Below are 122,107 nucleotides of genomic sequence, written 5' to 3' on the forward strand. Positions count from 1 at the left end.
CATGCATAAAGAAGATGAAAACCTCAGACAATGTATTAAGGGTGGAAAACTGGATAGATAAGGAACAGAGAAAGAAAACCTGGGCTAAGACAGGCACATCTTTTATAACAACCTTTTGTACCTTTTACATTTTGTACCATGTGGATTGACTATGTAAAATATAATTTTTAAACCTCCAGGCCTGAGGAAGTAGAGGTCAGGCAATTAGAGGGAGAAGGCGTAAGTCAAGTCCTCTGTTGCAGACAGGTTGACTTTGAGATTGTCTATTAGACAACCCAGGGGTGATGTCAGGGAGCAGCTGGCATATGTCTGGATCTCATGAGGGAAGCCAGGGCTAGAAATTTAAATATAGGAGTTTTCAGCATATAGATGATATTTAAGCCCATGAGAATGAATAAGATCACCTAGGGAGAGAACAGATAAAGAAAATGAAAAGGACCTAGGCCCAAGTCTGAGCTACTGCAAAATAATGCATGTTCATGGCCAAAAGTTTGGAAAATGCTAAAACTCACAGAATAAGAAATAAAAATCAGCTATAACCCCACTCTCTAGAAGTTAAATCAGTGAACATTTTTGTATAATGTCTCTTTCTAGTCTTTTCTCTCTGCACCTAAGAATATGCCATTATGAACCTCCTTGTATTAAAAAATCTGTACATTTCTAAACAAGGAAAAAGGAAAAATGGAGAAAAATAAACCAGTATTCCAACAAATCCAGAAGATTTGAAAAAGAAACACACTCTTTAGGGAAGTGTCGTGTAACCATTCAAGAGCATTCAATTTATTATTTACAGTAAGTTTCTTTAAAAATCTCTTTTACCTCTCCTGGACTTCCCTGATGGCTCAGCTGGTAAAGAATCTGCCTGCAATGTGGGAGACCTGGGTTCAGTCCCTGAGTTGGGAAGAGGCTACCCACTCCAGTATTCTGGCCTGGAGAATTCCATGGACTGTATAGTCCATGGGGTTGCAAAGAGTCCGACACGACTGAGTGATTCTCACTTTCTCTCTCTCTCTCTCATGCACACACACACCCCAGCAGCAGCAACAGCATAGTGATCTATCACTCAAGGATCTTCTGCTTTCTCTAAATACCCCAACCCCTCTTTGCCTTTGTCTGCAGGGCTCTGGCAGTGTTTCCCACTCCTCTTCCTGCCTGCTAAGATATATATTTTCAGAAACATGTTGTGCTGGACATCCCCCAATCGCCTCTCCAGCCTCCTCCGCTATCCTGCTTTGTGGCCTGCTCTGAGGCTGACCTAAATGGATGATATCACCAGGCCCCTTTGTCTTCTGGCTTCCAACTGAGTGGGGCCAGTGGGGAGCCTTGGCAGGAAGTAGAAGGAAGGGAGGAGAGTGAGGTCAAGTTCTTTTTCCCCTGGGGTCCCTCCCTGCTGTGTTGTCAGCCTGGGTTCCAGCAGCAGCAGCCCCCACTCCTTGCCGCAAGAGGCTGGAGGAGGTAGCAGCTCACAGGTGTTATTAGCCCTGGGGTACTTCCGCACCTCTGGGTAGCTCCTTTAAACCCTGCCCACCCCTCTGTCAACAATCCTTCAATTAAGCTTTTTTCAATACCCCAGCCTGAGTGTGCCATCTGTTTCCCACCAGGATTCTGACTGATACAATCATCTCAGGCTCCTTCCAGCTCTGTTTCTTTTAGCTCATTTTCTTCACCTCCACAGCCAAAAACCTGAGTTCCAAGTAGGCAAAGCTTCTTCTCTTCATGATGAGAGGAGTGGAAAATTCATAGAGAAACTTGGTGAATGAGGGCTAAGTCACTTCAGTCGTGTCCAACTCTGCGACCCTATGGACTGCAGCCTGCCAGCCTTCTCTGTCCATGGGGATTCTGTGGGCAAGAGTACTGGAGTGGGTTGCCATGCCTTCCTCCAACTTTGTGAATACTATTTCACAATTTTTTAAATCCCATATGAGACATTAACATAGATAACATGAATACATTTCTATATGCACAAACAAAATCTATAAGGAGTGGCTAATCCTAGGGAGCTGGGAGTGAGGTAGAAAGGGGAAGAAAGGAGAAGGTAAGCTTTCAGTTTTGTCTTCATTCATACTTTCATTTCATTTTGACTTCAATAGGCAGGTACTACTTTTGCAAAAAAAATACACTTTTTTTAATATATATGCACACACATATATGTGTATATTTATATACAGATTTATATATAATTATATACATAATTTATATATATATATATACACACATATATATATATAATACTTTCTTTACTTTAAGGAATAAAATACAGGTTTCAGGACCCTACCCCAGAAACTCTGAATCAGTGAGTATGCAATAGGGGCCCAGAATGAAAACCAGTGACGCAGTGGTACACTGATGTGACTGCTTTCAGAGAGCCACTGTGCACATTTGTGTAGCAGATCCCACATGTGGGCCCTGGTTGTTGGGAGCTGACAGCCTACAATTCACTCGCACCAGCCTTTGAGACTTTACATTGAGCAACACCTCCTGGGAGAAGGAGTGACTTTCACTACTTTGCACCAAAGCACCTTAAGACCAGAGGAGCCTGGAGGCCCACAGTCCATAGGGTCGCAAAGAGTTGGACACAACTGAAGTGACTTAGCACTCACGCACCGAGGTGGCTCTCTCCTGCTTGTCTGCTTCTGTGCTGATTCTCTGCCACTTAGAACTTTGGGCTGTTGTCCTCGCTGCCTTTACTAAGACTGAAACCTGAACTTGGGGCTTGAATTGGAGCTATGCTTTTTATATGGCAAGCTTGCGGGGCTCAGTCATGTCCGACTCTTTGCAACCGCATGAAGTGTAGGCCGCCAGGCTTTTCTGTCCATGGAATTTTCTAGGCAAGAATACTGGAGTGGGTTGCCATTTCCTACTCCAGGGAATCCTCCCGACATGGGGATTGAACATGCGTCTCTTGTGTCTCCTGCATTGGCAAGCAGATTCTTTACCACCGAGCCACCTAGGAATATATATATATAAACTACCATATGTAAAACAGCTAGTGGGAACCTGCTGTATAACACAGGGAGCTCAGCTCAGTGTTCTGTGATGATCTAGAGGGATAGGGCACCCTGCTTATTTAACTTATATACACAGTACATCATGTGATATGCCGGGCTGGATGAAGCATAAGGTGGAATCAAGATTGCTGGGAGAAATATCAATAAACTTAGATACACAGATGACACCACCCTTGTGGCAAAAAGCGAAGAAGAACTAAAGAGTCTCTTGATGAAAGTGAAAGAGGAGAGTGGAAATGGCTTAAAACTCAACATTCAGAAAACTAAGATCATGGCATCCGGTCCCATTACTTCACAGCAAATAGATGGGGAAACAATGGAAACAGTGACAGATTTTATTTTCTTGGGCTCCAATATCACTGAAGATGGTGACTACAGCCATGAAATTAAGAGACGTTTACTCCTTGGAAGAAAAGCTATGACCAACCTATACTGCATATTAAAAAGTAGAGACATTACTTTGCCAACAGAGGTCTGTCTAGTCAAAGCTATGGTTTTTCCAGTAGTCATGTATGGATGTGAGAGTTGGACTGTAAAGAAAGCTGAGCGCCAAAGAATTGATGCTTTTCAACTGTGGGGATGGAGAAGATCCTTGACAGTCCCTTGGACTGCAAGGAGATCCAACAAATCCATCCTAAAGGAAATCAGTCCTGAATATTCATTGGGAGGACTGTTGCTGAAGCTGAAACTGCAATACTTTGGCCATCTGATGCAAAGTACTGACTCATTGGAAAAGACCCTGATGCTGCAAGATTGAAGGCAGCAGGAAAAAGGGACGACAGAGGATGAGATGGTTGGGTGGCATCACTGACTCGATGGACTTGAGTTTGAGCAAGCTCTATGAGTTGGTGATGGACAGGGAAGCTTGGCATGCTGCAGTCCATGGGGTCACAAAGAGTCGGACATAACTGAGCAACTGAACTGAAATGAACTGAGAGGGATGGGATGGGGAAGTAGGAGGGAGACTCAAGAGAGAGAGATGTATGTATACTTATAGCTGACTCATGATATACTGCAGAAACTAACACAACATTGCAAAGCAATTATAGTCCAATTAAAAAATAATTTTAAAAAAGAACTAGTTGTCCTTTTTTTGGCTGAATCAGGTCTATAGTTGCAGCACTCGGAATCCAGTTTCCTTACCAGGGATCAAACCTGGGCCCCTAGCTGCTGCTGCTGCTCCTCCTGGGAACATGGAGTCTTAACCACTGGACCACCAGGGAAGTCCCTGGAGCTCAGCTCTTGATACTTAGATCTTGCCTGTCTTTTTTCCTCATTCGACCCAAAACCCTGCTTGGACTAAGGCTGCTTGAATCCCCTGTCCCTTGGCCTTATTCTAGAGTTTTTTACTAGAGTAAACTTCTGCCCTCTAATTTTTCTGGCCTAGCCCAATCCATTATTCCTCGAGCCCCAGGTTAGAAACTGCAATAATTCTCTTGGAAATTTTCTCAAGTGTTTAAATAGCTGTTTGACACTTCTCCGCCACTAACCAAGTTACCACGAGTTACATAATCTGAATTTGTGCTCAGTCACTCAGTCGTGTCTGACTCTTTGTGGCCCTGTGGACTGTAGCCTGCCAGGCTCCTCTGCCCATGGAATTTTCCAGGCAAGAAAACTGCAGTGATTTAGCTTGACTTCAATCTCCATTCATATCTGATCTTTCTCTCCCCCATGAGTAGCTTCCATTTGAAGATACATTGGAGTATTTCCTTATATTCCTTACCTTCATAGCCATGACTTACAATGTCACTACCACAGCCATTTCTAAAACGGTCCCATCTGCCCTAACCCTGACTCAACAACCTGACTTTTTAATAAGCCATTCTATTCTGAACTATATGTTATAATTTCAAAGTAGTCATTAAAATATACATTTAAAAATGAGGGAGTACTCCTTAAGATCTCTCTACAATGACATTTTTTAATGATGAATACAATATCCATGGCTGTCTCCAATTTTCTAAAAGATTCCAGAGTGAGCTGAGGTTCTGTTTACATTAATACTCCCTGGCACAGTTCCATTTGACTCTCCCTGAAACAAAGGGGGTGGTTCAGGGCCAACTACATCTCCTCCCAGTCTTTGATTCACCTACAGAAGTTGCTTCACTACTTCTGGAAGCTCAGACATCGAATAACAAACGGAGACTCCATTCACTTTTGGTTCAGCAGACTCCTATTCCATTATCTTTCCCTCCCACTCAGGAGGAAGATTTAGTTACTCATTAATTTTCAGGGGATTTCCTAAGAGACACCAGGAAAGATTTACTGGTGATGTGGGCTGACAGCTATGAAAGCACTAACAAGGGAAGTCATAAAATCTCTTCCCTGGGAGTCTTATGAAAAGCAAAATCAAATGAGTCTTGTTGAGAAGCTGTATTAGAAGGATGTGGGTAACTTGAAACAGGTGAAATGTCAGCTGACTCTATGATTTGGTGGTAACAAATGGACTACTAATTCAAAATAAGCAACCATAAAGTGACAGAGTTCATGATTCCCATATTCCATGAGTCTTTTAACCACAGATTTATGCTAACTACATTCTCTACCTTCTTCAGACTTAATAAAATGTCTACCTGAGTTACAGTGCGGTATTAACCATTACACAAATAGCAAGTTTAATTTGCTCTTTGATATCTGATAGCAACCTATTTCCCTCCTCCCATATCGTTCGAATTTCTAGTAGAACAAAGATTTTCTGATGTGGGTAGAATGTAGGATGTGGCTATTTATTATTCAAGTTCCCTGTTAACTTTCTCTACCCTTCTTGTATAGGGAAGGATGAACCAAGAATACAGCTTGTCTGTTGTTTAGTTGCTAACTCGTGTCTGATTCCTTGTGGCCCCATGGACTAGAGCCCACCAGGCTCCCTCTGTCCATGAAATTATCCAAGCAAAAATACTGGGGTGGGTAGCCATTCCCTTCTCCAAGGATCTTGCCTACCCAGGGATTGAACCCGTGTGTCCTCCATTGCAGACTTCCCTAGTGGCTCAGACAGTAAAGAATCTGCCTCCAATGCAGGAGACTCAAGTTCAACCGCTGGGTCAGGAAGATGCCCTGGAGAAGGGAATGGCTACCCACTACAGTATTCTTGCCTGGAGAATTCCACGGACAGAGGAGCCTGGTGGGCTCCAGGTCCATAGGATAGCAAAGAGTCGGACATGACTGACTGATCAGCTCTTTCACCCCTCCATTTGCAGGCAGATTCTTTACCACTGAGCCATCAGTGAAGCCCTTATAGTAGCTTTAATTATTATCAAAACTGGAAGCAACCAAGATTTCCTTAGGTGAACGGATAAACTGCAGTACATCCACAGTAAAAAAATATATGTATATTACTCAGCAATGAAAAGAACTGAGCTGTCATGCTATGAAAAGACATGGATGAATCTTAAAAGCTTACTGATAAACCAAGGAAGCCAGTCTGGAGAAAAGGCTACACACTACATGATTCTAAACATACGATATTCAGGGAAGCAACCAAGATTTCCTTAGGTGAATGGATAAACTGCAGTACATCCACAGTAAAAAAAAAAAAAAAAATATTACTCAGCAATGAAAAGAACTGAGCTGTCACGCTATGAAAAGACAGATGAATCTTAAAAGCTTACTGATAAACCAAGGAAGCCAGTCTGGAGAAAGGGCTACGCACTACATGATTCTAAATATACGATATTCAGGAAAAGCAAAACTATAGGGATGGTGCGATTGCCTCTAGCTGAATCAAAATGGAATTCAGCTTTGACATAAGTTCCCACACCTGATTTCTCCATACAATTTACAAGAGTAGTCACATGCTTTAACCAAATTGTTGGCATCCAGTGAACATAGAAGCAATCCTTAACTTTACCTGTGAAATCAAATATTTATATCATTCGTACAGCAGAGGTCTCCAGGGGTAAACTGGGCTGCACAGCAGGAGATGAGCCACAGGTGCTTGAGCTAAGCTTCATCTGCCACTCCCCATTGCTTGCATCACTGCCTGAACAACTATCGCCATCTGCGGAAAAGTTGTTTTCCACTAAACTAGTCCCTGGTGCCAAAATGTTAGGGACTGCTGTTTTACAAGTTTGCAATTGTGACCCTATCACCATCCTGTACAAATGCCCCTGCAGAGATATGTATCGGTGTTTTTCTTTTAAGGACTTTGTTACTACAATACAAATGATTTTAAACTGTTCAAGTAAAAGAATGTTATAATAGATGAGTCTCAAAAGCCAAGCACCTGAGGAGAAGAATCAGAGCAGAGATGTGGAGCTATATTTATTTACTGTACACTGAGATTTTTTTAATTCTAACACTCACAGTAATAGAATAATATTCAATTATTGAGCACCTAGTATATGCCAAACATTGTTCTAAGGGCTTTCTTATATACCTCATTTGAGTCTCTTAACAGCTCTGTGAAATACTCCTCCTATTATCTCCATATTAAAGACAGGAAAAGGAAACAGTGAGGTTGAGTAATTTGCTCAAAGTCACAGGCAAGGGAGTAGCAGAGCCATGATGAGCCACTTGAGGTGCAGGTAAGCTTTTATTATCCAAAGGGCTTTTGCACCCAGAAATGCATATTTATAATTGCTTATATTTTGATTAATATTCAGTTTAATAAAATAGACCTTTTAAAATCCATTTTTGTTATGAATTTTTATACCAAAATAAGAACAATCACTTATACTTCTTCTTTGATTGATGCTCATTTATTGTTTATATTTGCCAGCTCTTATAAATATTCAGCTATTTACACATTTAATTAATCAGATTCTCTCAAACATTCTAAATTAGAAAGACAAAAAACTCACCTGACAAGTCAGTATAAAAGACTAGAAAAATCTTTCTCATAGGCAATTTTATATATCTAATAAACACAGATCTTTATATTTAGGAGCTCAAATCCTCTTAAGCCTAAGACACACACAGAATATGCAAAAGTGGCTTGATAACAAATCTAGTTATTAAATATGTTCTTAGATTTAATATAAAAATATTAAACTATAAGCTTCTGATTTAGCAGTTCATTATTTCTTCCTGAAGTTACAAATTTATTTACCCAAACAAAGAGAGATGTTATCCCTCCAAAACTAGTTGTTTTAGGAGCACCAAGTATGGGTACCTCTTCCAAGACTAAGCCGGTAAATATCGGGGAGTGCCTCAGTTTGTGACTGGATTTTATCTCCATATCTTCTGGGATTCCTAAACCTGTCCTTCCAGCTTGAATAGCTATATTTACAATCCTCCATCCCTTAAAATACTGGGGGCTTTCCAGGCCCTTGGTTTTTAATTTCCTCTTGATTAACTATAGACTGTTTCATTAAGGCCTGGTTAATAACGAATGTTTGAACCTGCTACTCAGACTTCACTTTCCCCCCTTTCACTTTCATCTTTCTTATCAACCACTATTTTTATCGCAATATTTCCCCTGTTCTAAATACCCTAAAAAACCTTCCTGTGCTTTCTGTACCATCTCTACCTCTGGGAATGAGTTTCTAACCATTACTATCTTCAACAGCAAAGCACGCTGTTGGAACACTTCTTTTTCACTGTGGAAGTCTTACTGCAGTGTCAGGCTGTGCCTCCAGGAAGTGCAGAACTGAATTGTCCTGTTCAGGGTTCCACATGAAACCAGCATAAAGTATTTTTCCCATCGGAGTATGGTCAGAACATATGAATACCAAGAAACATTCAAGTGAGTGAAAGTCGCTCAGTCATGTCCGTTTTTTTGACCATGGCACACGGCATGTGGGATTTTAGTTTCCCAACCAGGGATCAAACCCACAGCCCCCGTACTGGAAGCATGGAATCTTAACCAGTGGAGCACCAGGGAATTCCCCACAGTGCTCCTTTAAGCTCTGTCCATATGCCCTCGGGTCTAAAATCTTTCTCAAGAAGTCATGCTCAGTAAAGAGGCCCAGGAAACAGGGTCAGGCATGTCTGCGCAGGAAATTAAAGGGCTCCTTGCTACACAGAATGTGGTCAAGACATGGGAGAACAGCTTCCAAGCGGGCATGTCCCGCTGGCCCTGCGGACTGCTCACCCTAAGCTGCTCTGTTGGATGCATCTGTTCCTGAATAACTTCTTTGCATTAAGGTTTTTCCCCAAGAACAATGGGAAAGAACTTAATTTACTTTTCAGTACAGCTTTTCCCAAAATAAAGAAACTGTCTGTTCCACAGGTAAGTTTAAGTCTCAAGCTTAGAAAGTAAAAAATGCTTACAACTATGAAATGGCAAGTTTTTAAAAAAGCTGCCACACTCATGAAGTTTTCCCCAAGAATTAATGTTTTGAGTACCCCAGCACACCACAGCACCCTATTACCTAAACTTCAAACTTTCTGGAGTCAATCCAGATTTAAGAGGGAACAATGTAGAATGGATATTACCTTATCTTTGATGATATACAGAGCTGATATATTTGATACCCAGGAACAGATATTGGGCTTTGTACCAAATGATGTCTCTAAGACAGAAAATCTTAAAACATAAATCTATTTCCAGCTAACCATTAATGCAAACTTTTCACCATCCTTAAGATAAACATTCCTGGAATAAAGACAACAGCTCACTGCCTCCTTGATATCACCACTGCCTAGGACCCTGGACATTCCTCTTCATGAATGCCACTGTGGTGGCCACACATGAAGTTGTCACCTAGACCTCTTCTCTGGGGACTGCTCCTAGCCCTGGATTGTTTCCCAGAGGTCAAGTCTGTGTTATATAACTCTACAGCCCTGGTGACAGTTTCTTGGTCTGGGGACACCTGATTCCAAATGGGTCAGCTTGATTCCCTTTGAATTAGGAGAGAAAAAGAGAATGTTTCTCTATGTAGCTGCACCGGAAGTAGGCAAATTTGGGAGCTGAGGACCAGTGATGAATTGTCCATGCAGGTTGGGCATCAAGGAAGCCTCTCTGCATGGACATAAGTGAACCAGATGTTCAGAGAAGAGAAAGGAATACTCCCTGTGTTTCTACAGCAGCTGCATTCCTGGCTTTGTGTCCTGTTGTCATCACTGGAACCTGACAGTAAATTCTTTGGAGGAGCTTAAATTAACTCGTAAGGGTTTTTGTTACTTGCAACTGTTCTACCCAGAAAGGCACCACAAGTGAGGCACTAATTTGACTCCACTCTCTCCTTTAGGCCTCCATGCAAACCTTCAGGAATTCCAATTCATTTCAACTCTTAATACTCTATGTTCACTGCCACACCTTCATTTAGGCGCACGATTTGAAGTCATAGAGACCTAAATTCAAGTCCCAGTCTTGCCACTTACTAATTGTGTGACCTTGAGCAAGTTACTGAACCTTCCCAAAAAAGGGATAATGGTAGTATTTGCCTCATGAGATTGTTACAAAAATTGAACAATACTTCATGTAGCAAAACACATGACCCATAGTGCCCAATAAATATCTATTATTATGGCTATACCTCTACTGGTTTTACTTATATTATACTATTATTAGGGCTTCCCTGGTGGCTCAAATGGTAAAGAATCTGCCTGCAATGCAGGAGACCAGGGTTCGATCCTTGGATCAGGAAGATCCCCTGGAAGAGGAAATGGCAACCCACTCTAGTATTCTTGCCTGGAGAATCCTTTGGACAGAGGAGCCTGGCAGACTATGGTCCATAGGGTCACATAGTGTCAGTCATGACTTAGTAACTGAACACACATACTATTATTAAAGGAAAAAGTTAAAGTTACTTAGAGTTCGCAGCTCAATTGCTAATAGACTCAATCATAATTTTTTTAGGAATCTATTTTAATGATTGTAATAATATATATAAAGGACTTTGCTTTATTACAGTATACTAAAGTTATTTTAATTTAATTCAGGTTTCTAAAAGGTAGGAAATATTAATATTTATAGCATATTTGATATACCAGATACTCTAATAAGCATTTTGTATACATTTTCTAATTTAATTTATAAAGATGATACTATCTCTATTTTAAAGATGGCAGAACAGAGGCTCACAAATATTAACTTACCCAGGGACAGATCTGGGGTCCAAATCCATATTTGTCTGACTCCAAAGTCCATACTCTCTGCATAGTACTATTTAATCTCCTGATTCCTGGGTATATTTTTTAAATATTCATTTCGCTGTGTCAAGTCTTGATTGAGGCACACGCGGTCTTTCTTGTGTCATGCTGGGATGTTTCCATTGCAGTACACGAACTCTAGCTGTGGTGCTCGGGCTCAGTCACTGCACGCAGGCTTCAGTAGCTGTGGCACCTGGGCTTAGTCGCTTCGCAGCATCTGGGATCTTAGTTCCCTGGCCGGGGATGGAACCCAAGTCCCCTGCATTGCAAGGTGGATTCTTAAACACTGGACCATCCTGGATATCTTTTTATACTGGACAGAGATTTAGGAAGACTCATGACAACAATTTTCGTATATGCTCTTGTAAACATATAAATTCAACCTCGTGTGATAGCTACCAAGAATCTATTTTTAAGGAAATATCATCTGAGCATGTTGAGTACCGTGAAACTCTGCTACCCCTAAGTTGAACCCCTTCACTCCACCTTGCACAGTAAACTGAAATGACAGTACTAGCCATTTAGATGGCGCTCTGGATAGCTTTAAAATAAGCAGAAATTTGAATTGCAGATATAAACAGTCTGTCAGTATAGCAAATGTTATAGAGGCATAGATATAGGTATAGATGGAAATACATACTGAATTCACAAGATATTTGGCATCCAAGGCTTTAATAATAGGTAATTAACATGAATTTGGAATACATACAATTTTTCTTCTTGGTAAGAAAATTTAGAATACTGCAACTTTTCCAGAACTTTCTCTTTTTTGATAGGAACCATTAATGCAGACATGCTTATAACTCTTCTTGTCTGAGGGTATATATTATTTTCAGATAAATTTAAGAAAAAGGAAACAAATTCAAAGGACTTTTGATGCATAAAAAATTAAAAATAAAAACTAAAAAAGGTATTTGCTTTTATCATTTCAAAGACTTATGTTCTGAAGGTTATAAAAACAAGTTACACTGTAAGAAAATATGCTTTCCTTAAATACAAATTCAGATGAAATAAAAAGAAAATATTTAAAAATTGTGTGCTCGATGTTTAAAAAAATCACTGTCCTGTTTAAGAACAAAGTTTAATTTGCTTCAATACAAAAAGCAAAACATATAGTTCATCTCATTCTTTAAAAATCTGACTGGTAGGTGAGTCACTTGACCTAATATGAAGAGAATATAATTTCTCCTATGGAGTGTTTTATGTTGAGTTCTGAGAATGTGAGAATGCCTTGCAACACAGACTATTGTTTGTATCTTCTAGAAACCAAAATATGTTTGAGAGTGCACTTTTATTGTGATGTTAAAAAATAACAACACTCAGGGATATTTTAAAATAGGAAAATATCTTTAGTCCAGAATGTTGATTATATTGCTACTACTACTATGGTATTTCCTAACCCTATTTTCCCCTCCATAAGCTTCTTCAGTGTGCATTCTCTGCTAAAATTGAGGGTCAGAAGAGAATCACATTTCTGGTTCCTGCTGATAATGTGAACCCAGAATAGCAGCCAATGAAAGCAATCATCTGTCAAAGCTTAGAGCAGTTACTCACTAGTAACATCTCTTGAAGTGCCCCTGCTTTTACTCTCAGAAAAAAAGTTTGATGTGCTTATTCAGTGTTTAGACCAGCACCCTCTAATCGCCAAAGCTATCATCTACTGAAAGGATATGTACAGAAAAATAGCTTTCCCACCAAAATTGAAGTGGGAGATAATGCACACCACCAAAGTATTGAGAATTCAGTAGTACAGGCATCAATCAATACAAATGGGATATAGACATCAGATTTTCCAAATTAAAAATATTTTATGGCAAAGCCATACCCTTCATTGAATAAAAGCATACATAATGATGCAATTGGTGCTTTTCACTAAGTAAATATCATTGGTTAAGAGTGACATGTTAGTATTCAAATTCATCAACAATACACTGAACAAAAAATTTATTTCTCAGTTTTAAGGATACTGATGGAAGGATTGGATGCAAAAGGAATGACACTGATTCTCCCTTGTAGGTGACCCATCCAGGGAAAAATACCTCGGAAAAGCAAAACTATCTACACGTGGTGTGTATATTTATAAACTTATGTAGATTTCCTAACATAGATTCCTAGAGTTATGGCAAAGTTCCTTCTTAAAACACTTTTGCTGACCATCCTTAACAGCAAGGAAAAGCACAGAATGCCCCACCACAGACTCTAGCAATATCACGATGCCCATGAAATCCATTCATTCATCCAGCAATGAATTATTGAATGAATTATTGGGACTTCCTTGGTGGTCCCATGGTTAAGACTCCAAGCTATCATCACAAGGGACACGGGTTTGATCCCTGGTTGGGGAACAGATCCTGCATGCCATATGGTGTGACCCAAAAAAGTATTAAAAAAAAAAAAACTTCACTAATTATTAAGATATGATTAACAAAAAATGTTATAGAAAGTCTCTTTGCCAATTATCATCACAACTGGATCTGACTGATTTCTTGCACTTCTAGCCAATGTATTAGTAGTGTTGAAGTGAAGTGAAGTGAAAGTCGCTCAGTTGTGTCCAACTCTTTGCCACCCCATGGACTAAACAGTCCATGGGATTCTCCAGGCCAGAAAACTGGAGTGGGTAGCCTTTCTCCTCTGGGATCTTCCCAACCCAGGGATCAAACCCAAGTCTCCTGCATTGCAGGCAGATTCTTTACCAGCTGAGCCACAAACATTCATTTTACTACAACAAATATCTTATCCTGAATCTGAAATTATACATTTGGATTTCATTATTTTATGAGTAATTAGGGTCACCAGAAGTCAAACAATGGACACTCTTTGTTCCTGGCCTTGTTTTGATGCATTTTGCATGGCCAGCCCTATCAAGGTCAATTGCTTAGACTGCCTCATATCATTGACTCTATAAAGAAATCTGCTAAAAATGTGGATGACATTCTTGATATGACCTCTCCCATCCCCATTCTGTAGACTGTAATTTGCACATTATGTTGACCCATTTCAAAGTGGCACTAATGGTAAAGAACCTGCCTGACAGTGCAAGAGACATAAGAGACCTGGGTTTGATCCCTGGGTCGGGAAGATCCCCTGGAAAAGGACATGGCAACCTACTCTAGTATTCATGCCTAGAGAATCCCACGAACAGAGGAGCCTGGTGGGCTATGATCCATAGGGTCGCAAAGAGTCAGACACGACTGAGCAATTAACACTTTCACATGCACACTTGAAATTAAGAGAAGTCAAAGAGGGATCTGACTGTTGCAAAAGGATACTGTGGTGGGTTGAAAAAAAAAATGGCTCCCTGAAGATCTCCCCACATCCTAATCTCCAGAACCTGTGAATGTCATCTTTAGGTGAGATTGCCCTGGAATCTCTGGGTGGCCTTAATGCCAACATAAGTGTCCTTATAAGAAAAAAAACAGAGGGAAGTTTAACACAGATACATAGAGGAGAAGATGATATGAAGATGGAGGCAAAGACTGGACTGATGGGACCACAGGCCAAGGAAAGTGAGGAATGCTGACAGCCACCAGTACCTGGAAGAAGCAAAGAAGAAATTGTCCTTAAAGCCTCTAGAGAGAAGTCCTTGATTTTTGAGCTTCTGGCCTCTAGAACTGGAGGAGAATAAATTTCTTTTGTTTTAAGCCACAAAATCTGAGGCAATTTGTTACAGAAAACCTAGGAAGCTAACACAAGTACCTTTACTCAATTCATCAATTTGACTTTGCTGGTTCTGAAAATTCAGTTTCATTAGTCCAATCATACATGCACTGATTCTAGATGACTACATCCCACTAATCAAATTCACAAGAAATGAAATAAAAACCAGATTATGAATCTATCCATTTACCAAGGAAAACATCCATGCTTTAATAACTGGAGCTAATGATATACTTAGAACATGTTCTATGTTTAGAAAGAACAAGGTTCCTCAGACTCGGGCACTAGATTTCTGGGACCTCATTAGCTTAGTCTGGGGAGAAGACAGACAAGACCTAGGGACAATGGGAGAGGTTAGGAGAAAACTGATCTTGCTGTAGAACCGCTGTTGGCAAAAGTGAAAGTGTTAGTTGCTCAGTTGTGTCTGACTCTTGGCAACCCCATGGACTGTGACCGACCAGGCTCCTCTGTCCATGGAATTCTCCAGGCAAGAATACTAGAGTGGGTAGCCATTCCCTTCTCCAGGGGATCTTGCCAACCCAGGGATCAAACCTGGTTCTCCTGCATTGCAGGCAGACTCTTTACCATCTGAGCCAGCAGGGAAGCCCGCTAAAGGCCACTGGAAAATAAAATGTCCAGTATTCTAAGAAATGGAAAAAATCATGTTTGGGACAGGCAGGTAATAGCATTGGTGAGAACAGATACATGACAATGGGAGAAGAACCAACAAAGAACAAATCTCAAAGTCAAGGAGTAAAGTCATCAAGGTTCAGAACAATGAATCATCATTATTAGTAGGCTCTCCAGAGAAATAGAACCATTAGAATGGAAAAAGAGAGAGATGTTAAGGAAGATGCTCACTTAACTGTGGAGGCTGGCAGGTATAGAATGGGCAGGGGGGCCAGCAGCCTAGAGATCCAAAGGCAGACTAGAGCCAGAATGCTTTCTTCCTCAGCCTTTTCTCTTAAGGACTTCAATCAGTTGGATGAGGCCCACCCACACATAATTTAAGGTAATCTACTCAAAGTGTGCCGATGTAAATGTTAATCACACCTTAAAAACACCTTCACAACAACATCTGGCCTGATATTTGACCAAACAACTGTGTGACATAGCCTAGCCAAGTTAACACATAAAGTTAACCATCACTCTGCCTATTCAGGACAGGACTCCAACCAAGACATAGAGGGCACAAAATGCAGGCTCTAGCTCTCCGGAGAAGAAGGTAAGGGAGTGCAGTGAAGGACCCAGTGAAACCAAGCCTGGGAATTATCGAAGATTATGAAGAGGAGTAAAGAGTGCTAAGGACTGAACCCTTATCTATGGCAACCTTAGTGCAAGACACTGTCACCAATAGAAAGGGAATATCTATCATATTTAAAGTGGGGTCTGCTGCTGCTGCTGCTAAGTCGTTTCAGTCATGTCCGACTCTGTGCGACCCCATAGACGGCAGCCCACCAGGCTCCTCCATCCATGGGATTTTCCAGGCAAGAGTACTGGAGTGGGTTGCCATTGCCTTCTCCAAAAGTGGGGTCAGGTCTTAGATAAAAGGGTTCGCTTTGAGTTTTACCTTAAAATATAGTTGCAACCTACTGACCTCTCTACATTTTGCATTAAGATGTAGGTGGCTGCCCAGTAAGTCTAGAAGCAACTGGAATCATCTTTCCAGCCAGCTGGGTGACAGCACAACATCTGGGCTATGATGTCAGTAGGCACAGAGAGACACAATCAATATCAATTCCAAAATTCTGTAACCAGGATGACTGGAAACAAATCCAAAATAAACAAGGTGATGCTGGCATTCAAAGAATTAAAGCCACACAGGGTGAAAAACAAAGTCAGAACTATGTCTTTAAGATTTTGTTGACTGGAGGGCATGGTAAATAAATGTCCCTTCACCTGTCTGAAGTATCATCTATTCCTCTGGAGAGAGTGGGAAGAGGGGGACTTCTGAGGGTTGCCTGCAGGAGACGAAAGGCAAAGAGCAAAAGTCTGAAGGGTCAACTTTGATGAGACACTTTCAGAAACTCTGGGCACAAGTAGGGTTACTTTGGATCCCGGGATGAAAAGAACTCCATGACCCAGAGTCATGGAGCAGATGCCGACACCATCAGGAGATGGTGACCTTAGTACAAGACACTGTCACCAATAGAAGTTTCAGGCATGTTTATACCTCATTACAGTTGTTGCAGATATCTCAAAAAATCAATATAATCAGGACTGTAGCCCGTCAGGCTCCTCTGGCCATGGAATTCTCCAGGCAAGAAAACTGGAGCTGGTAGCCATTCCCTTCTCCAGGGGATCTTCCCAACCCAGGGATCAGACCCAGGCCTCCTGCATTGCTGGCAGATGAGCCACCAGAGAAGCCCGTGTTCATCACCATGTACTTCAAAATTATGGTAGTTATTGGACACAATCACTTGATTTAATGGATTGATAAAGAAATCCATGTATTATTTTATCTCAATTTTCAGAAATACTTTATTTCTTCTATACATTTGATTTCTTCAATACATTTGATTTCCTTTGTAATCTTGCATGGTTTATTTTATGTATTAAAAGCATTATTCTGAAACGGGTCCATAGGCTTCGTTAGACTGCCAAAGAAATCCAGACACAGGAAGTTGAGAAGCCAGAATAAAATAATCTATTATTCTTTCCCTGTTTATATTTATTCATTTAACAAATATTCATTGGAACTTACTTTGTTTCATGCATGAATTCCTAAGTCAAAAGTGTTTGGGAGGAATTTGGGAAAATGAGTTTAAAAAGAAAACATAGAAGATAGTAAAGTATTAATTTAAACCACAACATAAATGCTACAAAAATAATGACACAACGAAAGCCATGAATTTAGAGACAAATCCATTTGAAGGATTTCTTAGCACTGTGTAATTTGTTACTGCTAAGCTTCTGATTACTATATAATCAGGCTGACAGATGACTAATACTGGGCAGGTCCAAACAAGTGAATTCTAGCTTTGTTTGGGAATCTGTCTTCCCATCTCTCTGCAGAGTCTTACAGAATGTAATGGACCTACCTCCCTTTGAGTTGTCTGTCTCTCTGTAGGACTGACAAAGTTTTATAATTTTTCTTATCTAGACCACAGACACGGGATGGATTAATTACCCAGAAGCTTAGAACGCATTTACTTTATTATTCATTTTTAAAAATTATATTCAGAAGTGGAAAGAATATACAGATTTTCCAAAATGTGAAACATTTTGATAATAAAATACTTGAAAAGAAATAGAAGACAGAAAAAAGTGTAAATCTGCCAAAATTCATAGAATTCACTTTTAGGAGTTGACCATTGATTATTTAAAGGAAATAGAATTATAATAATAATGAGCAGTAAATGTTGGTCTTGATGAGTCTGAGAAGAACATTACATCAAAATTTGAGCCTCAAAGTAGGTAAAAAAAAATGAATGAGAAGACTCTAAATGAAGGCTAGATCTTAATGGAAAAGCTAGTGGCATTAAACATAGTCCCAGAAATGTGAAAAAACCTAAAGTCGGGAAACATGGAAGGCCAGGGAAAAATGAGCAAGGTAACTTAACAGGCAGTGGAGGAAGCTGGTATATGCTTCCTCCTCTTTCTGCCCACACAAAGGGGGAAATGAGCAGAGAACACTGGTGTTGCGGCAATCATGTTTCCCTGGTTCTAATGTTGACTTCAGTGGTACTACTAAAAACATGGTGAGGGTAGTCTACGATAAACAATAAAATGGAGAGTTTTGATTGGGGGGCATTGAAGAAAGGATCTAATAGGCTTCACTCTTCCTAGTCCCTCCCCTCATAACACACACACACACACACACACTATCTTATCCTTGCTGATTTGAAGCCATTTGCTGCTGCTAAGTTGCTTCAGTTGTGTCCGACTCTGTGTGACCCCATAGACAGCAGCCCACCAGGCTCCCCTGTCCCTGGGATTCTCCAGGCAAGAACACTGGAGTGGGTTGCCATTTCCTTCTCCAATGCATGAAAGTGAAAAGCGAAAGTGAAGTCGCTCAGTCGTGTCCGACTCTTAGCGGACTGCATGACTTAGTGGACCCTGTGGACTGCAGCCTACCAGGCTCCTCTGTCCATGGGATTTTCCAGGCAAGAGTACTGGAGTGGGTTGCCATTGCCTTCTTCTTGAAGCAATTTACTTGATAGTAAACTACTGGGGCTTAAATGCTTTTGTTCTCCCCAAATTCGTATGTTGAAATCCTAACCTCCAAGGTATTAGGAGGTAGAGTCTTCAGGAAGTAATTATGTCATGAAAGCAAAGCCCATGGAATTCCACCCATGGAATTAGTGCCTTTTGAAAAGAGACCTGGGACTTGCCTGATGTTTTCAGTGGTAAAGAATCTCCTGCCAATGCAGGAGACAAGGTTCAATACTTAATCCTGGAAGATTCCACATACCGCAGAGCAACTAAGCCTGTGTGTCCCAACTCCTGAGCCTGTGCTCTAGAGCCCGGGAACCACAACTACTAAGCCCATGTGCCACAGCTACTGAAGCCTGTGCACCCTAGAGCCTGTGCTCCACAAGAAGAGAAGCCACCGCAATGCCTGGGCACCACAACTAGAGAGTAGCCCCCACTCATCTCAACTAGAGAAAAGCCAGTGAAGCAACAAAGATCCAGCACAGGTAAAATAAATAAATTAATAAAATTATTTTGAAAAAGACCCTGAAAGTTTCCTTGCCTGTTCTGTCTTGTGAAGTTATGACAAAAAGAGAGCCATCCAAGACACCAGCTCTCACCAGATACTGAATCTGTTAGTGCCTTGATCTTGGACTTCCCAGCCTTCAGAACTGTGAGAAACAAATATCTGTTGTTTATAAGCTACCAGTATTTTGTTATAGCAGTCCAAAACAGACTAAGAAAGGAATGTTGTAAAGGAGTAACTTTACCGTGATCATAATTTCTCTATCTTTAAAAACTAGATCAAGAACATATCCCTCTATACTTTCACATTCAATAGTCTTACATTTTCTATTTTTAGTCTAATAACATTTGTAATGGAGGTCTTAAAACCTTTTAGAGACACTTTCTTTTTTGCCAAAGTACATGAAACAGAAAAGAGTAGGTAGCATCAAAAAACATTTGTGTTTAAACATAGGCATTAAAACTCCCAGATGCTGAAGTCAGTTATTAGCAAATCTACCACTGTTGTCACCAAAATTTTAGAAGGAGGTAGGTGTTATAAAAGTCATCTGGATCCTCCTTTACAGCTAAATAATGTAGTTAATGCTGTAATCTATAGTTAATATCTTCTGACACCTTCCTCAACACATCGACAAAGGAAATTAAAATCTTAATTAAACCCTTTTCATTACATGGAGCAATACAGACCAGTGCTTTCACCCCAGCTAGGATGATGTTGTAATTGTGACAAGGACATGAGAAATGTTACCCTGCCTCAGACCAAGATTCCAGCCAATCATTTCTTATAGTGACATGGAGACTATCTTGGGACTTCACATCAAGCTGCAGAGACTGTGTTGGACCTTGAACAAACTTGATGTTTTATAATGAATATGTCATCCTTTAACTTATCTAAATCTTCATGGAAGAGATGCCTATTATTTTGTCTACCCAGCAGCTATTTTCCAGGAATTGCCTCCACCCCATGGTCTAATCTCTAGGGTTGCAGCAGCTTTTGCAATATTTTTACAATGTGACACTGCCCCCCACGCATGATCAGTTTGTTTTGGGGAGGGAGACTTGACCTTAAAGGAGTCTATTGGTCATTTCCCAAGAATTTTACAACTGGAACTGAGAGGAACAGATCATCTCTCTCTAATCTACTCTACTATAATACTAACTTGAGAACCATTCCTACTGACATGTGGTTTGAAAACAAGAAAGCTGGTCAATACTGAGAAAGTGAAGCAGATGTGGGAAGACAGCAGAGATAAGGGTCACGAGGAGAAGAATTTCTGGGTTTCCTTTTGTGCTACAGTTAGTGGTTCTAGTCTTGAGGACCTGGAGCCTCTTCAGTTCAGTTCAGTCGCTCAGTTGTGTCTGACTCTTTGCAACCCCATGAATTGCAGCACACCAGGCCTCTCTGTCCATCACCAACTCCCGGAGTCTATCCAAACCCATGTCCATCGAGTCGGTGATGCCATCCAACCATCTCATCCTCTGTCATCCCCTTCTCCTCCCGCCCCCAATCCTACCCAGCATTAGGGTCTTTTCCAATGAGTCAACCCTTCGCATGAGATGGCCGAAGTACGGGAGTTTCAGCTTCAACATCAGTCCTTCCAATGAACACCCAGGATTGATCTCTTTTAGGATGGATTGATTGGATCTCCTTGCAGTCCAAGGGACTCTCAAGAGTCTTCTCCAACACCACAGTTCAAAAGCATTAATTCTGCGGCGCTCAGCTTTCTTCACCGTCCAACTCTCACATCCATACATGACCACTGGAAAAACCATAGCCTTGACTAGACAGACTTTTGTTGGCAAAGTAATGTCTCTGCTTTTAAATATGCTATCTAGGTTGGCCATAAGCCTCTTGGACTCCATTAATTACTCCAGTTTACCCTCTTTTTATTGTTAACCTAGTTTGAGCTGGGCTTCTGTTCCTGGCACCAACAAATAAAAGTCTTATTAAATTTTCATTTATTCAATAAATGTTATTTATTTAATGTTGAACATAAATTATTCATACTTTAGCCTATTCTAACTTTTGAAGATACAAATTTCATAAACTTCTAACTTATTTCATCTAAACAGCATGTCTTTCAAGTGTCAAGAAATGCCTTCTAATCTGAGATTTGATGTTGATTCTATATACTAACCATACCTTGAATCATTTAAGGCCTCTGCTCATGTCCTCATCTGTTCAGTTCCATTCAGTTCATGTATATTTGGTTGTCTACTTTGTGCCAGATAATGTACTTGGTGATGTAGACTCAAAGATGAAAAAAGAGATCTCATAATCTAGTAGAAGAGAGGTATTTGTAAATCGATGACTGGAATATAGAATGCCAAGAGGTACAACAGGGATTCATTCAAAGTATGAATAAGAGTGTTTTTAACACTGTGACTAGTAATCGACATTTATCTTTTCCCCAGCATTCTTCCCCTAATTTTTCCAGATATTTCTTCATCTACTCTGTCCATATAGTGCCTCTTCGCTTCACTCAAGGGAGTTGAATGTTCTCCTGTGATATCATATTTTATCCTCACTCTGCCCACAGAGACTAAGAACCTGATGCAAGCTGCGCAAGTTACAAACACCTTGGGATCCATCCCCTCAAATTACCCCCAGTGAATCTCACCTTCTGTCATTCACACACACGTGTGGTCTCCTCCCACACTGAATGAGGCTGACCTATATAACTATTAGGATATTAAGGAAAAACAGAGTATGACTTCTATGTCTAGGTCACAGAAAATATTATAGCTTCATAATAAATTATTATATGTGCTATACCTCAATAAAAAATAAAAATAAAATTTAATAAAAAATAAATTAAAAAAGTAAATATTACAGCATCTTTCTTGCTCCTTTAGATCACTCACTCTGGGAAGGAGTCAGATGTCATGCATGAGAACATTCAAGCCATTCAAGCAGCTATGAAGATTTCCACATGGCATGGAAATGAGGCCTCCAGCATTAACTTAGCAGATGTGTAAATGAGTCCCCTTGAAGTGAATCCTTCAGCCTAGTCAAGCCTTCAAATCATTGCAGCTACAATTGACATCTTGACTGCAACTTCATCAGAGATGCCTTCTACTTCTGCCCAAGACAGAAACCTAGCAAAACTGCTCCTAAATTCCTGTTGAACAGAAACTGTGAGATAACAGATAGCTGTTGCTTTCTAAAGCTTCTAAATTTTGGAGTAGTTTATTATACAAGAACAGATAATTAATATCTTACTCCATCCTTTGATACTACATAATTTATCCAAGGATGGACAACTAACCCAAGTAAAACTGATGAGTAATTTCCCCCAGATTTTTTTTTGATGGACTATCACAGAAAGTATAAAGACAGTTTAATGATTTAAGTGACCACATTTCTACCAGGTGAAGGAAAGCAGTTTTAAGTGGAAAAAGGATGAAGTTGACACAGATAAACAGAATAGCAGGAAGAAAGTTGTGGTGGTTTAAGATGTTAGTTCCAACTCTTCCTGACACTCAGCTGAAACTTGCCTTTCCTTTGGCTTAGGCATTTGACTCTTCTCTGGAGTTCCCCATCCTGATATTATTGCTTTAAGACCTTTGCATATCTTGGTCATCTTATTCTGTTGGCCCAGTCTCTCACTTTAGTAGCTGTGAAAATGTCATCTCACCAATGAGACCACCCTGCCCAAACTAGATTATCCAGTGTGTGCTGTGTTTCTTGATTTATCAACTTGGCTGAGGGGAACATTTCCTAGAATTCACTTGCTTTTAAGTGTCCAGTTACAGTGGACCACAAGGAAGATTCTTGAAAGATTTAGAGGATATTAGGGAAAAAGCAACTGCTCTATCTTCCCCTGGATCATCCTTCAGCTCCTCCAACTCCTGGTCCAAGTGTGTATTTTTTGTCTCCATGCCGAAGAGCCCTAGCTTCTGCAATATGCACTTATCATCATGAGGTACCATCATCAGAGGCAACAAGAACAAAAATACAGGTTACTGTTTGTCCTTGTGGGATTGCACCTCAGGCTTATTGGATTCCTGCCTGCCCTTAGTCATCTTTCCCACTTTACATCCTTCTTCCCTCCCAGTATTAGCAGAGATAGAGACAATAGTCCTACATGGAGAGTGCTCAGCTAGCTCCAACAGTTGCATAAGGCCAAATATAGATGATAGATAGGATTTGTGTCTGTATGTGTGTGTGTGTGTGTGTGTGTGTGTGTGTGTGTATCTACATTAAAGAGAGAGAGAGAAAGTAATAAGATTTTAAAGGCTAAAATGGTTTTCATGAGCTTAAAGAGAGTTGAGGGAGAAAAATGCTCCAAACCAAGGAACTAGCGTATTCAAAGAGAAAGAAATATGAAATGGCTTATTAGGAAACATGTTTCCCAAAACAAAGATGGCAGTGGTAGTGGTAGCACAAAAAAATTAAAGAGGTGATAGAAGTCAAATGCTAAAGAGCCTTATACACTCTGGAAAGGAGTGTAGATTTATCTTACAGATTAGCATTCATACCAAAATTTGTGTATAAAAACCACTTTCTAAATATAAAAGTCAAAAATGCAAACTTCAGGGTTATGTCCCCAGAGATTCTAAGTCTTCCATAGGGCCTAGGAATTTGTATGTGTAATATCCCATCCAAGTGATTCTAGCCAGAGGTGTTCTAAGGACAACACTTTGATAAACAACATAGTACAGGCTTCCCTGGTGGCTCAGACTGTAAAGAGCCTGCCTGCAATGCAGGAGACCTGGGTTTGATCCCTGGATCGGGAAGATCCCCGGAGAAGGAAATGGCTACCCATTCTAGTATTCTTGCCTGAGAAATCACATGGACGGAGGAGTGTGGCAGGCTACAGTCCATGGGGTTGCATAGAGTCGGACACAACTGAGCAACTAACAAACAAACATAGTACAGTAGTGACCTGGTGGAGGGTTTTAGACAGGAGCATCACTTCATGAGATCTGAATTTTAGAAAGACTGCATTAGATCCAGTATGGGAAAATTTGAAGGTAAATCTGGATGTAGAGAAATTGATTAGAAGGTTGTTGCAATAATTCAAATGGGAAGTAGTCATAGCCTCAACTAAAGCAAGAGAAATAGTGATGAGATTCTAGAGAGATGTAAAATATAAAATCTATTGATTGGCTGGGATGATGGGGAAGCTAAGGAGAATCCAAGATGATTTTCTAGATTTTTTTCCATGAATAAGTAGGTGGGCAGTTAGATAAAAATACAGTTGAAAATACAGATAACAAGATTGGACTGTATTTGAAAATAATGAGTTCAGTATGATAGACTTTAAGTTCAATACACCTATGTGATGTATCTTAGTGTAGCTGTATACTAGATAGTTACATGTAAACTATTAATCAGGAACATTGCTCCCCCCACCTGATGTTACCATGTCATGGTACTTCCATTAGAGTAACACTTCAGTCCTCCTTTTTCTCATCACTCACTGACCTCCACAGAGAAGAGAGGCTCCTGATTGATGAATTTGGAGGAAGAAATCAAAGCATGTTCAGTTCAATCCATTCTTCCCTCTTCCTCTGAGATTTGCCTGCCTCTGGAATGCAAATATTGTATGTACGTGAAATTACATGCAGAAAATCTATTAATGAAAGGGACTTGAGGACAGACATTGTAAGGCTGTCCAGGCAACCATCAGCTGAAAGAGGTGATGTTCTTTCAGAGAAGGTCTTTGGAGTTGTCCTAGTCTATTTAGAGTGCTACAACAGAATACTATGGACTCTGTGTATTATTTGTTAAACTTTATTTCCCACAGTTCTGGAGGGTGGGAGATCTTAAGAAGTCCAAGATCAAGGCACTGGCAGATTCATTGTCTGGTGAGGACTTGCTTCCTGGTCCATAGCTGGCCACCTTCACATTACATCCTCACGTGGTGGAAGGGGTGAGGGAGCTCTCTGGATTGTCCTTTATAAGGGCATCAATTCCACTCATGATGGCCCCTTCAAGAACTAACCACTTCTCAAAACCCCAAGCTCCTCAAGCCATCACACTAGAGGTTAGGATTTCAACATATAAATGGGGGGGGCGGACATAAACTTATTTAGCTCATAATGGGAGTAAAGGATGAAAGAGAGCCTTAGCACCAGAGACAGTCAAGATGACTCTGAGAAGTACCCAGAGAAAGTCTCACTCCACCATCTACAAGGTAGAAGCCATCACCTGGCAGAGTTCAGCTACTGAGACCAGGTCTGGACAGAGTCAGAGGAAGATCAGTTATACAAAGCAATCCTACCTCTCCTCCTAGAGAATTCTTACCCAGTGAATGAGAAGAGAATGGTAGAGTGAAGAGCCAAAAAGCTGACTTTGAAGGTCCTTAGACCACCGATCAAATCTCAGTTGGTGGAAAAGTAGAAATGTGGTTAGAGTTTAAAGCGGAATCCACCACTGTTTTTAGTCTAGAAAGCTGTGGGCTCTTCCTGACACATCATGAAGGACCTATTTTAAGGAAGAGTTGATATAACATTGTTAAAGACAGAGATAGAAGAAAAGTAAAATCTTTAATGTTGATATTCTATTAAGCTATTCTACTCAATAAATTGGTGATGTTTATATGGACAGTTTTCTGGGGTTGAAGGTCATCATATTCTCAAAGAGTTATATGAACCAATAAAGGAAAGGAATGCACGATGATTCATCATGAGAAGAGGACTAAGGGCAGAACCTAGGAAGCATCCCAACTTTAGAGAGTCAAGAATGGGAAGAAGAGCCTGTAAAGAAGACTGGAAAGTCAGAAGAGGCAAGCCAAGTGCGGGGTCAGGAAGGAAGCTGTTCTGTAGTCATTTATGTTGCATTCATGCCACCTGACTGGCCCCAAGTCCCACCAGTCTATGGATACAAATCTCCTTACATTCATTCCCAGACTTCACAGGCCTGACCCCTTATCTGTATAAGTGGTAACACCCTTCTCCCATAAAGTCTTCTCTTGTGTGAGCTCTTCAAGGTAATATTGTCTCTTTGCTGCCTCTCAATTCTGCAATATCCGAAATCATGAAATCCTGAATAAGCTAAAAGGACTGCACTTCATTTATTCTTCTGTGCAGTGAAACCACATTCTCTTCCCTACAAAAATGGGGAGCATGATAGTAGCAGAGATGGCTGATTGTATTTGATGTCCTTTCTGTCTGTTTGCTGTCCTAGGCCACCAAAAATAAAGGCTACATAATCCAGATTTCCTTGAAGCGAGGTATTGCAATGTGATTAGATTCTAGCAATAGACTGAGCAGAAGTAGTACATGCAACTTCTGGGATTTTTCCTTTTCATTCTCTCCCTTCTTCTAGCTGGTTGAATACTGGAGTTACAGCAGCCATCATGAACCACAGGTGACCTTGGGAATGAAGAGGCCACAGGAACTGATACTGAGATGTACCTCCCAGCATTTCTTCAATGAATGCTGCCAGGAGTGATGGCCGTAGATAGCCCAGAGCTCTTAGTCCCCTCGGCTGTAGAGAGCCACCTTGCTCAAGGTCATAGCCGTTCCAGGGTGGCCCACATCCAATGACAGATCACTGTGGGAGTATAAAGGCCTGACTATTTGGGCCTAACTCAAGACAACTCTGAGGGACTGACCATCACAGACAGCTTGCATCATCACCTCTGTTCACTCCTGCTCTTCCTCAGACCAACCAGACAGACTTTGTGTGACTGCTTCCTCAGGCTGTGGTGCTCTTCGCCTATGTAGTCAGAGTTAAATTCCTTCAGATCCCTCTGATCTGTGTTCACAACCCACTATCTCAATGAGTCTTGCCCAGATTATCCTCCTTAATCCTGCAGACTATCTACCCCACCTACACTTCTCATCCTCTTTATCCTGCTCTACTTTTTTTTTTTTCATATACCTATCACCCTCTAATATACTATATTACTTAGTCACTTATTTATTATGTTTTTATTTACTTTCTTTACAATAGAATGTCAGGTTCCAATAACATGTGGACAAGGATCTTGGTTTTGTACACTGATGTGTCCCATGCACCTACAATAATGCCTGGCACATAGCCAGTAGGTATTTGTTGAATGAGTGAACAAGTGAATAATTTTCAAGGAGAATTTGGCAAAATTCACTCTTCAGGATTCCCATCTCAGAAACAGTTTAGGAAGGATTCCTTGGCAGCAGATTCACAAATATAATATATTCTACACTATCTAATAAGACAAAATTGGTCATGTATTTTTATGAAGTATCCTAAATCATTCCTTTTATAGTTTACATTCATTAGCATTTCATACACTGACTCGCACATACACACACACATACACGTAAGTATTATGAGGCTTTATTTCATAGGTAACGCCTATGACTTCTGTTCCAATGAGATAACCATCAAAAAGATTGATTGTCTGTATAATAGGAAACTTAGAAAAAGCAAACCTGAATTTCTCAAGTGTGGTAATCCAGGACAGTTTGCTGGGCTACATGATAGGGTACAGTTACTTCTAACAGGAACCGTCTGTTCCCAAGTACAATTCATTGCAACTGAGTTTGGAAACTTTGTTTTGCTTCATATTACCAGCTTCTGAAAGAGGTCAGTATTTGTGAGGTTTCAGGAAGTTTCCTCTGAAGTCAGTATTCCAGTAGAAACATGAACTAGATCAACTGAGCACTCCAGGAGCTGGCCTGAGGATTTATTTCTGTAGCTCTGAACTTAGGGGGATTTCCTCTCCTGGGCAAGTTCCCACTTTTTCCATTTGTCTTAAGAGTTAGCAAAGGTTATCTAAATGTCATTGTGTGAATTAGAAAGTCATGGGGTTATGAATGAATATAAATCAAACCAGTCATTTTTATAAAAAATAAAGAATATAATTTTAAAATATTTATAAGTATAAAAGATCTTTAACTAGCAATAAAATAATTATTATTTAGTAACAAATTATTAGCTATTAAAAGTACTGGTGCCAAGATATGGAATCAACCCAAGAGTCCATCAAAAGGTTAATGGATTAAAAGATGTTGCATACATATATGCAAATTTGTATAAGCAATGGAATAGTACTCAGTCACAAAAAAGATGAACCTTGCCATTCACAACAACATGAATGGACCTGGAGGGTATTACACTAAGTGAAATATCATAGGAAGACAAATACTATATAATTTCACTTATTTGTGAAATCTAGAAAAAAACAAATAAACATAAGAAAATAGAAATAGACTCATAGGTACAGAGAACAAGTTGGCAGTTGCCAAAGGAGAGGGATGAATGCAATACATGAGAGAGATTAAGAAATATAAACTCCCAGTTATAAAATAATAAGTCATGATATGTAATATACAGCATAAGGAATGTAGGCATTGACATTGTAATAATTTTGTATGGTGATGGTTGATAACTAGATTTATAGTGGTGATCATTTTGCAATGTATAAACATATAAAATTATTATGTTGTAACTAACATAACATTTGAAACTAACATAATATTGTAAGTCAATTATACTTCAATAAAAAATAAAGAGAAAGATTATATAACAATAAAAAAGTCCTGGTGAGTATACAAATGTTAATTATATTCTTTTTTGGGAGGAGTGTAATGTTAATATCTTTGAGGAAAAAAGGTAGATACTCCATCACTGCAGTTCTTTTGTTACCCCTGGAATATTATTGCCCTCAGTCTACATCCTCAGTCATTCAGACACAATGAAGCAATCAGAGTTTGGGATGTAATTTTAAAACATTAGACTATGCTCCAAATGTAGTTTATCTTTGGGCAACTTTTCTACCCTTTCAAGACATTGTTCTGCAGCAAATACTAAAGATTCTTTAAGAGAAAGATTGACTTCTTTAAAAATGTATTAAAATCAAGTTTTAAAGACTTCACTGAACCTTTGTTTTGATCATTTGAATAGTCTCCAACTGGTTTTCAATGAAATATTGTTATCAAATGGGTAATCAGAAAGTCAGTGGAGGGTAACAATTAGAAGCTGTGCTTTATTTCAAGCAGTTATCTTTAACCGGGTCTTTTGGTTAAAACCTCCAGGAAGATTCCCCTACTTCCCCCATCTACCCATCTTCTGCTGTCTTAATATTATTTTCTCAAACTCCTTGGCATTCAATACAGATTTTACTAATCCCTTGGCCTTAGTAGGCAGTCTCCTTCGTAAACAGTAAATAGCTCCTTGGCTTATTCATTAAAAGCATATTATCACTTACAACCCAACTTCTGGAATATTTCTGAAGTGGATATGTATTGCCCTGCCCAGACCCATCTTTTAGGCATTAATTTCCCGTTACAGGAGTGTTGGCTACTGAGGACTCCCAGCCGAATTCCTCTTCAGGCGCTGCCCACTGCCAAAGGAAGCTGCCTCATCCAACATCTTCTCCCCTCCCCCAGGAAAACCCATATGCAAAAACCGGCCCATATATAGGAGTACAACTGCTCCCTCATTTCGACTTGAGAATCTTTGAAAGAATATCCTAGCCCTAAAGCTCTCCACGCAATTGCAGTGGCCTTTGTTGCCACTGCATCGCAATACAACTTCCCCTTCTGCCCAGTCCCACTTCTTATGCTCTCCCGAAGGTGCTGATCCTTAAGCCACTTCCTAGTAAATTTCCTACATACATGTAATCTCTATTTCAGAGTCGTTTCCTAGGAAACCTGTGCCCTGTGACAATTCTCTGGTCATAGTCAAACCACCACTTTTAGTTATCATTTAATAATCTAAAATGCTGATGGTGACTTGTGTATTAATCATAACAGACTAACTTCTGTAATAAACAATACCAAACTGTTAGTGATTTAATCCAATAAAAATTTGCTTCTTATCCAACGCATAGTGTACTGTAGTTCAGTGGGGAGAGGGACGGTCATTCAGGATTCAGACTCCTTTTGCTTTTGGGTTTCACTCATTTCTAGGAGTTCTGTCCTTCAACGGAAAGGTGAGGGGGAAAATGAGAACAACGCAGGAAGGTGTGATGGCTTGAAAGAGTGCACGTCAATTCTACTAACCTTCCGTTGGCCAGAACTCTATCATATGGCCGCGCTAAGACAAGGGAGGCTGAGATCACTAGCAGTTTCTGCTATTCATTTATAGAACTCTTGTGATTTTCATATCTTCCATTTTCCATGACATGTGACATTCTTGTATCAATCTTCAACTTGTAAGGACTGAAAATTTCATCTTTATTAAAGAGTTTAAAAGATTCATGGTGTCTCTCCTTTGATAAAAGTCTCTGTATGGTGTGAGTGTGCCTGTGCACACATGCATGCATGTATGTGTGTGTTTGCGTGTGTGCATGTCTGTGTATCTGTAACAAATAAGGGATATTTTAAAATACGAATATTTTTAAAAAGCAGAACAATGATATATATCACTTTCACACCCAATAAAACTAAAGATGATTCTTTAATATATACAATATTCAGTATGTGTACACATTCTGACTGTTCCTCTAAAGTCTCTGGAGTTCTTTTAATTCCTGGACAGGTACTGATGGTTGTGGCAGAGCTCAGCAAAGTCTTCCCAAAACTTCTGCAGGATTCACTTATTCCTTCTCTTTGAACTGCTCTGAAGGCCTTTGTCACAATCAGAGCCATGCCTATTTAAAAACCATAAACTAAACCTGCCTGGATTCTCTAACATCAACTGGTATTTTACTTATATTTTCTTTTCCTTCTTCAGATGGTCTTCATCCATTTCCTTAGTTATCACTCTTTTAAACATGGCTCCAGTTAGCCCTTCAACAGCAACTCTTACAAATGCAAGTCATGGGGCCACTCCTGCTACAGTCTTTCCAGGTCTGACATGATGTATAGGAAACTGCTTCTACATTCTGAGAAAAATCACTTTTTAAAAAAAGATTAAATCTTTAAGTTCAATAATAAGGGCATATGTCTACTCGATGACTTGTTTCAAGTAGCACCTTATATCTTTAGTTTATATTTGGGATCTTATGTAAAACCAAGTTAATTGATTTCAAAATGAAATCTTAAATTTCTCATTTTTTTTTTTACAGCTTTTAATGTAGTACAGATACTTCTCATCAAGAGGTTAGAAAATAAACTAAAATGACTCACCCAAGCTACTTTACATCTTTAGCCCCATTTCTTCCAGTACTTGGTTAAAGGTAAAATGAAGCTTGATAGGAGAATGCTAAAAATAATTTCTAGAAGCCAATTGATAATAAATCTACTAGTGAGAATATTTTAAATTCTATATCCCTGTGGGAATTTGAACCTTAGGGACTTCAGCTTCTGCTGTAAACTCAGTTAAAGCACAAAGTCAAACCCTAACCTTTGATCCATTTTCTGCACATGACAACGTCCTACAGAGTTCAAGACAGTACTAACATCCACAAGTGCCATGTCACTTGTATTTATTGGGATTTTTGGCTGCAGAAAGGAGAAAATTCAGCTTCAACTAGCTGAAACGTTGAAGTGAATTTATGGATTATGTTGCAGGAAAACTCAGAAATAGATATGACTTCAGGTAAACTTTCACTCAGCCTAGCAGGTCAAGAATCAGGACAAGCATCCAGTTTCTCTCCCTCAAAATTTTGGCTCTGCTTTGTCAATGTTGAGTCCATTTTTTCACCAGGCCCTCACTTTGTGGTCACAAGGATGGTTGCTAACAACTCTGGAGCTACTTTCTTCAGGTTCATTTTCTAGCAGAAAAGTGGGAGTTTGTTTACCCAATTACTCAAACCAGTTCTGAGAACGGAGACTCTTTGCACCTTATTGGAATATTTTCATCTATGAAACAATCATTGGGTCAGGGCAATGAAATCTACTGACTGGCTTATACTAATCAGGGCCTACCCTTGGAGCTGTTGGAGGAGGGGTCAGTCCCATTCAAACTGTATAACTGAGAAATTCAAGGTATTACTAGGAAGAAAGAGGAGATTATTGAGAAGGAAGCAACACATGTTCACTACAATACCAAATCTAAATTGACTGACTTGGGCATTCTATCAAAATAAAATACAAAGTAAATTATAGCTTTAAATAAATTGGGTTTTTGCTTTGTCATACCTGTCCTCAAAGGAATTCCCCACTGATGTCCCTACTAAGGGTGAATATCTCTGCACAATATTCAAAGCCCATCACAATAATATCCACCTTCAAGGTGTACGTCTCTTATCAGCTATGTCTCTTCAATCTCTCTCCTGTAAACACTGGTGATTCTACACTTTTGTGAAAAAAATCTGAATATAAAAACAATATATGCTAACTTAAAGGTCAAGCAATACAAAAGTGACTAAAGTAGAACACAGAAGTCCACCATATTTAGAGTGAGCATCAGAGATAGAATACAGATGTCTGGTTGTACACATCCACATTGATTTAAGGCAGAAATCATGACTTTTACATTTTAACTGGGCTGTCCTACCTCTTGTCAAAATGGCTTCATCAAGTGGTTGTATGAAAAATATCCTGCTTGTGTTTGTGGTTGTTTTTTTGTTTGTTTGTTTGCCTTCTTTGCTATTTAGATCCCTGTCTATATCGATCTCAGTCATCTTTCATACCTCTTGATTCCTATTCCCTTTTTAAAACTGAACTTCTTCAATGGTCATAAACAAAATATAAAAACATAAAGAGTATTTTAAAAAGTCTTTCCTGACTTCTCTAGTTCAAATGGACTTTTTTCTCTACTTAGAGCCTACACTACACAATCAGCATGTAACTACAAATTATTTATATAGTTTGTTATTGTTCCATATGTGTAGGAGTAGGTGAGAAGGATGTGAGCAGAACTGTTTTATGGAGTCCTGGGCTGGGGTGTGGACTTACAGAATCATGACATAGCAATGAGTCCAAGGGAGGTGTGGAAACAGCTAGCCCTGGGAAATTACACAAAATTGGGCCATAAATTTAGAAGAGGGGTCTGAATCAACTCCTGAGGCAGGCTTTGTACACAAGCTAGAAGTCAGAACAAGGCAGTATGTCAAGGCCAAGAATTTCGTTAGATATCTGGAAATCTATAGGAATGGGAGAGGGTATATCAGGGGATAGATTAACAATAAAAATGATGATATATTATGCTTAGTTCAAATAATGTGTGAAACATAATTGATGTATAACATCAAAAATATTGAAACAACATAAAAATTGCTCAATTTTACCCAAAATTGTAAATGTGACTATCCTCTGGCTCAGAAGTTCTACTTCCAGGATGTTATCCTATAGAATTATTCACAACACTGGACAAAGTGAATGTATTCAACACTGTTGATAAGAGTAAGAAATAAAATGTAAACAACCCAAATAATTATCTAAATGCTTATTTGCCTATACTCTACTATTTAAACATACAGTGGAATAATAACCAGCTATTAAAACAGAGATAGGTCTGTGAACATTGTCATGGAAAGGGGTCCAAAATATATTTTAAAAGAAACTTTCAGAACAATATACAAAGCATGATTTTAAAATATAAATTATAGGCATTGCTACATATGTTAAATGACTTTTAAAATTTTTTTTGAAAGCATCATCATCTATTTGTATGAAAATCACCTAAAGTACCTAGAGTACATGTTAAAAATACATATTCTTGGACTTCATACAAGATCTTCTGATCTATTAGATCATATAAGATCTTGTACTGAACTAGCATACTAGACCTACTGAATCATAGTCTCTGGTGACTGAACCCTAGACTCTGCATCAACCCACATGAATCTTGTGCCCAATACAGTTCGAGGATTACTGGATTGATATAGTATTAATAGGAGTTCCACCCAGGCCAAGGAACTTGGAGGGCAAGCGGGGGTGAGGGAGTATGTGAGAGGTCGAGGGGGGTGGGTGGAGGGCTGAGAGTTTTCCCTTTCATTTTACTTTATACTCTTTCGCATTTAAAAATTCTTTATGAGAATTCATGACTTAGTAATTACCTGTATCTACTAGAGATTTTTGAGGTTTAGAAGACAAAAACATTAAACATGGATTTTCTAGGTCTTGTAAATAAGAAAATAACATTACCAGTTTAGCTCATTCAAGAAAAGACTATCACATCAGCAAGTATAAATTTGATAATATAAAATGGAGTTAAACTTTCTTTCATTTATTCAATATATGCTGAGCATCTGTGTTTCAGGTACTGTTGCATGTGACAAATATGTAAGAAAGAACATTAGACAAAGTTTTTACCCTTGGGGAGGTTACTTTAGAGTCGGGGTGGGGGAGACAGATAAATCAAAAAGTAAATAATGGAGCAAGATAATTGCAGGTCATTTCAAGTAACAGAATGATGTGATAGAGAGTAAAGTGGGGTTAAGGTCGAGGGTAAGGGAAGACTTTCATCAGCAGGTGGTTTTTTTTACTCAGATTTGAAAGATAACAGAAACAGTCATATGAAAAGTTGAGCAAGAGGTACTATCTTGATCTGCGGAAGAGCTTGAAATATTTAAGGGAAAGTAAATAACTCAGTGAGGCTAAAGCAGAAGGAGCAGGAGTGTGTGATAGAGAGATGTGGGGTAGAGAGCAGGAGTGGGGTGAAGAGATCACCAAAGCTAGATCATGTGTTGTTTTGTAAAGAACTTAGATTTTCTTCTAGGAAGCTGGTGATTGGTTCTAAGAAGGAAGTGATGTTATCTCCTTTGCAATTTAAGTGATAACTTTCATATCCTTTGATGTGATATTTTAATTTAGAGGAATTTTCCCACAAAAAAAGTTTTTCAAAGATGTTCCTAATTTGAATTTTATATTTAAGATAACCCAACAATACAGTGAATGTGTAAGCAAAAAATGATTTAGAAATACATGGAATAGCAAGGGAATTCCCTGGCAGTCCAGTGGTTAGGACTCTGCTTTTCTGCAGCAGGGGTCATGGGTTGGATCTCTGATTGAGAACTAGGATCTCGTATGCCCCAAGGTGTGGCCAAAAAAAAAAAGAAGAAATATATGGAATAGATATGGCTATTAAAAATTATAAATATATGGGACTTCCCTTGTGGCACAGTAGATGAGAATCCACCTGCCAATGCAGAGGACAGGGGTTCAATCGCTAGTCCAGAAGATTCCACATGCCACAGAGCAAGTAAGCCCATGCACAACTACTGAGACCACGCTTAAAGCCTGCATGCCTCAACAAGAGAAGTCACCACAATAAGTCCATGCAACTAGCCCCATTCTCCGCAACTAGAGAAAGCCCGTGCATAGCAACAAAGACTCAGTGCAGTAAAAGAAAAAAAAAAATTATAAGTATAGGGACTATAAAAACACACTGAAATAGTCATAAGAAGTGGAGTCAAGCAAAACAAATATTTTAAGAGATTGAATTTACAATGAAAAAAATGTCTTTGTTTCCACTATTATGTGTTTACTTTGTCCTAGCTAGGTTCTGATCATGGTACATAACATGTATGTTTGATTTAAAGAAGGAATTCAAACAGCCATAAAAGTAAGTATGTATATTAACAAAGATTAGGAAAATAAGGTATGTTTGGGGTCTTAACATTTATTGGAAACTTTGCTTTCTGTAAAGTTTTTTATGATTACATCATAACAGCAACCAAAAAATCAGATGTTATCCTTTAATGATGAGAAATATTTCAGGGAACCCTATTCTCTCTAGTTAAATTTGACTTAGACTGAATATATTAAACAAATTAACACTGGTCATAGTTTTTTAAAATAATGAGTATGTGTAGCACAACATCAATCACTCTATTTTACTTCATTGATGCTCCACAACAACTCTATAAAAGAGTTTACTAAGCTCTTGAATTAATAGCTATTGTCAGTTCAGTTCAATTCAGTTCAGTCGCTCAGCCGTGTCCGACTCTTTGCGACCCCATCGACTGCAGCACACCAGGCCTCCCTGTCCACCACCAACTCCCAGAGTTCATTCAAACTCATGTCCATTGAGTCAGTGATGCCATCCAACCATCTCATCCTCTGTCGTCCCCTTCTCCTCCCACCTTCAATCTTTCCCATCGTCAGGGTCTTTTCAAACGAGTCAGTTCTTCACATTAGGTGGCCAAAGTATTGGAGTTTCAGCTTCAATAACTATCGTAAGAATATACAAAATAACTATTGTAAGGATATATAAATGATTTTCACTTTGGATATATTACTCCAAATGGTGAAAAGACCATTTCTTCTGTTTTATGAGTTATACTCATCAAATTACTGAAAATCTGGTGTAAGGGAAAACCTCTACACTTCCTATATTTGAGAGGAATCAGTAGTGTAAATGAAAAGGCAAACTTCATGAACAAGTATATGGGTTAGGAATACTTCAATGCAGACAATAATTGAATATGATACGACATTATTGATATTTCTATACAGATCTAAGTCCAATATGGACCTTAAAAGGCCTTAAAATTGGCTCTCTACCAAAAGTTCACTGTTAATATAATCCAAGACACTATCAAAAGGTATAGATGAAAGTATACTATCAAAATAAGCTTGGTAAGTAGACTATCAAAAAGTATACGTGAAAGAATTATAACAAGGAAGATGGACTAGATAAATAACCAATGTCTATTCAGTATCTGGAGAAGGCAATGGCACTCCACTCCAGTACTCTTGCCTGGAAAATCCTATGGACAGAGGAGCCTGGTAGGCTACAGTCCATGGGGTCGCTAAGAGTCGGACACGACTGAGCGATTTCACTTTCACTTTTCCCTTTCATGCACTGGAGAAGGAAATGGCAACCCACTCCAGTATTCTTGCCTGGAGAATCCCGAGGACGGCGGAGTCTTGTGGGCTGCCGTCTATGGGGTCGCACAGAGTCAGACACGACTGAAGCGACTTAGCAGCAGTAGCATTCAGTACCTAGTCCCTAAGTGGCCAGTGTATAGAAAATACCAAATTATGGAAATTCAGGGATAATCAATAGTTCTCAACTAGTTATACATACATTTCAGAATCTTCCTGATGAGCTTTTTAAAAACAGACCACATTAAGCTCCCCCCTGGAAATTTTAAACTGTTAGGCCTGGAGTAAAATTTGTGCTTATGTATTTTTATTAAAATATTTCTTAAGTGTGTCTGATGATCATGGCTGGGGGAGAATCACTCAGACAGAGCAGTCATTATAGATTAGATTGAGTGGACAAAACACCATAAAGAAAGCCCGCATGCCAACAGCTGTGCTTTGCCACATGGAGAAGCTTGAAACAGAGAAGAATACAGGACTTTCCTGGCGGTCAAGTGGTTAGGACTCTGTGCTTCCACTGCGGGGGTCACAGGTTCAATCCATGGTCGGGAAAATAAGATCCCACAAGCCATGCAGCACAGACTAAAAAAGAGGAGAGTAAATCATTTACTCTATGAGCATAAACTGAGGTGGGAATGGGCAAGGTATTGTTTGGGAAAAAGCAGATCCGGCATTCTCCAGTGAAGTCAAGGTAAATAAAGACAGTCGTGTATACTGAAAGAGGTAATTTCAAGGTAATTGTTGACTTTAAAAAATATAATACAGTAGAGGACTGAATCCAGGTTTGCTATGCTATGCTATGCTAAGTCACTTCAGTCGTGTCCGACTCTGTGCGACCCCATAGACAGCAGCCCACCAGGCTCCGCCGTCCCTGGGATTCTCCAGGCAAGAATACTGGAGTGGGTTGCCATTTCCTTCTCCAGTGCATGAAAGGGAAAAGTGAAAGTGAAGTCGCTCAGTCGTATCCGACTCTCTGCAACCCCATGGACTGCAGCCTACCAGGCTCCTCCGTCCATGGGATTTTCCAGGCAAGAGTACTGGAGTGGGGTGCCATTGCCTTCTCCGGAATCCAGGTTTAGGGGTTAGGAAATGAATGAGTGATGGGAATCAAGGTAGTGAGTATTTAAAGCAGTCATTTGAGAATTTGGCAGGGGAGGGACAGAAAAAAATAGAATGGAATTTGAATAGGAAGAGAAGGATCAAGAAAATTTTGTTCCAAGACAAAGGAGTCTGAAAATGTTTGCAGACAGGAAGAGAAATCCAACAGAGAAGAAAAAAGCAGATATTATAGAGTGGGTACAATTGGGATTCATATCTCCCAAGTGTTTTTAATGTATTCGTTTAAGGACTAAAATATATTACAGTAAAATTATACCAGTTTAATTAGAATTAAAATTTGAGTAAATTTAATGGGAATGGGAATCATTGACAACGAAAGAGTCTCCCAAACAGCCTAGGACAGAAAGTAGACAATAAAGTCAAAGAAAGTTTCTATCAACCCTGTCCATTATCCTTCCATTCGATCCTAGATTCGCAAACTTTGTGGAAGTAACTGAGAACAGATGCAAACGTTGAATGGAAAATTTCAAATAAGAAGATGTAGACAAGTACACATAATTTGAGCTAGAACTGAAGCCAAGTCCTTTCTCTGCTCTTTACCAGAGGAGCAGGTAACTGGTTCTGGTGAGTGCTGGCCTCTGTTTCAAATCTTGCTCACTGACTTCATAGCTTCTTTCTTGGAAAAATCTCTTAACGTTTATGTACTAATGACTCCAAAGCAGAGAAACAAATTTTAATCTAGGCTTTATAAGGAGATTGGCTTGGCTTTATTATAGAAACTATGATTTTTTTGAAATGGTTTATCAATTCAGGATAGGGTAGGACAACAACAGCCACTATTAATAGGATATGACTTGATGAAAATTATCCTTGAGCAAAATTATTCTGTAAATTAAGGTAGGAAAGACTCAAGTGGGTAAAAGAATACAGACAGGTCTGTTAAGCTCTTGCTATCCTCTCAGATATGAGGTGTCGAGGGTCAGAGCCAAATTGCAAAGTGTGTTTAATTTTATATCACTGGATATAAAATTTGAACTAATGATTTGAAGATTACAGTAAAGTATTAGGCTGTTTTATAGGGTGGTTTACTCTCTTTTTTTAACTTGATTATACTTATAAATACAAAATACTATCACATTTTATTATTTCATTTGATCCTCATGAAAATTTTCTGCAGTTGAGAGAATAGAAGTTATTTTTCCAGGCTGTTCAAGAAAGTAACTGAGATTTGGAGCAGTTTAACAAGTTAATTCATTGAACAAATGTCTGAGTGCCAGTCACTGTTCTAGTCAGGGTTATATAGTTTGCTAACAATGGAGCCAGAGTCAGAATTCTTGATATAGGATGTTGATGGAAATGTAGCCACATTGCATTTATTTACCGGTGCTCTTCAGAAGGCCATTGGCACAAAGCCCAAGATGCAAGTCTTGGGAAATATAAATGCTGGGTGGGGTACACAGAAAAACATACGCCTTTTGGGTATGACCTATAAAGGAAAGGTTTTTATGTTTGACAAGTAGCACATCTCATACATTTTTTATAGAGCAGGATAATGTATATATTTTCAAAATACCTTTGACTATGGATTAAAGGTTTAGGTTTCTTAATTATATAGCCTACGGAGAGCAAAGTAGGTGTCAGCAACCATGATAAAACACATTTTATGAAGCAATTTTAAATTTAATAGGTGTATAGCTTGATTTCTTTGTATTCTTTAAAGAATTTGCAAGCAAATACATAGATACTTTATACCTCAGTCATAGAGACATCAGAGGTGTTCTACTAGACAGAAGCTCAAAGAGTTCAGATAAAACGCTAAAGATAATTAAAAAAATAAAAACTGAATCCTGATTTGGTCGAATCTTATTTTGAAACAGAGGTCCTAAATTGAGATTTACAGTAATGTCATTTCTGATATGTAAAAGCTGGTTATTTTCAAAGTTGTCTATCTAGTGTTTTTCTCACAGACATTATTTTTACTTTTGACTGGATCTAAGAAACTTTGGTGACTGCAGCCATGAAATTAAAAGATGCTTACACCTTGGAAGAAACCAACCTGGACAGCATATTAAAAAGCAGAGACATTACTTTGCCAACAAAGGTCTGTATAGTCAAGGCTATGGTTCTTCCAGTGGTCATGTATGGATGTGAGATTTGGACTATAAAGAAAGCTGAGCGCCGAAGAATTGATGCTTTTGAACTGTGGTGCTAGAGAAGACTCTTGAGAGTCCCTTGGACTGCAAGGAGATCCAACCAGTCCATCCTAAAGGAGATCAGTCCTGGGTGTTCATTGGAAGGACTGATGTTGAAGCTGAAACTCCAATACTTTTGCCACCTGATGCGAAGAGCTGACTCATTGGAAAACACCCTGATGCTGGGAAAGATTGAGGGCAGGAGGAGAAAGGGACGACAGAGGATGAGACGGCTGGATGGCATCACTGACTCAATGGGTTTGGATGGACTCACGGAGTTGGTAATGGACAGGGAGGCCTTGTATGCTGCGGTTCAAGGGGTTGCAGAGTTGGACATGACTGAGCGACTGAACTGAACTGAACTGAAGAAACTTTGTTCTTTGACAAGTATGCCTTCAATACATTTAAGTTACAGGGTCCAAATCTTTCTCAACAAAATTTTTAGGGTCTACTTGACTTGATTATATTAGGATAAAAACTCTATCCATTTGCATATACTCCTACACACACTTAACACACATATACCCAGTTTTCAATTTTTAAATTTTAAAACTGTATGTTTTAAATTATCATTACTGTTTTAAATTATCATAACAATGACTAGACAAAGCAGGGCACGATAAGTGTGTTTCCTCCATATCAAGTCCTAAAACTAGAAGCAAATGTCACACGTTTGGAGGTTTGTACACAGGGCTATAAACACAGCTTCCACGGTCCCTGTCCACAAGGCCTTCCTGTTCTGCCAGGATGAAGAATCCTGCTCTCCACACGCTGGTGTGGTCAGACTCATCAACTACCGAAAAGGCACATTTCTTAGTCAACTTTATTCGGCCCTCCGTCCTTGAATCATAGTTACTGGTTTTATGGTCCAGGGCAAACAGCCTTGATCTCTACAGCAGAGCCAAGACATCTGCATCGGATGCATCATAAATCCAGCAGTCAAGTCCCCCACTCCCCGCCCACGCCGAGTTTCTTTTTGAATGGCGATGAGCTGTAAGTCAAGGCCATGAAAAGCGGATCTTCATTCCGACTAAGTGTGGGTGACACCTCAAAGCTGTTTCTTCTTCTACCACTGGATGGGAAATCTTGGGACGCCTCCTCGCACGGGCCACCTCTAAGAAGCAATGGAGGTGACACAGTCAGATGAGACACTGAACCCAGGCTGTCAATGGCCGACCCCTAAATGCACATCCCCCAGCCTCGCGCTCCAGCCGGAAAGCCCAGAAACCGCAGAGCGCTTAATCCATTCCAGCAACAGTGCAAATTCTTGGAAGCGCGGATTCCCGCCTCTTCCAGGCCGCGCGCAGAAATCAAACTAGACGCAGGCTCCCTGGGGGCCGTGCCGCGCGCGCTCCGCTCCCTCCGCCGGCCTAGCCTCGGCCGCCGCCCGCCCAGCCGCGGCGCTGGGCGGGGCCGCCTCCAGGCAGCGGGGCAAGGCGGGCCGACCAGGAAAAGACGCGGGAGGCACGCTCTGCGCAGGCGCGCGGCGCCCCGCCTCCCCAGCGTCGGCTCTTGGGCAGGCGGCGCGGGCCGTCCCACTCTCCCCCGCGCCGCCGCACCGCCCCGGCCCTCGCTTCACCCCGACGCCCCGGCGTGCGCGTCCTCCCGCCGGCCTGCAGGCCCGGGGCCTCTGCCCGCCAGCCCGCCGCTGCTCCTTGCGGCCCCGGCTCGCGTTCACGCTGTCGCCCGGGCCGGCGCGGCCGCGGGCAACCGCTCCCCCTCCCACACCTACCCCGCCCCCTCCCCGCCTTTTCCGCCCTCCGGTCCCCCTCCCTCGGCCCGCCGCCGCTGCTCCAGATGAGGTGATGGCAACGGCCAACTTCGGCAAGATCCAGATCGGGATTTACGTGGAGATCAAGCGGAGCGATGGTGAGTCTCGCCGCCGCCCCTGCCGTCCGGCCCCGCTGTCGGCTGTGCGCGGCGGAGACGCGGGCGCCGGCCGCCTCATTGATTGCTCCGCCGGGCTGTGGGGGCGGGAAGGCGGCGGCCGCGGCGCTTTTGTGTGTGGCGTGTGTGCGAGTGAGGCCAGCTTGGGGTCCGCCCCGGGTGCCGCTGCAGTGCCGGGCCGGGGAGGGGCCGACAAGGAAGGGCCCGGGGGCCTCCGGGGGTCTTCGGGCGGGTGCGCCGGAGGGTCCCGGGTCGGGGGTCCCCCGCTCCTCCCCGGCGATCTCCATCCTCCCCGGGGACCCCAGCTCGGGGACAGCAGGCTCCGATAGGATTGACCCAGCCTCGCGGCTCACCCTGGCCTTTTCATTTTCCGGCCTCATCTCTGAGGGGATGGGGGGGTGGGGAGAGCGTGAAGACCAGAGATTTCAGCATTTAGGGAACCGACTACTGGTCCGAGGCCAAGGTGGGAGAGAAAGGCCAACCCAATTGGTTTAAACTGTTTGGTTGTCACGTTTCTTCGTCTTTCATTTCTCGAGCATGCCTCTTTCTTTTTTGCCAGTCCCTTTCTTGGAAGAAGGATGGGGAGCCTGTGGTGCTCAGCCATGAATAAGGGTGGGGGAGCAAAGGGAAGAAGTATTCGATAAGCTTCTCAAAGGTGATGAGACTCAAAGGGAAGGAGCAGCTTGATCCTTGTCTGTGCGAGGCACTCCTGACAGGGTGGGGGTGGACGACCGGATGTTTATATTTTCACACCCTCCTGAGAGGTAACCGAGAGAAAAGTGTAAGACGAGGTGAAGGCACATGCCTAATTAAAATTATAAAGAGAGAAAAAGCGCTAGGCTTGTGTCTCTTTCTGTAGGTTTCTCTTGAGGAAAATGTTTTACGCCCCTAGCCAGCCAGATTTGGAAATAATTTATATTATAAAGGAGAAAACGCATGGAGGCGTGTAAAATTATGTTTCAGTCCAAACATGGAACGAAGTAGAGTGTGTAATACCCAGAGGAGTGAGGTGTATCTTATCCTGTACCTTTAGGTTATGACTTATTATCGTTTAGCCTAGTCAGTGATAGCTGTCGCTGTCACATCCACAGCCTCTCGGTTTCTACCAGGTTTGATCAACTTATGTGAAGCTTAGATTGACTGTCATGTTTATCTGTGATAACATATATTGGAAGACCCTGTGCAGCTAATGATTTTTTTTCCCTTTCCTTATATCTGACATAATTTGTGTCAACAACTGGAAGCGTTATTATCCAGTATGTGAAAAGATAAATTATACCACGTAGAGCTTTAGAAGTTACCCGTAACACTAGCGGGAAGGAGATGTCTCTTTTACTTTGGTTGGGGTTTCTTCTTATTTTCTCTTCAAATTGCTTTCCTTAAGCTGTACTGTTACTGTAATTTCATTTTTAGGTAAATGCAGGTTCACTGTATACTAGTAAAAGTAAGGTTTATATATATTATTTAAAATTTGGGGGAGAGGCGATAAAATGTGTGAGTTCTTTACATTCTAAGACTTGAATTGTGATTGTAGGTTTAACTATAGAATTTATCAGAAAAAGTATCATGATACTTGAAAGGTTTGGTTGATTTTATGTTTTCTGGGCTAACATCTTTTTAAAATGTGTCAGACTGGAGACAATTTTGGTTTTGGGGGGATTCTAGGATATTCTTTATTTAGTACTATATTTAGTACTCTTTCTGCCTTCATCTTCTGCCTATACCAGAAACTCAGACATCTGAGAGCTTTGTGTTCTTACATAAGTGCTAGTAACCTACAATCACATTTCATAGCAGCTTGCCTTTGAGAAATAATGGAAATCATTACAGTGTATCTCATCCTAACTTACAGTCATGTATGTATTTATGCTCCTCAGGTGCATAGTAGGGTTGAAGGTAACAGATAAGTAGAGAACTTAAGGGAATGATCATTTGCATTGGGTAGTGGTGTTTCACAGTAGAAATTGATGTCTGGGAGACTCACCTAAACCTTCCCTTTTTCACTTTAAAGAAGCTGTTTTGTTTCCTGCCATTTCCATGGTGTGTCTGTTTTGGATAAAACACTAGTGATCATTTTAACAGAAATAAACTTTGTAGTTGGATGAGCACTAATGTAATGCCTGAGACAATGGAAACCACATGAGTGAAGAAGGGCTGCTCTGGACTGCTCTTCACTGGTGATTTGATGTTTCTCTGCATGCTTGCTAAGTGGTGATCCTTGTCCTTGTTTCCGAGCATGCTTCTCCCATCCGTGATACTCATATATTAAAAAAAAAATATTTCCAGGTAATTAACGTGGACTTGTTAGTATCTTTCAACACCTTGCTCAAAACTAATTGCCAATATGTTTTCATTGATTACTAAAACTGGATGGCCAGTCAGTCACTGAATTCTAAGTCATTAGGAGACTCATGAGACAGCATATTTCCTTAAGTATTAATGTTCGGGTACATTTTTCTTAATATGTTTTCAGACTGCACCAGAGAAGGGGTGGTATGGAGAATGCTATTGATGGATGGCAGACTACCCGCTCCCACTTCAGCCACAGCCTGGGCTTTACAGGATTTTAAATTCCCAGAATTCATCTCTCCTCAATGAGTTCCTTGCAATAGTTTTTGAGTGAATCATTCATTATTGGATCTTAGTTTTCTAACGTTATTTTAATTAATCATTACGACAGAATCTTCCCTGGAAGGAAAACCCTTCCATCTGTGCTCATTCTGTGCTGCCACTTCCTTACTCTGCTCCCCCACCCCAATGCCTCATACAGGCCTCTTAGTTCAAGATTCCCAGCCTTGATTGAAATTGAGTGATCTAGCAAGGCTTACTGACTTTTTTGGTATTCTAAGATTAGAAATGACAGAGGTTAGGCTTGAACTCCTAAGATTATTCCTACCCACAGGAAATAACCTGGTATGAAACTGGACTGGTTTCTGGAAATGAACACTCATGTTTATTTTCTTGCATGTCTTTTTCTATTATCTTTCTGATTCAGTTTCTTTTTGAAATCTAATGACTCTAACAACTGCACTCTTAACTGTTGTGTAGTTAGGTAGCCTTCATATTTGGAAGCTGCAGCCACAGTGGAATTACTCTTCGAGGTGTCTTAGTCACAGAATTGATAAATGTGATCTGAAGAGAATCATACACTATTTCAACCAAACAGATCCTTGGAGATAACGAAGTTCTCATTTTTAAAGATGTGGAAACTGAGTCCCAAGTCACTGTAAGTGGCTTGTCTAGATTCATACAGTGGAAGCCAAGAGTCTGGCTTATGTAGCATAGAAACCAGACTATCAACAACTGTGACAGGAAAGGAAGAATTGTCTATTATTTGGGAACCATATACAGCTTTCTCTAGCCCAGTTAAGAAGTAGGAAATTCCTTCTCACTCATGGGAAAGCCACTGGAGAGCAGTGTTACAGAGCCCAGTTCAAATGATCCGGTAAAAAGTGTTGTGGAATGTTTACTAGGTCACAAAACTCAAAAATTGTGAGAGAAAAAATACATCTGTTTCTTAATTAAACAGTGAAAAGAGTGCTTTAATTAAGTATCTGAAATCCAGAGGAAAGAAGATTTCAAAGCACCCATCAGGAATCTTGGAGTTAGGGCAGGCCATCTTTAGAAAAGATTTTAGTGACCTAATTCTCTACCTATTTTGCCACATTTATTCTTCTGCTTATTCATTTTTCCATGTCATTAGACAGGCTTTTAGAGAATAGACTGTGAATTTAGTTAATAAAAGTGAACCACATAGCAGTATAGTTCTTTTTGGTACAATTATGTGATTTTGATTATGGAGTGGGTGGAATGGAGGGAATTGTGGATTCAGTTCAGGTCAGTTCAGTCACTCAGTTGTGTCTGACTCTTTGCCACGCCATGGACTGCAGCACGCCAGACTTCCCTGTCCATCACCAACTCCTGGGGTTTACTCAAACTCATGTCCATCCAATCGGTGATGCCATCCAACCATCTCATCCTCTGTCACACCCTTCTCCCACCTTCAATCTTGCCCAGCATCAGGGTCTTTTCTGATAAGTCAGTTCTTCACATCAGGTAGCCAGAGTATTGGAGTTTCAGCTTCAGCACCAGTGCTTCTAATGAATATTCAGGACTGATTTCCTTTAGGATGGACTGGTTGGATCTCCTTGCAGTCCAAGGGGCTCTCAAGAGTCTTCTCCAACACCACAGTTCAAAAGCATCAATTCTTTGGTGCTCAGCTTTCCTTTATAGTCCAAATCTCATATCCATACATGATACTGGAAAAACCATAGGCTTGACTATATGGACCTTTGTTGGCAAATTAATGTCTCTGCTTTTTAATATGCTGTCTAGATTGATCATAGCTTTCCTTTCAAGGAGTAAGCATCTTTTAATTTCATGGCTGTAGTCACCATCTGCAGTGATTTTGGAGCCCCCCAAAACAAAGTCTGTCACTGTTTCCATTGTTTCCCCATCTATTTGCCATGAAGTAATGGGACCCGATGCCATGATCTTAGTTTTCTGAATGTTGAGTTTTAAGCCAACGTTCTCACTCTCCTCTTTCACTTTCATCAGGAGGCTCTTTAGTTCTTCTTCACTTTCTGCCATGAGGGTGGTGTCATCTGCATATCTGAGCTTATTGATATTTCTCCCAGCAATCTTGATTCCAGCTTGTGCTTCATCCAGCCTGGCATTTCACATGATGTACTCTGCATATAAGTTAAATAAGCAGGGTGACAATATACAGCCTTGACGTACTCCTTTCCCGATTTGGAACCAGTCTGTTGTTCCAGGTCCAGTTCTAACTTGCTTCTTGACCTGCATACAGATTTCTCAGGAGGCAGGTCAGGTGGTCTGGTATTCCCGTCTCTTTCAGAATTTTCCACAGTTTGTGATCCACACAGGCAAAGGCTTTGGCATAGTCAATAAAGCAGAATTGTGGATTAATGATTTCTTTTTACATGGTGATTGGCATGATGTTGGTTATATATTTTAGGTCTTTATAGTTTTTCAAATAGGTTATCTACTTAGATCCTCCTAGAAACCCTATGAGGTAAGTAGGGTAATTGGGTAGCAGATTTGTTGCTTCATAGGTGAAGAATCCGGAGAAGGCAATGGCACCCCACTCCAGTATTCTTGCCTGGAGAATCCCAGGGATGGCGGAGCCTGGTGGGCTGCCGTCTATGGGGTCGCACAGAGTCGGACACGACAAGTGACTTAGCAGCAGCAGGTGAAGAATCTGAGGTTGGAGAACTTGCCAAGATCATATGGTTAATAAAGAGGCATGACTTGGACCAAAACCTGAGTCCTTTTGCTCCCAGCTCTCTTTAGATGCTGGCAAATGTTTGCTGATGATAGTATGAAGTTTAACACTTTGTGTGCTTGACTTTTTTTTCTTTTTTGAGATATAAAAGCCTCTTTAGCTTTAGATAAGCTACAATTAGTAATGTTGCTTAAATTTGCCTGACTGGTGAGATCAAATTGATTTTTCATATTGTATTAATTATAAGTGTTAAGTTTCATGAATCTAAGGCTTTAAAGCCCTTTTCAATAGTCTGTCACTTGTTGCTTCCAGAACTACCACAGAAAGAAATCTATATTCTTTGCTTAGTCACTTGAATTTTGTGACAGAAATTTTGGAACTGTGGGGAAAGGCTATTTGTTGTTTTGTGTGTAATAATTTTTTAAATATCTAGAGAAAATAGCAAAGAGCCAATTAAGCTTGTGTCCCTTCAGATAGGAAGAGGGTACAGGTATGGAAAATCCAGACCAAGATTCCTTGAGAGATCATTCAGACCCATTCTTTCTAGTCACAAGTATACTTGTCATTAATATTATACTTATATTTTGCAAAGCTTAATTCAATTCTTAGAATTAACCACCCACTTTGCTTTTAACACCTCTATCCTGTAACTTGAAGTAATCTTTTAAGGTGTTTGTTTTGAGATTGTAGTTTTGAGCTTGAGAATAGATACAGTTTTTAAATCCTGGGTAAAACTAGTTTTTCACTCTTGTGGTCCAGTTGTGGAGCAAATATAGGAGGGTTGCCCTTCTGTCACATACTAACTCTTATAATTAAAATAGTACTGATGTTATTATAGTGTCTAAGTGAAAATAGATGTTAGAACCTCACCATATTAAGCATTTAAGTGCTTAATTACACATAGTGGATGCTGTACCATATACTATGTGTGTGAGAACTAAATACAAGTTACCAATCCTGGGATATGTCTAGTGAAAGCTCACACAAACTGAAATGGAATATCATTTCATTGTTGGTTAACCTTTCATTTAACTTTTTTGCTACTATCTCCCAAGGATAAAGGCTTCCCACATGGCACTAGTGGTAAAGAATCCACCTGCCAATGCAGGCGATGCAAGAGATGCAGGTTTGATCCCTGTGTTGGGAAGATCCTGTGGAGTAGGAAATGGCAACCCACTCCAGTATTCTTGTCTGGAAAATTCCGTGGACAGAGGAGCCTGGCTGGCTACAGTCCTTGGGGCAGCAAAGAGTCAGACACAACTGAGCAACTGAGCACACACACACTCAAGAGTAAAATGAGGGGAGGAGTGTCCCTTCTAAAAGTTGTGCTTCTAAATCTAGTCCTGGCCTTTCCCATTTGGGGTATTGCTTATTTTTCTCCATACCTACTGCAGTCAGCTTGCTGTTCAAATGGGCATTTACTCGAGTGTGAGAGTACTTTTGTGTATAGCTCTTAAGTGATTATGCTATATCACAAAATAATGTGACCTCATGATTCTTTGTTTCCTTGTTACAGAGTTAATTAAATATACCTTAAAAAATACTTTATTTATTTATTTTTGGCTGTGCTGGGTCTCTTTGCTGCTCGGGCTTTTCTCTAGTTGTGGCAAATGGGAGCTCCTCTAGCTGCGGTGACTTGTTGAGGAGCGCAGGCTCTAGCGCACACGGACTTCAGTAGTTGCATCAGGAGGGCTCAGTAGTTGCAACTCAGGGACTCTAGAGGGCAGGCTCAATAGTTGCGGCACACCAGCTTCGATGTTCTGTGACGTGTGGGATCTTCCTGAATCAGGGATCATTGGCAGGCAGTTTCTTTACCACTGACCCATCAGGGAAGCCTGAAATATGCTTTTATTAATAGTTACATATAAGGCATTCTGATAGGTGTTGAAGTTCCTGCCCTCAGAAACAAATAAATGATTTTTACATAATATGATTAGTGCTGATAGAACTATGCTATTCTGTGTGTACATCATTACCACTTACCTTTTTCGATATAGATTCTTAGATTACACTCTCTAAGTTATGAGTCTTCTGGACGGAAAATATATGTCATATATACTGCCCCTTTCAGGTCCTCTGCCCATGACAGTATCCATTATCTCTCATGGCATGCTTCCTTGATGAACTGATATATTGTCTCAGAATTCTTCTTAAAATACAACACCACGAGGCCTGGTAGCCCTTGTCAGACAGTTGAAATTGGCATTGTTTGTCATTCCTAGCCTATTTTCCATTCTGTAATAATCATTTGAAATTTTTACTTTATACCTTTTAATCTTTGTTTTGATACCTAAAGGAGTAAGGTTTATTTCATTTTAAATTTCTGGCAGACCAGTCCCTGGCAGCAGATTCCTCTCTGGATACCTGTGTTGGGATGCTTGTAAACACAGGGCCCAAGGAAGCAGATAGAGCCAGCTGCCGGTGCTTCTGTGTGATTTGAGAACAGCCTTCTCACACAGTGTGGCCAAGGGACTGTACGAATCAAGCATGTCCCTGGGCTGTGTTTTACTTACTTTCAAAGACTTTTTCTCCAGGTTTTGTTTGTTTGTTTGTTTGGCATTAGTTTTAACCAGATTTCACCTAAATAGGATTTTTTTAAAGGAAAGTTTGCATCAAGGTGGAACATTGTTATGGTAAATATTTGTCGAGTGTTTATACTATGAATGAACCGTTTGATTAGAGCTCTTGGCCAGGAGCTGTCTACTCAGCCTCATCCAGATAGCTGTGTCTTCCATACTGCCACTTAAGTTTTGTTTCTTAAAAAGTGAATCCACGTGTTACTCTTGATACCTGAAGGAGTTTAACGTTTGTGCCTTTTATAATTCAGTTGTTTTGCTAAATGTATAATATCCAGTATCTTATTTGACTTTTGTGACAGCCCTATAATCTAGACAGTATCTTCCCCATTTTACAAAAGTGAAACTCTATATTCGAGTGTATAAACTACTGTAAAGTGTTTAAGCCTAATGAGGGACTATTTTAGATATCCACATTGTGTGTGTTGGTCAAGGCTGTGTAGGAAGTGTATTTTAGGGATGTACATGTGTTTAGGAAACATAAATGTTATGGGAGTTCTGTTTCTAGCCTGGGGAGAGTTAATGTAGTGGTTCACCGCCCTGATTGCTTCTTAAAACCACATGTAGGGCTTTGGAAAAAACAACCAAATATAAACAACTCCCCACCTATCACCACCAGTGTCTGGGTACTTTGCCCAGAGATTCTGTTTTAATTGGTCTGATATGAAGCCAGGGCCTCAGTACTTAAGACAACTCCACTGGTGAAACAACTTCATACACGCTGATGATTCTAGTGTGCACGCAGAGTTATGATCCATTATGTTAGAAAAAGTCACATTTTCTAACCGTGATCTGACAAGACCTCATGGCAAGTGAAGTTTAAATGATGGAAGATGACCAGTAGATTGTCTTGGGGGGAATGAGGGATTCCAGGCACATGGCACCACATGTGAGCTGGAAATGGAGGACTGTCAGGTAAAGGACATTTAAACCTGGCACAGCAGGGCTTCCCTGGTGGCTCAGTGGTAAAAAAATCTGCCTGCCAGTGCAGGAGACTTGGGTTCGATCCCTGGTCTGAGAAGATCCCCTGGAGAAGGAAATGGCAGCCCACTCCAGTATACTTGCCTGGAAATCACCATGGACAGAGGAGCCCGGCAAGCTACGTTCCATGGGGTCACAAAGAGTCAGATGTGACTTAGCAACTGAACTGCTGAACAACAACGAGAAGGTGATAGATGAGGAAAGGAAGAAAGGAGGAGTAATCTGGGGCATCTTTTTAAGGCTCGGCAACAAAGGTAAGGTAATGCATCTTGGAATTAATTTCTAGGACACTTGGAAACTACCATAGGACTTAATCTCCCATGAGCAGTAATAGGAGTTAGCTAGTGATTAGTGGTAGATTAGAGGGAGAGAAGTACTGAAAATGAAAACTAGCAAGGATAAGATTGCATCAGTCGAGGAGCGTAAGCAACGATTAATAAATAGATGAGATACAGAATACTGTAAAAAGAATTGATGCTATATGCATATATCATTATCACTTGTGCTGAATAAAGGGCAGATGTGTTGAAAAGAATAGACTTAGCATTTGAAAAGTCTGAGTGTGGGTTATAAAATCTCTTCAGTCTGTTTAATCAAGCTAATCCTATTCATGAATACAGCATAGAGAACTGTAGAGCCAGTGTACAGTGTGCCATCAAAGAGCATCCAGCTCAAGAGTGTTCATAGTTTTGCTACTAGTATCTTAAAAGCGAGTGAGTCTTAAGGTATGAGTCACTTCCAGTAAATGTTTATATGGAGATCAGGAATTTACTTAAGCTATAACTTCTTTGCCTACTTAAGAAGACTCAGTTACAGTGTATTAGCCAAGACACTCTTAGAATTCCTAGACGGGAATGGAAAGGAAAAACCATACTTAAAGGATCTGGCTTTGGCTCTTTAAGAGGTGGAGTGTTTTGATTCTTAAAATGCAGCTGCTCTCCTTTACTTTTCCTTTGCTCTTATTTTTGGCCTATTTTTTTCTGCCCTGACTTTTGCCTTCCCTTTTAATCCTCAAGATTCTGAATGTCATTTCAGCATTTAGAATCTCTTAGCTACTATTTGCAGTTTAAGAGTTAAAAATGGGTTTTTTCAGTACTCACGTACGGATGTCAGAGTTGGACCATAAAGAAGGATGAGTGCCGAAGAATTGATGCTTTTGAACTGTGGTGTTGGAGAAGACTCTTGAGAGTCCCTTGGACATCAAGGAGATCAAACCAGTCAATCCTGGAGATCAACCCTGGATATTCATTGGAAGGACTGATGGTGAAGCTGAAGCTCCAGTACTTTGGCCACCTGATGTGAAGAGCTGACTCATTGGAAAAGACCCTGATGTGAAGAGCTGACTCATTGGAAAAGACCCTAATGCTGGGAAAGATTGAGGGTGTGAGGAGGAGGGGGCAACAGGATGAGATGGTTGGATGGCATCACTGACTTAATGGAGACAGTGATGGGCAGGGAATCCTGGCGTGCTGCAGTACATGGGGTGGCAGAGAGTTGGATACAACTCAGCAACTGAACAACAGCAAAGCAAAGGATGAGTAGACAGAACCTGGTGGATTTTTAGGGCAGTGAAATTATTCCTTATGATTCTGAAATGGTGGTTACATGTTGTAAATTTGTCAAAACTCAAAAGAAGATACAATACCAAGAGTGAACTCTAGTGTAAAATATGTACTTTGAATAGTAATGATGTGCCAGTATAGGTTCATTGATTGTATGTAACAAGTGTTCCCAGTGTGGGATGTTGACATTATGGGAGGCTGTGGGTATGTGGGGGCAAGGGATATATGGAAGATTTCTGTACCTTCTGCCCATTTTTGAAAACTACTGCTGTTAAAACTACTTTTAAAGGAGGGAGGTGGATGCAAGCTTTAGGGGTTAAGTCAGAGCTACTCTTGAAATAACTGACCCATTAATGACAAGGATTTATACATTTTAAGAATAAGAACCCAATAGGGTTGCAGTTAAGGTAAATTTTTGCTCTTCATTTTTGTTATGTTTAGTCTGTTGGCCAATATGAGAGACTTGGGGTTTGCTGACAGAATTTTTAAGTGAGCTGTAGTGCAATGAGAGGATTCAGATAATGCTTACCAGCTTTAGCTCCACCTCTTTACTGTGGCCCACGGACATTTTGAGTTATAATTCAAATACTATAACAAATGTCCAAGTAGTGTACTAGAAGCTTCAACCTTGAAATTGGCCAAGGTTTAATTTAAATAAGAGTTTACCTGTTCTAGTTAAACTTTAGGTAATTCATGCTCTTAAGATATGCATATGAAATCTAATTATGTGTCATCCTATGAAAAGTTAGTTGGGAGTGAAAACAGCATTAAATTTTGGAAGGTGAGGAACGTGGTATTTTTAAGCCTGAAGTTTACTATGGACAGCCTAAAGAGAAATGGATATAGTGATTTACCTAAATGGTTCTTAGGAAATTGGAACAAATTTGAAGCCCTGATTAATGAGGTAAGTCTTAAAATTTAAGCACAGACAGCTCTCTAATGAAATACTGCTATTGGTCAAAACTTGCTTATTTTTCTACAGTGAGGAAATTGACTTGTCCAAAGTCGTACATAAAGTAGCAGAAATGGCAACCCGCTCCAGTATTCTTGCCTGGAAAATCACATGGACGGAGCCTGGCAGGCAACACCCCCATGGGGTTGCAAAGAGTCGGACATGACTGAGCAACTAACACACATGAGATTAGAACATAGATGATCTGCCTATAATTCCTCTACACTCTTAATTCCTTCAGAGTTCTTTGTGTACTATGAATGTTTCAGGCATTGGAAGTCAGATCATTAATTGAATAATGCTTTTACTTTTCTTTCTGTAGTAGAGATTGCCTTCAGGTGTTTTTATTAATCCAGCTAGCATTTGCAGCATGACTTATGGAGTCCCTTCGTCTGATTCCTTTGAGGAAATAAAGGACTTCCCCCTAGAAAGGACTGCTTTGTTAGTTACAACAGAATATTGAATAGCTATTGTACTCAATGAAAGTACTCTGGCTATATAATTTCTTCTGGAAAAGAAGTTCTAGGGGCTTCCCCAGTGGTCCAGTGGTTAGGATGCTGTCCTTTCAATGCAGAGGATGTAGGTTCTGTCCCTGGTCAGGGAGCCATGATCCCACATTCCATGACCAAAAAAAAAAAAAATTGACTGTCTGCATTGCCTAAGTTTAGGCTCTCGCTCACAGACTTCCAGAAGTTGGACAAGTACATATGCTGGCACATGGAAGAATGCTTCTTATTAGATGAGCAACTATACTGTCAGGGGAATATAACATACCTACTTGCTAAGTCCACTGGTATACTTGATTAATTTGGGGGCCTATCAAAGATTCAGTGATCTTTATTTTTATGAAATTGTTATTTGAAATTATTTGGGGATAATATGTGTTGCATTTTTACGAATTGTTTTCCATCGGTTATAACTGATGTTGAGAGTTGACTAAAACATGGTTCTAGAAGTTGGGATGTAGTTTTATTAAGACCGATACTCATCAAAAAGTCTACAAATAGTAAATACTGGAGAGTGTGGAGAAAAGGGAACCCTCCTGCACTATTGGTGGGAATGTACATTGGTACAGCTACTGTGGAAAACAGTATGGAAGTTCCTTAAAAAATGGAAATTAACACACATGGCTTCCCAGGTGGGGCTAATATTAAGGAATCTGCCTGCCACTGCAGGCAGGCACAAGAGACACAAGTTTGATCCCTGGGTTGTGAAGATCCCGTGGAGCAGGGCATGACAACACACTCCAGTATTTTTGCCTGGAAAATTCCATGGACAGAGGAGCCTGATGGGCTACAGTCCATGGGATCGCAAAGAGTCGGAAACAACTGAAGCAACTTAGCACATACTTCATTAAAAAAAAAACACTAAAAATAGAGTTACTGTATGATGCAGCAGTCTCATTCCTGTGCATATATCCAGAAAAGATGAAAACTAATTCAAAAAGATTGATGCACCCCAGTATTCATAGCACTGTTTATAATAGCCAAGACGTGGATAAGTGTCCATCAACAGGTGAATGGTTAAAGATGTGTGTGTGTGGGCATGCTCCTGTACCCACAGAAAGAATATTACTCAGCCATAAAAAAAAGAATGAAATATTGCCAGTTGCAGCAACTTGGATGAACCTAGAAATTACCATACTGGGGAATTCCTGGCTAGCCAGTGGTTAGGACTTGGCGTTTTTAGTACAAAGGTCCGGGTTCAATCCCTGGTCAGGGAAGTGAGATCACACAAGCCATGAGGTGTGGCCAAAAAGAAAGAAAGACATTATCATACTAAGCAAAGTAAGTCAGACAGAGAAAGACATATTATATCACTATATGTGGACTTTAAAAAATAATACAAATGAACTTATTTACAGGACAGAAACAGACTCACAGACATAGAAAAAACTTGTTACCAAAGAGGAAGGTAGGGGAGAGATAAATTGGGAGTATGGGATTAACAGGTACACACCACTGTATATAAAATAGATAAACAACAAGGATTTGCTGTATAGCACAGGAATTTCTGTGTCTTGTAATAACCTAAAAATGGAAAAGAATCTGAAAAAGAATATGTATGTATGTATAACTGAATCACTTTGCTGTACACCTGGAACTAACACAATATTGTAAATCAGCTACAGTACAATTGAAAAATTCTTGGTGTAAAACTAAAAACCTTACCTGCTCTTTTGGGTTTAATTAAGAGCCATTTCTTAACTAAATTAAAAGTAAATAAAACTTATTTTCTTCCAACCCCTCATACCTTTCCTTCTTAATCTATGAAGATGCATCTTTCACTCTCCAGTCTCTAAATGTTGGTGTTCTTCAGGGCTTGGTCCTAAACCTGCAGTACTTCACAGTTTTCTCTCTGGGTGAACTTAATGCTCCTCTTCACCTCAGACTAGCTGAAGACCTGTACTATTTGTATGTCTAGTGAATTACTGATTATTTCCACTTGGATAGCTCATAAATACCTCAAATTTAGCATGTGCAAAATTGAACCTATTACCCATTCCCCAGATGTATTTCTTCAGTATCTCTCATCACTTTCATTCACCCTGTTGCCCCAGTCAGAAACCTAGATATCTTTCTTGACTCCTTGCTCTCTCTCAACCTCCTAGCCTATCATCAGGTTCTCTTAATTTAACTGCTTAAGTACTTCTTCAGTCCATACATTTTTTCCCCCAACCCTCTATTATACTTTGGTCAGCTAGCATTATGTCTCATCTGCCACAAATTCATAACCCTAAGGTCTCTCTACCTATGGTTTGGTTACTCGTAAACCTGCTTAAAACTTTTTAATAACTTCCTCTATCTCGATTATGCTTTGGATAAAGCCCAGGTCTGTAACGTCGGTTGCTGTACATGCTGAACCGTCTGCCTTCCTCTCCACTGTCATTCCTTGCCCCTGGCCTGAGGCGCTCCAGACAACACAAGTCAGAATTTGTACCTGACCTGTCCGACTGCTGTTGCTCCTTTTTGTCTCCGTTAAACATTTCGTCCTTCTTTGATTCCTAGACCAGGATGGGCCCCCTGCTTTATGTTCTCTGAATCCGTCTGTTTGCTCTGTCAGAACAATCAGGACGGTGTTACATGTTTTATTGTCTCTGGTCATACTCCAGTTTTGTCATGTCCACAGTGCCTAGCACAGGACCTCTATATACTTTATAAACGATCTGTTTGCTAATTAAAGGAATAAATATCTAGCTGTGCTGTTCTGTCACTATGTCTGTTCAGATTTTGACATTCTGGTAAAAGTTGATTTGTGTTCACCCTCCAGGTATCAAGAATATGACTTAACTCTACGCATCATTGCTTTTCTTATCTGTTTATTTGGCTGCGCTAGGTCTTCATTGCAGCACGCAGCCGCTTTGTTGCTCTAGGTGGGGTGAGAGGGGTTCTCTAGACTCAGTACAGAGACTCAGAACAGCGCACAGGCTTAGTTGCAATATGTAGGATCTTAGTTCCCCAAGCAGGGATCAAACCTCGATTCCCTGCATTGGGAGTTTGGAGTCTTATCCGTTGGACCGCTAGTGAAGTTCCGAATGTCACTGCTTTTTTAAAAAACTTACTTACTTAATTTTGGTTGTGCTGGGCCTTCATTGCTGCACGGGCTTTTCTCTGGTTGGGGCAAGTCGTCGTGCGTAGGCTTCTCATTGCAGTGGCTTCTCTTGTTGTAGAGCACAGGCTCTAGGGGAAGTGGGTGTCAGTAGTTGCGGCGAGTGGATTTGATAGTTGTGGCTCTCACGGACTCCAGAGCACTGGGTCAGTAATTATGGCACATGGGCTTATTAGTTGCCTCGTGGGAGGTAGAATCTTCCTGGAGCAGGGTTTGGACCTTTGTCCCCTGCGTTGGCGAGTGGATCCTTAACCATTGGACCACTAGGGAAGCCCTGCTTCGTGATTTTATTTTCATTTAATAACAACAATCTCTTGGAGAACCTTTTGAGTATGTAAATAACAATTTTTTTTTAAAATTTGAGTATAGTTCTGTTAGTTTCAGGTGTATTATTCTTTTTCAGATTCTTTCTCCATTTATATTATTACAGAAATATTAAGTAAGCAGAGTTCCCTGTGCTATGCAGTAGGTCCTTGTTGGCTATCTGTTTTAAATATAGTAGTGTGTACATGTCAATCCCACACTCCTGTTCTGCACTGTCCCCCCTTTCCTCCATGGTAACCATAAGTTCCTTCTCTAAGTCTTGAGTCTGTTTCTTTTTTGTAAATAAGTTCATTTGTATCAATTTTTTTAGATTCCTATAAGCAATAGCATGTGATATTTGTCTTCCTCTGACTTAACTCACTTACTTACTCTTTTTGATAGCTATGCTATTAGTGATTTAATATACCACTAAAGGTTATGCCCATTCTGTAGCTATTGTACAGCTAGTACTATACTGAATAACCTTGCACTTACGTCATTTTTTACATGCACGATTATATCTGTAAAATACAGTCCTAGGAAGATGACTGCTGGGTCAGAAAATTGTACGTTTTAAAAGTTGATAGATCTTGCCAGTTTGCTTTCATAAAGAGTATGTGACTTTACTTTCTTGTTTGCAAAAGTGCCTGTTTCCTCATACCCATGTCCATACAGGTGGTTTGCTAGCTTGGATCATGGAATTCATACTGGGCCTAGAGAATGTTTTTTTCTGAAGTTAAATGGCCCATAGAAGGTAACAGGTTTAATTTTTAAAGTGTTTATGAGATCTAGACATATAATGAAAAACACTCAAGTTCTTGTGTTGTGAAAGCCAGTATAAAAAAACAAGTTTTCATGTATTGTGTCTGATTATGAGCAGAAAGTGATTTTTAATTAAAAGTTTTGAAAAATGGACATTATTGTTTTTAACCTAATAAACAGCCTTACTAAATAATTGCTTCGGATTTTTCAAACTCTGAACACAGTTAAATAGATTATACTAATGAATTATTTGCCTATTTCTATCAGTTTGTACTTGGTTAACTCACTTAAGTAAATTGTCTGATTATTTTAGACCACAATCAATTAACTTAATCTCTATAGAGACAAAAAGATTAGTGATTGCTTATGATTATTAGTGATTATTGGAGGAAGGGGAGGTAATAGCTAAGGATAAAAGGGTGCTGTTTTGAGGATAAAAGGGTATCCTTTTGGGGTAAATAAAATGTTATAAAATTGACTATGGGAATTGTGTTTAAAGTCAAATCTCAGACCCACCAGAGACGCTTGGAGGATGCAAAGAAAACCTTGTGCACACCAGGACCCGGGGAAAGGAGCAGTGACTTCCACAGGATGCTGAACCAGACGTACCTTTGAGTGTTTGGGGGTCTCGGAGGCACGGGTCAGCAGTCACCTGCTGCGGGGACAAGGGCTCTGGCTGCAGCAGACCTGGGTGGCACAGCCTGTGGTTAAGTCCTCTTGGAGGAGGTTGCCATTAGCTCCACTATAAAGCCATCGAGCAGACGACCCACAAACTGGATAATAATTATACCAGCGAAGTTCTCGCATTATTGCAAAAGTTCTAGGACCCAAAACATATTTCCCAACCTGGGGATCCTGCAAAGAGACTGAGGGCATTATGTGAAGTGAAGTAAGAAAGACAAATACCATATTATCTCACCTATATGTGAAATCTCAAAACAAAAAATTCAACTCATCTGTCTGAAATAGATTGATAGTTGCTTGAAATGGGAGGTGGAGGGGTTTGAGGGTTAGGAAAATGGGAGAAGGGGATCGAAAGGTACAAACTTCCAGTTATTAAAGAAGTAAATCATAGGATATAATATGCAGTATGGTGACTAGTTAAAATTTTATTGTGTATTTGAAAATTGCTAAGACTGTTCTCATCACCAGAAAAAAAATTGTAGCTGTGTGTGGTGATGGATGTCAACTTATTCTGATGATCATATCACAGTATATACAGATCATTATGTTGTATACCTGAAACTAATATAATGTTATATGTCAATTATATCTCTGTAAATAAAAGGAAAAAAAGTAAAATTCCAGGTGAAGGGGGGAAATTTGCCATTTAAAAGTGTACAGTTCAGTGATTTTAAGTATATTCCAAAGTTGTGTGACTGTTACCACTGTCTGATATTAGAACATTTACATCACCCCAGGAAAGAAACCTATACCCTTTAGTAGTCCATTAATGGTTACTCTGCATTCTCTTTCACTAGCCCCCAACATCTGTTAATCAACTTTCTGTCTTTATGGATTTGCCTGTTCTGGACATTACATATAGGTGTGTTAGTGTTAGTCGCTTAGTTGTGTCTGATTCTTTGCAACCCCATAGACTGTAGCCCACCAGTATCCTCTGTCCCCGGAATTCTCCAGGCAAGAAGACTGGAGTAGGGAGCCATTCTCCAGGGGATCGAACCTGGGTCTCCTGCATTGCAGGCGAATTCTTTACCATCTCAGCCACCAGGGAAGCCCCCAAAAGTAAAATTGTTAGTCACGTCCGTCTCTGTGACCCTATGGACTGTAGCCCACCAGGCTCCTCTTTTTCATGGAATTCTCCAGGCAAGAATATTGCAGTGGGTAGCCATTCCTTTCTCCAGTGGATCTTCCTGACCCACAGACTGAACCTGGGTCTCCTGCATTACAGGCAGATTCTTTACCAACTGAGCCACCAAAGAAGCCCCTAGAAATAGGTGGAACCGTTCAATATGTATAATTCATTTTACTTATTCAATCATCAATTGATATTGAAATTGCTTACTTTTTTTTTTTTTTGCTATTGTGAGTAGTATTTACCTACAAGTTATTGTGTGGACATATATACATATATATTTAGTTTTCTTGGGTATATATATTTATACCTACGAGTGGAATTGCTGAGTCATGGGGTAACTAATGTTCAAAATTTGGAGGAACTGCCATGCTATTTTCCATAGCTACACCATTTTACACTCTAACCAATAATATTTGAGGATTCCAGTTTCTCTACATCCTTGCCAAAACTTATATATCTTCTTTAGAAAAACCTCTTCAAATTCTTTGCCCATTTAAAAAATTAAGTTATTTATCTTTTTATAGTTGAGTTGTATAAAAAAGTTGAGTTGTATAAGTTATGTAAATATCCTAGATAATGTTTTCTTCCCAGATACATGCTTTGCAGATATTTTCACCCATTACATGGGTTGTCTTTTCTCTTTCTTGATTAGTGTCCTTTGAAGCACAACAGTTTTGAATTTTGATGAAGTCCAGTCTATCTTTTGTTGCTCTGCTTTTGTTATATCTAAGAAGCCATTGCCTAATTCAAAATGTGATCTACTTTTGTGTCCTTTTACTTCTGTAGTCCTTTTCTTGCCCTGTATCACCAAAAATGTTTGCATATGTTCTTCTTTGATCCTAACACTCATTCTCGATCTTTTAACAGAGAGCAGATTAATTTAGCATTGTCAGCAAGTACACTGCAGTTTTTTTGATATGGATGAATAAGGTTTTGAGATATATTGGAATCCTAATTGTGAAGTCAGCTGTCTTTGTTATCAGAGTTGAAAGATTCCTATAATATGTGTAGATATGCATATGTGATATAATATGTCTAGGGTTTAGAGGAACCTTAGTAAGCACAAAGTCAAGCATAGAGAGATGTGGGAAGTAGAGTTTAAACCTGAACTGTGGTAAAGGTGATTTGTTTTGGTTTGGTTTCTTTCATGATCATATCCTTAATATTATTTTTAAACAGAACAATGACATGTAGTTCGATTTATTTAAAACCCTTCTAGCTGTACTAAATCATCTGGGAAGAGAGAAAAATAAATTCATAAGAAGGAATTTTCCTTTTAAAAAGAGAATGTGAAAACCCCATAAATTGTATCTCCATACATACTGAAGTAAATCTAGATAAATTGATATGATATCTGGGATTTGCTTCAAAATTGGTGGTAGGAGGAATGGCAATAGAGTTGGCTGTTTGGTAAAATTAATGGAACTGAATGAATGGTATTTGTATGTTTGTAATTTTCGTAATGGCTTCCCTGGTGACTCAGTGGTAAAGAATACACCTGCCAATGCAGGAGAGATGGATTCCTGATCCGCTGTGATCCGCTGGATAAGGAAATGGCTACCCACTCCAGTATTCTTGTCTGGAAAATTCCATGGACAGAGGAGCCTGGCATGCTATGGTCCATGGGGTCGCAAAGAGTTGGACATGATTTAGCGACTGAACAATAACAAATTTTCATAATAGGTTTAAAATTTTTAAATAAAAACTTAAAAAAAAATGCCCCCTTAAACCTAATCTTTCTCTTTAGTTTCAGATCCAACTTCCAGATATTACCATATGATTTCCTCTGATATTTCTAATTAAATTGATCAAAAATGGAATCCATTGCCTTTATCTCCAGATTTCTGTATTTTCTGTATTCCTTATATTGATTCCTGGTAGCTTCCCTGGTGGTTCAGACGGTAAAGACTGCCTGCAATGCGCGAGACCCAGGTTCAATGCGTGGGTCAGGAAGATTCCCCTGGAGAACGCGATGGCTAACCCACTCCAGTATTCTTGCCTGGAGAATTCCATGGACAAGAGGAGCCTGGTGGGCTACAGTCTGGGGTCGCAAAGAGTTGCACATGACTGAGTGACTAATACTTCACTATACTGGTTGATGGAAGCACCATATACCTGGTTTTCCGAGATAGAAACTTCAGACATTGCCAACTTCCCTAATTCCTTGAAGAGTTTTGCTCCTGTTATTCTCTCCTGTGCTCTTGCTATCATAGTATTTGGTAACTGCATCAGTCATATATAGAGGATCTTTCTAGTACCCTCTCCTCTTGGTTCTTTGAGCTTGTTTCCTCCTTCCCTCCCATCCCTTCGGTTCCCCGCCCTTCCTCTCCCCTCCCTGCGAGTGATCTTGGCCTTTGCCTTAGCTCATCACATTCCTGACATCTCCATAATCTCAGTTTCAAGCATCCCAGTTTTCAGTCACCTTTCGAGAGGGCATATTCCCTCTCGTATCCTGACTCCACCAGCATTTATAATCCTACTACTTTTTTATTGTTCCTATCTTTCCCTCATGTCCTCACTTAACTTTCTTATGAACACTCCCTTATGTGTGTAACTTAAACTCCCTTGTCCCCTCTTATGATTAGCAGAACCTCAGATCATTCCCTTAAATATGCTTTAAACCTCCTTCCCCTTCTAGATTGTTTGAAAATGACGGGAGGGGAAAAAATCATAATTATGCTAACTGGTCACAATTTAAATTCATGATTACTTCCCTTTGAATGAGCAATCATATCTCTAGCCCATTCATTCTTTCCTAGCTGATTTGTCATAAAATCCTTAGTGTTTATTTACTGCTTGCCATTTCACCACTGAGAAATACAAGCAATCAGGAAAGAAATTTTACAAACCTACCATCTACCCAAGTACCAGTACCTGCACCTGTAAATCTTCCTTCCTTCCTTTGCCATGGATTAACTCTTTCCTTCACTTCTGCACTAGATCCTATCTCCATTTACTTGCCCAAAATTACTACGTCATCAGTTCTTTGTGCTGTATCATCAGTATTTTCTTTTGTACTGAGTTATTTCCGTCAACATATTGGACTGTTATTTTTCTCATCTGAAAAAATGGTAACTCTTAATCCCACTTTCACATTCAGGCATTGCTTTTATTTTACTTGATCTCTTAACAGCATTTGACACAGTTGACTCATTCTCTCATCCTTGAAATACCTTCTTAACTTGACTTTTAGGACTTTGGGTTTTTCTTCTTTTTTTTTCTCTGACAATTTTTTACCATTCTTATATCTGGTAGTACCTCATTGATTTCAAAAAACCAGTGCCCGTGCGTTTTTCGCTTACGTCTTTCTAAAAGCTGAGCATTGTAAAGGACATAAAATCATTGGACTCAGCTCTCTGGCTAAGTTAGGGAATGTAGAAATTTTTCAGTGGCTGCACTCAGAGGCAACTTAGCTGGGTGGACAGAACAAAGGCTCTGGAGAAAGTCTCTGGCACCTTCTTGGTCTCCTTTGCTGGTGTCTCATTATGTCCTTGACTCTATACATTGAAGATCTATAGACATCTACCTTTGTTCTCTTGGTGGTCATGTCTGCATTCCTTGCCTTAAATACTATCTATATTGGTGTTTTTCAAATACTATCTGTATCAGTCTTTTTTCATTATTGTTCTTCTCCAAAGAGCCATTTTAGATTTTTTTTCCCACAGCTGTCATACTTTCCCATGAAATTTTAATACTACATATACTCTGTATTTGTTTATGTGTTATGTTCTTCTATGACTCTACTTTTCTTTATATACCTTTTACTCTGGCCACACCGAATTTGCTATTCCACATTTTACCTTAGTGATAAAAGGGTTTAAAGGAGTGATTATCTGTTTTCTTAATCCGCATTGACCAGGCATTGAAAGTAGACATTTCCTTGGATCAGAGCCACTACCATCACAGGCTTCTATAGGTAGAGTGGAGTAGAGATTGTGATGACAGATTTCTGGAGGAAGTAGTGACATTGCAACTAGAGATTGAGATTTTGGCACAGAGCAGAGAATATGCCTTATTTATCTTTGTATTCATACTGCCTGATTATGTCTTTTACTGTTTGAAAGAGGATATATTAGCCTGCTGGAGAAGGCAATGGCACCCCACTCCAGTACTCTTGCCTGGAAAATCCCATGGACGGAGGAGCCTGGTAGGCTACAGTCCATGGGGTCGCTAAGAGTTGGACATGACTGAGCGACTTCACTTTAACTTTTCCCTTTCATGCACTGGAGAAGGAAATGGCAACCCACTCCAGTATTCTTGCCTGGAGAATCCCAGGGATGGCGGAGCCTGGTGGGCTGCCGTCTATGGGGTCGCACAGAGTTGGGCACGACTGAAGCGACTTAGCAGTAGCAGCAATATATTAGTCTGCATGGGCTGCTGTAACAAAATACCATAGAGTGGGTGGCCTAAACAACAGTTATTTATTTCTCATACTCCTTGAGGCTGGGAGATCTAACCAAGATTAATGTGCTGGCTGATTGGATTCCTGGTAAGGGTCTTCTTCCTGTCTTGCAGATGGCCATCTTTTCACTGTGTCGTCATATGGTGGAGAGGGAACATCTCCCCTTTCCCCTTTACAAAACCACACATCTTCCTAACATGAGGACCCCGCCCTCGGTCCTCATCTGACCCTAATTACTTTTCAAAGACGCCATCTCCAAATATCATGTCATTGGGATTTAGAACTTCAACATGTGAACTTGAGGGTGGGGCGTGGGGAACACAATTCAGTCCATAGCAGAGCATCTGTGGGTGAACTTTCTGAGTCTGGACCACTGTTTAAAACCACAGCAAGACAGTGTTGCACCAAGGAACACCTTTTTGTATAGTGGTTAAGAATGTGACTGTTTTAAAATTAAACTGGTTCGTTTTCAGTGTTGAGTAATTTAATAAAGACTTGGCATTTTCAGTTAAGCTTTCTATTATATCTGTAGCAGTTTTTAATGTTTAAGTTAGATATCATTATTTGTCTTGGATAGGTATTTCCCACATTCTCTTCTAGTGTTGGCATGTATTGCTGTTTCTAGAGCCAGTAGCAAGTTTCTCTTCTAAGTGTTATAAGAATCACATAAGATTTGCCTCCTAGTGGAATATTCAGATTGTTTAGCCTCTTTTTGGGCTTCCCTGGTGGCTCAGGCAGTGAAGCTCTGTCTGCAATGCAGGAGGCCTGGGTTGGATCCCTGGGTTGGGAAGATCCCCTGGAAAAGGAAATGGCAGCCCACTCCAGTACTCTTGCCTGGAAAATCCCATGGACGGAGAAGCCTGGTAGGCTACTGTCCACGGGGTCACAAAAAGTTGGACACGACTGAGCAACTTCACTCATTCACTTAGCCTCTTTTTATCGGTGAGAGGTTTGGTGGTATTTTTGTTTTGGGGTTTTTGGCAGGGGGACAGGTGTTTTTTTGCTTTTTTTTTTAAAGATTCTAAAGTTACCAGTCTGCTTGAGTCTGCTTGGTGTTCACGTTAGCACATCTGCAAAGCACTTATTGCACTCCATCACCTGAATTCAGACCTTAAATTCCCTAATGAAAGTTAGGAGTGTAGGTGAAAACTATAGGGATGGTCAAACATTTTATAATGTTTTCAGCGGCCTTCTTAGTTATGTTTAAATCTTGTTAATAACATACATGTACAAATCTACATTGCCTGGGTTACTGTTGTTGAAAACCATTGAAAAACATCCCAGAATATCCCCAGCTCTTGTTAGAATGTAGTTAAGCTTGATGTGTACATGTAGATACAAAAAGTTCACAGACTAATGCAGCTGTATTGGCATGGAATTCCCTTTTGAGTAAATCAGAATTTAAGCCAGGGAGCAATTAGATAGCATTGCGCAATATATGAAGCAGATACCTGTGAAAGTTCTTCACAACTTTGGATTAGTGCTTTCTTCAGGAGCACATATCCTAAAAAATTCTGAACTATCAGCAACATGTTATTTTAACACCACCACTTTTAAAACTTCACAAATCTGTATTGTTATAAACAAATGAAAAACGATGTATTTTGGATATTCTGTCACCCATGAGAATGACCGTTAATTAAAATGTGTTGAGATTTATTTAGTTATTCAACATTAGCTAATATACTCTATGACTTTATTTAATGCAGTTTTCCAAGGTTTGTTTGTTTAAATTTTCACTAGTTCAGTTAGCATCATAATCAGGTAACTTATCATGATTTTAGAAATTCAGTTTTTATGTTTTCTTTACTAACGGTTTTGGACACTTTTTTAACCCTGTCTTCCCCTAACTTCCCCCAACCCCAAATATGCAGAATAATGTTAGAAAACTGCAGTGATTCAATACTATTTAATGGGATCGTGGCCCCTTTGTGACATTTTTATTATCCTTGTGGATAAAAAAGGATGGAAATTTCCTAAAAATCTGCACGGTGGGCTCTTCTAAATGATAATTTTACCCAAATTGTTAGTGTGCAGTGTGTTTCAAGCATTGCCATAAAAACCCAACAAGATTTGAAGTTCCCTATCAGCCCAGAGAAATTGACCAGTGTTCAATTTTCACATGCCTTTTCAAAACAATGGACAGATGAGGTAAGAATTGCAAATTTTATAGTTTGTTTACAATATAAATGAGGTTTGTCCCCTTTTTAAGTTGTATTTTCTTTATGAAAATTCTTAGCTGTACAATTCCCACTTTTCAAAGTTACAGCTTTGGGTTTAAAAATCCAATTTTGTGTTTAAAATTGTGTCAGAATTCCAGCTTTGTGTTTAAAGTCTAAGAAAGGAAATGCTACAACTTTTGAATTTAGTTATAAACAGTAACATCTTAAATGTGATAAACCACAACAAAAAGGTCTCTATGTTTGGCAAAGTCACATTCCCCAGGGATTTACTAAACAGCAACAGCACTGTTACCAGTGTCAGCTGAGGCTTTATTTGTGCCCTTCTCTAATGGCTCCTTGTTCCACCAAAGCTGTTGAAGAAGGTGTGATGCTTACATAGTCCTCATTAAGGATTCTTTTCATCACTGCTTAGATTAGCTAACGAAACCTAGATATCAGAGTTTGAGAGTTTGACTTCTACTGGATCTGCTATAATGATCCCTGAAAAAATCACCAGATTTTTTTTTTTTCTGTCCTTATTTATTGGTTGGTAGCATCTAGGAACAGATTGACATCTACTGTTGGAGAGAATATAAATAATTTATCAATAGCTTTGCAGTAGCTGGCAAGATAAAAAATAATATATGGATATTTGCGTTTAACATTTTTCTAAATAGTGCTCATAGTAACATCGTTTGATTGTCAAATCTAGTCTCTCTATTTTAAAGCAACACCTTGGAAATCTCTGTTTTTCCCAGTTTTTTCCCACTGAAATATCATCATGTTCCTGAAGGAGCATCCTTTTAATAAGTTGAAGAAAGGAATTGTATGTTTTAAAGGACAGCTTTAAAACAAACCTCCTTAGATAACAAAAGTTAATTAACATAACATGTTTTGCTATGATTCTACTTGAAAAGATGCACTCAGATTTGCATTCTACACTGGCACTGGTTCTTTAGCTCAACATACAGGTGATTTATTTTATTGGAATCAATATTGTACAAAATTTAGAAATAATAAGAAACCTATTTAAGACAGATTTTAATCACATGATAACAAGGCTTCAAATGTTTTGAATTCAGTGTGTTTTAAGAAAATTTATCAGGATTCTCTTCTGGTAGGAACTAACTTAGAAGAAAATGCTTCTTTCAAATATTTATTTACCAACTACTTTGAATCGAGTAAGCATATGCATTTTACTCATCGTCTGGAAACAATATTATGCCCAGCACTTGTTATGAATGTGTGATTTTGTGATTCAGAGCAATATTTAATTTTTTGTTTTTCCTGGTATGGATATTTATACTTTAGTCCCTGCTTGCAGAGAGTAGAAATAGTTTCTATCACCATTTTTTGAAAAGTCAGTGTAAAAAAAAAAGCCTTTCAAATTATGCAGTGGTGTTCTATTGAAAACAGAGGAGGTTACTAGATGTTTCACCAAGAATAGATAAACTGGAGAACTGTTTATTTAAAATTATTAGCATATAAGCTAGATTTGTTTTCCTTTCATTTTCACATGAATAATCAGTGACTACTAGTTTATCCAAAGTTTGTGTAAAATTTTTTAAAAATATTTTCAACTAATGATATTTATAAAGCATTCATTTTTGTCATGTTTTTAAATTTATCAAACTTTAAACAAAAATAGACATTAACTTTTAACGGTTTGTCAATTGCCTTTGCAAATCATCACTGTGCAAGTTTTATTTTTACTAATCATTTTAGTTGTGTTATTCTTTCATGTTTCAGTTTTGAAATTTTTATTTGCATCTTACTATTTAGAAATTTGAAAAGAAAATTTCACATAAACAGCTCAAGATGGACTGATAAAAATAGTGTTTATCTGAAAGACTTGTTGCATGTATACTCATGTAATACCTCAAACTCTGTGATTAGGGTAATTAGAAATGAAAAAAAAGCATGGAGTTTGTAATCCTAGGTATGTCAAAAACAGCTGCAACTTTTTTTTTTTAAAGCATGAGTCTGAATTGTTGCTTTTTCATAATTTTCCTTACGTTCTACCACTGTATCCTTTTAATAATATATGTATATTTGTTAGCATTTTAAATATTCAGACATTTACATACTTGTAATATTTTATTAGTATTCTTGAATGTTTTATTTTTAGCTCTTGCCTTCTACATTTGCAACCAAATTATACTTTATATGCTAGACAGGGTTTATGCCAGCCTAATTGGTTGCTGGCATTTCTTAGCCTCACAGCTGCTGTGAATTCAGCTGTGAACTACATATAATAGGATCCTGTTTTCAAAGACCAAAAGGCAATTGTCAACATGTAAAACTTGTTTTTGACAAATAAATATATGAGGTTTTATGGCACATTAGATAACACCAATAGCAACCTTAAGTAACTATCTTAATTTTAAAGATTAGAAAATCCTGAAATGTGGAATTCATATGTTTGTTATTGTTTCATCACTGGGGCAAAAGGTGGCTTGAATTCAGGTGTTTGTTCTTCTGTTCGTTTGCAGGTTTTTTCTTTTTAAAAAAATCATTTGCCTTAATATTTCCTAACAGATTTTCAAAAATTGAGAGCTGAACTTTTTCCCTTTGATTTCTCCATGACAGAAAGTTGAGGCTTAAAATGATGTAAAGATATTTCTTAAAATGAACTAAACATAAAACTTTGAAATAAAAATTATAAATTCAAAATTTTTTCTATGTTTACATTACTTGACTTAGTAAATATTATTTTTATAAATTATTCTGGCATCTAAATTTGGGGTGAAATTTACATTTCTCCTAGGTTTAACCATATGAAATTGTCATTTTTTTAGGTTAAAAATAAAAATATGGACTATTTTTTCCTTCTTACAGTTATGATAGTTCTCATGTGATTTAATTATATTTAAAAATCTGTTAGTTCTCAGTAGTAGAAACCAAGAAGATCCTGTTTTTAAAAAATACATTCATCTCCCACTGAGGTCAGTAATTTGTTTCTAAAAGTCAGATGTTTTGTGTAGAAAATGCTGCCTGGAAATCTATTTGCCTTTATTATAAATAGGAAAAAAGTGCAGTGTTAATCATCAACTCAGACTGGGACTTCCTTGTGGTCCAGTGGTTAAGTCTCTGCACTTCCAATGCAGGGGACGTGGGTTCTATCCCTGATTGCAGAAACTAAGATTCCATTTGCCACTCAGTGTCATTGAAAAAAAAGAGTAACTGACATGATAAATCCACCTGCATATAAGTAAAATACTGTTACATTCAACAAACAATAAGTAAGGGTACCAAATCCATTCAGTTCAGTTCAGTCGCTCAGTCATGTCCGACTCTTTGCGACCCAAATCCATTACATATACAATAAAATCTTTTCTTCCATTATAATTGCTATTTCCCTGTCCTCACTATTTCCTTTCAACATTTTGTTAAATGTTTGGGACCTCATTCAGCACTGGGCCAAACAAGGATTAAGTAAATATAAACGGCTGTGGAAATACATTTAGGACAAGCACACCATGTCAGAAAGTAGCTGACACTGAGTATCGTGCCTATGTTTCGTATCACTTTGATACTTGGTGTGCTTTTTTATTGTGATTCTAACAATCTATCGGTTATATTTGGAATGTAACTCAGAACATTTCTTTGCACATTCTTGTTTAAAATGCAAATTGAGTTTTGACATATACAGATATAAATCTTTTCCTCTTCAAACACTGGCCAAAATATCTTACATTGAGAAATAATTGTTTGAAGTTTGGGTATTAAAAACCAAGAGGTGTTTTCTTGGGAAAATAGTCGGAAATACATTTGCAGGATTTTCCTGTTTTTGTCAGAACTTTGCAACTATTTTTTTACTTCTCTCTCAACAGATGACATTTTCTACATTGTAATTTATCTTTATAAGTAGGTTGAAGTAAAGCTGAAAACTTTAAAATCTGTCTCTGCTGCTAAGTCACTTCAGTCATGTCCGACTCTGTGCGACCCCAAAGATGGCAGCCCACCAGGCTCCACCATCCCTGGGATTCTCCAGGCAAGAACACTGGAGTGGGTTGCCATTTCCTTCTCCAGTGCATGAAAGGGAAAAGTGAAAGTGAAGTCGCTCAGTCATGTCCGACTCTTAGCGACCCCATGGACTGTAGCCTACCAGGCTCCTCCGTCCATGGGATTTTCCAGGCACGAGTACTGGAGTGGGGTGCCATTGCCTTCTCCGAAATCTGTCTCTAGATTATTAAGTTTTAAAAAGTAGTGTTTTGAAACTGTAAGAGTTATTAATTTACATAATAGTATTGATTTTAATATTATACTGTGAACCCAATAGCTTTGAAATCTAACTTTCATTTTCTGTGAATATGAAATATGACTTAAAGATGGATTGACACTTCTGGTCAAAATAATAGAATAAAATTCATGTACTGGCATCCATCTGCCCTAGATATGAGAAAACCTTTAAGAAGACATAGCTGAGCTCAAGAACAAGGTATCACCATGGATCAGAAATACTAAGAGATGAGTGAGGCTGAGCAGATGGTGGTGGTGGCTTAGTCGCTAAGTTGTGTGCAGCTCATGTGACCCCATGGACTACATACAGCCTGTCAGGATCTTCTGTCCATGGGATTTCAGGCAAGGGCAGTTAGCTAAAGTTTGATTCTGAAGGATAATGGGGGACCAAAACAAAGAATCAGTCAGGTTCACTGTTTGAAGATAAAGACTTGTGACTCCTCTTTAAAGATGCTGATAAGGAAAAAAAAAAAAAAATTACTGGTGATTTGCTCCCCAGAGCTAGATTTAAAGGAAATTTCCTCCAAGGGAGGCAGTGCAGTCCAGTCTAATTAAGGTAGAAATACAAGGGTACTACTCAGCCACTGTGCACTGGGTAAGTCAGACCAATTATTTGTGGCTTTATCTGTTCTGATTGGTGATGTATCTCACAATAGGATTACTGAGAGTCAAAGAATCATAAAGAAAATTAGAAAATAGTTTGAACAATAACAAAAATACTACTTATGAAAATTTTTAAGATGCTGCTAAAGCTGTTCTTGGAGAGAAATATGTAGTTTTATTTTCTTATAAAGAAAAACAAAAAATTAAAAACAAGACCAGGAGCTGACTGTGGCTCAAATCGTGAACTCCTTATTGCCGAATTCAGACTTAAATTGAAGAAAGTGGGGAAAACCACTAGACCATTCAGGTATGACCTAAATCAAATCCTTTGTGACTATACAGTGGAAGTGAGAAATAGATTTAAGGGACTAGATCTGATAGACAGAGTGCCTGATGAACTATGGATGGAAGTTCATGACATTGTACAGGAGACAGGAATCAAGACCATCCCCAAGAAAAGGAAATACAAAAAAGCAAAATGGCTGTCTGAGGAGGCCTTACAAATAGCTGTGAAAAGAAGAGAAGCAAAAAGCAAAGGAGAAAAGGAAAGATATACCTATTTGAATGCAAAATTCCAAAGAATAGCAAGGAGAGACAAGAAAGCCTTCCTCAGCAATCAGTGCAAAGAAATAGAGGAAAACAATAGAATGGGAAAGACTAGAGATCCCTTCAAGAAAATTAGAGATACCAAGGGAACATTTCATGCAAAGATGGGCTCGATAAAGGACAGAAATGGTATGGACCTAACAGAGGCAGAAGATATTAAGAAGAGGTGGCAAGAATACACAGAAGAACTATACAAAAAAGATCTTTACAACCAGATAATCACGATGGTGTGATCACTCACACTCAACCTAGAGCCAGACATCCTGGAATGTGGAGTCAAGAGGGCCTTCAGAAGCATCACTACAAACAAAGCTAGTGGTGGTCATGGAATTCCAGTCGAGCTATTTCACATCCTAAATGATGATGCTATGAAAATGCTGCACTCAGTATGTCAGCAAATTTGGAACACTCAGCAGTGGTGACAGGACTGGAAAAGGTCAGTTTTCATTCCAGTCCCAAAGAAAGGCAATGCCAAAAAATGCTCAACCTACTGCACAATTGCACTCATCTCACACGCTAGTAAAGTAATGCTCAAAATTCTCCAAGCCAGGCTTCAGCAATACGTGATCTGTGAACTTCCACATGTTCAAGCTGGTTTTAGAAAAGGCAGAAGAACCAGAGATCAAATCTACTGGATCATCAAAAAAGGAAGAGAGTTCCAGAAAAACATCTATTTCTGCTTTATTGACTGTGCCAAAGCCTTTGACTGTGTGGATCACTATAAACTGTGGAAAATTCTGAAAGAGATGGGCATACCAGACCACCTGACCTGCCTCTTGAGAAACCTGTATGCAAGTCAGGAAGCAACAGTTAGAACTGGACATGGAACAACAGACTGGTTCCAAATAGGAAAAGGAGTACGTCAAGGCTGTATATTGTCACCCTGCTTATTTAACTTATATGCAGAGTACATCATGAGAAACGCTGGGCTGGATGAAGCACAAGCTGGAATCAAGATTGCTGGGAGAAACATCAATAAGCTCAGATATGCAGATGACACCACCCTTACGACAGAAAGTGAAGAAGAACTAAAGAGCATCTTGATGAAAGTGAAAGAGGAGAGTGAACAAGTTGGCTTAAAGCTCAACATTCAGAAAACTAAGATCATGGCATCCGGTCCCATCACTTCATGGCAAATAGATGGGGAAACAGTGGAAGCAGTGGCTGACTTTATTTTTGGGGGCTCCAAAATCACTGCAGATGGTGATTGCAGCCATGAAATTAAAAGACCCTTACTCCTTGGAAGGAAAGTTATGACCAACCTAGACAGCATATTAAAAAGCAGAGACATTACTTTGTCAACAAAGATCCATCTAGTCAAGGCTATGGTTTTTCCAGTAGTCATGTATGGATGTGAGAGTTGGACAAAAAGAAAGCTGAGTGCCAAAGAATTGATGCTTTTGAACTGTGGTGTTGGAGAAGACTCTTGATAGTCCCTTGGACTGCAAGGAGATCCAACCAGTCCATCCTAAAGGAGATCAGTCCTGGGTGTTCATTGGAAGGACTGCTGTTGAAGCTGAAATTCCGATACTTTGGCCACCTGATGCGAAGAGCTGACTCATTGGAAAAGACCCTGATGCTGGAAAGATTGAGGGCAGGAGGAGAAGGGGACGACAGAGGATGAGATGGCTGGATGGCATCACTGACTCAATGGACATGGGTTTGGGTAGACTCTGGGAGTTGGTGATGGACAGGGAGGCCTGGTGTGCTGCAGTCTATGGGGTCTCAAAGAGTCAGACACAACTGAGCTGAACTGAACTGAACAGGAAGATTCCACATGCTAAGGGGCTGCTAAGCCCAGGAGCTGCAACCATTGAGTCTGCGTGCCTAGAGCCCATGCTCTTCAACAAGAGAAGCCACCCCAACAAGAAGCCACCACAGCTAGAGAGTAGCTTCCTCTTACCACAGCTAGAGAAAAGCCCAGGTAGCAGCCAAGACCCAGTGCCGCCCCCCCCCCCCCCCCCCCCCGCCAAAGAATGGTGGTGTTGGTCTTGCCTTTTGAAGCATTCACATGCATTTCCCTATTTTCATTAATGTGATAATTCTGTTGGGAGTTGCATGGAGGTCCCTATCTGTACTGCTCTTCAACAGCCTCAAGCACAGCCTCTCCATTTCCTGCTGCAAGTTATTGTTTATGGTAGTTCAGTGCTCAGATACATCTTCTTTGGGGTCATTTCCTATTGAAGAAATTGTTATCAATGTGTTATGTTAACCTTTATAGCAATAATCTTCTTGGCCCTACTGGTGGATATTATATGGTTGTGAGGCTTCTAAAGGTGGGGTGGGGGAATAATGGCTGCTGGGTCTCAGCCTTACTACTCATGTTAAAGAGATGGTGATAAATTTGGGGCTTGATGTAAGCCGTGGTAGCTCCTCTTAGGAGAAGTTCCACTTCAGGGAGTACATTTAGCTGATAGCCTCAGCTATTAATATCTTTAAGGCTCCTTAGCGTTTGAGCTGAGGCCTTCATGTTTCCTGGGAAACCTCCAGCTGGTGAGGCTTTCTTTGCTCAGTCTTGCTTTATGTCCCCTTTCTTCTACAGGTTTCAGATAATGCATCACAGTCTGAAAGTTTCCATGACCAGTCCTGTTTCCTTCTCCTTTTGTCTTTTACAGTAAACCTTTTGTTCTCTTAACTATCTCAACATCTGCTTCCCAGAGGACCCAGCTGACATATACTATTTGTACTGGTTATTTACCTAATTTCTGTCCAAATCAAATTTCAGTGAGCGTTATCTAATTTCCCTAAATGGCCTCTCCCTTGAATCCTCTCAGTATTTTCCAGTTCATTTCCCTCCACTCCCAACACTTGCTTCTCCTCTGATGTCCAGTTAATCTGAATAAATGGCACCACTGTTTACTCAGTTGTTTTTACATTTGTCTTCACATTTTAGTCCTTGACCCATTTAGAACTTTTTGAGGGGAGGGAAAATACTGTGTGAGACAGAGATCAGTCAGTAAAACTGGAGAATTACAGTAGTCAGGGATGAATGAGGTCACAGAGGTAGGGAGGGGTCAGATCATGTAGGGCTTTATTTCAGGACATTAAAGGCTATTGGAAGCACTTTGGCTTTTACTCTGTGTGAGATGGAAGCCACTGGAAGGTCTTGAGCAAAGGAATAATCTGACTTGGTTTTTACCAGGAATGTTTAGATTGTTCTGTAAAGAATAGGCAGTAGGAGGGAGAGAGTAGTTGGGAGAGAATTGCCGTAATCCAAGATTAAGGCCTTGGTGATTTATACCAAGGTGATTGCAGTGAAATTGGTAAGAAATGATACTATCTCGGGTAAAACTCAGGCCAACATCATTTTATTAAAAAAAACCTGCCTAGGAGTTTCTGGGTACACAGTGAGCATTGAGGATGTGTACTACAGTTTATAAATGTTACCAGGGGTATTTGGAATTTAAGCCACACAGGCGTCTTCCTTGTCAGCTTGATTTCAGGAGAGTAGAGAAGCATAGTGATAACAGCAAGTGCTTCTGCATGTGACTGAGGTTCAAATATGTGCCAACTAATAGCTGTGTGACTGAGCCTCAGTATCTTCATTTTAAAGAAAGAAATCTCTACTTCATAGGTATGTTTGTAATGTTAAATAAACCAGTGTAGATTTTAAATGAGCCAGTCTTTGATGTATATGTGCTCACAAAGTAGTAGCTTAAAGGTCTAACCTATCATATTGGTAAAAATATTTTAAATTGATAATGCTCAGTGTTGATGAGGATACAGAAGAATAGGCCCCATCGTTGGTGGGAATATAAATAGAGACCAATTTTCAAATAACTATCAAAATTTCAGTTTCCATAACCCAGTCTGCTTCTAGAAATTTTATTAATGAAAACATTCACACTGTGTACTTATACTCAGTGCAACATCTTTTAATGGCAAACAATTGGAAACAGTTTAAATTCTTCTTAGTAAAAAAATAAATTATGATATATTCCTTTTATAGAATGCTTATGAAGTTTTTAAAATTACTGTTGATCCATAATGCTGTCGTGGAAAGATTCCAGTATATATTTTAGTTTTTTAAAAAGCACCGATATATTGCTGACAGTATATACTTAAATCTTCAATATTTGAAATTGTAACAAGATTATATGTAGTCATCATTTAATTTTTATATGAGCCCATATAGAAAAAAATAACTGGACTTTGTGGACTCAGATTCCTTTTCCTAATAATTTCAAAACAATTTGATCAATTGTACAGGGAATGATAGTGAAATTTAAGTTAAAAGTATTTTATATCTATGTAGTATTAAAAATTGCTTCATGAATTTTTGTTATGTGTTCTTCAGGATCATTGTTGGCTCATAGTAAGGACACTTAACAATTCGAGCTGTTGTAACAGTATAAAATTTCAGGCATCCCATGCCACTGTGTAACCATTTATCACATATGCTGAAAATAAAACTTTCAGTCTAACCCAATTTCTTGAGTTCTTGGTCTTGACAAATGGCAAATTCATTTATGGTTCCATAGACAAAGTTCATTCCCCAATCTCAAGAATCTCTGCAAATCCCTCATATCATAGACTTTTAAACTTGTAAATTATAAAATTATTTTTGACAGTGTTTAGGGATACCATAATTTGTAGCATTTTAAAAGTGTATATTTTATTCCCACTTAGGCCGAATACATCAAGCAATGGTAACATCTTTAAATGAAGATAACGAAAGTGTAACTGTTGAATGGATAGAAAATGGAGATACAAAAGGCAAAGAGGTATGATCACTGGGTTAAATTTTATTTCTAGTCTTAAAATCAAGATTCTGACTATGAAACAAAAGAGAAAACTGTATAGTTTAATATAGTGCCTGTATCTACTATCATTCCTTGAAAAACTTTCAAAGTGATTAAAAAATTTCACTCAAAGAAGGGTAGATACCTCTTACATATCTCATGTAATTAGACATATAATCAGACCACAAAGTACTACCTTAAGGGAAATTCTTTTAAATAAATATATGTTGGGTGTAATTCTAGGTAATCTAATTTTTAAGGTAATACTATTCATTAGGCTGAAATTGTTTAACATTTATCCTTTATGTGTAATTTTATTTTAAAATGAAAGATTAATTCACTCTGAAAATATGTGCATTTTTAAAAACAGATTGACCTGGAGAGCATCTTCTCACTTAACCCTGACCTTGTACCAGATGAAGAAATTGAGCCCAGTCCAGAGACACCCCCACCTCCAACATCCTCGGCCAAAGTAAACAAAATTGTAAAGGTTAGTGACACAAATTCAGAGCAGTGTGTATTCTTGTTTGAAATGGGACTGTGAAGAGTATGTACTTGTTTGCTTTTAGAAAAACCTAAATTCTTTCTGCCATCTACATGTATATATACCCACACATACTTTAAAGGATTGAAAAGTTATCTAATTCACAATTCTAGATCCTAGAAATTTCATGACTGGTTAGGATTTTTCCTAAGACCAGTAGTTTATTAGAAGACATTGTTCAAAATCATTTGCTTGTTAGTATTTGTTGAGTGAATACATATGACTTTGATAAAGAAAAAATTAGTTTCTTTTTCATAATAAATTCCCATTTTAGTAGTCTTTTCAAATAGTAATCTGCTGTTTAGATTTATTTTTAAAAATGAGATGACATTTTAGTTTAACTATTTCTGTATTATCTGTGAAGATAAATTTTAAAGCCATGCTATGCCCCTCCTAACAGTTAATGTATGTGATTTTTAAATTATTTTAAAGTAATTCCTCTTCTTCTCTGTTGAAATGTCTCAATGTTAAAACTTTGTATCAAAACACAACTTTGTTAAAATCAGATAGTCCCTGACAGTTGTTAAATCTGCAATTCTTTGTGTTCAAAAATTTTTACTACATTGTTGATTTTATCTTCTACAAAGATTAATAAGATTTTAGCCCTGCAGGAGCTCACTGTCTTGCATAGAAGACATTCATAGGCACCACATATAATATGATAGAAACCAACAATGTCAGCAAAACATTCTGCTTGTACGAATGTAAGACATTTTCAATTCATATAATTTCAGCATATTGAGAATCACTGCTTAGAAATCCCCCTTAGAATTACTCCCATGTAAATGGACTGTTTTTCATATTTGGCTTCACAGCCTTGAAGGATCTTCATAGTTTATCCTTCTTGATATGTCCTTAGCAACCTTTGCTGTGTATTAGAATCACCTGGAAATTTTTCATAATACACTGATTCCTAACCCCACTCCTAGAGATTCAGTTTTATTTTATCTAAAGAGTGGCCCTAGCATCAATATTCCTTTAATAGTAGCCATCTGATTTGATGTGCAGTTAGCATTGAGACCCACGGCATTATTTGGTATCTTTTTTTTAGGTGAATAAAATCAAGTCTTGGTAAATAAATAATAGGACCAAAAACTTTCTGCCCTTATGTATTCAGTTTGAAGTCTTTAAAAGTCTAATGAAACCTTTTAGTAAAAACCAAGAGTGTATTTCATAGTATTTTGATGTTTCAGTTTAACAATGAGCTGTAAATTGCCTAAAAATTCTGTTTTGTTACTTACCCCTCATATCCAAAGATGAAATGTATTACATGACTTTGGCAGGATAGCATGATGATTAAAAAACACACACTTTAATGAAATTATTTAATCTGTCTTTGCTTCAGTTTCCTCATCTGTGAATCCAGAATAGCAATAATAATGAACTTATAGGGTTGTTGTGACGATTAACTGAATTAATACATATGAAGCCCTTAGAACAGTACCTGGCTCATTTTAATTCCTGCCTATTTTGGGGCAGTGGCAGGATATTTAAATAAACTTGAATATTGATGGCATTACTGGTAATTTATTATAAGATAATTTTAGTTTTTCTCCATTTTTCCCTTTTTTCCATTTAGTTTTGTATTATTGTATGTCTATTTTTGTTTAATTAAAGGAAGCTGATTATGATAGATGTATATATGAGGAATAAAGAGAGAAAGTAAAATGAATGTTTTCTCTATTATAGAATCGACGGACTGTGGCTTCTATTAAGAACGAGCCTCCTCCAAGAGATAATAGAGGTACAATTTTACCTATTTAAATTTTGCCTATGGCCCTGCCAAGGTAAATCAAAACCAAACATTACCCCTGGTGTTATTATTCATTTAAATTTTACATGGCTAATTTTAAGATTGGTATCTTCTTGATTTCCCAAGACAATAATGTCAGTGATATCTAAAAAATGATTTGTAAAGGTATATGATAAATGTGAAACTCCATGTTATGTGCGGTTTTGATTCATCTTATTTAGTCAATCATTTTTCAGATTTGAAGAGAGTATTATGAGAAAGAAAGGAATGGGGAAGTAGTCAATTGATTTAACAAGGATAAATTTAATCATTGACATTTTTACGTAATTTTCTGGCTAACAGACTTGTAAAAAGGATCATGGGTAACTGAAGACAAGTTGAATAGGTATAAATAGTAGTTAATTGCAGGGCTCTCATGTTTTCAGCTGAGTGATGTAAAGCACAGTTAATTCTTTTCTGCTGTTCAGAATATTCCTTTCTAATAGTGATGTTTCCTTGTATGTACAGATGACGAGGCAGGACAGCCGTAGGTATTAGGGGAGAGATTCAAGGTAGAGGGGAAGCCCTGCACTCTCAGCACTATTCTTTGAGTCTTGTGAAAATTTATATTTCTTTGTAAAATGTGATGTTTATATTTAACTCAATACTGCTTTTTCCACTTTTGTAACATCCACAGTGGGAAATTCTCTGTTGAAGATTTGCATATTTGAGGAGCAGAGTGGGATTTAGAATACAAAGAGGGTTGAAATACTTTTACATTGTTACTTTCTGTATGTCTGAATTGTTTGAGTTTTTCAAAATAAGAGTGCATATAAAATCTGTATTTTGCCCACTTTTTTTTTTAATAATTATTTAAAATCAAGCTTGGCTTTGGTTTTTATATAAATTATTCAGATTGAGTTTTGTACCTACAATTACATTGGTAAAACCTAAGTCTGTACATGTTACTTTGAAAACCTTTCAGCTTGTCAGTGTATTGAACAGAATGATTATTACATATATTTAAAAACTGTGTTTCCCTTTCAGTGGTTGGTTCTGCACGTGCACGGCCTAGTCAGCTTCCTGAACAGTCTTCCTCTGCACAACAGAATGGTAGTGTTTCAGATATATCTCCAGTTCAAGCTGCAAAAAAGGAATTTGGACCCCCTTGTATGTAAATCATGTATCAAGGATTCAGTCATTTTAGTCATACATGTAACTTCTCTTGGTCAACTTTATAAGTCCCCAAATTTATTTTTACCATTATGGAAAATTTTTATTGTTGTTAGTTTAGTCTGTTAATTGGGTTTTTTAATGTATATTTTGGAAGAAAAAAATTTATAAATATAAAACTATAACAATGTTTCAGTTGCTTTAAATTTAAAATTCTGGCCAGATGATCTTGACCGGTGTTACAGAAGAAATATGCTCCTTTATCCTTATCAGTTCAAAGATCTTTGATTCTAAACCAAGAGATGACATGTATCAGTATGTTAGAGTCACTTTTCATGACTCTTACTCGTATTTTGTCCTGTTCCTAGTTTTGTTAAAGCAGCTCATAAGTCAGTTCACATATTTGTCATGGGCATGTTTTGTCACTGTGTACCTTTTTTTGGGTGTATGTGGTAAAATTATATTGATACATAAAATTTTTTTGTATAAGTACAGTACTCTAAAAAGAAAACTATACTTCTACAGCTCATCTTTTTCTTCTAGCACGTAGAAAATCTAATTGTGTGAAAGAGGTAGAGAAATTGCAAGAAAAACGAGAAAAAAGGAGACTGCAACAGCAAGAACTTAGAGAAAAAAGAGCCCAGGTTTGTAACAGAAACATATTTTGTTTATGCACCAACCAAAGATTTTACTGTGTCAGTGAATGTGATTGGCTTATGAAAAAATAACTCCTTTAAAGATTTCAACATAGTTCCTTAGATTGGCATTGAGGAATAATATAAACTCTTCAGAAAATAAGTTATTAACAGATTTTTTTTTACTACATAAATTTCTCAAGTTTTAGTTGGTATGTCTTAGTCCTGAGGCCTTTTCCATTTTGAATAGTAAGCCATTGTGCTGCAGAATTCTAATAGATTTATAACATCAAGAATAATAGGATTTTAGCTTTTTTAAAAGGACTAAAAATGCATTCTGAAAGTACCAGTTAAAGTGTATGGTTATACTATAAATGTTACTGTTGTTTTTCCATGGTTAATAAATTGAACATATCATAATGAAAGAGTGGAAATTTGTCATGTGTTGATTTATGCTAGATGTTGAGAGTGTGTCTCTGTCATGCCCATCTTCTCACGTTGCCTTTAGATGGTAGCAAAATTTTACCAGCAATGGAACATTGCATAGAAGAACCTTGCATTTATCTCTCTACAAGTCTTCACATTTTTTACTGTTGTACAAATAATTCCTCCATTGTGCTTATATTGTAACTATTATATTCTCAGAACTCATTTCCTGTAATGAAATACCAGGATTGTTGCCTTATTTAGGAGTATGTTCAAATGCCCTTAATCATAAAGATGTTGTGTTGTGGAATCAATATAATATTCAACCTGAATAAATCAGCTTATATCTGAAAGTGAGCTGAGAATGACCAGTTGGGTTTTGAAATAAATGATGCTGATATCTACTGATACTTAGCACAGATGCCACCTGGTGTCTCCTCTGGGTACTTCATAGTATTTTTATCTGTGAACTCTTTACATTCTACTTCTCAATTGATATAGTTGGTGTTATTTTCCAAAAGGTTAATTGAAAGTATGTTACATTAACAGTTTTGAAATTGAGTTGTACTCAAAGCAAATCTGCAATAAAATACATGGGGAAAAAAACTCACTTAAAATATTTAATAATTTATACTCATGGCCTGGCTAGGAAAGGCTGTTAGCTATTGCCGTTTGTATCTTAATCTGAATTTTCTCAGTTTTGAAGCAAAAAAGTAAATTGCTGTTAGCATTCAATAATTTGAATTTTAAAGATTTAAAAAATTGTCTTGGCTTCCAGTTCCTTTAAATCCTGTATCCTGTTGATTTGGAACTGTTTTATACCATGCCTTAGTTTTTTTTAGATAGACTCAATAAAAATAGGAAATGAACATAAGTGAATCCATAGTTCTATTTTCCTGAAACATTGAATTAGGAATTGGAAATAAGAATCTGATTAAATGCATTTTTCTAAGAATTTCAGCTTTTCTGGAGTTCTTTTTTGATGTCTAGGATGAGTACTGTTTCTCTTGCTCAATTTTCTAGGACAATTAAGTTATGTGTATAACATTTGAAATAAGACAAGGGTGGGTTTAATAAACAATATTTGGCTTGGAGTTAACAGGTTGCACATAGACTAACAGAATTGTATTTTTAAAATAAAAGTAATTTCTGGGCAATTACTGATCTTGAACTCTGAAACTATATCGCATCTCTGGTTTGAGATTGGGCTTGGCTATTACTAGTGACGCAATTTGTCACTTTAATTTTCAAATCATGTATAAATGCAATAAATGCTACTTTATTGTAATTATAATAAATGATGAATTCTCTGTCTTCTTACAGGATGTTGATGCTACAAACCCAAATTATGAAATTATGTGTATGATCAGAGACTTTAGAGGAAGTTTGGATTATAGACCATTAACAACAGCAGATCCCGTAAGATTCTTTGTAAATAATTGCCCTGGAACTTTTTATGCTGTGAATAAAAGTATGTTTGATACCCCCTAAATTAATATTGTATTTAGATTTAGCTCTGTAACTTTTTCTTCTTTTTATGGGTGTTCCTTCTCTGTATTTTAAGAAGAAAATCAAGAAACCATTGAGAATTCCCTGGTGATGTAATGGTTAGGGCTTCAAGCTGAAGGCCTGGGTTCAATCCCTGGTCAGGAAACTAAGATCGCACAAGCCACTCAGTGCAGCCGAAAAAAGAGAAAGAAACTACCCACATTTACCCTTAATTCTCATAATTGATATATTAGACATGCTTCTCACGGAGATACCCATTTCACAGCAAAGCCTTCAAGTCCTTGGTGGTGGTGGTTCAATCACTAAATCGTGTCCGACTGTTGGCGACCCCATGGACTGCAGCACACCTGGCTTCTCTGTCCTCCACTATATCCTGAAGTTTGCTCAAGTTTAAATAAAAAGTTAAGTTAGTAGTAAGTGGGAATGACGGTGGGATCAATAGCCCAAGCCAAGAGGAAATAACTTGGAATTGAGATAAATGATGGTCAGATTGGGTCTTCTGACATCATCCCTGACTGTTGCTCGCCCTACCAAGGACTTTGCTAAGCAACCATCACTTATACTTTCATCTCAATTCCACGTTTATTTCCTCTTGGCTTGGGCTGTAGATCCCATCATTCCAACTTACTGCTAATTAATTTTTTATTTTTAAATAAATGTTATTTTGGCTTTTAACAGTAAGTGATGATTGTTGAGGACAGCTGTAAACCAAAACTAGTGCTTAAAAAATGTCTTATTATGCATTCCTTTCCTATTAAAGAATGAGAATTTACTAGACAGGGAATACTTTTTTAATTTGTATTTGTGAAAAATAATACTTCTGACCTAGCATACATGGAATGTATTGGGTACACAAAATATGTTTATGTTAGGCAGATGTATTATATATGATTTAACAGTAGTTCATAACATCTGATCTCATGTATTTTAGTTCCTGTTGCCCCTCCATTTGTTTAATTACATCTGAGCTCAGACTTTACAGCAGTGTTTGCAGAACTTTTTCTGAAAAGGGCCTGATATTTTTGGCTTTGTGAACCATATTTTCTGTGTTACAACTTCTCAATTCTGACTTCGTAGTATGAAAAGCAGCCATAGACAATACATAAATGAATGGATATGGCTGTTTCAGTAAAACTTTAGTAGTGACTTGGGTTAGGCTTTTAGGCCATACTTTGCAAATTCTACTTTATATTAAATATTATTACAAGACAAACATTGGGAACATAAGTTTTATGAAAAAATACTTATGTCTAACTAATTGGCACATTATGAAATTGTTCAAATTATTTTGCCTAATAATTTTCTGATAATCATGTTTCTTGTCTACAGCTGGTTATCTATGCCAACAACTTTCCCTCCAGTTCAGTCTGATAGGAAATTTTACTTTTGTTGTATACAGCCCATCTTGACATGAATAAGGTGGCTTCTTAATGTGAACCTGTTGCTATCAAGAGTAGTGTCGTCCGCAAAGTTATCTCCTAGAGGTTTACCAAATGACAAAATCAGCAAGTTTCCATTATACTTTGAATTTTTTAAATAATTGTGTCTGATGACTCTTAAAATTTGTGTACTACATATCCTATTTTTGCTGTGCATAAATTTCTAAAACCTTAGAAATATTGCATAATTAACCTTTCAGTGTTTTATAATTCACCAATAATAACTAGAAAAATTATTTTATTTCTAGATTGATGAACACAGGATATGTGTTTGTGTAAGAAAACGACCACTCAATAAAAAAGGTATGTTTGTTGAGCTCTAATCAAAGGTCGATTTTTGTCCTGTTTGCTGTTTATTTTGATAATAGCAGAAATCAAATTGGTTTGGAAGAGTTAAATGTAAATCATTTCATTTGTGTATAAACATTAGGCAGATTTCTGTGGTTAGGGCTGTTGATGTGTTATTGCTGTAAGACTCTTTGCCTTTCCTGGCTTTATGGAAATCTTGATTTTTTTTTTTTTTTTTTTTTTTTACTGTTGTTGAAATATTCTGTTTGAATGGCATATTTATGGGATATTTATATTTACAGGGCTACTACTTTTATCTGAATTCTTACTACTTAAAATAATTTTTGTTCATTAACTCAAATGATATGAAAATTACTGGCCATTGATTTTTTTATTTATTCTTTTAGAAACTCAAATGAAAGATCTTGATGTAATCACAATCCCTAGTAAAGATGTTGTGATGGTACATGAACCAAAACAAAAAGTAGATTTAACAAGGTACCTAGAAAACCAAACATTTCGTTTTGATTATGCCTTTGATGACTCAGCTCCTAATGAAATGGTTTACAGGTAGGTAAATTTGTTGTAAATCATAATTTGTTCTTGTTCTATGTTCAGGGCATTCACCACCACCCTGAAACTTATATTGATCTTGGCATATCTCTCCAGAGGTGTAATATCCTTTTTTTACCCCGAGTTTAAACAAATAAGAATATTTAATAAGCACAATAATAAATACTAATACTTGTTTTCTTTAATGCTCCCCAAATCAGTTTTCATTACCGATTAACTTACACACTATGTAACACATCATATGTATGGATAAGAAATTTCTAGACAACATTTTCTGTACCTCTAGAGATGGGATGTGGTTATTTTTCCTTTTTAATATCTGCAGTATTTCAAAGAAATTTAAAAATAACTGTTACACATCAGACACTGATTTGTCTAAATCTTTATTGACCACTTAAGGAAAAAAAGTTCTGAAATCTATGTGCATTTGCCTAGTTTATCATATTTAAGCTTTGGAATAGTTTTAGTACATGAAATTCTTATGTGTTCACATATTTAACCTACAAACAATTCAAACTTACATGTATTATGCATTGATGTCCCACATTTTTATCCAAATTTAGATTTTCATACATAGTTTGTAAACATTTACTTCTCATTATTTAACAGATCAATTTTAGCAGCATTGTTATTTCAGTCTATAGTAAATGGTCTTGGCAGTTACTTGAATGCTATGCTTCATTGCCCTTTTATTTTATAAATTTGACTGGAAAACAAAATTAATTAGTGAGAATGCTGACAAGTTATGATAAATGAGATCCTGTTAAGATCAACTCCTCTGGTTTTAAGACAGTAAACTGGGAGTTCAGCTCTAAAGAAAGAGGACAAAATTAAAGAGTACGTGAGTGCTAGATAGAGGTATTGTGAAGAATTTGTTTTAAAAGGGAATTATAAATTGTATATTTTTTACCTTTCTGAGAACTGAGTCCTCTCCTTCTCCCTCACTCCCTTGTCTCCTTCCACTACTGTCTCATAAGTATATCTGTCTGACTTTTATAATCATTTTTAAGAAATCATTATAAAGATGTGTTTCTGTCTATGTGCTAGATTTAGTAACCATTTTGTTTCCCCCTGTATTTATGCTTCTTAATTTTACCAATATTAATTCTGTCCCCTTTCTCTTATCCTTAACTTCTGTGGATTGAGGAATTAGGCTTTTTTTTTGTCCTATCACTCTTCAGACTCATTTCTGTCAGTTCTTTTTTCTGCTTCTTTTGTTCTGTACTTTCTCCAGTGGTGCCTTTGAAAAAATCAATAGAGCTGTATAAAGAGTTCACATATGTTCTTTTGAAGCCTGTGTAAAAAACCCATTTGTTTTGTATCATGCTTTTTAGAGCACTGCTCAGTGAAGTATTTTTTTGTCCCTCCTTACCTTTTTAATCTTGACTCCAGCAGTAATTATACCAATACATAATACTGGGCATCCTTTTCCTGGATCAAGACTGTCAATTCAGAATTCATTGTCTTATAAGGATTGTTTATATTTGCTTATTTATAATATTTAGGCATCCTTTTCCAGAATCAAGACTATCAGTTCAGAATTCATTGTCTTACAAGCATCATTTATATTTGCTTATTCACATTCAGGAAAATTTTACCACTTTTATACTTGTTAAGATAATATTTTTGTACTTTTTTCCCCCTCTAGCTTTTCTTTTTTGAGATTACCAGTCTTGATTCTGTTTCTGTTGAAACCTTTGATACATTTCTGGATTTGGGTTGGGGTTTTTTGTTTTGGTTTTCATGTATGTCCTACTTGTCTGGTTGATATTACCATATTTTGTTGTTATTTTTTAAAGCTTTCCTATTATCTTCTATTAATATATATATCTTTAGCTCAGCTACTATCAGGTTTTTTTTCCCCCCAGCAGTTATTAATTATTGTGGCCATTTTTTATTATGGAATTATTGCTTGAAATAATTCGTTAAAGAGCTTTAAGCAACTGTAGGACATGGACATTTAAAATTTTAAATCAGTACACTCAATTGTGGTCTTAGAGTTGAGCCTACTGGTTTGTTAAAAATCGTGGTGTAAGATTTGTTTATTAATAACACTAGATACAAGTTTTATTACTTATTTAATTTAAATATTAACAGTACATTCTGACTGGTGCATTTTATTTTTAAGGTTTACAGCTAGACCACTAGTGGAAACTATATTTGAGAGGGGAATGGCTACATGCTTTGCTTATGGGCAGACTGGAAGTGGAAAGACTCATGTAAGTAATTCGTTAGTTACATCCTGATAGGAAGCTGGTTTATTTTTCTCATACCTTAATTGTAAGACCTAAATTGTTTTTTCTTTTTAACATATAGACAATGGGAGGTGACTTTTCAGGAAAGAACCAAGATTGTTCTAAAGGAATTTATGCATTAGCAGGTAACTCCTTTTTGGGTATCGTTTATAACATTCTTCTTGAATATTATTCAGGTGGTTTGGAAAAAGATTTGGAAGTACTGTCCAGAATTTTAAGGGTAATTAATGCTGTACTTACTACGTATTTTGTCAATTTTAGGTTATTGGAAAGAGCTTTGCTTTGGGGGCAGAAATCTTTACTGTGTGTGTCTTGTAATCTGACACATTGTTAGCTTAGTATTGTTGAATGGCTGCTTTGTGAAAAGTTCCCATTTGGTATAATTATGAAAGTACCCTTATTGTGACCACCTATAATTTTATGCTATTTATAAAGATAAGTAGTAGCATTCTTTTCTTGAATAGGAAGGAGAGTAACTTCTAAACTGTCAATGTAGACAAACTGTTAATATTTTTTGTAAAGTTAGTATCCACTTTAGTCTTCATTTTTATTATTGATACTATCATTCTAGGTAAGCATAAACTGATTCCTCTGAAAATAGAAAATTTGAATTTCTTTTTAAAAACAACTTTTTTGCATCTTAACAAATTTTCTCCACATGAAATTATTGGCAGCTCGGGATGTATTTTTAATGCTAAAGAAGCCGAACTATAAGAAGTTGGAACTTCAAGTGTATGCAACCTTTTTTGAAATTTATAGTGGTAAGGTAAGTTGAAATTTTAAAATAATTTTTGTAACCTTTTTAAATTGTGATTTAAAAATACATAACATGAAATTTACCATTTTAACTATTTTTTAGTATAGAAATTTACCAGAATTGAGTGCATTCACATTGTTGGACAGTTGTTGCCACCACATAATTGCTATATGTATTCAGAATATTACTTTAAAGCTTTGTGTATGAGATTTTTTTTTTTAAATTCCCTTTGAAATTCTTTAACTTCAATATCAATCATTATTATTCTAGCAACAATTATTACTAGGATTCTCTGAAATAATTTTTTAGAATTTGAATGACTCATTTTTATAGAACTGTTCTTATTTTCAAAAGCTTTTTTTTTTTTAGGTGTTTGACTTGCTAAATAGGAAAACAAAATTAAGAGTGCTTGAAGATGGAAAACAGCAGGTTCAAGTGGTGGGATTACAGGAACGGGAGGTCAAATGTGTTGAAGATGTACTAAAACTCATTGACATAGGCAACAGTTGCAGGTAACTCATTTTAATAAAGAGAAACAATTTGATGATCAATTTTAGATTCTTTGATTATAACTTGAGAGCAAAGCAAGATGTTATTCAGTGTATCTTGGAAGTAAAAATCATTGTTCATCAAGACTTTTTGAAGTGTGCCAGGTTAAATTGCATTAATCTCATTCTGTTGTGTTGTTAATTCACAACAGCTCTTTTGTATTTAAATAATAAAAATGGGATAGTTTTTTGTTTCTATTTTTAATGAAAATATTGTGGCTTGCACAAATTGAACTTTTTACATATCAAAATGTTCTTAATTACATTGTAGAACATCCGGTCAAACATCTGCAAATGCACATTCATCTCGGAGCCATGCAGTGTTTCAGATTATCCTTAGAAGGAAAGGAAAACTACATGGCAAATTTTCTCTCATTGATTTGGCTGGAAATGAAAGAGGAGCTGATACTTCCAGTGCAGACAGGCAAACTAGGCTTGAAGGTGCTGAAATTAATAAAAGCCTTTTAGCACTCAAGGTAAATAAAGTCCTTTTAATTGTGAAAAGTCTCTTACTTTTGACTTTAATTTTGTTTACTCAGTTACAAAGTGATAGTGTTTGTTTTTTCTAATAAGTAAGAGAGATTATCAAAATTTAGTTGTTTATGTTTGCAGTTTAGATTTTTATTGTTCCCAGAAATTTTCTTTATACATTTATTTATAATTTTTAGGGTAGTTAAAAGATCTGTTAGTTGACAGGCCACTTCCAAATAGTTGACAGGCTATTTAGGGAGATTCCAGGAAGCCTTAATCATTAATCAATCTTTTTTCTTGAAGGAGAGCAAGGAACCACAAAACTGAGCTAAGAAAGTTTCTCTGAAAAATGTGGAATGACTTTCAGAAAGTTAGGCCAATAATATATATCTCCCTTGACTAACAAAGAAAAGAAAGCATTCTGTTTTTTCTTTTATGGAAAAAGTCTAACAAAGCTATGACAAATCTAGATAGCATGTTAAAAAGCAGAGACATCACTTTGCTGACAAAGGTCCATAAAGTCAAAGCTATGGTTTGACTATAGTCAAACCAGTAGTCATGTATGGATGTGAGAGTTGAACCAAAAAGAAGGCTGAGCGCCAAAGAATTGTTGCTTTTGAGCAGTGGTGCTAGAGGAGACTCTTGAGAATCCCTTGGACAGCGAGGAGATCAAACCAGTCAATCCTAAAGGAAATCAACCCCGAATATTCATTGGAAGGGCTGATCCTGAAGCTGAAGTGCCAGTGCTTTGACTACCTGATACTAAGAGCCAACTCATTGGAAAAGACTGATGCTGGGAAAGATTGAAGGCAAAAGGAGAATAGGGTGGCAGAGGATGAGATGGTTAGATAGCATCAGCGACTCAATGGACATGAAGCTGAGCAACCTCTGGGAGATAATGAAGGACAGGGAAGTCTGGCGTGCTGCAGCCCATGGGATCGCAAGTCAGACATGACTTAGCAACTGAACAACAACAGTTATCCTACTGCCTGTCATTTCTAAACACCAGTCATAGTCTCCGGCAGAATCTCTTGGAATTAACAAAGTAGTCTTTTGGTGAGATTGTTTTTTGGGGTTTGTTTCTGGTGGTTTTATCTCCCAAATTTCATTTTCTTGAATAAGGATTTATGAGAACATTTTTACTGTGCTGTAAACCTCTTGATAGAATTTTCAGAACTGATCAGATCTTAAATGTTAGGGTTATTGTAAGAGATCTTTTAAATACGTTTGTTAAGATTACTCTTTATAAGAAGCATAATCTGTGAAATTTGCCTTATTAATTTTCAGGAGTGCATCAGAGCCTTAGGTAGAAATAAACCTCATACTCCTTTCCGAGCAAGTAAACTCACTCAGGTGTTAAGAGATTCATTCATAGGTGAAAACTCGCGTACCTGCATGGTAAGTTTATGTTTGTTTTGTCTTAATCCTAAATAAATAATTTACAACATCTATGGGAAATTTATGAAATATATTAATGGCATTTACAGTCTTCTACTGTGATACAGTGAAACTTAAAAATGTGGTCCCTGCCAGTCTGATAGGATTGTATTGCAGTTACAATACATTCATACATTCTACTAATTACAACATCTTGAGTGCTCTTGAGATTGGTTTCCATTGCTTTCTGTTTTCCTTACATATTGGTCACACTTCTCTCTTTCTTCATATGTCTAGAATTTTGGATTATATAATTTTCATTATGAATGAATATCTTACAGACACTCTGGATTCTGTTATGTTCTTCTGAAGATTATTGGTTTGTTGTTGTTACTGTTATTTTAGCAGAAAGTTAACTTAGCCGAACTCCAAACTCTTGTCTCCCCTGCTATGGGCAGCAACTGACCCTGAAATCTCTGTTTAGCTCTTTTAGACTTAGCTATGTTTCTTATAGTCAGCCTTGTGTACTCCAGTTCAGGGGCAGGCAGAGATTTGGGTAATGTGTGTATTTGGGTAGAGTACTCATGTGTATGTGTATACACACACACACACACACACACACACACACACACACACACACACACACACACACACACACACACACACACACACACACACACACACACACACACACACACACACACACACACACACACACACACACACACACACACACACACACACACACACACACACACACACACACACACACACACACACACACACACACACACACACACACACACACACACACACACACGTTTCTCCCTCTGTGGTTACCTCTCTTCTGGAACAAACTTCATTTCCCAGCTGCTATGGTGCCCACCTCTAAACTGTGCTTTATTTACTTTCTTAACTAGTGAAACTCCAGGTTTTTATTGAAGTTTTAGTTGTCCTATGTGACAGCAGCACAGTTTGCCCTTAGGCAAAAAAAAATTTATCAAAAAGAGGGGCAGTCAGTCACTCAGTGTTAATCCCTTATTTGAGGTGTTGACCTCCATTCTCTGCCTGATGTTTGATCATTTTGTGGTACTGTTAGAGCTGTTTATATTTTAACTGGAGTTAATAATTACTATATGATTATGGGTGTGAGATACTGAATTATCGTGGAATTTCTTTTCTTTGGATGACCATATTAAGATTAGACCTTAAGGAGCCATGTGTCAATATTACTGTCACCTATAACATTTTCTTTATGTTTGCATTTTTCCCCCATAGATTGCTACAATCTCTCCAGGAATGGCATCCTGTGAAAATACCCTTAATACATTAAGATATGCAAATAGGTATGAGATACGGTTATTTTGAAATTTGAAAGGAATAGAGCAGTATATGATTTGATTTAATATCTCACAGGGTAAATCTTATTACATTGTTCTTTCCATTTTCAAAAAAATTTTTGCATGATGTTTGTTGAAATGATATTTAAAATCATTTTATCACATCCTAAAAATAAAAATAATTAGAAATGTGTTGAGTAACTTGAGAAGACAGTTATATTTTTAGTAGAATTGATCTTACTCAAGAACATGATACATTTTTCCATTTAACCAAATTATATTTCATAGTATTAGTTCTCATGTTAAGGCTCAAAAGTAAGTGAGTATCAGGCGCTAGTCTATATTTCTTAAATTATTTTGCTATATGCTAAAAAATTATTTCTGATAATGTTAAATGTTATACATGGGGAATCTAGGGATTTAGTAGTGATAGCACCGTTCTTTGTGGTGTTCTATATGGGTTACATTTTATTATTTATGAAAATACCGTTACAAACTTTGATAGACAATTGGATTATCACAAATGAGAGGAAAGAAAGTGTTATATACCGTTAAAACAATTTGTTCCCATTGCTCTTGTTTTAAATGACTGTCTATATAGTTTTAAATTTCTGTTATCACATACTGCATTTGTGATTTTAACCTAAAGATAAAATTCCTCTTTGTATTCCATTTCTAGTGTGGCTAGTCTTTTAATTTTGCTAAACATAAGTATTTGTACTGTTTTTTTGTTTTAGTCACTATTGAGATTTTTAATCTTTCATTAAGATGTTAAATATATAGGCATATAGGAAAGTACCCAAACATAATGTAATAAATACTTCATACATTACATAATATAATGTAATGAATACTTAGAAAGTGTGAATTCTGGTCATCAGACCAGGAAATAGAACATTTCCAGTCCCCCCAGAAAATTCCCCATGTGTCCCTTTCTGATCACAAATCCTGAATAACATGCCTAAATCCATTAATCTCAATCCATTAATCCATTATCCTGATTTTGGAATAAATTGCTCAATTTTTTTTCTTCCTCCCTTTTTAAAAATAGTTTTACTCTCTATGAATGTATCTTTGAACAATATAGGTAGCTGTATTTGAACTTCACATAAATGAGAACACCGTTTGTTCTTTTGTATTTTGCTTTCTCTTCAAGAGATTTTAAAAAATCATCAGTAGAAACTGTTGGAAAGTATAAACTTACCTTTTGCCAAAAGATGAAAAACAATAATTTCCTTAAAAATATAATAGAATTTTATTTTTAAATTTAATCCCTTTTAAACTTTGAATTATAAAATCCTAGCTATGAACCTTTAATCATTCTTTGTAGTGAACATTTTTGGTATTGTAGGGTTTTTATCACTAATTTAAAATGTTTCTTATTTCAGAATTGTTCATGGGAGAGATGAGGAACAGCTTAGTGTTACAGTCCTGTTGTAGAATTAAAACCCTCATGTCTTCAGACTTCTATATTTGGCCATTCCTCTAGTTCATTTAGACCCAAGTAAAATATTTTAATTTATTATCATGTAATGTGATTCATTTGCAACATTACTAACCATCTGGGACAAACAGTTCTATCTTTTATTTCCATATCTCTAGGAATAAAGATTTTCAACCTGCTTTGATAGCTCATTTGAGGAATATAATTCCTGCATATAGTATAGTTCAGGTTGGGCAAGAGAGCTTTGAATAGAGGGAAAATGTGTGGTTAGGGGCTACAAGCGTACCTAAATGAGGATATTCTGAAAGAATAAGATAAGTAATGGGGTTGGGAGTAAAAATGTGATTAAGTCAGTATTAGAAATTTAGGTTTGTCAGCATGTATGTAAATAAGCTTTCCAAAGTGACTATAAAGGGCAAATGAATGTGATATTGAACCTTTGAGAGTAGACATTACCAAAAGGTCAAAGAAAGATTCTAAGAAATTACTAGTTTTATCTATGTGACTATTTTTGATGTGTATAAACAGTAATTTCATTTAGTTTAACTTGAGAAGTAATGAGAAAAATAGAGAATATGGTTGGTATATATTGAAGTGTTCAAACAAAAAACTTGTACTCAGCCAGGTTTGAACCTCAGTTGTGCCACATTCTCACTGAATGGACTTGGGTAAGGTACTGTATTGCTCTGAACCAGTTTCTTATCAGTAAAATGGTGGTAATATCACAACATTGTCGTAATAGTTAAATAATGTCTAAAAAATACTAATCATGCTATCTGCTGATAGAAAGTAATTAATAAATATTGCCTACTATCATGAAGTGGGATTGGCTCAAAGAAGATATAGGAACACAAAAAAGTTGGTGCAGAGAACCCATCATTTGGTTAATACACCTGTTACAGACATTGGCAAAAACAATTAAAATTCCATTGCTAAAGGATTTTCTTTGCCATGATTAATCATCTGAATCACCAAACACAGAAAATTATTTGAGTGACTGTTTTTTCAGTTTGTTCCAAGGTTGCTTCATAACTGATACATTCTAGGTGCATAGGAAAGAAGTTAATTCATTATGAAGATTGTATGCCATTAGGACTTTAATTCTCTTCTGTCCTGTTTGAAAAGACTGCAAGACTATTGAGGACTCATTAATGCTAATAAAATACTAACGGTATTGACTACAGAAGGAAATTAGACACGAGTGGTCATGTAGCTTAATACAAGGCATTTCAAATTTAGTTGATGGTCTAGTTAAACTTCTACAAAAGATCATGGGAAAAGGAAGAATTATGGAGTAGGGAATCAATAGAACAGAGGGGTCCAAAAACCTAACTTTTAATTATTTTTAAGATAGTATAAATGCATTGTCACAACAAAGTTGATCCTTTTCTAATCAAATTAGTATTAAATGAAAACTTGAAATGTGCATTCCTGTCTTTACAAGAGCATTTTCTTTTAATTTGTTGCTGTTTTGGTGCTGCAGAGTAAAGGAGTTTGGAATTAGTCCATCAGACATTCCCTTCTCACAGGGTAGTGGCAGTCGCCCTGATCTCTCTCCTTCTTATGAGTATGACGACTTTTCTCCTTCAATTACCAGGTCTACTTTATTCTATACATATGATGTTTAATAGTTTCTTTTGGATTGTGCTATATATAATTGTTTCATAGCATTTACTTTCATGGCATATACTTCTTTTGTCCTGAGCCATCTTATTTTTCATTTTCATTTTGTTTGACAGGTGGTGGTTGTACTGCATGATCTTAATTTTTACATACTTTATTCATTTATTTGCTTTAAAATGTTGATTTAGAATTCAGGCTTCCTTTTCCCCTCTCATATTTTTAAGGATGATGTCATCTTTGCATATTTATTATTGAAGGATAGACGGTCTTATTTAAAAGGAAAAGTTTACATTCTTTCTGCAAGGAAATCACAAGGATCCTCTTGACTTAAAAAATGGACGTTTGGGGGCTTCCTTAGTGGTCCAGTGGTTAAGAATCCATGCTTCCAGCGCAGGGGGTGCAGATTTAGTCCCTGATTGGGGAACTAAGATCCCATATGCCGCATGGTGTGACAAGTAAATAAAAATTAAATTAAAAAAAAAAAGTGTACCCTCTCCCAAATATGTAAATTTAAGTATAAGGGGGTAAACTTTTTTTAATGATAAAACTTTACAGCTTCTGATCTTTATGGATTAGAAATATTTCATGTGTAAGTATTTTAATTTTAATTGAGCCTTATAACTACCAAAAATCTGCAAAGTATATTAAATTCTTTGATTTTTGGAGGACTTCCCTGGTGGTCCAGTAGTTAAGACTGTGCTTCCACTCCAGAGTGCATGGTTTCGATCCCTGGTCGGAGAGCTGAGATCCTACCTGCCACGCAGTGCAGCCAAAAAATAAAAAAACCTGATTTTTGACAATGATGCATTTATTAATCTAAGTACTGTTGTTAACATTTTTAACTATAACAAATGTCTCTTATTTATTTTGAAATTCTGAATCAGCATACTTTGATTCTCAATTTGTTATGCACAGTAATTATGTCTGAAGTAATTATAAAGTTGTACCTAAGTAAATTCCTAAAGTTTAATATCTCAGCATACCTTTAATATTTCCACAGATTTCACTTAGATTTGATCTGGAAAGCTGACATCATCAATATTAATATGTTAATTGAATTGCTTTTATATTAAATAGGTTGATATTTCTTGTCCCTCATGAGTCTTTGTTAATTAAAGATACCTCTTATGTGTTTATAGGGTTAAAGAACTGACTGTGGATCCAACTGCTGCTGGTGACGTCCGTCCAATAATGCACCATCCCCCAAATCAGATTGATGACTTAGAGGCACAATGGGGTGTGGGCAGTTCCCCTCAGAGGGATGATCTAAAACTTCTTTGTGAACAGAATGTAAGTGACATAATATCATTGTAATTATCTGATCTTAGTTGTTTCATACATACCAGAATAAGTGAAAACTGTCCTCTAAATCAGAATCAATAAACTAAAGCCTGTGGGCCTGCCATCTATTTTTACAAATAAAGTTTGTTGAAGTATGGCCATGCTCATTAAGAACAGAGGCGACAATGACCATATGGCTCACGAGCCCAAAATATGTACTAAAGTTCGCTGACCTCTGATCTAACTATTCTTTTTTCCAGATTTTATACTGATTAAATTTGGGGCTTTATTTTGAGCTATGCTGGGTCTTTGTTGCCATATGGCTTTTCTCTAGTTTCTGTGAGCGGGAGCTACTCACTAGTTGTGTTGCACAGGCTTCTCATTGCGGTGTACAGGCTTTAGGGCATGTGGGCTCAGAAGTTCTGGCTTCTGGGCCCTAGAGCACAGACTTGATAGTTGTGGCTCACTGGCTTTGTTGCTCTGCGGTATGTTGGATCTTCCTGGATCAGGGATTGAACCCGTGTCTCCCGCATTGGCAAGCGGATTCATTACCACTGAGCCACCAGGGAAGCGCCTAAAATTGGGGAATTTTTAAAGTAATACAGGAAACAGACAAGTTTGAGAATTGTACATGCAATATATCCTATACATAAAGCTTAGAGACAAGATTAACTTCAGACACATGGATATATACTAAAAGGACTCATGAACTATATCAAAAATGAAAAAATCTGACATTTGTTATACCTAGATGCTTTCTGTATTTTTCAAGGTTTGGTGACATTTCATTATGTAAAATTTTGATTCCCCTGTTGCTCAAAAATAATAATGCATAAGGACAAAAATGTATTAAAAAATACAAAAAAGCACAGATATTTTCACATAGTTATTTAACTTCATTTTTTAAACGTATAATCTGTATAGTTTCGTATCACTTTTCCCACTGAGAATCCTATAGTGGCATTTTCTTATAATGATAAAAGATAGCATATACTAGTTGCTTATTACCTCATGACACATATTTGCTAAGCATTTCATTAACTGACATAATCCTCACATTTTCTAAAAGATTAAGTAATAAGTGCTGAAGCCAAACAGGATTGAAGTCTGGGTCTTTCTTATTTCAGAGTGAATCTTATGTCAGATAAATTTACTGCTTGCTGCAATAAGATACTCTTTGAAAGCAGTATAAGTTTAATGTGTTAATACTTTCCAGCAGATATTTTAAAGTCCAAATATTCTAGAGTAAAAAGTGAACATACTAATTTTGTTATCATGTTCCAAAATACTTCCTTTTAATAAAGCAGGACTTAATGCAGCAGTTCTCAACCAGGAATGACTTGGCCCCTGTCCAGGGAAAAATGTATGGAGACATCTTTGGTCATCCCAAGTGGGATGGTGTTGCTAAGATCTAATGGGTTGAGGCAGGGGATGATGCTCAATATCATACAATGCACAGGGACATTCTCTCCCTACAAACCCCCACAAAATGTCTGTGATGCTGAAGTTAAGAAACCTGGTTTAAATAAGAGTTCTCAACTTTGAACCATAGACGATAGATAACTAAAAATGAAATCTTGGTGTTAGTCTATCCTCTGTCCCCCAAAACTTTGAAAGAGACTGTAGTTGCTTTTGAAATCCTTAAAGCAAACCCTGCCGTGCTCCTACATATGGTGCCTCCAAAGATATGGAAAACCAGAATGAGATAGGCACTCCCTACAGCATTTTATTCTTGTATCTGTTAGGTCTCTATGGGACCTTAATTTGGAGAGCTTGGCTAGGTCACTAGAACTAATCTAGACACTTTTTAAGCGTGACATTATGGGTTCTTGCAACCTTCTCCATGTATGAGAGAGCGTGAATTTCTTTTAACTTTGCCTTCCCCAAGGAACTATCTTGAGATAGTTCAGCATTAGCCTTCAGTTAAGTATTGACACATGTGTTACATATTCTTACTGCTATATTAAAGTTTAACAAGGTAGGTAAAATGGAATCATGTCTAGGACATACTCTGGAGATAAAAGTAATACAGTACACAGACTAGAGGATAATCAAGTGCATTAGAATTCCATAAATAGTTGTATAGATACACAAGTACTCTGCGTGGGCTGCATGGAAGTGATAGGAAATTGCATAGTATCTTGAAGCATAGGAAAGACAGGATGTTCTGGGCTTGGTAGGGAGGTGGGCAGATAAAATAAGTAAAGGTTTTTGATTGTGGGTTTACCAGAAAGACAGAATATGAGAGAATCATGCCTGCATGTCCTGATTAAAAACAGATAGATGGCTCTTTTCACAAAGAGAAAATAAAAAGTTCTTTAGCTAATGTGATTATATAAACTTGTAGGGATGGTAGCATATTGATGAAAGAGTCAAATGTCTGGTTACAATATTTAATTTAACCAAGATACTCCCATATATTTAGAATTGTGTATTTTGTTTGAAAAATGTTGCTTTTGCTCTGACATTTTATAAAACAATTTTAAGTGAACTTCTCTATCACTGTGGCTGCGTTTTGAGGAAATATAACATTAGATACTAGAGTTAGAAAGGAAGCTCAAAAAAGAAAACAAAGCTGGAGAAGTTTGACTTGGTATAGGACCAAAATATATGATGTGTACATTTTTAGGTTTTTGTGGATGAAGTAGAGTCATGAATTATCCATTAAAACTTCTGTAAAAAAACAGTAAATTATGTAGTGCAATTCAGAGTTTAAATTTAGAGTTAAGTCCTTCAGAATACCAGTTTGATAGTCACAGTCATGAAGGATGTAATATTTACATCTCTGTTATAGTGAAATGTTATTTTAAATGAACATTGAATGAACTTAAAACTCAACATTTTGCTTATACTGAAAAGAAATTTAAGACATATATATGAATTGTTAGTGAAAGTAAACAATGCTGAGGAAATATTTCAGTATATTTATAGCCTGTGATAAATGTACTTTTGAAAAGTTACACTCCTGAAAGAGACTGTTTTTTTAGAGTAATTCTGTAGTAAAGCTTGGGCTAGTGAAAACTATCTCTTACTGATACGTTTGAGTTGTCTTACTGAATGTTAAATATTTTTGACCCATGAAAAGAAATTCTGGTTTTGCCTTTCGTTTTTTTTAGTCTTTAACATTCAGGCTTCCTCCGTTTCTCAGTTGCATTTTTGTAAATGACGTAGAAAAATCACTTTTTTATTATAGCATTTAAAATATAAAGTTATGTCATAGTTTTTAAACTGTTTTTATTTTAAGGAAGAAGAGGTTTCCCCACAATTGTTTACTTTCCACGAAGCTGTCTCACAAATGGTAGAAATGGAAGAACAAGTTGTAGAAGATCACAGGGCAGTATTCCAGGTGAAGTATGGCAGAATCTTTAATCACGTTTTTCTAGAAAAATTAACTACTAATGACTTTTGAATGTCACACTAATCTAAAAAAGCCCTTGCATTTTATGTTTATGCATATGTGTATTTGTAGGGCCTATGACACAGTAAATTTTGAATAGAATGAATGATGACTACAAACAGACTTTCTTTGCAACTGTGGTAAAAAGATGTGGTTGATTTCTACTATTGTCCCACTTTGTTTGCTTTTGTTAGTTGTCTATTTTTAGAGGAGTTGATCTTCTGCCCTCCTTTACCTCTTTCTTCATGGTAGGCTGTTGGAAAACTCTTCTAAAGGGTATCAAAGCGGTCGAGGAAGAGTTAGTCTTTGCAGAAAAAGAAGGTTATTTCAGGAGAGTTACTGCACCGACTGAGCTGTCAGTCACAGATGAATGAGGGGGAATATATCCCTTCATATAGCCATAACTCCTTAGGTATTTATCCTGTTGTGTGTTCAGCCTATTTAAAAAACCTTTTACTGTATGATCCTCCCCTCTTTATTAAACAAGAAAGTATTCTGGAGGGTGATACCTATTTGAACATCTTTATGGAGACTGCACGGTCGGCTTGCTCCTGAAGCCCACCCCCTTCCCACAGTACTATAAATGCTTTGTCCTATTAATCTGTATATCCTTCTCTGATATTGAAGAAATCTTTATCTGTAAACAAATATTAACATTCCTCAACTCTAGGCAATTCACGCACTTGGATGAAGGGCTCAAAAATATGAGAACTATTTATAATTGTAGAGTTGGATACACAATGATTAAAACTGTTAAAGTCAAACCCTTATTATGAGACTCTCTTAAGAGCCCTAGGTATTTAGATTAAATCAAAAAGGACACTTGTAATTTTAAGAAAATTGTTAGAATAATATAAACACCTGTAAAACTAAAACAGGGTCCCCTGGTGGTTCAGTGATAAAGAGCCCGCCTGCCAACGAGGAGATGCAGGTTCGATCCCTGGGTCGGGAAGATACCTGGAAGGAAATGGTGATGCACTCCAGTATTCTTGCCTGAGAAAGTCCATAGACAGAGGAGGATGGCAGGCTACAGTTCATGGGGTTGTAGAAGAGTCAGACACGACTTAGTGACTAAACAACAAAACTCAGTTAAGTGAGGCTTTCAAATTCAAATTTATGCTTGATGTGTTAGAATTAAATTGGTACATTTATAGACTAGTGTGTGCAGCATAATTGAATTGGTTTGGAATTCAGCAGTAGACTTGTGAATGCTTTATTAAAGTGAAGTACACTTACTCAAAACAGATTTCTTAGGAAGTGTGCCTGTCTCCTTACGTGATTTGTTTCAAGTAATTTAACAAATTCAGCAGCTAAAATTACATTTATATATAGTTGTCTATGCCCTTCTTGAGAACCCCATGAACAGTATGAAAAGGCAAAAGGATAGGACACTGAAAGATGAACTCCCCAGGTCAGTAGGTGCCCAGTAGGCTAATGGAGATCAGTGGAGAAATAACTCCAGAAAGAATGATGGGATGGAGCCAAAGCAAAAACGATACCCAACTGTGGATGTGACTGGTGATAGACGCAAAGTCCGATGCTGTAAAGAGCAATATTGCATAGGAACCTGGAATGTTAGGTCCATGAATCAAGGCAAACTGGAAGTGGTCAAACAGGAGATGGCGAGAGTGAACGTCGACATTCTAGGAATCAGCGAACTAAGATGGACTGGAATGGGTGAATTTAACTCAGGTGACCATTATATCTACTACTGTGGGCAAGAATCCCTTAGAAGAAATGGAGTAGCCATCATGGTCAACAAAAGAGTCCAACATGCAGTACTTGGATGCAATCTCAAAAACGACAGAATGATCTCTGTTCGTTTCCAAGGCAAACCATTCAATATCACGGTAATCCAAGTCTATGCCCCGACCAGTAATGCCGAAGAAGCTGAAGTTGAACGGTTCTATGAAGACCTACAAGACCTTCTAGAACTAACACCCCAAAAAGATGTCCTTTTCATTATAGGGGACTGGAATGCAAAAGTAGGAAGTCAAGAAACACCTGGCATAAGAGGCAAGTTTGGCCTTGGAGTACAGAATGAAGCAGGGCAAAGGCTAATAGAGTTTTGCCACGAGAACACACTGGTAATAGCAAACACCCTATTCCAACAACACAAGAGAAGACTCTACACGTGGACATCACCAGATGGTCAACACCGAAATCAGATTGATATATTCTTTGCAGCCAAAGATGGAGAAGCTCTATACAGTCAGCAAAAACAAGACCAGGAGCCGACTGTGGCTCAGATCACGAACTGCTTATTGCCAAATTCAGACTTAAATTGAAGAAAGTAGGGAAAACCACTAGACCATTCAGGTATGACCTAGATCAAATCCCTTATGAGTATACAGTGGAAGTGACAAATAGATTTAAGGGACTAGACCTGATAGACAGAGTGCCTGATGAACTATGGACAGAGGTTCGTGACATTGTACAGGAGACAGGGATCAAGAAAATCCCCAAGGAAAAGAAATGCAAAAAAGCAAAATGGCTGTCTGAGGAGGCCTTACAGATAGCTGGGAAGAGAAGCGAAAAGCAAAGGAGAAAAGGAGAGATATTCCCATCTCAATGCAGAGTTCCAAAGAATAGCAAGGAGAGATAAGAAAGCCTTCCTCAGCGATCAGTGCAGAGAAATAGAGGAAAACAACAGATTGGGAAAGACTAGAGATCTCTTCAAGAAAATTAGAGATACCAAAGGAACATTTCATGCAAAGATGGGCTCAATAAAGGACAGAAATGGTATGGACCTAACAGAGGCAGAAGATATTAAGAAGAGGTGGCAAGAATACACAGAAGAACTGTACAAAAAAGATCTTCCCGACCCAGATAATCATGATGGTGTGATCACTCACCTAGAGCCAGACATCCTGGAATGTGAAGTCAAGTGGGCCTTAGAAAGCATCACTACGAACAAAGCTAGTGGAGGTGATGGAATTCCAGTTGAGCTATTTCAAATCTTCAAAGGTGATGCTGTGAAAGTGCTGCACTCGATATGCCAGCAAATTTGGAAAACTCAGCAGTGGCCACAGGGCTGGAAAAGGTCAGTTTTCGTCCCAATCCCAAAGAAAGGCAATGCCAAAGAATGCTCAAACTACCGCACAATTGCATTCATCTCACATGCTAGTAAAGTAATGCTCAAAATTCTCCAAGCCAGGCTTCAGCAGTACGTGAACCGTGAACTTCCAGATGTTCAAGCTGATAAAGGCAGAGGAACCAGAGATCAAATTGTCAATATCCGCTGGATCATCGAAAAAGCAAGAGAGTTCCAGAAAAACATCTACTTCTGCTTTATTGACTATGCCAAAGCCTTTGACTGTGTGGATCACAATAAACTGTGGAAAATTCTGAAAGAGATGGGAGTACCAGACCATCTGACCTGTCTCTTGAGAAACCTGTATGCAGGTCAGGAAGCAACAGTTAGAACTGGACATGGAACAACAGACTGGTTCCAAATAGGAAAAGGAGTATGTCAAGGCTGTATACTGTTACCCTGCTTGTTTAACTTATATGCAGAGTACATCATGAGAAACGCTGGGCTGGAAGAAACACAAGCTGGAATCAAGATTGCCGGGAGAAATATCAATAACCTCAGATATGCAGATGACACCACCCTTATGGCAGAAAGTGAAGAAGAACTAAAGAGCCTCTTGATGAAGGTGAAGGAGGAGAGTGAAAAAGTTGGCTTAAAGCTCAACGTTCAGAAAACTAAGATCATGGCATCTGGTCCCATCACTCCATGGGAAATAGATGGGGAAACAGTGGAAACAGTGTCAGACTTTATTTTTTTGGGCTCCAGAATCACTGCTGATGGTGACTGCAGCCATGAAATGAAAAGACGCTTACTCCTTGGAAGGAAGGTTATGGCCAACCTAGATAGCATATTTAAAAGCAGAGACATTACTTTGCCAACAAAAGTCCGTCTAGTCAAGGCTATGGTTTTTCCAGTGGTCATGTATGGATGTGAGAGTTGGACGGTGAAGAAAGCTGAGCGCCGCAGAATTGATGCTTTTGAACTGTGGTGTTGGAGAAGACTCTTGAGCATCCCTTGGACTGCAAGGAGATCCAATCAATCCATCCTAAAAGACAACAATCCTGGGTGTTCATTGGAAGGTCTGATGTTGAAGCTGAAACTCCAATACTTTGGCCACCTCATGCGAAGGGTTGACTCATTGGAAAAGACCCTAATGCTGGGTAGGATTGGGGGCGGGAGGAGAAGGGGACGACAGAGGATGAGATGGTTGGATGCCATCACCGACTCGATGAACATGGGTTTGGGTAGACTCCAGGAGTTGGTGATGGACAGGGAGGCCTGGCGTGCTGCAATTCATGGGGTCGCAAAGAGTCGGACACGACTGCGCGACTGAGCTGAACTGATGCCCTTCTTGTTATACATATATAATGGGCATATATATATAAAGGGCATATGTATATGCCCTTAATATATATTATATATTCAAGTGATTTAATAAATTCAGCAACTAAAATTACATTATATATAGTTGTCTATGCCCTTGAACAAAGTGTCATATGAAGCCCATCATTTTCCACTTTGCCATTTTATGATGAAGTCTAAAATTTATTTATTGGAAGAACTGAGTATTCTGACTTTCGATCTAATAGTCTTACACAATTCTATTCACTGTTCCTCCATTCTGATCTGCCATTTTTCACACTGGGGTTTTGTTCCTAAAAATTAAGTGTATAGCTGCAGGAAAAGAAAAATTACTGGGAGGTTGTGTGCATGTGTTTTAATCAATGTATATTTAGTCTTCTAATAGATGGTGATATATAGTCTAGTTGTAAACTAGTCATTAAGTTGCATTGATGTTTGGAAAAGTGAAATTGTGTGTACCGTAAAAAGCCAGTGTCCATATTTATATCCCCTTGTTGAAATGACCTTGTTAATCTATGGTTCATGGCATTGTGAGAAAATGAAATTCATAAATTCCACATATCTAACTGAGTTAACAGTGGTTTCGTTAAAGCACTCATGAATAGTAGTAATAATAGTAATTAGTTACTATTTAGTGGTTCATTTGACTCTTCTAAAAGGGGCTTTCTTGGGGATTCGTTGGTGGTCCAGCGGTTAGGCTCCGCACTTTCACTGCTGAGGGCCCAGGTTCAGTCCCTGGTCAGGAAACTCGAAGATTCGGCAAGCCACACACTGCAGCCAAAAAAATGGGAGCTATCCAGTGTTTCCTTACAGTCAATAATTTTGAAGAGCTTAGTGTTTCGAATTTATGATTACCTCCTTGTGCAACCTCTGTGAAGCCCAACTGGATGTTAATTTCAGATAATTTACAAGTTCTAGTCTCCCACAGGCCTCATGAGATTGCTCAGAAGTTTTATTACACCCATGTTTTAGGGATAGCTGAGGTTTTGAGATTTACTCTGCTCATTGTTGGGTGGGGGTGTGTGTGTGAGTGTGAGATTCGTTCCCACTCATTTGTGTGTTTGCTTCATTCCCTTCCCCAAACCCCGCTCAAAGTAAAAATAGGACTTTTTTTTTATGCCTATCATGTTTGTATTTGAATTTAAGGAAATATTTCTTGATTTTATTCTGTAAATAAAGATGTTTTATGGTTATAAATATTTCAGAGGATACTGTCTTGAGTATGTTTGATTATATTTAAGATAAATCTATAAATTGGTTTCTGTCTTATGAAGAGGCTTATTGGATTTTTTTTTGCTGGGGGGGTCATTTTAGGAATCTATCCGATGGTTAGAAGATGAAAAGGCTCTCCTAGAGATGACTGAAGAAGTAGACTATGATGTGGATTCATACGCCACGCAACTTGAAGCTATTCTTGAGCAAAAAATAGACATTTTAACTGAACTGCGGGGTAATTCTGATTTTCATTTTATCGTTTGAAATATGCCTAATATTTGTATGTAATTAGTGGGAGGATTTCATATTGTAAGAAGACATCTGAAGTGAAAATTATGGGCACATTTAGCATCTTTCTAGAGTTATAAAGACCAACCAACCATTCTGTGTTTTTTTTTTCCCCCTGAAAATGAAACATGAAATATTTTAAGTGCTCTCTAGTCATCTTTTCTGTTTTAGTCTTTGGAGAAGATAAAGACATCATACGATTAAAGAGGGAAAATATATTTTAACAAGTTTTTAAGTTTATATACCTATGCAGAGCTTTGGTTTGGTAGGCCAGTTCTTTTCAGTATTATTTTCCTTGGGTTAGATCTATTCCAGGTCATCTTTCTATCACCTCCTACCTGCATCTCCTTTCTGTGCATATTTTGTCATGATTTTCCTTTGAACTCTTGTTTTAAAAAATGAAGGGGAAGGTTCCAAACAGCTACTCTTTCTGCTTTGCTTATGAATAGAAGCATGTGGCTTACCCACATGCCATGCCTTCTTTCTTGGCTTGTTAGTTAGCTTATCTGTGCGACTTCAGATAAGCACGTTTTATGTTGCTGATTTCTTAGGCTTTGGCCAATTAGCTATCTTCATTTATATGCAAGTAGGCTTCTTTGTGTGTACATGCAGTGCAACAGGAAACTAGACTGAAGTTGCTAGGTTTTTTAGCACCAAACAAGCTGCTTAATTTTTTAAACTAGGTTCTTTGTAAAGTTATTTGAAATCATATTCTATAGAGTCAGCAGTGACCATTTTGCCAATTTAGAATTGTTTGTGCAGATGTAGGGTTTCTAAAATTTGCCGTTTTTCACGTTCTTCATATTCAAGCCTTGATTTAACGTGTTTTGATCATTTTTCTAATCTGCCATAGTGCACAAGCAGCTTTCTGTATGCATTTTATTCAGGAGACAGATCACAATGCGTCCTTTTTTTTTCACTGCAAGATGTAGATTTCAACTTAGTTCCCTTTCTTTCCTCAGGATTCATGTAAATATTAAGTATATCCAAACTTTGAAGAAATTACTACCTAAATATTGTATAATTCAGTCCTTACTTAGAAAAAAACTTTACCAAATATAATTTTGATATTTATATAAATTTGAGAGCTATTATGTCAGCAGGCATCAGATCCAGAAGTCCTTACATTCCTTTCTAAATTTCAGAAAAAAATCAACTTTTTCAACATCACTGTACTTAGGAAGAGGGGAAAGAAATCGAGATTCCAACATTGTATCTTTCTCTTTTTTTTTTGAAAGCCATAATCTGCACTATTAACAAATTTTAAGTTGGGAAACTATTGGAAGGTGCCATCTCCTGTGCATTGTGCAGGGCTTACAGCTATCCTTGGTCTCCACTGACTAGGTGACAGTAGCACCACCCTAGTATGACAATCAAAAATGTCTGTAGACGTTACCAAATGTCCCTGGGAGGGGAGCAGAAATCACCCCTAATTGAGAACCACTCTTGTAGAAAGATTTCTCATCTTCACACAGCTGACAGTTACTTGCCTCTTCCAATTTTTACCTACTCTTATGTGACTGTGAATCAGTACATGATAGACAGTAAGACAGAACTGTAAGACCAAGAAATGTATATTTTGTAATCTCCCTTCTTCACCGTACCCTTTGTAATCCCCGATAAGGGAAAAGTGACATGTCTTAAAAATTCAAGTGAACTTAAAAGGTAAAATAGGAATTGAAAGTAGACATTTTCTAATATTCTGAGAAGAAATAACTATTTTACATACATATATAGCCTCTTTACACTGTAAAAAGGAATTCAAAGAAATTAAAATTGAACACTGTAAAATATGCCAAGCAGAACAGAAATCTGTTGTGAAGACAACAACAATAACAAAAAAAATCCCACAAGCATTTCTCAGAATCTATGAATCTGTTGCTTTACCTGAGCACTATGTTTAGTTCTGAGTTTCTGGACCACAAAGAAAAGGAAAAACCCTGAGTTGATACTGTAAGAGATGACTTGATAGGATGCATAAAGTTGTGTACTGCATTGCATGTAATGCAAAACTTACTTTCTTCTTTTCTTTTTCCAAGATAAAGTGAAATCTTTTCGTGCAGCTCTGCAAGAAGAAGAACAGGCCAGCAAGCAAATCAACCCGAAGAGACCCCGTGCCCTTTAAATCAGCATTTGCTGCTAAAGGATCCCCAGAACCCTCACTACTGTAACATAACAATGGTTCAGCTGTAAGGGCCATTTGAAAGTTTGAAATCTTAAGTGTCTGTGGAAAATGTCTTGTCCCTTCACCTGAATGACATTTCAATTTTGTGAAACACCCCTTTGTCTACAAGATGCTTCTAGTCAGGAGGCACAACCAAGATTTGGGAATAGTGAAGCATTTTGTTTCATTTACCCAGATAGTGAGTTACTTTTGGAGATCCTTGCCAATTTTATTTTCTATATGATGAAGTAAGATTGTGGACTTGATCCAGAGGTGAGTAGTAAGGGGAAGCCACAGCATTTCCTTTCAGCTCAGTTCAGTTTTCTTAGCAAGACTGAGCAGTTTTAAATCCTTTGAGTGCATGCATACCTCATCAGTGATTGTACATACCTTGCCCACTTCTATAAACAGCTGTGCTCACCTCTTCCTGCTTTGTGCCTTGACTAAGGCTATTGACCCTAAATTTCTGAAGCACAGCCAAGATAAATTACATTCCTTATTTGTCATTGTAAATTACCTTTATTGTGTGTACATTTTTAATGTAATTGAGACATTTTTGTGTGTGTGACTAGTTAATTTTGCAGGATGTGCCATATCATTGAATGGAACTAAAGTCTGTGACAGTGGACATAGCTGCTGGACCATTCCATCTTATATGTAAAAAAATCTGGAATTATGATTTTAAAACCATATAACATGTGGTTATAATTTTCTTAGCATTTTCTTTGTAAAGAACTAAAATATAAACTAGTTGGTGTATAATAAAAAGTAATGAAATTCTGCAAAGAGTTTTATCTTAGGATAATACATATATACGCAGTGTGTGTTCCAGTGTGGTATTAACAAGACTAATAGTGCAATTTGATCTTTACCAATACCATTACTTTAAGTTGAAGTGTCCATTAGCACCCCAAAATGTACCTTTTAAATGGTACAGTTAAAGGAAATTGGCTTCTGATGCATGAATATGTACATGTACATTGAAAGTAGTCCATAATAGAACTGTTAGTTTAAGCCAAGTGTAGACAGTACATAACTATGTTGAAAAAGAATTTAAGCTAAAAAAAGAGTTGACTTTGCCGTAAAAGGCAGATCTAACCCAAGCTTCACCCATTACCTAATGTTTGATGTTTCACCACTATTTGGTGAGAACCACAAAATTCTCACCGATCAGTTCATCTAGGGCATGCTACTTTTTAAATGGTGGCACTTATTTTTACAGATTGCTATTCCAAGGAAGAAAACTGGCCACTTTTCATGTAAATATTTTGTTAGAAGATTTATCTCTCTCTCTAGGAGTTTTCCCTCAGTTCCCAGGATAGTGTCTAGGAGTACATTAACAAAAAGTCTCCCAGGGATATCTTGTTTTGATTTACTCTAGGGAACTACCAGCTCATTCCTGTGGGCTAAAGGGGAAGCTATGAATAGAGAGTCATATGAGCCAGACTCCCTACTTCACTGTCCATAGAATTCAAAGGGTAGTTATGGGAAATCCTAACACCATGGTGAAGAGCTCCTCTGTAAACTTGAAATCTAGTACAAATGTAGATTTTCACAGTGTGATTAATAAAATAAATCAGTGTAATGAGTTTTAGAGACAATTTACTTCAGTACAATCACCTTTGTTTTGGAAGGAACTCAGGTTTTCTTGCAGCTATGAGATATGTTCTACTTGTGTTTATTTCAAGGAAAAGAGGAAGAATGGAGAACTGTTAGTATTGACCTTACAGAGGCTGTTTAAAAAGGTAGTTTCTGAGCCTAACCAACCTTCAAAGGGCATAAAGAGATACGTGAATTTACTCATCTTAAGCACAACAGATTAGTCTTAATTTATTATTTAAATTAAAAGGGTACTATCTGTGGAAGGTCTCCTGAAATTGAAATACACTGCCTTATACTATAAAGGCTTCATTCTGAATAGCATTCAAGGTATATTAAACATTAGTACCAGAAAGGATCTTGGTAATATAATCTATTCCTTCTGTTTTACAGATAGGGAAATCTGAAGGTTATAAAAGGGACTAAAACTCAGCAGGCAATTCACAGGAGGACAGGGAAATAAGAGGGAAAGCTGAATTAAATCTGTAAGGATAGGGATGGTACAAGTAAACTTTGCTAAGTAGTTTTGTGCGATTAAAAAAAACCTACTCTTAAGCTTATGTAGTATTTATGTACAAAAGTGGCTTTATGCAGTTGTTATTTAAAGAATAACTACATTTTTTGGATCTGGATTAAATGTTCTTTACTTTCTCAGACTTGAAAACTGATATCCCTATTAATAATTAATTAAAATTAACTAAAAATATACATTATTTTAGTTATATAGGAATGTTTTAATATATAACTTTGAGGCCAGATTTCTAAAAAAATCTGTTTAGGCAAACAACCTAGCACTCCTTCTAGGTTCACTTGCTGTATGGACCTCTGTTAAAGTAATTTGGAGACATTCCTTCTATTAAATTAGGTATAAAGAAAACCAAATGTCACTGAAAATATTTTTATTAATTTCCTTATATAAATAAAAGTCAACTACTATAATTCTTTGTTAAAGGGCATTTACAATATTGAATATAATATTGATAGATTTAAACATTGTAGCTAATTAAGACTTACTTATGACATCTATTGAAATTTTTAATTACCCAGAAATCATGAATTCTGGGAACCTGTGGTTGTGGCAGAATGGCTAGTTGGGTTGGTTTGTTTTGAAATTGAAGAGCAGAGATTTTAACTTTAAAGTCAGTTTTGATTTATAAAACTCTTTGAAATTTTAAGTCTATGACTGTCTCCCCAAGAAAAAAATCATACAGTCTTATAATTCATTTCATTCTAGTGGAGATGCTCATTTACAAGGAATGCCTAGAAGTAATACATGCCTGGCACCATGCGGTGGCAGTAGCAGGCTCAGGTTACCTAAAACCCTGATGGAGCCTGTTAACACTGCAGGATTGCTGGAGGCATAGGCAGTGATAGAAACTGCAGGAAAACAGAGAAGAATTCGAGAAGCAAAATAACATTTTAGGACAACTGCTTTACTGTACACGTGAATAACAAGAAGAAATGGTATGGGGAATATGTGACTAAATTAAACATTCTAACTTTTTTATGACTTGAAGGACAAAGGCCTAAAGAGCTAAAAGCCTAAAAAAAGGTTCTCACAATAATATATAACACAGAAAATAAAAGGGTAACATCTTTATACACTGTTAGAAATAACTTGAAGTGTAAAGTTGTGCGTATCTGCGGCTCTTGAAGATTATTATCACCCTGCCTTGTATTATATATTAAACCAAAACAAAAAAGAGCAAAAAACAAAGAAACCTTGGACACTCAGAACTGACTGACTGTCTTAAAAATTCAGAGAAATAAATGGTGACAATAGTAGTACATCAGAAGTAGTCAAGCACAGTGTCCAAGCATAGTTCATTTTCTCCAATTATTAAAAATATATAATTTCACTTTTTTTGCTTGAGCTTGAAAAACTTCTCTTTTCCAGATACCTAAGAAAAATGGATACCTTCTGCATTGAATCCATGTAGCAATCTGAAAAAAAGAAACCAAGTGAGATGGTATTGAAATGCTAGTTTGTAGTAAGTAACAATGCATAGTCCCTATACCATGAGTTCTAAAACAAATACTCCTAAGATGTCAGTAAAGAAACTTTATTCTTCAATTAAGTTTATGAGATGTATATTGGTTAAAGCCACCTCATTTTGGTGCCTCTCCTGTCATAGCCTATATGTCTTAAGGCATGATGAATTTAACTAAAATAATCTTAACCCTGGCCTAAGAGCACATTGGTTACTTGTTCCATTTCAACCTGGTAAATGAGTGCAAAGCTGTTTGGAATTAGAGACAGGAGAGAGATGAATGGCTAATCTCATGTGTCCTTTCTTGCTCTCTGAGCTCAGTTATTCAGACTCAAATACTTCTTCTCTCTGGATACCTATGTACTTATCAGATCACTGTTTCAGTAAGCTGCATGTTTAGAAACCTTGCAGAAAATTAGTAAGAATGAAGGAAAATAAGATGAAATATTTCTATTTAGACCTGCCTGAGATTATTTTCAGGATGGCCCATAAGAACAAGGTGGGTTAAGATATCTAAAGATGGGTACTTATGGATAATGTTCGACTCCTGGCATTAACATCTAATGGAAACAGTAGTACTACTAGCCTGCCAGTAAAATAAAAATGTCATTTGTCTCAGTTACATACAACTGTGTTTCTAGCATAAACTAAACCAGTGACTTTTATATCAATCTACCCTCTTTTTTTCAGCCTCTAGATCATGGAAGCTTTAAAAATGAATTGGATAAAGAGACAAAAATTTATTTTTCACTTAGGAAATCAAAGTGTTAGTGATTAAAAACAACAAATGCAGGTCAATTATTACCTGAGTATTTGACACCTTACTCTGCTTTCATAAGATTTACTTGCTTAATGGAAGGAAAACAAATTTTGTTCTGTATTGCCCAGTTAATTATGACACCATTCTTTCTTTTTTACTTCTGGTGTGTAGAACTTGCCTCAGTTCATGAAATAAGTTACTGAACCAGTTAGAGATGATAACCAGATACGATTGTAACTAATATTATTTGATACTTAAAAGCTATTCTCAGTAAAGAAGATCCAACTATATGTATTATGATTCTTCTACCTGACAGGCTAAGACTGTGAATGGGAGTTGGGGGAGGGGGCTGGAAGGGAGAAGCACACACTCCATAACTCACACTGTCACAGAGGTTATCTCCAGGCCTGGACTGTTCTTCACTTACTGTTCTTACAGAAAATGTTCCTTCTGCTGCAGCTAACTAGCCTCCATCTTCTACACCAAATACTATTCCATGCCATGGAAGTGCTATGCAATAACTCCCAGGTAGCACCTTATAACCGCTTAAAAGCCTTTAAATCTCTAAATATGAAGGTGTCACAGTAAAGAAATGTAAACATGTAGTAAAAGGAAAATGTAGTTACCTGATGAAATCATCTATGTCCATGGAACGGGCCCGCTTGTCACTAAAACCTGTGCTGGTTAGGATTTGCTGTATTTTATCTGCTATGCTGAAATCTTCTGGTATTATCTATCAATACAAGATTCAGAATAAATGAACAACGTATCTTTAATGAAGTCACCTTGACTCTTTTTTTTTTTTTTTCAGTTTAGTAAGTCATAAACAGTCACCTTATCTCTTCATGATAGTTTTGGAAAGCCTATCTGTTGATAAGACTTGGCATCTCTTAATACATTAAGTGGTTGATGTTTAGCACATACCAAATACTCATCGTGTATACTGCCCTTTTTCTTCTTAAAAATTCTGAAATAATTATGTTTCAGGCTTCGCAAAGTACTTCATAACATAATTAAAGCTGTAAACTAAATTTTATAGCAGTTGTTAACATCTTTTAAAAATAACACTTTCTTGGTACAAATTTCATTAAACTAGCTAGCTAGTTTTTCTCAAAGATAGCCTCTCTAACCCTTGAGAATGCGTCACATTTCACATCTTCCATCCAAAAACTTCTTAATCCAACTTAGTATTTGCTATGTAGGTAGATGTTCAGAGACTGTATTCATAAAATGGAGGTAGCTATGCTACCAGTATATTAAACCACGTTTAAGAGCTGAGTGAAAAAAAGGAAATTTGCTTTTATCTGCCACTGTTTAGATTGGAAAACTAAAAAATTATCAAACACCACAGTCATATATAGATGTCTATGTGTTCACACAACTTAAGAAAATGTTGCACAGATAATGGTAAGAGACATGAAGTTCACAACCAGAACTTGCTATTTATCTCCTACTTTATTTTAATTATTTCAATTTCTAGGTATTAAAAAAAGGCACTGAGAAAATGCTAACTTTAAATTTGTAATTTCTATGTGAGCAACAAGCAAGAAGGGATGGCCACAATTCAAAGGCTAGCAAATAACTTTAGGCTGAGTAAGTTATACATGGTTAAAATCTGGGAGAAAATTATGACTCAACTGAATCTTTTTATAGCCAAAAGAAAAAAAACTGTCAGTAAAAAAGGATAGAGTATTCAAGGCTGCTCAGATACATTCTACAAAATATACAGCAGCACTGACCTATTAAAGAGTTGACGTTCTCCTGCTAGTTAGACATAACATACTGTCTTTTAAGGGTCCTTCCTATGAAATGTTCAAAATTAAGAGTTTTGTAATGATGTATGAAACAGTAGGAAATGAACATTTTAAAACACAACAAATTACTGAAACAACAAAAACATTTTCTGCTTACAATATTATGGACCGAACAGTGAATTCTGTAGTTTTTTTCCAATAGCTGTTGTACTGCACTTGACCTATATTACATAAAAAAATGATGTCACTATTATTCCAAACAGATTATAAATATAAATTTCCTTTACTATAAGATTAAGCCTATGTTCCGCACGGTGAAATTAAAGAACTAAAAAAGGTTGAATATTTAAACTTCTGAAATAATCACAACTACTAATATTTAAACCTAATAGACATCTTAAGGAAGTTTTAGATTACAAAAAACATCATCTCAAAAATTAGTTTTTTCATTGTGGCTTTCACCACTTTTTTGACCTTGGGCCCCAAATTGCTATTATATTTTTCCAAGTTAAAATGCCATGAATCTTTCAAAAGTGTGAAAGGGGTCCATCTGTCACTTCATTCTTCCAAAGAGAGGCAGATGTGGGGTATAGTTTTTGGGTTTTTCCCATTTCTCAAAAAAACAAACAAACCTGATCTAATTCCCAAGTCCAGGAACTTTTCTTCATTAAATTCTCCTGTCTCCCAAAGTACAAAATTAAAAGTGTGTCTGGACATGGATCATGTGTATGCTTTAGGGTAATACTGTTCAGGAAAATGACCCAATTTTAGTGCTTAGCACAGTATATGAAGCACTGATCCCTCATATATCATAAATTAGTAAAATACTTACTTAAATGCAGCAGACAGTGTCTTGTTTTTCCTAACAAAGGTGATCCTTACTAGGCCATCCCATTCCTGAAACAGTAGATGGTATTTTCTTAGAAAATATTAAGCCCCACTGATACCTAGTAGGTACTTTTTTGTCTTAATATATAAAACTAAAAGCCTTCTGAAGTGATAAAAATGTTCTATATCTTCACGTGGCTGGTTCATATATGCAAAAGTAAGATCTATACTTGATTTCCACACTTGTGCACCTTATTGACTATTTTACCCTCAATTTTAAAAATAGAAAACATTTGTGCCACATCGGAACAAAGAACATTGCATTTATTTAAATCTAAGTATCGTTTTCAAAAAACATGACTTAAAACAGATGTGATTTAGAATACAGCCTGTGTAATACACCTAACTAAACCTTGTAGAAATAGCTGACAACCACACTACTGCCACCAGCTACTGATCATATAAGCATGTTTTTATACAATGTGATCGCAGTGAGGTTTTACATCAAGTCATCTGGCTTTCTTCTCTTTTTAAATGGCAAAAATTAGAATTCTGATTAAACAGTGTTACCCACACTGTTACTTTAACACAACTATTTTCATTTTATCTTGTTTCCCATGTCTTACTCAAATAGATACATGTTTTCTGTAGATATAATCTTCAGCAAACTGCAATGGTATTCTAATCTTTTTATCTTTTGCAAACATTTTCCATGCTCTTGTGAGGTCTTCAACAACTATGTTGTGTCAAATAATTCCATGTACTCCATCACAGGATGTATTATAATTAATATTCTCCTATTTAGACATTTAGGTTGATTCATTTTCTGCTGCTACAGACACACATCTTCCACCTTGGGCTTTTTTTCCTTTTATTGAATGACCCTATTTTAACCTCACCTGAAAATTGATAGGTGGTGGTGGATTCTTAGGTTCTATCCTTACGACACTGGATTCCACCTTGGGTGGTGGTCTGAAGTTATTCTTTCCGACCTTTAATCAGAAAATGTTTAAGTAGTCCTCTCAAAAACAACTTTAAATAGTAATCAGGACTTCCCTGGTGGCGCAGTGGATAAGTGCCAATTCAGGGGACACGGGTTCAATCCCTGGTTCGGAAAGATTCCACGTGCCAAGGAGCAACTAAACCCGCAAGCCACAACTACTGAGCTGGCATGCTGCAACCACTGAAGCTCACACGCCTAGAGCTTATGCTTTGCAACAAGAGAAGCCACTGCAATGAGAAGCCTGTGCAGTGCAATAAAAAGCAGCCCCCGCTCGCCACAACTAGAGAAAGCCCGCACAAAGCAACAAAGACTCACTGAAGCCAAAAATAAAATTTTTTAAAATATGCTCCCCTCACAGAAGGCACAGCTAGATGCTCAATGATGAGTTAAGCCCCATCATTTCAACAACAGTCACTTACTTTCATTAGATGGTCCACACGTGCTAACAGCTGTGTGTTAATTGACAGTCTGCAGTATAACTTATCTCCAGGTTTTGCAACCAGTCGGAGAGCAAATTCTCTTTGAAACATTAGTACAGCACATCTGAAAAGACAGCAGAAAGGAATAAAGAGAGAAAGGTCATTTTCAACTATAAATGTATTTTAACTTCAATGACTTTTCTTAGGTGGGAAACAGTAAATCAATAGCTGTGGTTAATAACAGTCTAGCTGGCCAGAAGGGAGGAGAACAGTTTCAGCCTGAGCTTTATTCCCACAGAATAAAAGCTGGGTCACAGAATGACCCAGCAACTTTTGTTTTTGATTGTATAATGCCTGTAGCTCTAACCCCAGAATGTAAGCCCTCAATGATCAGATGAGAAAGTATTTCAGGTCAACAAAAGTTTCATGAAACTATAATCACCTGGATGACATGAAATGAATGCCCTCTGATATATTCCATTCCATGTCATTTTTTAAAAAAATGACAGTCATGGCTCATTATTTTATAACTACTAAGGAGTTTTTGACCTGCGATTTGAAAATCACTGCTACAGAGTGTACTAGAAACCAGTTAGCAGGACACTTAAGAATCTAGATAAAAGAAGTCTGACCTGGGCTAACAACAAAAGCATGAGAAAATACAGAAAGGCCATCTGGTCTCAGAAGCAAGACTCAGACCACACCTCTCCCAAATAACTGTAGCAACTGCTAAGAATGTGAGACAGAGCAGCAAACAAACTGGTATTTTCTACAAAACAAATTCTCCAGTGGTTTTTTAACTGAATTAACCTTAACCTTTGGCTATCTGTGTTCATGGCCTAAACTGTAATTTTTCTAGGATTTGGCAATAACTTTAGTCTTCTTGTCACAAACCTGAAAAAAGGTCGGTGCAGCAACAGCTTGAACACAAAAGGAGAAGAGATCTGGAAAAGAATTAACTGGTTATTTGTGGGAAAGACCCACCAGAAAACCATTTAGTAAATATAATGTTCCTACATTTTGAAAACATACCTGATAAGGCAAATTTGCCACACAAGCATCAAAGAATGGCAGATCTGTTTTTAACACATCACCCACCATGACTTGAAGTTTGCTGGCCAGAGGCCTGGTAATAAAAAAAAAGCAATTAAAAAGAACATTGTTTCACGAGACTGAAATGTACTTTAATTCTATTATGTATACTCACGTGCCCTGAACTCTTTTGTGAAGTTCAGCTACTAGCCTTGGGTCAAGTTCACAAGCAATTACCTAAATTAAAAAAAAATTATTTTCGTAGGTTAATTATGGAGAATAAATCTTTTCCTGTTATCTCAATAGGAACTTACATTATTTAAATGAATTAAAATTCTTTTCCCAATTCCACCATCATCATTCTTCAATTGTACTCTACCAGTGGAGAAGGCAATGGCACCCCACTGCAGTACTCTTGCCTGGAAAATCCCATGGATGGAGGAGCCTGGTAGGCTGTAGTCCATGGGGTCGAGAAGAGTCGGACACGACTGAGCAACTTCACTTTCACTTTTCACTTTCATGCACTGGAGAGGGAAATGGCAACCCACTCCAGTGTTCTTGCCTGGAGAATCCCAGGGATGGCGGAGCCTGGTGGGCTGCCGTCTATGGGGTCGCACAGAGTCGGACACGACTGAAGCGACTTAGCAGCAGCAGCAGTACATTTTAAAGAACTTATCTGAAGAGAATTTAATGAAGAGATGATTTTTACAAAATGTGGCAAGGGGTCAAAGGAACAACAAAAAACATCACCCAGAAAAGTAGGCAGCCAGACTACATGACCGTTCTACTCAAATACTTCACAGAATTACTGTGCTCATACGGCTCCATGCTTTGTAATTCAACTGATGAAAAAAAATACACAATATGTCTTTGCAGTAAATGTTCTTTAGAAGCATACAAAGCAATTGTTCTGGAATGAGTAAATCACTTCTCTCACCTACTAAGATCCAGAGCATATAGCACAGATAACTTATCAAGTAAATGAAAAGGGATACCAGATAGGCTGAAATTTTATTTCAGTATAAGCTGAGGTTTTGCTGACTTCCAGGACGACCGTGTCTACAGAGCCGATATATGTGAGGTTTAGTCTGTTTAGCTCCCAGATCCATTCTCCAGCTTTGCTCTGCCTGTAGGGTAATACAGTCTAGCTCCCTCACCTTTTGACTTCTTGTTGGGCCAGGCTAATGCAAGGCATTACTGGATCCAAGGGGTGGGGTTGAGTACTTCCTAATGCCTGTGCCTGCCTTGCACAAGTTCTGGCAGCGGCCGTGTTTGGCTATGAGTGGTCCCTGTCCCTGCTCTTTCTGGGCTCTGGTAACACATTTCCCTCCTCTTGTCCCTTGAGGTTGCTGGATGGTAACTGCTTCCTGCTGTTGCTAGTCCCTAGGTTTTTCACTAAGTGTTTATTGGTTCCCTTAACATTCCCATATCTTGTCAATGGTTTCTTCACTGAACTCTCTTCCGGTAAGTTCTTTAAAATGCGTTGCCTACATCCACCAGAAGACACAGCAATGATCTGATTTAACTGGAACTGGATCCACCAAGAGACAAAGAAGGTACCAGCTGCAGCCAGGTGCCACTCCAGTCTCAGAGGCCTGTGCTAGATCTCCTCCAAAGTTCTAAGTGCAATAACTCCAATCCCCTTGCTTTGTTCCCCTGAGCCGAGAGTGGGTAGCTGCTCTTTGTAATTCTACTCTTGGGTTAACCTCAGTGTTTTATTCTCTTGGTCCTCGAACAACCATGTAACCAATTCCCTATATTGAAGTATCCAATGTCATTTGTTTTCCTGATTGATATACCCATGTTTTTTTCTTTTAATCCATTTTAAAAAATTGAGACATAATTGACGTAAAACATTATGTTAGTTTCAGGCATACAACACAATGATTTGATATATATGACATTCATGACTGCATAATTACAATTTTTTTTCTTGTGATGAGAATTTTTACTCTTTATCAACCTTCAAATATACTACAGTGTTGTTAACTACAGTCATCATGATGTCCATTACATCATGTCCATTATTTTATACTGGAAATTGGTACCTTTTGACTCACTTCACCCAATTTGCTCATATTTTCTAAGATAAAGTTTCCAGCAAAGGAGCAAGAGTTACTGTTAAAATAACAATTCATTAAAACAGATTTATACTTGTAAACCACCTGAGATTACTCACATGATATCTGATACCAAACACTAAATCCTCTCTTTACCTTTTTTGCCTTTTCCAGCAACTTTACAGTCATATTGCCAGTTCCAGGTCCAACCTCCAGCACCACATCAGTTGGTCGTAAGGCAGCCTACAAGCAAGCACAACTACTTTACCTTTACAGGCACATCTGAACACATAATTTAATTTACAACAGAATATCTTTACTCAAAAGTGTGCAGTTAAAAGATCTTATTCTGACTCCATTTTTAGGAGACTGCTTCATGATCTATGTTTAAAAAAATTATTAACATTAGGCGCAAGTGGAAATTGAACAGCTCTCCTAACGGGGCAATAGTTAAGAGTGAGAGAAATAGGAACAGCAGTGCTTAAGAGTGGCATTCTTCTTTCTATCTTTGAAATGATTCCAACAGCACCTTGTTACCAACACTATTATCACTAGGTTCAAAATGGAAGGACCAAAATGATGAACCAGAGGATGTTGTACTGGTATTTCTCAATTCCACATCCATGTATTGTTTCAGGGGTGCAGAAGGATCCAGAAATTGTACACAAAAATTAATGTCAGTCCAGTGACATGCTTAGGACTGCAGGGGGCATGGGGTTAGATACCTAGTGTGGGAACTAAGATCCCACAACCCTCAACATGTGGCAGAAAAAAAAAAGTGTATGTATGCACATAGCTGGAGTATTCTGAGTCCATAACTTTCATCAGATGCACAAAGGAATTCATGAGCCAAAAAGGTTAAAAAGCTAGGCCAACTCTCATTTTGCATACGACACTAAGTTGACATCTCTCAGCCAGGTAATGTCCTTTCTACAGCCTCAGGATACTTCCTTTGCAACCATGAAAGTAATCTGCACCACCTATTGTTTCATGTCCTAGCTCCCAATCATACGAAACAATAAGAAAACATCAATAACCCATACAGGAAGAATATTCTGAAGAGTGTACATGTGGCATTGGCTTATACCATACAGGTTTCTCTAGGGAACAAACTTCCAAAGGTGTCTGGTTAGATATATTTTTAGAGTTTGGAGTAAACAAAGACTAACAGTGATAGATGCTGCCTAGAAAAAGTGATTGGTAACAGAAGAAGAACCTGGAATTGAACAGGCAGAAGTGTCAAGCTAAGAAATAAATAATCTACAGAAAGATAAAAGAATTTGGAGTCAGAACCCGAGACTCACAGAATAAAGCAAATCATATTGAAGAGAACTTGCGAATCCTATACAATTCTTCAATTCATTCAACAAGTATTTATACAGCATCTATTTTGTGTCAGGAATCCTTTCTGTGCTTAGATATTCCTAAAATTAAAACCAATAACCCAGTAACTCTCTCCCTCTCCTCTTCCACACCCACCTTATCGATAATGCTGTTAACAATGAGAGGATTTTTCAAAACATGCTGCCCAATCCCCGTGTTGAACATGAGTCCTGCAATAAAACATGAAATAGCCTTAATTTCCCAACTAAAAACATTAGACCGTCCCAGAGAAGAAAACAGGATAGCTAGGGGACAATATCTGCGCCAGCTAGGGGCACCAAACGTCACGCTAAGGAGCCTGAATGACAGACTGTTTTAAGTCCACCCCTTCCGTGAAAGAAACTCAGAGGCGGCGCGCGGGGCCTAAGCTCGTCGCTCGGGTAAACCTGGGACTCGCACGCTCCGGGAGCGCGGGCCCCGCCCGGTCTCACTGTCCCGGCCAGAACTCCGTCCTGGCCCCGGCTCGGTCCTACCGGAAGTCCCAACCCAAGGGACCCCAGCTCTCTCGCGGCTGTCCCCACCTCCGGCGCTCTTCAGCTGCCCGCGTTGTTGCTGCCGCTCGCGGCGGCGGGCGCTAGCCGCTGATTTGATCTTCGGCATCTCTGCAGGTAGAGAGCTCACAGGCCGAGGAAGTCAAGAAGGACCCGAACCGGCAACCGCGAGTCTCCGCACCACGTGGGACTCGCCGGCCCGCACCACCAGCACCCTATCGGGCCACCTGGGGGTGGGGCGAAAACACGCCCCTTCGCTTGCTCCGGGGTCCGCCCTCAGAAAGTGGGCGGGCCTTTGGAGCCCGATGGCCGCCGGGAATAAGCTCTGCCGCCGGGGAAAGCCCAACCTCGGAAGCCTACAGATCCCAGAAGACACTGCGCTGCCGATTCTGGCAGTTTGGATTGGCTAGTTTAGAATCGGGGGCGGGGCCTTGCCCCTACACGCTCCAAGCTAGTTAAATAGGTTTGGTTGTGGTACCTCAACGAAGTGGAGGAAACTTAAGTTATGTAATGCAATTAGGCTTGTGGATGCTTTATCAGGCTAGGTTGTTGAATCGCTGAAATCCAGAGAAAATTTGTTTATGTCATGTATTTCTCTCGTGTATCCCAACGGATTGTGGGTGAGGATCCCAGGAGCTTGGGAAGAGGACCTTGCTCCTCTAGCTGGAGTGAATTCTCCGCTGCTTGTGTTGTGGAAAGTAACTCTGAAAATGTAATTAAGTGTTTAGTTTGACTGGACCTACTGGTGGTTTCGCTTCTTTCTGTGGTACGTCATTAATTTCCTAAACCTTTCCGTATTCAGCTCTTGCTGTGTATTAAACACTGCTGGGTGATGGAGATTCGAAGGTAAATAGGAAACTGACCTCAAAGTTTATTCTATTAAGCTGCTGCTGCTGCTGCTAAGTCGCTTCAGTCATGTCCGACTCTGTGCGACCCCATAGACGGCAGCCCACCAGGCTCCGCCGTCCCTGGGATTCTCCAGGCAAGAATACTGGAGTGGGTTGCCATTTCCTTCTCCAATGCATGAAAGTGAAAAGTGAAAGTGAAGTCGCTCAGTCGTGTCCGACTCTTAGCGACCCTATGGACTGAAGCCCACCAGGCTCCTCCATCCATGGGATTTTCCAGGCAAGAGTACTGGAGTGGGTTGCCATTGCCTTCTCCCATTCTATTAAGAGAGTTAGACAAAAAGTCTGAAACTGTAAATGTAGTCATTGTTATGTAGTGGCTATTGTGATAGGACGGTGTATCTGACTAA

At 38.0% G+C, this 122,107-nt stretch overlaps 2 protein-coding genes across 12 annotated transcripts; one reads left to right on the top strand and one right to left on the bottom strand.

Moving 5' to 3' along the window:
- Window positions 1–41,684: 41,684 nt before the first annotated feature.
- Window positions 41,685–109,117, top strand: KIF2A (kinesin family member 2A). 6 transcript variants are annotated; one of them, XM_081519767.1, is made up of 21 exons: window positions 41,685–42,076; window positions 76,545–76,639; window positions 77,028–77,147; window positions 78,891–78,945; window positions 79,981–80,103; window positions 80,650–80,750; window positions 82,491–82,586; window positions 84,364–84,418; window positions 84,811–84,973; window positions 87,105–87,195; window positions 87,293–87,356; window positions 87,906–87,997; window positions 88,358–88,500; window positions 88,808–89,012; window positions 90,295–90,405; window positions 91,663–91,730; window positions 94,652–94,765; window positions 95,931–96,081; window positions 99,317–99,418; window positions 105,180–105,315; window positions 107,408–109,117. In XM_081519767.1, the coding sequence occupies exons 1-21, from the start codon at window positions 42,013–42,015 to the stop codon at window positions 107,491–107,493; spliced, it is 2,235 nt and encodes a 744-aa protein (XP_081375893.1). In that variant the 5' UTR covers window positions 41,685–42,012; the 3' UTR covers window positions 107,494–109,117. The 6 variants fall into 6 exon arrangements, with proteins under 6 accessions (XP_081375893.1, XP_081375894.1, XP_081375895.1 ...); XM_081519768.1 differs by having other exon boundaries at window positions 79,981–80,046; XM_081519769.1 differs by lacking the exon at window positions 94,652–94,765 and having other exon boundaries at window positions 80,632–80,750.
- A 1,426-nt stretch (window positions 109,118–110,543) lies between these two features.
- Window positions 110,544–121,087, bottom strand: DIMT1 (DIM1 rRNA methyltransferase and ribosome maturation factor). 6 transcript variants are annotated; one of them, XM_081519773.1, is made up of 12 exons: window positions 120,883–121,087; window positions 120,458–120,531; window positions 119,135–119,221; window positions 117,094–117,155; window positions 116,919–117,012; window positions 116,781–116,830; window positions 115,887–116,010; window positions 115,364–115,456; window positions 114,469–114,533; window positions 113,794–113,857; window positions 112,509–112,615; window positions 110,544–111,075 (listed from the first exon to the last, which is right to left on the bottom strand). In XM_081519773.1, exons 1-12 carry the CDS (start codon window positions 120,959–120,961, stop codon window positions 111,033–111,035), a joined length of 942 nt encoding a protein of 313 aa, XP_081375899.1. In that variant the 5' UTR covers window positions 120,962–121,087; the 3' UTR covers window positions 110,544–111,032. The 6 variants fall into 6 exon arrangements, with proteins under 6 accessions (XP_081375899.1, XP_081375900.1, XP_081375906.1 ...); XM_081519774.1 differs by having other exon boundaries at window positions 120,748–120,920; XM_081519780.1 differs by lacking the exon at window positions 120,458–120,531.
- Between the last annotated feature and the right edge of the window lie 1,020 nt (window positions 121,088–122,107).

This window comes from Giraffa tippelskirchi, chromosome 8 (assembly GCF_054371585.1).
Source record: "Giraffa tippelskirchi isolate mGirTip1 chromosome 8, T2T-mGirTip1v1.2.pri, whole genome shotgun sequence".
In the NCBI taxonomy this organism is placed as follows: domain Eukaryota; kingdom Metazoa; phylum Chordata; class Mammalia; order Artiodactyla; family Giraffidae; genus Giraffa; species Giraffa tippelskirchi.

Bases quoted from the DNA above. Each gene is read 5' to 3' on its own strand.
- KIF2A (XM_081519767.1), top strand. From the start codon at position 42,013: ATGGCAACGGCCAACTTCGGCAAGATCCAGATCGGGATTTACGTGGAG. The intron at 88,501-88,807 runs GTAACTCATTTT...ATTACATTGTAG, and splicing joins GACATAGGCAACAGTTGCAG to AACATCCGGTCAAACATCTG. The intron at 90,406-91,662 runs GTAAGTTTATGT...TTTCCCCCATAG, and splicing joins AAAACTCGCGTACCTGCATG to ATTGCTACAATCTCTCCAGG.
- DIMT1 (XM_081519773.1), bottom strand. From the start codon at position 120,961: ATGCCGAAGATCAAATCAGCGGCTAGCGCCCGCCGCCGCGAGCGGCAG. The intron at 115,457-115,886 runs GTAAGTGACTGT...TTCTGATTAAAG, and splicing joins GTGTGGACCATCTAATGAAA to GTCGGAAAGAATAACTTCAG. The intron at 111,076-112,508 runs GTAACTACATTT...TCTTTTTTTCAG, and splicing joins GACATAGATGATTTCATCAG to ATTGCTACATGGATTCAATG.